At 40.2% G+C, this 140,909-nt stretch overlaps 10 protein-coding genes and 1 non-coding gene across 15 annotated transcripts in view; 6 read left to right on the top strand and 5 right to left on the bottom strand.

Annotated features, from left to right (window-relative positions):
- Positions 1-26,554: 26,554 nt before the first annotated feature.
- Positions 26,555-53,312, bottom strand: mtrr (5-methyltetrahydrofolate-homocysteine methyltransferase reductase). 3 transcript variants are annotated; one of them, XM_056364125.1, is made up of 16 exons: positions 52,852-52,951; positions 52,389-52,533; positions 52,033-52,186; positions 51,736-51,853; positions 51,414-51,605; positions 51,089-51,320; positions 50,893-51,006; positions 50,623-50,779; positions 50,343-50,431; positions 48,125-48,305; positions 43,498-43,540; positions 40,021-40,201; positions 39,274-39,392; positions 33,950-34,042; positions 30,319-30,522; positions 26,555-27,784 (listed from the first exon to the last, which is right to left on the bottom strand). In XM_056364125.1, exons 1-16 carry the CDS (start codon positions 52,941-52,943, stop codon positions 27,640-27,642), a joined length of 2,259 nt encoding a protein of 752 aa, XP_056220100.1. In that variant the 5' UTR covers positions 52,944-52,951; the 3' UTR covers positions 26,555-27,639. The 3 variants fall into 3 exon arrangements, with proteins under 3 accessions (XP_056220100.1, XP_056220099.1, XP_056220098.1); XM_056364124.1 differs by lacking the exon at positions 52,852-52,951 and adding an exon at positions 53,229-53,312 and having other exon boundaries at positions 51,089-51,605; XM_056364123.1 differs by having other exon boundaries at positions 51,089-51,605.
- A 203-nt stretch (positions 53,313-53,515) lies between these two features.
- cct5 (chaperonin containing TCP1, subunit 5 (epsilon)) lies at positions 53,516-57,954 on the top strand. Its single transcript, XM_056364126.1, has 11 exons — positions 53,516-53,755; positions 54,168-54,228; positions 54,462-54,626; positions 55,181-55,379; positions 55,680-55,872; positions 56,211-56,360; positions 56,456-56,575; positions 56,752-56,937; positions 57,034-57,171; positions 57,278-57,458; positions 57,630-57,954. Exons 1-11 carry the CDS (start codon positions 53,651-53,653, stop codon positions 57,755-57,757), a joined length of 1,626 nt encoding a protein of 541 aa, XP_056220101.1. The 5' UTR covers positions 53,516-53,650; the 3' UTR covers positions 57,758-57,954.
- Positions 57,955-57,972: 18 nt separating this feature from the next.
- Positions 57,973-60,795, bottom strand: cmbl (carboxymethylenebutenolidase homolog (Pseudomonas)). The gene is made up of 6 exons (XM_056364127.1): positions 60,675-60,795; positions 60,184-60,398; positions 59,877-59,984; positions 59,137-59,279; positions 58,937-59,028; positions 57,973-58,696 (listed from the first exon to the last, which is right to left on the bottom strand). The coding sequence occupies exons 2-6, from the start codon at positions 60,396-60,398 to the stop codon at positions 58,517-58,519; spliced, it is 738 nt and encodes a 245-aa protein (XP_056220102.1). The 5' UTR covers positions 60,675-60,795; the 3' UTR covers positions 57,973-58,516.
- Positions 60,796-61,812: 1,017 nt separating this feature from the next.
- trnat-agu (transfer RNA threonine (anticodon AGU)) lies at positions 61,813-61,886 on the bottom strand. Its single transcript has one exon. It is a non-coding gene; the product is annotated as a tRNA-Thr (tRNA).
- A 939-nt stretch (positions 61,887-62,825) lies between these two features.
- Positions 62,826-77,665, top strand: LOC130161433 (E3 ubiquitin-protein ligase MARCHF6). Its single transcript, XM_056364730.1, has 25 exons — positions 62,826-63,216; positions 63,757-63,856; positions 66,052-66,125; positions 66,376-66,519; positions 67,153-67,225; positions 67,399-67,567; positions 67,914-68,103; positions 69,213-69,274; positions 69,415-69,447; positions 69,537-69,588; positions 69,777-69,835; positions 69,934-70,014; positions 70,253-70,321; positions 70,722-70,796; positions 72,317-72,451; positions 72,600-72,820; positions 73,194-73,331; positions 73,419-73,638; positions 74,446-74,515; positions 74,716-74,897; positions 75,271-75,405; positions 75,622-75,711; positions 76,117-76,249; positions 76,669-76,804; positions 77,118-77,665. Exons 1-25 carry the CDS (start codon positions 63,198-63,200, stop codon positions 77,203-77,205), a joined length of 2,748 nt encoding a protein of 915 aa, XP_056220705.1. The 5' UTR covers positions 62,826-63,197; the 3' UTR covers positions 77,206-77,665.
- On the bottom strand, positions 77,623-80,776 carry LOC130161434 (arylamine N-acetyltransferase 2-like). The gene has a single exon (XM_056364731.1). It carries the CDS (start codon positions 78,812-78,814, stop codon positions 77,951-77,953), a length of 864 nt encoding a protein of 287 aa, XP_056220706.1. The 5' UTR covers positions 78,815-80,776; the 3' UTR covers positions 77,623-77,950.
- Positions 80,777-81,119: 343 nt separating this feature from the next.
- On the top strand, positions 81,120-87,648 carry zdhhc20b (zinc finger DHHC-type palmitoyltransferase 20b). Of its 2 annotated transcripts, XM_056364659.1 has the most exons (14): positions 81,120-81,251; positions 82,825-82,851; positions 83,252-83,346; positions 83,475-83,595; positions 83,698-83,767; positions 83,923-83,955; positions 84,407-84,527; positions 85,154-85,189; positions 85,428-85,560; positions 85,876-86,002; positions 86,114-86,203; positions 86,299-86,411; positions 86,490-86,537; positions 86,722-87,648. In XM_056364659.1, the coding sequence occupies exons 1-13, from the start codon at positions 81,134-81,136 to the stop codon at positions 86,531-86,533; spliced, it is 1,128 nt and encodes a 375-aa protein (XP_056220634.1). In that variant the 5' UTR covers positions 81,120-81,133; the 3' UTR covers positions 86,534-86,537; positions 86,722-87,648. The 2 variants fall into 2 exon arrangements, with proteins under 2 accessions (XP_056220634.1, XP_056220635.1); XM_056364660.1 differs by lacking the exon at positions 85,154-85,189.
- Positions 87,649-93,625: 5,977 nt separating this feature from the next.
- On the top strand, positions 93,626-102,272 carry slc51a (solute carrier family 51 subunit alpha). Its single transcript, XM_056365109.1, has 8 exons — positions 93,626-93,825; positions 97,716-97,867; positions 97,952-98,025; positions 98,296-98,454; positions 100,229-100,340; positions 101,376-101,522; positions 101,734-101,839; positions 102,008-102,272. The coding sequence occupies exons 1-8, from the start codon at positions 93,705-93,707 to the stop codon at positions 102,151-102,153; spliced, it is 1,017 nt and encodes a 338-aa protein (XP_056221084.1). The 5' UTR covers positions 93,626-93,704; the 3' UTR covers positions 102,154-102,272.
- A 2,540-nt stretch (positions 102,273-104,812) lies between these two features.
- Positions 104,813-115,450, top strand: pdk3a (pyruvate dehydrogenase kinase, isozyme 3a). The gene is made up of 12 exons (XM_056364156.1): positions 104,813-105,195; positions 107,260-107,401; positions 107,514-107,585; positions 108,420-108,604; positions 108,723-108,812; positions 109,174-109,251; positions 109,516-109,592; positions 109,717-109,818; positions 109,938-110,045; positions 110,182-110,295; positions 112,649-112,769; positions 114,806-115,450. Exons 1-12 carry the CDS (start codon positions 105,093-105,095, stop codon positions 114,838-114,840), a joined length of 1,227 nt encoding a protein of 408 aa, XP_056220131.1. The 5' UTR covers positions 104,813-105,092; the 3' UTR covers positions 114,841-115,450.
- A 74-nt stretch (positions 115,451-115,524) lies between these two features.
- Positions 115,525-125,230, bottom strand: LOC130161135 (choline-phosphate cytidylyltransferase B-like). Of its 2 annotated transcripts, none has more exons than XM_056364157.1 (8): positions 124,982-125,230; positions 120,693-120,792; positions 119,471-119,587; positions 119,189-119,340; positions 118,548-118,626; positions 118,303-118,445; positions 117,525-117,713; positions 115,525-117,313 (listed from the first exon to the last, which is right to left on the bottom strand). In XM_056364157.1, the coding sequence occupies exons 1-8, from the start codon at positions 125,060-125,062 to the stop codon at positions 117,089-117,091; spliced, it is 1,086 nt and encodes a 361-aa protein (XP_056220132.1). In that variant the 5' UTR covers positions 125,063-125,230; the 3' UTR covers positions 115,525-117,088. The 2 variants fall into 2 exon arrangements, with proteins under 2 accessions (XP_056220132.1, XP_056220133.1); XM_056364158.1 differs by lacking the exon at positions 124,982-125,230 and adding an exon at positions 123,745-123,903.
- A 1,206-nt stretch (positions 125,231-126,436) lies between these two features.
- Positions 126,437-140,909, top strand: part of pola1 (polymerase (DNA directed), alpha 1) — a 55,517-nt gene continuing 41,044 nt past the window's right edge. The window contains exons 1-26 of the mRNA XM_056364833.1: positions 126,437-126,686; positions 127,246-127,373; positions 128,043-128,139; positions 128,218-128,295; positions 128,401-128,516; positions 128,794-128,856; positions 129,118-129,219; positions 129,356-129,509; positions 129,609-129,777; positions 129,912-130,072; positions 130,182-130,294; positions 130,386-130,499; positions 130,617-130,691; positions 130,794-130,932; positions 131,193-131,347; positions 131,513-131,597; positions 131,870-131,931; positions 132,123-132,212; positions 132,334-132,450; positions 132,604-132,779; positions 133,609-133,738; positions 134,357-134,476; positions 134,559-134,649; positions 134,741-134,865; positions 135,078-135,227; positions 136,076-136,198. Coding sequence (XP_056220808.1) covers positions 126,638-126,686; positions 127,246-127,373; positions 128,043-128,139; positions 128,218-128,295; positions 128,401-128,516; positions 128,794-128,856; positions 129,118-129,219; positions 129,356-129,509; positions 129,609-129,777; positions 129,912-130,072; positions 130,182-130,294; positions 130,386-130,499; positions 130,617-130,691; positions 130,794-130,932; positions 131,193-131,347; positions 131,513-131,597; positions 131,870-131,931; positions 132,123-132,212; positions 132,334-132,450; positions 132,604-132,779; positions 133,609-133,738; positions 134,357-134,476; positions 134,559-134,649; positions 134,741-134,865; positions 135,078-135,227; positions 136,076-136,198 — 2,982 coding nt within the window. The 5' untranslated portion in view covers positions 126,437-126,637. The remainder of the gene's footprint in view (positions 126,687-127,245; positions 127,374-128,042; positions 128,140-128,217; positions 128,296-128,400; positions 128,517-128,793; positions 128,857-129,117; positions 129,220-129,355; positions 129,510-129,608; positions 129,778-129,911; positions 130,073-130,181; positions 130,295-130,385; positions 130,500-130,616; positions 130,692-130,793; positions 130,933-131,192; positions 131,348-131,512; positions 131,598-131,869; positions 131,932-132,122; positions 132,213-132,333; positions 132,451-132,603; positions 132,780-133,608; positions 133,739-134,356; positions 134,477-134,558; positions 134,650-134,740; positions 134,866-135,077; positions 135,228-136,075; positions 136,199-140,909) is intronic.

The raw sequence follows: 140,909 nt of genomic DNA, 5'->3' as shown, positions 1-140,909 counted from the left end.
GATAAGTTATTTTGCATGATATGCATCCTGTAATTATCCTGAATCTCATTGATTTACTTCCTATCCCGCTTGGCCAGACTCCCCGCAGATAGGTTGTAGATACATATATCCGGGCTCCGTTTGGATTCCAGTGGTTCAAACACAGCTCTATTATATTTCCCACAGTTCTCCATTTATTCATTGTGTGCTTCGCCTGCTGCTTGGTAAGATTTGCAAGGCAGTAGAATCTGATCCCTCCCAGAACAAATTGAGATGTACTGTACTTGCAGCGCTCAGCAGTAGGGCTATCCAGCAGCTCGGAGAGGCCATGTTGTGCTGACTAGACTTGAGTGCTCACATCACCGCACACACCTACACAATGGACCTTTATTCCCATGCGCTGCAGAGAAAACCGAAAGAGTGTGCTCGTGCATGTTTCTGCGAGTGTGTTTGTGCATGTGCTTTCAAGTTTAAAAGGGTAAAATTTCACCAGATGAAAACGTGGACCTGTGTAAGTACACCTTTATAGATGCTGCATATATGTGGGTACTATTATGCAAAAATGAAGATGCCCATATTTCAATCCTAAAGCCAAGGAAAGATATAAGAGTGGGCTGAGAAAAAGCAGGTACTAGCATGTCTCACAGTTTTTCTCTCACACAATGAAAGCAGCAGACAGGATGATTCTGGGTTTTAGACACATAAACACCTCTGAGAGCCAGCCAGGGGCCCCAGAGTTCATAGGATTGATGCTGCAAAGCCTTATCTCCCACTCACTCTCTTTCATGCACAGACACACACACACACGCACACACACACACACACACACGCGCGCACACACACACGCGCGCGCGCACACACACACACACACACACACACACACACACACACACACACACACACATACACAGAAAGCTGCTTCTCAGCCTCCTTCCTTCCATCTCCACCTTTCTTTCTCCTGCCCTCCCCACTCACCTTCTCTCATGATTAGATTGACTGGCTTTGTTTTGGGCCCAGCAGCTCAGGGCTAGAGAACCACTATGAAGGGGAATTGCCTTTAACCGAGATGAGGTTTGTCTCAGCTTGCTGTCGGCTCCTGTTTTAAGCCACAGGGTATTCAGCGTGCATTGCAGCACACTGCCTATATGCGTTATCCCTAGTCCCTGGCCAGGCGAGGCAGATGACTTCTCTCAGGCTGACTCTATTCGCCTTTATTTGTATTGCACACCCCTTTTTAAATCCACTATGGAAACATCATTCAGAGCCGAAGAGTCTGGAGGAGAAACCCTGCCTCAGCCATTGAGTTTAAATTAAATTGCTAAAATCATTTTATTAGGAATATACGGATGGCAAATTCAAGCTCAAAGAGCATGATCCACTGTATCTGATGCTGGTGTGACATTGGGTTGTCCTATAAGTTCCTCCTGTGTGACCGTTATGGGCATCATAATGAGGAATGGACTCACTTACAGTGCGAACACCACCACAGTATATCATTGGATTTATGCTTACAGTTGCCTTGCAGGTGGGCACCGCTACCTTGTTTTCCTTTTTTTTACTCCTTGGCTCCTTTCCTTCATATCAATTTGTCCTTATTTTGCCTCATCCTGTGGTAGTGGTGTGAAAGCTGAGATGCAGACAAGGGAAGAAACTGTGTGTGTCTGTGTGTGTGTTTGTTTGTTTGTGTCAGACAAAGTCAGAGAAAGAAAGGACTAAGGAGATAGAAAAGGTGAGAGAAAAATAGTAGCAAGGATGGCAGGGGGGGAGTCTGGGTTTCTTTCCGTGTCACAGGAAGAGTGTCTGGCCCATAACGAAATGCCAACCAAATGAGGACGGATCAGGGGCCCGAGCGTAAGCCACCCTGAGCCCCCATTACTGAGCACAGAAGACGGATGGGACTGCTCGTCCTGAGAGAAAGAAGAGAAACACACACCTGCATTAATACACACCCTCACACTTACATCCACATGCAGACCTCAAGGACACACTCGTATACACAAACACACAAATATGTACTACATACAAAGGCACCAAGATGGGAAGAATACATGGAGGCAAGTAGGTAAAGACGATAAAATATATTAATCCTTGGGTGCTCCATTCATACTGACATTCTGCATTCACAAAAAAATCTCCACTCGATGTAAAACCAAAGGCAGGAATATCAGGCAGCAAATAAAAGCGCAAACATGGACCTACTGACACACACAAGTACTTAACACAACAAATGTCTCACTGCTTGCAAAAGATGGCAAGATGCAGATGCAGATGGCAAATCATCAGCCATGTAGCCAGTGCGCAGTGCTGTAGCCAATCACGATGAATGATGAGAGATAATGTGATAAGATTTATATCTCAAAACCAAATTTCAAATAATCATTTGGCATCTCAGAACACTCAAGAACTCAAACTGTTTGCTTGTCTTGGCTTTCATTAGACTCTGTGATGTCTTCGAAACAACTCACATCAAACACACGGCAAATGATTTCCTCCCAGTGGTCTTTAACGACCACAAAGTGTAACTTTATGGGGCATGACTAAAGCACTTCTGCTTATTAATGTTTCTGGTCAATGGCTTCCATCAAAAGGAGAACAGAGGATCAGAGAAGCAGCAGCAGCTGAACGAGGGAGATTTATGGAGCAACCCTGGCGGTGGGAGACCCACATCAGATGGCACTACAGCAATCAAGCCTTTTACAATGGCTGCGCATCAGGCAGTTGACACAGCGTACTACAATACTAATATTACCCCCGCGGAGGGGAAAGGAGGTCAGAGGAGTTTCAACTTGTTCAATGACTATTCAATAGCACTTACACCAACTGCTGTTTATATCAAGTTTTAATGGACACACACAGTGTTTTATATCAATTCAAGTCAGTAAGGTGCTATTCTTTTAAAGAATTATCACAAACTGTTTTATTGTTACTATGTACAATTATTCTTTAAGTGGAACAATGAATTTGGCTGTTCAGATCCAAATGACTAGAATACATATAAAAACAACTTCCTAACTAAAACTGAACTATTGCATATTAACATATAACTTTATTAACCGATCTCTCATTATGAGGATTAAAGCGGGCAGCCGAGCCTAAGCACCCCTAAGCAAATGAACTAACAGGTCAAGCGTTTGATTTCTCCACATGCAGAAGGGATGTGTGTGCAGCTTTAGTAAGAGAGATACACCAAATATAAGAGTTTGGAGAATGGTGTCTTTTTTAGCCTTTCAAAAACCAACTACGAAGCAGAAATTGGAATAGATTTAACTGTGTGTTTGTCTTTTCCAATGTAATTTGCAAACTTTAGCTTGGCCAGAATTACTAAGAAGGCCAAGGTGCATTTCATTCTTATGTGACGGTTACATAAAAAAGCCACTTTCACAATTGCACATGCACTGTTATATTTCCCCAGGCCTGAACACTATTTCAGTCAAGGCTAACGTTAGCAGTTTTTTTATTAGATGCATATACCTATTATGTGCATATTTTAAACAGTTTTACAGGGTTATCTTTTACAACAAGTAAACTGGAATTTAAAAAGTCAGCTGGAGGCCGCATTTTAAACCAACTCATAGCACTAACGTTAGCTTAATAAGATAAGTGGCTATAGCTGATAGAATCTTCTGGCTAGAAATAAGAAACCTGTTGTTGCCAGCTTTCCCCTTTAAGGGCAGTGGGTAACCTGTGTGTGTGATGTAGACATCAAGTGGTTTTGGGAGGTGGGGCTCCCTCTTGTGTCTGTGAGTGGGAAGGTACCGAATGCTATTGCAGCCACAGTAAAACTAAATGCGACGGGTAAGGAGTAAAAAGTGTCTACCTAAGCTCAGGATAGCAGTATAAAAGTGTTGAAAGGCCAGGGAATTGTGTTCGCTGCCAGGATGGGAATAAAGTTATTCCGAACGCCACTTCAATACTCCTCAGCAGAGCGATGCGGACTGAAAGCTAGTTTCCAGCCGAGTTTCAATCCAGGCTAAACGAACCCGAGCAGTTTCAGCTACGGTTCAGAGCCTAATGGCGGGAAGAGGGTAACACTGTCTACCTCTGCCTGAAATCAAGGACCCATTATTTTTGAAAAATTACTAACAGCAGCGAATATGCACCATTACCATTGAAAATACATTTTTGCAAGAACAGTAACCTTGCTAGCAAATGGTAGCAAGTCTTAGTGAATCGTCAATTAAATCAATTAAGTCGGAAAACATTTTTCTCAGTGCAACTGTAAACCTTCCAATTATTGATGATATTCCTGTAATTTCAAAATAAATTGAGCTTTGCTTTGAGGTAAAAATGACCTGCAACTCCTTTATTCTTCATGCATGCTAAATGAAATGGAGAGATAAATAAACATACAGGCACTGAAGTCAGCCAAATTTGGGATATTTTAAGCATGCCAGCAGCATGCTTTATTATACAAGCAATTATTATGGATGACTATGCATGCGAGTTGTTTTGTTCTTTCACCTTTGATGAGAGAGTATTAGGGCAGGATAGCCAAACCAAAGATAGCAATAGAACAAGACAGAGGAGGAGGTGAGGTGTGTGTGAAGCTTTGTAACCCTTGTTATTTCTACTCTACTCCCAGGAGGCTTGGTTCCCTATCACAATTAATCCGTAATCAAACTGGGGGCAGCAAACATGATCTGATTTGGCCTTCACATAGAGATGCTCTAATCAGTTTCCACGTCCAAATAGGATTTGGAGGGAGGCCAGAGGACACACACCTCCTCTGTTGTTTAGATTGTCCTTTGAGATATTATCACACACTTTGACATGTCCTACCCAGCGAGTCTCAGTGTGTCTTGCAGAGGGCAGTGTCACCACACATAGTTAGACAACTGTAAACTTGAATGCAAGGTGATAGAGAACACTGGAAGTATTCTGGCAGTGTTATCTGTCCTCAGGCAAGTTGGTGGCTCTTGAGTTTGTACAGCGCCAGATAGCGGAGGACTGGTGTCGACTGCATAATGTCTGAGGAAACAGGAGCCTGTAAACAAAATCTGATATATTATTCACACCTTAGCAAAAAGGTATCCACTGGTGCCTGATGCTGTGATATGCGGTGACACATCACATCTGCTAGCTAATGAGTCTGACTGCAACAGGGCCATCTCATCAAGGGCATCAGTCGTTGCCCCACTGTGGGACGAGAGAAGAAACTACATCGCCTTAAGGCCGAGCTTCTGCTGTAATAAAGAACAACAAGCAGCTGCAAAGCACCAGGAGAGCACTTAGATCAATCCATTAAGAGGCTGAGACGCAGCACGGGTGAGGAAATACACATGGTGTACAAAGAGAAGTGGAGTACACGAAGGAATTAAAAGTAAACTGAAAGAGACACACAGGAGGAGAGGAGGAAGCGATGAAAAATACAAGCCTATGAGGCAAAACAGAAAGGAAGCAGCAGCAAGTTAAAGAGAAAGCTAGAAGAAGAGGTGACAAAAAATAAATAAAAAAATGCTATGCTATGTATAAATGACCTACTCCCTATCACATTTCCCACATTCAAATTTTTTTTAAAGCAACTGTATATTTTGAATAAACATTTCCTCAGTATGCAAGGACACAGAGACAGGACATTATACTGTAGCAGGACTCATACTAGAAAATATGAAATAATGCAACTATGGTGATTTATGCACTGAAATGACAAGAGAGTGTCTGCTGGAGTCTGGGCACCCTGTCTCATAAATTATGTTGACCTGAGGTTAATTTGGTAGTTCAGTGCCCCCTGGAGGTTACTAGCATATTTCAGCTGCTTCACGTCCACATTTCTACAGTATTAATAACTTTGCCCATTTATGACTGATAGAGATTTGCTTAAAAATCAAAGTTAAAGTTTAGAAGAAAACACTGCTGGGTATTATTTAGTAAGAGTTTACCACTCAAAACCCTCAGCTAATTTGCATCGTGTGGGTGCGATTTGATTAGACTTGATTGACTGCTCTATAAGCAAACAACCCCACAATTGTCATCCCATTTTGATAAAATATAGCTAAATCTTAATTGGCACACAGTAGATGATTACACATTACGTTTTCCCAATCTCACAGAATTCTAATCACTGAGCACAGACCAAAAACACAACCAAAACTGCTCAAACACAAGCAGAAAATTGTGTGTTCATGAAGGACCCCATTGCTCACAGTAAGACGCTGATTGAGAAAATAGGTAGTCAAGGCCGTAAAGTATTGGTTTCCCACATCTCGCAGGATGCTACACAAGAAGCTCCATGAAACATGAAACCAGTGGTTTGCTGATCTGTAAAGGGCCTGAACATCATGCAAGGAAAGAAGTATGAGACACACTTTGAGGCTGCATTGCATGCTGGTCCACCAAGGTTTATTGTAGAAGGGGAAACTTTTATCTTTGCATCTTTTGTAATCGATTTGTTCTTGTTTGATTGATGGATGTAAGTACAAAATGTTGATACATCCACCACCAATGGTTTAAATAGGTGGAAAATATTCTGCAACCGAACTACAACATCTATCTAAGATATAAAATGAGGTTTAAGTTGGATTTTGTACATCTGATCACTTGAGATCAACACACCACCAGATAACAAAATAGGAATTTTCAAGTAGCCTTAAGTGTTGAATTGTTTCATGTTGGATTTTCCTTTAAGTAAAGTGAGCACACATACACACACGCTTCCTAACAAACAAGCATTGTTCATCTTGTGGTTCTTATGAGTGGTCGTGTGCATCAAAGCGTACTTCGCCTTTCATAAAGTGCTATGGAAAACAAACACCCACTTCACTCAACTCTCAAAACATGAAGCATGGAGGGAGTGAAAGTAAAGTGAGCACCTCATTTATCAAACCCCAGTTGGCCATCGGTGGGTGGGCATCACTGTCAAAAGGCCAATTAACAAGAAGCCCATTGTGAGCACCACAGAGCAGCACAGGAGAGGCTATTAGCAGAGATCCATCATTAGGAAATAATGGGACCAGAACAGGAAACACGTCCTCAGCTTCAAATACTGTCAGGCTCTATTTCCAGCTGGAGAATAGGACTATCAAGTATCCATATGATCTTAAATTCAATGTTTTTGTGATGATTTTTTTTTTACTCCACCGTTTTGTAGCCGTATGTGAAAGCAATGCCTACAAAAACATCTCAATTACAAGAACCCTGTTCAGAAATCAGCCAGAGCAGCTCCTTGATCTCAAGGTGCTGAAGCTGTAGCGTGTCCTCCACTGCTCCTTGTATTCAACTGAACATGTCAATGGTGAAGAAGGATCTTTAAGCTCAGACATGAATACAGGCAGGAGGAGAATCATGGAGATTTCCTGCAGCGAGCGATCAATACAGCACAGAGAATATCTGAAGAGAACAGAGATGGGCTCGGGATTTCAGGGGCAGACAGGGATTTTTGGTGTTTTTGGAGACCCTTCATTTTATACATGGTGTTTTTCTTTTTTGTTCTTTATTTTTCTTTTTTTTCTTTTTTCGTTGTTCAATGTAGACAGTAATGACTCTGATATCCCTTGGGCAGAGATGGGGGATTTTGTGTACATCTATTGAATATACTTTCAGATGAAGCTGTGTGGGACAACAGTTTGTAAACTTATTGACTCAGGGAACTTACTACTCCAACACTGTTGCACTAACAAACATAAAAAGTTCACACTAAACAAAAAGTTCTCTTTCTAGTGAATTTTGGATGATTATTGAGGGAAGAAAAAAAAGAGGCTAGAAATCTCTTTTTTCTTAAAAGTCTTCTTTATCTTTTTTTGTCTTTATTTGTAGCTGGAAAAAGATGTAAAATAAAGGAGCTCAATGGACATGTGTGGGGAAAGAAGGCAGACAAGAGCCTTAGACAAAGTCCTCTCCATTACAAAAGAAATCAATCAAGAATAATCATAAACATCAGGAGAAGGCAAACAAAAGTAACAAGATGAGACAAAGGGAACATTAAAAGATGAACAAGAATCATAAAAGGAAAATAGAAAGGGACTAGAAATATGAAACAGGGAAACAAGAGAGATGAAAAAGGGGGAACAAGAAAAATAAAAAGGGAAACTTAAGAAGGAACTGGACACATAAAAAAAAGGAATAAGAAACATTAAAATGGGAATGTAAAACATAAAAAGGGAACTAGATACATTTAAAAGGGAGCACGAAACATAAAAAGAGTGTGTGTCGGGGGGTTATTTCACAAATCATCTTACAATACCCAGAAAATCATGTCGTAAGGTATTGATGGGTTCAGATCCCCCAGGTTATAAAACTGCTCACCATATTTCTTCCAAAAACTCTTAATAATTCATTCAAGTAAAATCTTAAAGTAAATGTCAACCACCTGGCCCCACAGCCCTGAACAGGAGGACAAAAGGCATCGTCCTTCCAGACTCTGCTCTCTCAGCTCTCACCTTGGTTCAACTCAGTGGCTTCTCTTTCCGTTCACTTTGAGAATGAGCTTTTCTCTTATTGTGTGGGTGCGCATGTGTGTGTGTGTGTGGGTGCGTGTGTGTGTGTGTGTGTGTGTGTGTCGCTTCAGGGCTAGTTACATTCTTTATCCCCTGGAGACACAGACTGATTAAGAGGCTTTGTAGTGTTTAATGGCGATGTGGGGCAGCAGTTCGACACTGGCTAAACCGACCAGTGACCAACCGACGGACCATCCTTCTCTGAGGAGAGCCACTCCTGAACCAGCAGCTCCGATACACACACTCACCTCGACTGCACCTGCCAATACACGCAGCTTGAAATTCACCACACACACCAGCCAATGCAGTCTTTACAATGCACACTCAGTCCTCTCTGTCTCGCTTTTTTATCTCCACCTGTGTTCTTCTGTCTTCTTCTTTTGTTCTGTTTCTCTCTTGTTGTGGCTGCATCTCTGTCTGTCTCTCACTTTCACTTCATGCTCTTTGTTTCTCTTGTCTGCTCTCTCTCTTTCTATTTTTCTCTATTTCTGCTTCTTCTGTTTCTCGGTGGTTGTGTCTCTAATATACACATTCAAAGAGTTACCCATCCCTCTCTCTCTCTGTCTCTGTCAGACTTTGTCAGAAATATAACCTGCCAAGGTCAGTCACAGTGATCAGCTGTCAATCAACTTGGCACGGGCAGGGAGGCATGCATGTATAGTGAATCGAGCGGATGTTGAGGCGTGTGCATGAATGTGTGCGTGCGTGAGGCAGGGAGGGGGTTATGGGTGAGTGAGGGTGGGGTCTGCCAGTGTGAGGTCTAAAAAGATAAATAAAGGTGGTGGTGCTGATAGGGGTGACCTTGCTGCACAGCAGCAACATCTAAGTGGATCTGAAGGAAAAAAGCAACATGAGACAAAAAAGTGAGCACAGAAGTTGGATGGGTGGAACAAAAAAAAGAACACTCCTGTCGCTGAAAGTATGTTTAGGGAAAGTTTGGGGAAAGTTTCATGTGTGGAAACTTTTCAGTCGCAGCTCCTGTGAGTAAAGTGTGAAGAAGATAACTATAAATACACTCCCAGCGCAAACACCAACACAAATGAGCTTATTCTAAAAACTACTTCAAAAAATGTATGCTTTTTGAGATTGAGGGCCACCTTTTCTGTGCATGAGCCTGAATATAAAATGAAACAGCACCTCCAAACCTCAATTACCGGTTGGTTTGCAGCACTGTTCATTGTTTTGCCCACACTCTCTTTTAATTGAAACGAGGTTCATAGCGTTTCATGGTACGTAGTTCCAATGCAATGGGGTTTCAAATGAAGTCATAGAGTCCTCAAGAGGTGCAAATTAGCCATTCTCTCTCTCACACTCTCTCTCTTTCTATCACACACACACATCCAGTGTGTCACCTCATTACTGTTTGTCTTTATTGCATTCAAGCCTCTATGGGATATATGTTAGGTAAGAAGGGAAGAAAGCTGTTTATCTTTTCTCTCTCCTTTACACGCATGCACACACACACACACACACACACACACACACACACATAAACACACACAGACAGACACAAAGAGAAATCAGTCGTCATGGTGTTACAGTGGATATCAGTGTTAACACAAGTAATTGCCTTCCTGCTTGGGAGCTTGTGAGTGTTAATCCAGCTTGACAAAGTTTGCTCTTCAGTGCATGACTCAGAGCGTGGTGTTTTATCTGCACTCTTGGTTTCTGCCTCTGCCAGGACTACATCAATGGCCGCGTGCTGCAATTGTCTCACAGCTGATAGGACTACAGAGAGCAACTCACTCCAAAAAATGAAGTGAAGTTTATCATCTTTGGGAATAGAGAAATAAGAAATCCCAAAACGGCTGAGACTCAGACATATTCCCCTTCGAGTGAGAGAGATGAGCACAGTGAAGCTTTTTAAAACCCAAATCTCATCAAATAAATACATTATCACCTATCCCTGATGGAAGCAGACATTGTTGGAATTACTCTGCCTACCGCAGCTGCAGGGTTTCTTATATTTTATCCTCATGATAAGATAAAACCTTTTCTCATATCCTTTGTTTTACATTTCACGCATTGGAGACAAGGTGATCTCTCCTGGAGGTGTGAGTTCCCATGTTAAGCAGCCTGTTACTGACAGGAAAGATGTCATTCATTATGAAAAATGCTTAATGAGATCTCCCCCGATACCACCTTGTGATTTGAAACTAGACTATCCCACCTCTGAATTTTTAATGGCAATATTAAATATTTAAGCTATGAATAAAGACTGAGTTGACAAAGCAATTAGATATTGACTGACCTTTTCAGTGTGTTTAGTATTCTGAATCACTCACTCCAGATTCATTTTAGCGCCACACCGAGCGGAGAGGAGAAGAAGCAGCGGTAGAAGTGCGACAGATCTATTCTAGTCAATCAGCACCTGAGGAGTCTGGGGGCCAGTCTCAAAGTTTTCATATGTTAGGCAAAGCTTATGCAACAAAGCAGGGCAATATGAGATGGAGTTATGCTACCTATGAAAAGTAATAGAAGGACAATTTCCGCACCGCTGAAGTGGAAAGAATGGCGCCAGGTAATCTTGATCAAGAACACTCTCAACATAAATTTCAAAGCACCTCAGTGTGAGAGGCTGAAGGGAAAATGCCAAGCTCATTATTTCACATCTTTATCAAGCCATACTCCTAAAGGTTGCAATACCAGGAAACAGAAAATGGTACATCTATGCAAGAAAAAAAAAGACATACCAAAGTACTCAATAGAACAGCACTAAAAATCTGTTATATATTGTGTCCGATGTGAAGTATATTTGCTACAAATTTATTGCCATCTTCTTTAAATCTGAGTAGTAAATGGGTATTGAAAGCATTTCTCTTTCTGTGATTTTCTATACTTCTAATTTTGAGTTTCAGCAGTGGTATTTTCACTTATAGCTAATATAAAGGACAAACCTTGTAGCCACACAAAGGTGAACCATGTTCATACTAGCCAGTGCTATTTAGAGCCTTTCCAACCATTGACTGATGGGCTTGCAGACATGGGAGGCAATTAGAATGGCAGCTCTCCAATTTTCTGTTCTATAGCAATTACATTGAAGCCTCATCGCCTCCTCTGCCCGCAACATGAGGCGCTGAATGGGGGCGGGGTTGATACTGCTACACTTTACATTTGTGTAGCAGTATCAACCATGAAACGCCAGCAGCAGCGTGTGAAATGCCCTCACATAGCTAGTGTCCATACTTTCAGCCTAATAGACAAAGAACTGTTTTATGCATTTCTTCCTCATAAGGTGGAGGATAAAAAGCATCCAAGTGGTCCATCCCGGACCTGAGAGAGCTCTAAATGCCCATCAGTTCTGCCTCTGTAAGGCACTCCTGCAGGCCCCCTCTGACCATACAGTTCAGATGATGAACCAAGAGAGCTGATATTAAGGCAAAGCGGTATAACGCCGTTTTCTTAGACAGCTTTCAGGGATTCAGACGATGGGTTTGAAAGGCTCCCCGGACAGCACCTCCACGACCATAAGTAGGCGGCTGCGCGTCTCACTGATCCTGACCACCTGAACCCTGGCAGGGGGAGGCTTCGGACTGCCTGCTCCCAAATCCCGAGAGGAGACGGCCGAAGCGCATCTATGGAGAAAGTGGCCACACCAACACATTTGTTGAGACTGTGGCATTGCAATTACAGCACATGAATGACGTGGGCACTGGCAGTGGAGGCAAGCCAGTTTTCTGCTACTGTGCTACTTGCAGCCCCACTACAGTGTGTCATGGTAGAGAAAGGGGGTCAAAGAGGTAATAAATGATTGGCTCTCAGGGAGTTATGAAGACCTTTGAGAATGTGAGATATGCTGCGAGCGTGCTATACTTTGTTATGAACTGTAAACTGCATTATTTCATGCTGCTCCTTAAATCCAGGCAGCCCTGAGGTATTAGGTTGGACTTTTTCTTTGTTAAATTGACTATTTAAATGCATACCTGCTAAAATGACATTAGCAAGACTCTTTGCCCCGCCGTCTCTATCACACACACATACACACACATGCTATGGCATGTGAAAGTAGAAAGGTCAGTGACACCAGTGGCTAATTAGTGACTTGCCTCATTAGTCACCTAGTCTCCATCTCTGGCCCCAGCAATTATCCCTCTCAGGACCACACCAAGGTTGAGCCTCCCTGTCTTCATCTCTCTCACACACATACACCCCTCACACACTCTTTCTCACTCCACTGAAGACAGGGATAGTGTGGGGACATGGTGACACAGATTTTTCTCATTTTTGTAATCGTTATTTTTTTCTCTTTTTTCTTTTTTTAGTTGCAAACATCGCTTAGAACGTTTTTTTTTTTTTTAAAGGTTCTGCATTTGCAAAGTTGATATATTTGCAGCATTGTTACTATGTGCCTACAGTGTTTTATTATTTTTGATAGACAGCAAAATTTTGCATTATAAGATAATTATTTTTTTTACAGTTAACCACAAAGATCTCACAATTAATGGAGATAGGCTGTATATTAACAGCAGCAGTATTACTGGAAGCACAGTAGGCTATTTGGATTGTTTCTACCTTTCTAAGCATGTTTTTTTCATGGAATTATGCAGCATCCTCTGGATCCAATGAGCCAAAGTTAATTCTCATAGGCTACGTGAACCAATTTCACTTACACACTTTTAGTAATCTGCACCCTAGAGGCTGTTAGGAGGCATAGCATCGTGACTGTGTGAAAAACAGAAACAGAGAGAGAGAAAAAAAGTTCCATTAACAAACTGTAATAACATTTTGAAGATGAGGACTGTGGGTCCAGTGGGGTGAAGGCTTCTAGCTCCATTAACCTAAGAGTGACCCATACAAATTGCTGGTATTAGCCAAAACGGCCTTGTGCTACACTTAGCTGTGCACTCCAGCATTTAGCATGTAGATATTATTTCTGCACTATTCAGTATGAAAGTGTTTCAAATAATGATTAAGTCAATAAGATATGAAATAGCCCTGTAAAATCTTACAGAACTTATCTCTTATGTTATAATGCTAAGAGCCTGAAATATATCCATGGTTTAGAAAGTTTGTAAAATAACAGAATATTGTCATTTACAGTACTTCACCGCAGGATTGCACCAGTTTCTTTTACTTCTTTCAAGCATGTCAAAATGGCTCAGTTTGGATTTATCAAGGTAGACTGCTAGAGGTATTTTGTATTTTTTATGAAACAGTCCGAGCGCATACTGGAATTTTGCCAAAATATTATTTCACATTATGCAAATGATCATTAGACCTAATTGCCCAACATGAAATTCTTGGTATTTTTTTCATTCCCTCACCTGTGAGTCTTGAATCTTTGATTCTTCATTAACTCACAGGCCAATTTTCACCCATTTTTGTCAGTTCGGGAAGCAAAAGAATATTCATACTTTCAGTTGTCTGTTTTCCCCTGTGACAAAAGTACAGCTGAATTTTAAACCAGACTATTAAATAGCCCGCTGGGGTGGTCCAAGTTTCAAGTATTTGTGTGTGTCTATCTGGCCCCCCCATCTCATCTTCTTTGCCACTCGGAGGAATCCATAATGAGCTGCCTCTGCTCTGCATGCTTCATGGTACAACAGGAGCGACTTGCACTAGGTTAGATTAGGTCTATCTGTTCAGGCCAGGTCCGAGCCCAAGGTAACTACTAATACCACAGAGCTCCCTCTCGGCGCTTCACACTAAGCAGTAAAAATCGGTGTAGCATTCTGCCCAACTTCTCCTTCCTGGTTCACTTATCTTGTTAAGTTGTAGGTAACTGGTAAAGCTCCTGCAAAGACACCTCAAGTTAAATTCCTCATCTGTCAACTTGAAACTTTTCTTGTTGTGAAGCTCGCAATATTCATGTCAAGTTACAGCATCTTGTATTTTGACACCAAACCAGGCAGTCGATGCTCTCTTCCTGCCAATGCAAACTATGACAAACATGGATGGGGAATGGGGGACGGGTGTTTGTTAGCAAAAGAGAAGACAGATCAGACCTCCAGGTGTTCAGTATGTGAGTCAAATCACGAAATGAGACGTGCTGCTGGCTCGTGGCACGCAGAGTCAGGTGGAGCAATTTTCCTCGCTGTCGTGTTATTCCAGACTTTTATATGTGTTTTCAAGAGTTGTTTGCTTTGACAGATAATCTTAATCCAAAGCTGCAGCCTTTGAAACAGATTTAAGAGATGAACGAGTGGGCAGAGCAACCGTTTCTTATCTAAAATACATGCTCTGAAGTGACTGATGAGGGCCAGGACCTTTTCACAAGTTGCTGCTCTTTCAAGAAACATATGGTGGGTAAACCAAGGAAAATATGGTTTAAAATCTGGGCAGCATCTGATACGAGGATCGAGGACTGTGTACTTTTATGTTGCTGTACACGGAGGGCATGACGTACGTGGCACTTGAGACATCAGCAAGTCTTGAATGTCACTGTGACAACCTTTTTTTTTCCGCAGCCAGGAGATACTATGGGGATAAACAAACCTGACTTTTCTCCTGCAGTGCTTGCACAAAAGGTCAGACTCCTCTCTCCTCAAAGTCTGAAATCCAAAACAATGCAACAATTGCATTATATGGTCCCAGTGAAAGAGAAACAACCTGAAGGGAGGACGAGAAGCTGGATGTACTCTCTAATTAAAGCTGGAACAAAGAGAGAGTCAAGACCTTAAGGAATGTTTTTGTCTTTATCTTGTACTGCTTTAAAGTGCGTTGCTTTGCATTTTTATATGATGGTTGCTACTGTTTTATTTATCTCCAGAATTATTGCACAAATATTTACATAGAACTGCTACCTCTAGTACTTTGCTGTTCAATCAGAATAATAAAATACTATAAAATTGCAACTGTGACAACAATTAGAGCATTCATCTTGTTTTAAATCAGACCACTCAGCAGCAAAGACTTCTTATTTCTCACATTTGTAGATGCAAGTTTGCAGTAGGATATTATATATTTGCTATCTAACATCAGACTTTACCATTTAACAACACAATTCTCCAAAAGATGCGAGTCTCCTTCAGCTTTTAGACTCCAGCCCTGTTGTAGAGCCTCCTCTGAGGTTTACCGAATACATTCTCAGCACTCAAATGTCTCACTCAGTCCCTGCTTTCCTCAGGGCGAGGTTCATGAGCTTGCATGAAACCCCAAGATATCTGTCAGAGATGGTGATTTATCATAGAACCACAGCCAGTCTGCAGATAAACAGCAAAATTTAGGCTTCAGCAGTTGTCTAGAGGTGTGTGTGTGTGTGTGTGTGTGTGTGTAAGAGAGAGAGAAAAACATGCATACATAAGCATGTGCATTAGCTCTTGAGGGAAATATATTGCATACTCCAAAAGAGCAGATGACTTTTCATTCTTGTGATTACTTTTTTTAAAGGACAGTAGGAAGACCAGCCTTTTCAGTTTATTAGTTTTGTACAGTGAAGAGAAACAGGAGCACGACTGGAGCAGTAACCTTGGATCCTGATCCTTGGGGGTGGGGGTTATCCAATCAGGGACCGGTTTGCACCTGGGAGCACAGGTGATCATAATTAACCGCAATTAAGTAGCTGGTGGGAGAGAAAGTCAGCAGTGCTGCGGGTGGAATACCAGGTTTTAAAATCACTGGACTGGATGGAACAAGTGCGAACTGTAATAAAGTGAGCCAGTAACATGTCATTATAGTATATAGCAGAAGTTAAAACACAGTACAAGAACCCGACATGAGCAAGTGGACTGAGAGTAACAGCCACACCAGGTCTGATATATTTGTGTGGGGCTGTGGCTGCTGTTAAAAATTGGTCGCTTCTGGGCATGTTGACTAGAGAAATCAGCGCTGACTAGAGAAATCAATCATCCTGATGGGCTGGATATTGCAGCTTGCACATTGCTGCATTCAAGTATGACCCAAATATATCATCACTTACTATACTCAAATGAAATCTGGCGCTAGTTGTGTTGCACCTGCTAGAATGGGACAACTTCCACCTCCTTTATTGTTATTTGTAGTCAAGTGATAGACCTTTTCAGGCAAAGCACAAGTGGGATTAACAACATACATGATGGTTCTCTTCTTCTCTATTGTTCCAGTAAGCCATGACTCATTCATGACATCCATTAATATACAGTACACCTAAAAGCTTTTCCTGCTAAGACAAGTCAGAAATGTACGCTGTGACTCCTTCCAGCTTCAACCTCAACAGAGCGGTGATTAGCCAGCTAACTGAAAGCACCTCTGTGGATGTGCAGGGTCTTTAATAACTTATCTATTCACCAGGCCAAATTAAAAAACGTCTGGTCACCGAACTAATAAAGCAGCACAATATCTTCAGTAGTATCGTGTCTGATTGTTAAAGTCAAACTTACCAAGAGTAAACCCCCTTTTCTTCTTTCATTTTGAAATATGTATTTTTATTATAAACAGGGCAGATTTTGGTGAGAACAGAGTGATTACATGCTGCTCCAGTTCAAAAACATTCATCTGTGGCCTGTTTACATTTGTCATATGTTCACATTTAGGCTACTTAAACGTGAACTTTTCTGGTCACAAAGATACTTTACCATTGATGGAAGCTCTTGATTACTCTGAATCGTGCTTTGGCTGCAAATGGATTTAAAGTGGTCCACTGCCATGATTTTTTGACATCTTTTTCTCATGGGAGACATTTAACATTTCAATGTAGGAAAGGCACGGAAATAATCAAGTATTATCAGTAAGACGTGATTTTCCTGTTACGACAAGTCAGAATGACTCCAGTGAAAGGGGCCTGTGAAAAGGTGGTAGGGAATGAAGGACAAAGATGGCAACAAGGTCAGTGTTATTTATGCCTGCTGTCTTTGCTTCAGTCAAAAAAATTGGGATATTTCATGAAATGTGGTGAAATTCTACTATATAATAATCTGGAAGTAAACTTCTTTTTCAGCAGCAGCATGGAAAAGTTTTTAAATATTAAGAACAATTCTTTAAAACATGTTTGATGACCTATTATTTTTTATTTTTGATGAGCAGTAGCTTAATCATCAATACCGAAGACTGAAGTGCAAAAGCAATGTGGAAATAAATTAATTATTCATGACTTTGTATAGCAAGTTTTATCTTGCTACTTTGTTGAAGAGTATTTCCGCTCATGCACATACCGTAAACCTTTGTTGCATTTTCCTCCCACTGGTTTTTAACAATTAAAATAAAGAAACTAGAAAATAAATATTCTGTTAACTAAATACGCATCAAGTAAACATTAAAATCACTCCTTGTGTGTCTTTGCTGATTGTGTGGGGCATTTGAAAGATAAAATGATCACAGCAGCCGGAGGAGCAGAGCCTGTTGGTGTTTCCCACAGCAAGGATGTCCTGCGGTTTACCTGTTTATTTTTCATCCTTTGATAAAGCTGACACCTTTCGATGAAGTGCAACTGGGGAGGAACCTGTTCGAAAAGCATCCTTCCTGTTTTCTTTCATCATTACTGTCATCAAAATGACACCACACTCAAGAGATGTGATGTTTTCCACTACTATTAAACTAAGATATGTTGACTCCAAATAATAAAGCTCTCTAACATTAGTGCAGTGATGAAAAGATCAGTAGAAGGACCAGTTACTTAGCAACAGCCATGGCAGCGTATTGTAGCACCACCACATCTCCAAAAGAAAAATGCCATGTTTAAGCTCTTTTTAATCACTGGCTCTGGATCAAACTCCAGTATTACGGTTCTTTGGAAAAAATTAGATCCTTAACTGTGTGTGTGGGTGTGCAATTGTTTGGTCTTATGATGTCATGCATTCCCATGATACTCAAATTTTCTCACAGAGTTGCTCTCAGAGAGTAGTTGCTCATGTACATGTAGATGTAGATGTGCTGTATGTCTGTTTATGTATTTATCTACCTGAAGTAGGAGTGGGTTGGATTTAGGTTATATTAAAGCTGCACTTATCAGTAGCTTGTAGTAACAAATCCAGGGAATTATCACATAGTTCTGTAGTTTCCCATAGCACTATAGCGTGTGTTAGCGTCCTTTAGCTCACTGTTTTGGTTTTATGGCACAACTTTAATTTGAATCAATCTCTTTATAGTCATAGCAGGCAGTTGTTTTCTGCAACAACAAAAAAAAATCTTTGATAAACCCATACCCTACTGGTGAAGCAGCATGAAGCAAGAGACAAAATTAGCGCTGGTGGAGACCAAATCAGACCAGACAGGACACATGACTCCAAACAAGTCCACCAACCTACACAATCATATAGGTTGTTTGTTTCTACCCTGTGATATAATCCCATAAGAGCATTTGATGAATTAGATTCCCTACCAGCAGCAGGAGAGATGCCATAGATAAACTGTTACAAATCACTGTTGTAAAATAAATAACTAAGCCTTTACTTAGGTTTAAGGAAAGACCATGATTTTTGGTTAAAATACATACTTTGTCAAAGTTAGAGGACCTTCATCATCATGGGTACCATAATAAACACATGGTTGGTTATAGAAAGATCGTGGTTAAAAGTAATAACACTATCAGTCCAAAAAAGGAAACAAACAGTGGTGTTCAAGCCCAATGTTTTGTCTCCTCCCTAAAGACTTTGTGGCGCTATAGCAAGGTCACCCGCCTTCTTCTTTTGCTCCCATAATAATTACTCCAGCCACTACTGGGCTTTTGAACGCTGTTACGTTCCAAGAAAGAGTCTAGGGGTAAAGGGAAGTAACAATGAAAAATAAAGAACCGGGCAAAACAGAAACGAATAGAAACGCCTAATCATCTGCGAGAGGAGAGGGGAGGGCAGAGCAGGGCATACCAACCCACACACTCACACAACACAGCACAGATAAACGACTTATGAGGTCGTTTTTAGAACAGCTTCCAACTCAGCAACCTTTTCTGGTGTCAGTCAGTCAATGTTGTGTTTGTAACTTGCTGTACCTCACCCATGTAGATACATCTTTAAAGTAATAGTTCAACATACGGGGAAATACACTTATCCGCCTTCTTGATGAGAGTTAGAAAATAAGATTGCCAGCACTCTATATAATAACACTGGAGCCAAAATCTTAGCATTAAAGGGAAACTAGTGGCCAGACTCTGCTCAAAGATGGGAAAAGATCTTCCCACAAAAGCTCACAAATGAACATCACTTGTTATTGTATTTAACCTGCACAAAAACTTGAGTGTAAAAACTCCATGTTCTGTTTCTTATGGTTTCTCCTGAACCTTCCTTGCATGGAGCAGTAACTTTTCTGAAGTCTGTGAAATTCCCAGGCAAACAGCAGATATTTCAGTGGAAACTGATATCATTTAACTGGATTCTCCCACTAGCAAACTGTATCCAAAGAGTTTAAAACTTTGTAATTCAGGTGGACTAAAAGTTTTGTAATAGTACTTTTTTACAGTGGTTTGTTTTCCCAGTGGTTTTATGCACTTTTTAATCTTCTTTTAATACATGTGTATATGTCTGCATATCAAATTAATTTAATGCCCAAACTGTCAAATGAACAGAAAACATATTTCCTGTGTTGATGCATGATTTGCCTTGAACACTGATACACTGCACTACAAACAGTTTATGCTGTAACCTGTGTAATTGCTCTTCGTACATATAGATTTTTCAATAAAGCAGTAATTACTGAGTGAAATCCCAACTGTCCCATTACATGCACATGGGCTGTCACTTTACGGGAAGATGATTAATCACACAAACCATTGCTCATTTTTAAATACATCCTTAATGCATTATTTTGCCTCTGGGGCTATATCTCACCTCTTTTCCGCATTCTGTGTTTGATGAAAGTATAAACTTTTTACGTGGCTTTTGGACCCTTGTTACGCAGGAGAACCACCAGTTTGCTGTGTGTTTTTATTAATTCTCAAAAGTGTGTGTGTGTGTGTGTGTGTGTGTGTGTGTGTGTGTGTGCGTGTGTTGTGGGGTGACTCTAAGGCCATCTATACAGGAGTCAAATCTGAAAAAGGGTCAGGCGATGTTGTAACTCACCCAGGTTCACCTCCCGCTGAACAGAAAGCACAGTAATAAATTCAGAGTCAGGGACCTCTTACATTTTCCTGTTGCACTCCTACCTGTACCTGTTGTCATTCAACATTTTATCCTTACCAGCCCCTATCTGTTCATCCCTTTCCCCTCAGAGGAAAATTGTTTTTCTATGCCTCTCTCAATCTCTGCTCCTCCATATTTTACCCAATTTCCAAGCCCTAACAGTCAATCTTTCCCTCTTTACAATGTCATTCTACTTTCTGCTCTCTTTGTTCATCCCTTTCACAGTGTGGTGCAGGGAGTACAGCTGGACATTAATCTGCCACAGATGAGCCCCATTCACCAGACAGCTCATGGCTGCTTATCAGGCATTGGGTAAGATTAGGACACTCACTAGTAAGCACGGTGGCAGGAGCATGATGAAAAGACGTTGGGTAAAAACACTGTGATTACCTTTCATACGCCTCTATAAAGACTAGAAGCCTTGTTACACTGAAAACAATAACTGAAATGGCAATATTTTGTTATCTTAATACAATGATGCCCCTGATAAAATCCTCAAAAATTAAGCATCACTACAGTGACCCTCTAAATCCCCTGGCTGTCTTCTTTCTTAGAACTTTATTTTGATATTTTTGTCATTTTATTTCTCTCTCTTTGTGCAAAAATATCACAGTGAGCTCAAATTAAATCTAAGGTGACAGTTCCCATCCCCATTCTTTTTATATTTATCTCCACAGTGATGGTGCACTATGATAGACAAAGCCTGTGGAGAATCTGTTTCATTTTGAAATTAATTTCTTCATCTGTATTTTTTAGAGATCTCCAGAGTAGGACATATTGATTAAGCTCCATGGTAACACACATTCAGCATATCCCACACAACAAATAAAGACAAATGTCAAGTGTACACAGTTTATCCTCCCATCCTTCTTTTCTTCCATCTTCCATCCATCCATCCATAATTGTACATGCATCTCTGTTTTTTTTGCTGAAGAGCCTCATCTCAGCACTTAACCTCCAATTTGCATAAGTCATTATGGCTGTCAGGAGTGAGGAGGCTATAAATTCTACTAAGTGTTCATCCATCCTTGTAAGTTTAAAAATGCTCAACCAATTTTTACATTTCTTTGACTAATGGAGACAGAAAGAGCATCCATCGCTGAAACATCATTAATACATTTGATGAGCCAAGCAGTTTCAGCTTAATTAATTTGGACGTACAGTACCTGACTGGGATGGAGAATTTTTCTTAAACAGGTCACATTTAATTTTTGCAATTATACATTTGAAAATGATTCTTTTTTTTTTTTGCAATATGCTCTCCTTGGTCAGTTGAATCTAAAAAAAGAAATATTCATTTAAACCCACATGGAGAACAATACTTTCTTATTGAATATTTTCTCCTCCTGCCAGCATCAATTACAGCAAATGTTTGTTCTGCCAAATAGGAAGCAGGGATATCTCTCCTGCTCCATCAATAAACAGAGACCAGAACAACACCGGTATCTCACAGTGAAAACAGGAAACTCAATAGAAACGCTGCAGCCTTTTTAGAAAAACATAGATTTTCCTCCAGCACTCCTGACAGATGCTGGAGTTAAAGTGTTTGTGCACAGCTGGGACTCTGGGAGAACAGGCAGACCATGGCTCTCTCTCTGTGTTTGTGTATGTTTGTATGTATGCATGTATGTATGTGTGTGTATGTGTGTGTGTGTGCGTGCGTGCGTGCGTGCGTGCGTGCTACCAGAGCTGTCATCGATGCCACATCAAAGAGCTGAGTTGACATTGCTGGGTCATGGACTGCAACCTGAGAACAACAGCGACAGAGCGGTAGTGTTCTTTTTAATGATAAAACAACAGGTGAGGGGAAGCTGGAGGAATTTGAAGAAGATGACGATTTCTGCTGACTGCGCTAATAATGCAAGAAGACTCCTCAAGAGTGATACAGATTTCAAACTGAATGAAAACTTCTATACAGGGCTCCAGACTAACTTTTTTCACCACTGTCCCAGAACCGTTCCGAAAAATACTTTTAACCAGAAGTGATTGTTTTCACTTAACTTTGTTATTACCGCACAAGCACACACACACACACACACACACACACACTCTTGCTTTATAGTTAAGATTAGATAGTTAGATGTATGCTGCCTGCTGCGGTCCCATTTCTGCTCTTGATAACCTTTATTAGTGTCTGTAAGAGAATAAAAATCATCCCCCGAGTTTAAATTTGGGGCCCCACCACCCACCTGGAAACACCATATGTCTTGTGTCACACTTTACAAGCACTTTACGCCCTCGCGCGCGCATGCACGCACGCACGCGCGCACACACACACACACACACACAGTGTTTATTTGTGTGTGTTGTCTTTTTTTAATATTTTCTTTTAGTTATTTATTTTTTCCATTTATAATGAATGAAATTCATAACAATTCAAAATACTATCGAAAATGATTATCATTACACCTTTTTTCCCCTCTCTTCTTATTTTTCTTTCCTTCTTCTTCTTTTAACGTGTTTGGTCCACCCTTTGTCACTATTGTTACACTTGTCTTTGCTTGTTTTGTAATCACTTAATAAAAAGGAAAATAAATAAACAGAGGGTTAATTATGGCGTGCATTTTTAATTTCTCTTTGCTATATAGGCTGATTGGGACCTGAGAAAAATGATGTCCACATATGAGGACATTAGTTTTAAATTTTGATTACTGAGTGGCAGTATAATATCCTCATATGTGGTCACCAGGCCCGTGTTGAGAAAAAGTTAGTATTGTGGTCTAGAGAACCCAAAATGTGAGGTCCACATATGTGGACGCCAGGTCCTAGGAGGTTAATGATGATTTGCAGAACAATAAATGAAATAGACCAACTGGCACATTAAAGTGTAGTTCTTTTCTCACTTTCCTCTGTTAGTAGCTATAGAGCATGAGAGATTAGAATTCAGACTGGACAGTACAGCAGTAAATATAAGACCAGACGTATTTAAATCTTTCTCTGTTTTTCTCACTTCCTTGGATCTTTCTGTGATAAAATTCTGTAGATCTGAGCTAATCACACAGACTTTGAATACTTTAATTAGCATATTAGAATTTCTGATTAAACAAGAGCAGAACACATAGCTACAGCTAGAGCATTATCCTGCTAAATAAGCTCAGAGTTGTTGTCCTCTTGCTTACTGCTTATTGTGTAAAACTGAACTCACTGGGAGCTGTGGTGCTTGAGCCCACTCTGCTGCTCTGCTCCTGTCCCTTCTGCAGAGTTTCTGCTTCTAGATGTACAACTATCTGAAGCAACTGGATAAAGAAACAAACACATAAATGGTATGCAGGTGGACTGAGCATCGGGACCAAACTGGAGACAGAGGTGAGGGAGATGAAGGCCACACAGAGCCACGGTGGGCCGCGCAGGCTGCTCCGCTGGGCTGATCACCACACACAGCTCTATCCATTTCTTTCCCTCTTCCGCTCCCTCCCTCTCTCACCCTCACCCTTGCGGCCCAACAACTACCACAGCCCACCTGAAACCTTCACAAGCCTCCCGATCACCCACTCCCCATCATTCCCCTTCGTTAGTTTGCTTAGTTGAGAGTCAGATCACTGGCTTTATTCGCCTGACAGCAGCAGAGCCGCAGCGGACCGTGGCTCTGCTCTGCTCACATTTTAGAGAAAGTGACATTAATGATGAATCATTTCACCGTCCGCTACTAATCAGCGTTAATTTTTATGACCCAGTCTGCAGTGCATGTGGATATAACTGCAATAACTACTGTCCGCGTGCAAGCTATGTTTACTATGATAACAAAAAAAAGGACCACAAAGATATACTTGACTTAACCTCCTAAGACCCGAGCTCTATTCTTTGCTATATAGGCTGATTGGGACCTGAGAAAAATGATGTCCACATATGAGGACATTAGTTTTAAATTTCGATTACTGAGTGGCAGTATAATATCCTCATATGTGGTCACCAGGCCCTTGTTGAGAAAAAGTTAGTATTGTGGTCTAGAGAACCCAAAATGTGAGGTCCACATATGTGGACGCCAGGTCCTAGGAGGTTAAATGATGTTTTAGCTAATATACTCACACACAGCCACGGTACCACCTGTGAAGTTAGCTAAAATGGAGGCCTAAAGTTACCAAACAGTCGGTGACTGTTTCAATTCAATGGCTAATAAAAAAATGTGTCCAAGTGTGTCCTTAAGTTACCTCAGTCTCTTGGTGGTCCCTTTGTTTAAACAGCAAAACGTGTGCGAGGTCCTGCCAGCAAACTTTGATTGCACGCCATAGATGGACCAGTGTCACACGCTGAGTGATAGTAACTATAGTAACAGCACGAGAACACGCGCTCCACTGCTGTCACTGCAGTCGGCGATCAGTTCAATTTATTTGATTTAAGTACGTGGAAAATTATATATATACTTCATATAAAGTAAACACTGTTCGTCTGGAAAACACTTTCTATTGTCCCCGGGACAACGGGACGCCGTTAGTCTCGAGCCCTGCGTCACTGATGTTGTCACCCTTTGAGAAACTCTGATAAAGATGCAGAAATTGAATGGAAACTGAACCATTCTTTGAAACTTTGATGTTGCAGTTGAACTGAAAATATTAGCCAAGGTGGTCGTAGAAAAATATGCAACCCCCATTCCTGTATTTGCCTCAGCAACATACACATACACATGTAGCCTACGTAACTTCTTTTTTTGCATGAGTGAATTCTCCAAAGTTTGTCATAGGGGACAAAACTTGGTTTGTTCTTGCTGCGTACTCCTAAATGTACCATGTACCAAACGTATGTTGTTTGAACTGCAGTCACATTCACAGACCTAAGGCAAATGAATTGGACACATTGTCACTTGCATAATTAAGGCACATTCCCTGCACAGCTCAGAGTGTGGGAGGTTCCAGTTACTCTCCTCATCATCACTACTTGTACTTTCTGCACCAAGGAGCCGAATGTTAAGCGGGTCTTTCCAGCATTTCCAAGCTCATTGATATAAAGTGCATCTTCTCACTTGGCTTACTCAACACTTCCATAATAACAGTCATTATCTTCAACACACATCTTTCTGCTTCATTTAAGCCATTCTTAACAAGGGGTATTTATCATGGAGGTGCTACTATTCTGCGGTCACACTGACCCTGAGCGCTCTGATTTATTCCTGACCATCTTCTCAGCTCTGTGTTTCACTCTCACTGCAGGACAAAAATCGCCACTGTGAACCTTTTTAATTACAAAGACATAATTTAAAACTTCATCAGTCTTGGGTTGTTGCTGGACAGGGTGACATAAGCAGCCAGTGGGCTCTCTGTCTTTTGGTTGCGGTCATTTTTTAATTGGAGATGAGAGCATGTTAATGGGGTTGGTAAATAAGAGCAGTTCAGCTCAACATGTACGTCATAGTTCTAAAATTACTCCAGCAATGATCACGCTCATGTCACTTTGATGAAACTTTCCTTGTTACAACATGCATGAACATTTTTGTAATTTGTCCAACAACAAATTGTGGTCTTGCACTGAATGGAAGCTATACATCACCATGTGTGTGGGGGATGAGATTGGTGGTGTTGTTAGGCACACAGCGCGTCATTATTTTGATTTTGTCCTCCTCTGCTCCTGTGACTTGGTGAAGCAGCAGGACAGTGAGAGATGAGGGTGAGGAGGTGCAGCCAGCTGCGCCTGGACAAACACAAGGACAGCTCTACCTCTGACAACACTGTATTAAACCAATTATTCACTATCAGGGATTGTTTTCTGCGACAGTAAATGTTTTGTTTACTCGGCTCAAAAAAATGTAGCGAATGGGTTGTCATCTACGGTGCAGGCGGTGGAGATTGTAAACATGTTTTTCTCTCCCCTCCCTACAAGAGGATAAATAAAAAGACTGCTGTTAGAAGATTTAATTCCGAGAAGCTGCTCTCTGGGGCTCTGCGTTGTGCTAAGAAGCCCATTGCGAAAAGCCTTCAATTAGCATAGTACTCTTTCATCTTCTGACCAAAGTCACCCTGAACAATCAAATTATCTCTAAATTTAAATAAAACAATCACTCCCAATCAATCAGGGTTCATTATCTCTCAGATAATTTCCATTCCCTCTTGAACATGCCAAGAAAACTTCCAGCCTTTCTCCCCCACACGCTCATCTGCACCCACAGACTTCAAATACATGTGTGTAAGGTCATCTACAAACACACCTGAGTGTGCACAAATAAAAGAGAAACTGTAGACAACCACAGTTTACACCGAAATGTCTTTTAATTCCTGATCACACAAGGCACAGTTGTGTTTGTTTTAACCACAGTTTGTGAGATTTTAGTCGGCTTTACGGGAGTTAGAAAAGTTGGAGTTCACTGTCTCCAAACAGACAGTCTGCTGGGTATGTGGGGGCAGACAGACACAAACAAAGTTAGTTAGATAAATTGCTCTGGCCAGAGCTGCACATTATCATTGAGAGTCACGCCCTGTGTACTTGGAACTTAACACAGTATAATGATAAATTACTGAAAATGTCCTCATCGCCATAGACTTAATTTCAGTCACTCAGCCATTTTAAAGACCTTATGCATTAAAACCTGTCTTCATGATGTCCAATGATGTCCAAAAAAAGGATAAAAAGTGAGCAATATCGACAGTATATTGGAAGAAAATATGATGAAATGAGATAATACTGGAGCAAATCAATCAAACCAACTTATTTTGCAATGGAGATACATTTTCTTTTATATAAATAAATTGACTGATTATGACTTTAGAGGTAAACCATGTTGCATTTAGCTGGCAGTGAGATGGTTTGGCACATTCCAAAAACAAAATAACTTAGAAAAAAAAAGATTTATTTTGTCCTTGAATAACAATAAACAATTTACTGTGTGTGTGTGTTGTTTAAAAACGACTGATTGCTGGGCTGTTTCCATCTAGGTTGGAGCGATATCTCGCTCTGAGCCTCATCAAAATCACTCCATCACAGCCAACGGAAGTAAATGCCTTTTCCCCAGACAGGACGAAAGGAGGCGGCTTTTCTACACTAAAACACATTTTCATACTCCAGGACCAATCTCCAGCACTACTGGCCTGATCAAGGTTATTTCTTTTCAAATAGCAAAGCCCAGGATGATGTAGTGAACTGATGTCCCCAGGCTAGCATGATACATTCCATCTTGGTAACATTGGGTGGTGTAAACTACCTCCAGGCTTCAGCATCCACAATTTTATGGCTGTAGAGGTTACAGCTGAGCATGCTGATTTTTTCTTTTTTTTGAAGTTATAAAAAAAAAGCTCAGTGGATGCTGCAAAATGCCCTTATCTGGCCATCCGCTGTCAGCCCCAGATGTCCTGTAAGTAGCGTTTCTCCTCCCTCAGTCCTGCCAGTCTCTTCATGGCCTCCAGTTGGTCTACTTGAAGCTCCGTTTTGATCATCTCTATCAGGGTGTCATTCACGTCTTTAGCCATGTTCTTCGCGTCCCTGAGGAAGGGAGAAATAGCAAAAACATATCAGGAAAAAGGGCAATACAATTAATATACATGTTTTTGAGACGGCACTTTGTATGTCTGTGGCAATCTGATAGTTTGTGAAACAAGCAAGTGCTGCCAGTCCAGGAGTTCATCCCAGAAGGAAATTGCTGAAATGTCTATCTCGCTGTTGCAGCATATTGGGAGAGATCCATCATCCAACAGAGATATTTTTTGACTCAGAAAAATTCACCCTGTTCTGATGTTTCAAAAGTAATTTACTCAAAGGTGAGGTAAGCGGCCTGGGAGTGATGAGAGAGGGGAAACAAAGAATGTGATATTGGGCTGTATAAATGTTAGCAAGACTTTGACGTGGCACCCTAACCCTATCTGTGTTTTCCTTAGTCATGCTGTCTTTGCACTGGCAGGAAGAACGTATTGTGTTTGGAGAGGGCAGAAGAGGGTATGAATACGCTATAAATGCTACAATCTGTACAAAATGTTGCATCAGTGTGAGGACAGCAGTATCAGAGTGAAGCGAACAGAAACTTGCTACTGATTGTAGGTAGAAAAAAGTTTGAGGGTTACATAAGTATGATTCTCTTCTCCCTTAATAGCTTGTCCTTAAGCAAGACACTTCAACTGCTATTGTTTATTTTTCATGAGTTTAATATCTTGCTCCAAAACAGAGATATTCATTGGCCAATAGGTGAATTCAGCTTGGTCGTGTCACTTGAGAGACATCGTTAAAAAAGTATTTAATTCTAGTTTTAACAGTCAGAACCAGATTTACAGAAATATATATATATATATATATATATATATATATATATATAATATTGCAAATGTGCCTTCACTGTTCACTTCACTTAAAATATGGATAAATATTCAAGATGTACTTTTTCATTTTCAATCCCACTCCTGGTAATCTCACTGTTTACTTTTGTAAGATGCTTTCTCCTGCTTCAAACAGTTATCAGACCAGATCATCTGGATGGATAATCTTTCAGAGCCTTGAGAGTCTGCCTTGTACTTGGCAAAGCTCCGCACCGTGGGCTTGGAAACAAGACAAACTTTATTTGGCAGCACTGCCTTCATGCCAGGTACTCAAATGCAACATTCAAAAACATGTTTCATGAATGTAACTTTTTTTTTTTTTTTTTTTTTTTTTTTTAAAAAGGTGAAGCTGCTGAATTTCTATATTTTGACTGTTGTCAACAAATCTCATGAAGACACCAAAGCAACGATGAACTAGCTACTAACAATATATTGTGTGTATATCCAGAATCTGATTTATCTTATTCATCTGTGCCACTGAGCTACATTGTTGTCCAAAAACCATTAAAAACACATCAGCAAGCCACACTGTCAAACAGCTCCACAGACTCATAATGGTGATAATTTTTACAGTCTCTGGAAAGGAGCTCATGTGAGGCAGAGGCCACTGTGCACGCTTGGGAACACAGTTTGCCATTCTTATCTTTGGCTTTTCAACTCCTACGAAGTTAGTAATAGAAAACGGTGCACTCTGTCCTTGGTTGTGAAAAAAATGTCCGGACCACATGATTATCCACTTCTCCTCTTCGGATCCTGTGAAATGCTGTCAGTCAATCAATGCAGCACCTTCATTCTGCTTCGGTTGACATTGCTGAGCACAGATTGCTTCTGCACCACCAGTGTCCAGTAGCTCTGTTTTGGGGTGCTCAATGCCTCGCTATCAGTCGATGGGATAAACTTAGTGCTAGCCTCTCTTAGCCTCTTCCTCTCAGCACATCTCTTCTGAATTCTCCATGCCGTTCTACAAATCCATCACATTTCTTCTTGTGCAACAGACATATATTCATATTCACTGTATCAATCTGCAAATTTCTCAAAGAACTTAACCCGAAGTTACGAGATCGTGATATGAACCACATTTCCATGCATGCACATTGGCCTCTTGCTTACAGGAACTACTCTCCAGAGACTGTGAAAGTGATCGCTGTTATTAGTCTGTGGAGCTGCCTCTAATCTACTGTGCCCATATTTTTTGTAATAGGAAACATGTCACCCAGTGCAACGGTGTGGCTCACTGACATTTTTTTAATAGTTTAGAGCTGTGTGGCATAGAAGAATAAGCTAAATCAGGTTTTGGATATACAAACAGCACTCCATGTGCATGTGAATTATGAGCTGTAAATTCATTCTTTAAATGTGACAGTTAACTACCCTTTGGCCAGGCCCCTTTTGTAATAGAGATAAAGTATTTCCTGGTTAAATAAAGGTTTCAAAAATTACACACATGAAATGTATAGTTAAATAGCATATTTCTGTCCATTATGAAAAATTAAAGCCATTTATATTGATTAAATAACAGGTTCCAGTGACACAAGGTGATCGGACAAAAAAATTTAAAGAAGCCTGAGTCGAGCCAGAACATGACACAAACATGCCAGGTGGACATCAGTATGTATGGAAAATGGAAAAAAATAAAAAAATTTCACTCTGGATGAGTTAAGGTTAAAATAAAAGTTACCACTGAATTGTTGTTATGAGTGTAAGTCTTACCCGCAGACATAGAGGCAACCATTCTGTCTGAGCAGGATTTCAGTGATGTATTGGCTGTTAAGCAGGAGGTTGTGTTGGACGTATCTGGGTCGAGCTACTGAGGTGGTGATCTCCTTCTCCCCCTGCTCCTGCTCGTCGCCTCTGGAGAAACACACCTTCAGGTGGTTCAGGATACCGCTGGACACAAAGCCCTCCAGCTCCTCTCTGGGAAAAGGAGACAGAATGTAGAGTCACATCCAAACATCTCAGCTCATTGTAAATCAAATTTCCTGCAAGGTTCTTCCGGCAGTCTTGGACAGGTGGCTGCAATTTCAGTGAAATTGAGTCTTCAGTTGCTGATGTGGAGAAAAGATCATGTAATAGTGAAAAACACATGCACATTTTCATTATATTTAAAAAAAAATTATTAATCAAGAGGTAAATGTAGCAGACTGCAGGCCAAGAATTCAACTCGATTCTCACACAGACTGTTTATCCTTCCAAATCCAACACTCCTGTAAGATATTTTGCAATAGCTTCAACCGTCTCACAAGACATATAACCCCCCAGAACATTTCCTATGAACAAAAAAACCTGTCAAGCTCGATAAAACAGAACACTGATGGGCAAAAGGTCTGAGCAAAACTGTGCCAGGCAACCAATTTATCTTGCTTAACGAGAGAAGTGCAAAAAAAATATGGGTTTCATAAGCAAGGTCAAGTCACTTTTATAAGCATCTTTTTATAATCAATCCTCCCAGCCTTGCAGTTGGGTGTAACCTTGCTCCCTATCGTTGGTTCACTTGCCAACTACTCCTTCTTCTGCCTCAGTGTTTTTACAGGGCCTGGGGTGCTATTGGAAGAGAAAGAAGAAGGAAGGTGGTGAGGGAGTATGGTTTACTGTGGCTCAGAGCATCTTGTTTAAAGTTAAGCAGTCAGAATGAGTAAAAACACACACTCACAACAAGTTGCAGTTTTAAGATCATGGGTGAAGGTCTTTGCCTCAGGGGTCTGTGTTTTGCAGCAACCCCCAGACTAAAATAACGCATTTTTTGATAACATGCGGACACTGGGTTGTGAATACTAAAGTGAGAGAGGAGTATTATTATCTTTTTTCTATGTGAAACATCCAGAAATGTTGCTTCTCCTGTAATATTTATACCTCACCGTTGATTGAAGACAGAGCTATAAAAAAGATCTCGTTCTTTTGACCAAGATGTGTGATTGTAAAATCTGTTTGAACATGAGAGCAACAACATGAATGACAAGGAGAAGGATGGTGGAGTCTTCTTTGTTTGACATCTCAACATGAATCATCATAGATTGATAACCATGTGAGCAGAAACCGGCAGATGACAAAGGACAGGTGACTTCTTAAAAAAAAAAAGAAGAAAAGACAACAGTCAAGGTTTTCTGAGAGGCGAAGACTCCTCGGTGTGTTTATACACACACACACACGCACACACACGCGCACACACACGCGCACACACACACACGCACGCAAAAGCCTGTGGCAATATCTCGGACCCGAAAGTGAACCCAGCAGGCCTTCCAGTCATGTTTTCCCCTGCAGCATGAAATCACATGTCATAAAGAGGCTGAGAAATCAGAGGGAGGGGAGAAGGGTAAGTGCAGGGGAGGGGAGAGGGGAGGACAAGTTTGATGTGACAAGCAGCCAGATTGGCATCAACCTCTCACAGGGATGTTAAGTGCTATGAGTGATTGAGGCACATCGCAAGCTTTGTTTGTATTTTCCTGGTGGAAAATTCATAGTAAGATTGTGATGTTGGGCACATCCTGTCTTGACATTTTGTAATATTTATAAGCATAAAAAGCCATTTATGCAACTTTAAATTTCAACTCCTACTTATGACTTCAGCTGAACTTTTCTTTAAAAATCTGGGACGCTGAAAAGTGCTATAAACTATGCTAAGCAGGTTTATACATTTCCAGGAAATTGTGACATCAAATTGCACTTACTTTTAGAGAAATCCAACAGAGATGAATGCAGGCAGGCCAATTCAGCTGCAGGTATGTTGTTCTCATTCTGCTAACCTATTTAAATTGAGTACAACTCTTCACGGGTGGCTCATAAAACACAGACTAATCGCTTTGGTCAACACTGTGGGGGTGTTCATCAAAGAAGCCCACACTGTGAACAAACACCGCCTACTACCTGGCTGCGAGTCTGTATTTAACTAAGGGATAGAGGACACAGAGGGGAACAAACAACATCCTCTGTGATCTGTTCTTGTGTGATTAAGGATACTAATCCATTCGCACAATTTAATCCTGCAAAGGAACTCCATCAGTGCCCCAGCATTAAGTACATGCGCACTACTGATACTGGGAAAAGCCGATCAATTAGTATGTAGTCAGGAGAGAGTAAAGCCAAAGCAAACTGATATGAGAAATGATCAACGCACAGGGTGATGTTATTTTACAATGCTTAAGAACACCAGATCAATATAAGTAAGGTAGTACATTCAGTACAACTTAGTTGAATAAAATTTCCATCCAATACTGGATGGAAATATTCAATGTGTTGATGTTGAGCACTAAACCAAAAACTTTCCATATAACAAGCAGTAGGGTTGTGGTTCAGAAGCATTTTATTGAATCTGAATCAATTAGCATATCTGCTTATAAAATCTAAATTTAAGCAACAGACATTATAAGTAACTGAAAATGTAAAAGCTAAACCTCAAATATCGCCAGTTAATAACTTGATACATAAAACAACACTTCAACCTGCACGTTGCTCAAATGACAAACATTTGAGCAACATTAGCATTCATCTGGAGTTATGTCTCTGACCACCTGACAAATCCAAATCCACTCAAATTCACTCTCCTTTTGGCCTGTTTTTGTCTCCACCAACTCCTGAGGAAAATATTAAGTTATTATTTGGATGCTGTTTGCTGCTGGGCAGTCGGCATACACACAGTTTTTTTTAAAACAGCTGCCAGCTGAAAAACTTCACTGATGAGAGTGGTAAGAGTGAATCTAAAACAGTCAAGTTGTGGGTTATGAAACCAAAAGAATAATCTGAAAGCCTCTCAAATGATCCACAGAACTGAGTTGTGTGATATTTCTCTGTAGGTTCGTCACTGTGAGTGTCGCCTTTTACATTACACTTACTCATTTGATCCATTATAACCATCCAAAATAACAATATTCATAACCATGGCTAAATAGTTGCCTAAGGGGAATGTTACTTTTTGATAATAAATAAAAAGAGGAGGAAGATTGCAGATTTCATGAGATCCCCTCATGAACTTCCACTTACCAAATCTGGATGTTTTATCAACTTGGAATAGGATTCATAAAAGAAATGCCTATTAAAACCAAGCCATAATAAACAGTCACATAACACTCTTAGAAATTTCCTGCCTTGAGTCACATGTACATGCCAATGCAACAAGACACTTCATGTATTTTTGTACCTTTTCACTCATAAGAAAACAATCACGCATACAGACAATGTGTACAAAATGATGCACATTATGAAGGTCACAGATAATACATGGAATTTACTGGGACAAGGTGAAAATGGATATGGGTGTGGAGAGCTGTATGTAGAGAATATGTGTATACATGAGTGTATGGAGTCTAGGAATAAGCACCAAACTGAAAAGACAAACACAGCTTACCTGAACAGGTAGTCTCTGTCTCTGTGGCGACAACCAAAGAACAACCAGGTCTCGCCAAATACAGCCTCGGGGTTCTCCTGCCTTTCCTTCTCTCTGAAAGTCAAACAACAGACGTTAGTGGTCAATCAATACTAACAGACGACCAGAGCAGATGGAGGAGAGGAAGTCCTTCGTAGCAGCAGAGGTTAAAGAAGAGTAGTGACACCATTAAGCACTTTCTACAATGACAGTACACTGAGTGCCATAAATGCCTAATGCACGGAAACGACTGTGCATGCTGCAGCGAGGACATTATATGTATTATTAAATTTCACCCAAACAGAAGGATAGATCCCATCACTATAAACAGTTACCAAAAAATGAAACTAGGGCTTGTTTTGTGTGTGGGTGTGTTGCATTGTGTGTATGCTTATGTGTGTCCAACTGTGCTTGTGTGCAAAAAAAAAAAAAAAAAAAAAACTGCTCTTGCAAAAGTGATTCCTCTTGTGGCTTGGGAGTTTGGCAAAGCTCCCAGAATTCTTTGCAGGCAATGGCAACGCAGCGGCACAAAGCTGCTCTGAGGATGTCGGTATCTGTGCTGCACACCTGCTGCAAAGGTGACAGCTCTCGCCCAGATAAGAACAGTTGACCCCCAACCTTTCATGATGCCATCAGTCAGTTGACTCTCTAAAGAGCCTGGCATTATCTGTTACCCCTGTCTGGAAGGGGATGGGGTGTGAGGGGTGGAGTTGAAGTGACCAACCATAACAAGGGGCTGAGGGATACCACAGAGGGGCACTGAGTCTACCCTTTGTGCTGCACGGCTGCACTCCGAGGATAAGGTGATGCTTCCCCTAAACCCCATCCTTTGCTATTCAGGTACAGACTGAATCATGCTTTGTGTTTTCCAGCAGTCGCAAATTTAAAATGGCTGCCAACTTTTACGCTTGATGGAGTTGCATGGTGCATAAAGTTTGGCGTGAATACAATAATATGGTGCTGAAATAACAAGTCGATTAATCGATTAGTTTGATCGACAGACAATTTATCACCTACGATTTTAATAATAATTAGAACCCCAATATAAAAATGCTATGCTTTGAATTACAGTTTGAATCTTATATGGTTTTGCCACAAAAAAGGTTATTTTATCTTATTAAAAACTTAAAATCAGATCAACTCTCCTTCGATGAAAAATCCACACTCAATGAATATTTTTCATTTCAAAAGTTTATCTAGTGGATACAAGATGTATTTATTGTTGTTATTATTTATTTACTATTTTACTAAGCCCATTCTCTATGAATGCACACTGGAGGAATCAAGTCTCCCCACCCAAGTTGAGTTGCATACTGGAGCACCATTGACTTCCAAACTAGTTGTGATGGAAATTCCTCTCATATGTGCACGCCTCAACTCAGAGCACAGAGAAACCTTCTTTCGGCAGATGAAAGGTCAAACATCCAAATGAAGTAGCAATAAGCAAATATTTTTGAGTGGAGAGGGACTCTCATTGTCAGTGGATCTCAAACTATGGGGTGGGCCCCCTCAGAGGGCCTGGGTGCATTCCAGGAGGGGCAAAAGGTACTAAAGTTGAATGAATCAGTTTCATGTGGGAACAATACAAGAAGACAACGACCATAAAAATTCATATTAGCCAGATTTTTTCCAGACAGCATGATGAAGTGTACAAGGACAAGATGGAAAGATCTTTGACTTGTCAGTCCAAACAAGAGTCAGAACAAAATAAAAATGTAGCGAGAGACACTTTAGTCTTTCTAAAAACTTTAATATCGATCATCAAAATGTTATTTCAGTTAACTTTCCTTTTGTCTCATTTTGTGTTGCTAACTTCGCTAATGTTGCTAATGGTAGATAAAAATAAATAAAAAATTCCTGTCCTTTAACAAGTTTACAAAACAGAAAACATTTGCGAACCACTTGTTTCTGCAATTAGTCAAAAAAAATATCCCAAAAATTTGCTGCTTTCAGCTTCTCAAATGTTCTTTTTTTTCTTTTTATATCATTGTAAAGAGGATATCTTTAGATTATGGATCTTCAGTTCTGGAAAAATGTGATTAAATTAGTTTTCTATTTTCTGATATTTTCTACTAAATGATGAATATTATTTATTAGATTTTGAATAATGAAAATAATGACTGTTAGTTAATTGTTAGTTGCAGCTCTAGACTAATTATCCTTACTGAAAAAGACTGAATCAATGCTAAAGTGTAAGTGTGAATACTAAAACAAAGCTTAGCTCTGCATTAATGAAATGGAATTTGAGCAGTTAAGAAAAACGTTTGTTTGAACTGCAAGTCTGTGAATGAGGCCTGGTAACAGAGCTGTCTGGCTGACTTGATCCAAACACTCAGATCCCGTCCATTAGCATCCTGGACGAGATTCTTCTGATCTGCAAACAGCCTCAAGTAAACTCATTTTAGTGGGCTCGTCTCTCTCCTCTCGCCGCCTGCCCTAAAGGAATCAATACCAATATGAAAAACCTGGATTCCATTCTGAGTAGACCACACCGGCGCCTTCCCTGAATACAAATCACATCACATCACATACCCACACTATAACAGCCTGCAATACAATCCCAAGGGGAAGGCAGCATCCACAGAGCACTCCATTTGGGGTCGAAATCAGAGGCGGTTGCCTTTCAGTGCCATTCAGATGATCAGCAGGAGGGGGAAACTGCAGGGGAAGCTGAGGTGAAGACTTGGTAAACATCACAATTATCTCATATCTTTCATCTGTTTTCTTTGCAGCTTCGTGCAAGTGGTGCTGAGTGGCTTTTAGGCATAAAAATATAACAAGAACTAAAATAAAAGCCTACATACAACGACAGCTCGAGGCTTAATCACTGAAATTAAATTGTGTAATTAGACCCATATACATTCAACGTGCTGAAGTCAAAATGTTTTCATAAAACAGAACAACACTGAGGAGCAAGATGCTCTAGCCTAATTGTAATCAGCTGTTTGGTTACACTGATAAAAAGGAAGCTCAATATTTGCTTACACAAACACACAAACTTTAATACAAGTTATCATATTGAATGTGCCAAGTATGCCTACTGGCACACTGAAGTATTGAACTGAGCAAACAGATTTTTTTCCAAAATTAAAGCTTGTTAGAGCTGCTAAGGAGATTAAGCCTAACTACTCAGTTAAAATACAATATTTGTTTAACTGTCAATGCTCCAAGCTAAATACAAAGACATTGAAAATTACATTCTCCATATAATCCTTCCATGAAAACTACAGCAATCAATACCAGACTACTTGGGGGCCTTATTAAAACCTCTTAGTGCCACCAAGTCAGCCTATGACCTTCTTCTACTTGTTGACAGCACTACAAACTCGCACAAAGTACTTCTGCAAACAGCCATCTAATAACAGTGGGGGTGGAAGATGGGGAGAGGTAGGAAGATCGAACTGTCCCCATGTTGTTTTGTTGCTAACAGGACCCTTCTCAGGTCTCGAGGCAGATACGGCGTCCCGTTGACAAACTGGTGATTGTTATCTCCTATCAGAGTGCACCGTCAGCCACCGAGGCTTTGTTTGGAATCTCAAGTTAGATTCTGTACAATGCCGCGCACCATGACAGGTTTTTACAATCCTCCAGCACAATATGCAGTTGGCAGGGGAGAGGATGAGAGAGGGAGAACGAACTGAGGAGTCAGACAAGCTGATCAATCGGTTCACATGAGTTTGTACTCTAACAGTGAAGAGCCTCTTGAAATAAAAAGAAAAACATGGTTGAACTTTAATAAAAGAAATTTGAAAACATAAAAAAAAAAAATACAACATTGAACTCTCAAGGATGTATTTGATTAGGGGTTGTATTGTTTGGATTATGAAACAAAGCCTTCCAAAAATCAATCAAGGTCTGAGTGTTTTGTTTGCACTGACAGGCAGGTTTGCAAGGACAGCCCATTAATAAAACACTTAAATTTGTATTTTGATATCTTCTTTTCTTTTTTCTTTATTTTTTTTAAAGGGAGAGCAGTGTTTGAGTACTGCTGGAAGGATCAAAGTAAGACTGATATGTTCATATCACTGCCTCTCACCAGAGTACTGTCCCCCTGGCTCAACCTTGATCATTAAGGAGAGGAGTCTGTCTGCGAGCGTGTGACCAGGTCAGTCCAAAAACGTGTGCTATCTTTAGTGCTCCTGCATCCCAAAAGGCACAAACACCTCTCACCATAGAAGACCACTCATCCTCCCCGGTATCTGCTGCAGACAATCCACCACCGGCATCACTGCAGCCGATGCCGTGCCACCTCTCACAGCAATCACCCGCCGACGCCACCCACCTCAACAGAGGAGACATCCGGGGGATTTAGAGACAATTGGAGTTGACTGGGGCACAACCTCATTTATACAAAGCCACCCAAGAGTTAGACATGTCAGTCTGACTAAAAAGGCTTACTCCACTTTCTGACAAGTCATAGTGGCTCTGGGCCTGGTTCAACACATGGGCATCAGCCTGGCTAGAGAGGCTTTAGTCACATTAAATCCTTCTGGTAGGTCATCTTCTTGCAATCTCAATTCACCCGTCAATTCAGAACCACCGAAAAATAAACAAAATGTCATGTTTTTCACTCCTCAGGTATTTATACGTAAAGCAAATGGTTAAACAAACTGTAGATAACTACAGTTCAGGTCACAGTCAATATCCCAACGCCAGCTCATCAGCAATGACAAGCAATGATTTACTTGCTATTTTACTTTACAATATTACAACATAGTGGCCACCACCTACTGGACTTTTTACTTTCAAATCAATAACACCACATGCCTTGCCTTGACTCCTCGGTGTTCATTACATACTAAGTAATAAACGTGTGTAGCAGAGAGGACCTAATTTGTTCCTGTTGAGACAAGTGAAGCATCTGAAATAATCCCAGACGTGATTGCAGACCTTGCCGCTAGATTTATTATGCCTTATGAGATGTACATGATGTGGACTTTTATCAGCTTTGAGCAGGGTCTCATTGAATTGTCTCTGCAGATTACTTGAAAATATGCATAGACGATGTGAACTTCACGCACATCACTTGAACATTTTGAATATTCATTATGGGGTGCAGGCATTTTAGCTGGAGTAATCCGTGCCACATGGCGCAACAGTCAGCACGTAACCTGCACGCTTCTGATGCTTGACATGAACATTTGACTGACCTAGTTCAGCAGCCTATCTTGTAACATGAATAACATTGGCAAAGGATCAAGTGCATTCCCACATGTACTTGATTTTCAAGACATTTTCAAAATGAGGGATTGCTGCAAACTATGCGTCTCTTACTAAATAAAGAGGTAGTGTTAAATTTGCCGTACCTTTGCTGGAGGAAACCAATGAAGGGAGCAACTCCTGTGCCTGGTCCAACCATTATGAAGGGCACCGACAAGTCAGAGGGAGGCCGAAAGGAGCAGTATGGTCTCAAACTCACATGGATCTGAGGGACAGAGGTCATTAGAAAGCATTTAAAATAATGAGAGTAATTACAACAATGCTGAGAAACCACTATGGGCTTACCAATCTATTAATTGATCTACTTATTATTCTAAGACATACTAATGAGAAAACTCATGAGCTCCAACTGGAATCCATAGAGTCTGTGTAGAGAAGATTTACTTGCTTTAATTTAAATTATTTTTTTTAATTAACCACACACAACTGGCCCAAAGCTCGTTCCTTTTTTAGTGTCTCATACATTTAAACTGAGCTTCCAGAGGAGCCTAAAACATGTAGTGCGAACAGGTTGAATCCCTAACTCCAGAAACGGCACAGTTTTCTGATATTCTGCCGTCTCTTTTACTCGGGAACCTCTTGAGCTGGAATATTTGAAGGGAAACGGGCAGTCCACCTCTCTCTGTAATTTTATTAGAAAAATTAAAAGCAAGGAGGGTGTAACCTACAGAGGTTTATTTTTATTCTACCTATAACTGGGAGTTATAACTGTAAGACCACCTGTGAACTTTTGTACTCACAAATTTGAACACTTAGAAATACATAATCCAACCAAGAGCCCACAAATTTGCACATTCTAGTTTCAGCCCTCTATTTTCCAGTGTACTCATTACCTTAGGCAGAGCCCGGCTGCCAGCGCATTCAGGCTTCCCAGGGAAAACCAGGCCAGGATTGATGAGGTCAAACAGCCAACCAGTACACAAGCCTCGCCTTCCCGCAGGCCTCCCAGAGCATGCTGGGAACTCTACCACATTGAAGACAAAATGCAGCTTTCCTGGATGCTTAAGACAGGAGCTATAGCGGTAGAGGGAAACAACAGTGTGCAACAGTGTGTGTGCAAGACATAGAGACAGACAGTGACAAGCAGGGAGATACACAGAGAAGAAGTGGAAAAACGGAGTGAAATACAGAGGAGCAGAGGGAGAACAGATGGATACAGAAAGGCACATGTATTACGAGCGAGGATCAACTCTAAAGACTAGACAACAATTCTCCTAAAAATGATTCACGCAAGATAACGTTAAGAAAAAATACAGATTTTAAACTAAGTAACAAGGATACAGAGATATTTGATTCAATATTAATTACAGATATGCACATGACCTTCAGATGTGCTAAATTATGATCTACACCAGTGGTTCCCAACTGTTGTTGTCTGACATACCCCAACAGCTCAGTCATATGCTCAGGTACCCTTCATCAACACCACCTGTTCTTTTAAATGTTGTTTTTGCTAAAAAAAAATCCAACTATTTATCCATTTCTTTTGCTATCTAGTTATTTCAACTGTTTATCCATTAGTTTTTGCCATCCATCCCAACCATTTGACAATTATTTCAAAGGCGCTATTTGTAAGTTTTCTCTGCTGCAGAACGTGATTTCTTGCTGGGAGGGAGTGGTGGTGATTGTTGCTTGGTAAGAGCTTCAGGCATTGTTGCATTCACAAGACTAGCGGTTTCAATACGCCCTCTAATCAGTGCTGTGTTCAGGGCAAATTGAAGGCTACAGTGAGTCGCTAGAAATTGACATGTTGGGCCAGGGCTAGCTGGTTAGCGTGCTAACTTCAGCAGAATAAAAGATGTGATAGAGAACAGTTATCATTGGCGTTGCTTTGCACTGCTGGAGACAGTTCTAGGAGAGTAAAGGAATGAAGTCTGCTAATGTTGGCAATGTAGCAATAGCAAAACTTATATAAATAGCCTTTAAGCTAACTACTTTAACCTCATAGCAAATACTCTAAGTTAACCATTAGCAAAATATTTTAATTTCTCTGTTAATGTGATAAATAGCTCTCCAACATAACAGGTGACTCAGGTTGGTGAGAGGTACTGTGCAGTCAACCTATTGTGGCTGCCCGGCTGGCATCTTATTTTTACATAGCCTATTAAAGATCAACATCTACAACAACCTGCAATCCCATTTGTGCGTTTATTTGCCTCCTTAACACAAACATGTGGATACGTTTGTTAATCAAGTCATAATTTTAATTTTTTCAAATTAGTTGAGCTACACCACCATCTTTCCACGTCCCACCAGGAAACTATAGGAATAGACCAAGGGATTAAAGTACCCCTGTTTGGGAATAAGTCATCTACACCATAATGTCTGCTTCTGCTTCATTCTAGACTAAAAAAATACTGCTGGGAGTGAGAGAAAAAATAACTTTCTGTCTATCTTTCTTCAATAAAACTGCCTCTCCCTCTACCCGTTCCAGCCTTCATTGCAGGCTGAGGCACTGTCACGCTCTCTCATCCTTCACTCTCCAGTTCCTGTGGGCCACTGGAGACCTCTATTGACCACAGCATCAATAATGCAGGCCTCTAATGTCTCTGCACCATCTGATAAACTACAGCCACCATCTCTCCTGTCCGTTCCTTGTCTCTCCGCACACACACACACACACACACACACACACACACACACCACACACACACACACACACACACACACACACACACACACACACACACACACACACACACACACACACACACACAAATAAGAAGCTAAGTGAGGCACTAATGAGGGGAGCGGAGAAGTTTTGACATTGCGTTAGATGTTGCTGTTCCACATGAGCTTTAAAGCAAACTTAATGGGCACTAGCTTAACAGGAAGAGCAAATCAATGACAGGCTAAGTGAGGCAAAGAGAAGGAGCACTTGGGCCTATTTAAACGAGGCACAACCAGCTAAAGACTACATAATATTTACAGTCCATTCATTTGTGCAGTTTTCCTCTCTCATCATTGAGCTTATAAGGTGATTATATCTACAAATACCCATCCAAACAAAAGGCACACATAACATGGACATGGACTGTTCAGGGTGTGACAAAGAGAATCCATAACAAACTGTAGATAAACGCACACATACATACACAAACAATAATTATTAGGTCTATATATATATATATAGGTATATGTATGTCATGGTTTCAGATAATTTTTGTTTCTTTCTCTGAATGTCTCCAAAAATCTAAAATCCTATGAAAATGCCAAACTTAATAACATTCCTGGAGCCGTTTTGACGTTATAATACAATCTCTCAAATGTCAGATAATTTAAAAGCTCAATCCACCACTATGAAGGAGTTGGAAAACTAGCAGATCTCCTCTTGCAAGATCAATATGTATTTCATCCTGCATACTCCAACTCTCTTGTCTAATAGTACCTAATAAACAAAGTGAAAGATTTAGCGATATTTTATGATGCATGTGCAGGGATAAAATATCAACAAGAAATTCACAAAACGAGATTAGAACATCACAAGACCAAAACATATGCAAAAAAAAAAAAGTTCATCTCATGCATCTCCTCTGGACTATAATATGCAGTATCTTAAACAGAGCTAATTTAAGTCCTAAATTATATGACCATTTATGAACTTTGGGACAAAAATATATGCAGCCCTCTTCGTCAGTCTCTATTTGGCAATCATTTTGCCAGTTAAGCCTAATGTCTGGATTTTCTGATGTATTTGTAATAAATGCTACATGATTTCAGAAATATTCTTTTTATCTTCTATACAGTCAAATTTGAAACAGAACAACTGATTATGGGATTAGGGTTTAAGGGATCCCTGAGTAGAAATAATCCAGTGTCTTATTTGAAATATCTAAATAAACAAGGAGGGGAGGTCATATTATTTTTCTATGGCAACCGAGTAAATGATAAAAGAGATCTTGATCTTGAAATAAATGACATGTGTCAATTACTCCCTTAACATGTCATGATTTAGATACATCACCATTACAAATAGCAAAACATGAGTTTCCAATGAAGGTAAAATAGAGCTATTTCAAACCATTTCCATATCTGAACACCATTTAGAATCACTGGATTAATGGTCAGGTTCTTGGATTATTTAAATCCAGGATGAGGCGTGTTTTAAATTGTACAGAAATGCATCCACGGATTTAATTCTCCATGAAATATCACTGTCTTAATACAATTTCTTAATGTGCACTTATTGTGCAGCTAGGAAACACCAACAGAAATTAGGAAGATTTAAGCCTCCGTGATTATTTGCTAAGAATAAGACAGATGTATGCAGGAGAAAATGTAAGCTCCGTCTTATTTTTCTGTCACCTTACCTGGCTGCTGAGTAAGGCCTCGGCTGCAGTTTCGGCAAATGCTCTGAAAAGCAAGCAGAGCTGTCAATCATCCTGATGTCGTGCTAAGATTTTGTTACACAGACAACCATGACAGAGAGGAGACAAAATAAGTGAAAGTCATCTCAGTCCATTGAGACGTCCTACCTACCAATCTACCCTCAGCAACCCCCACCCAGGTTTCAGTCTTGTTTCTAGGACACACTTCTATATTTATGAAATTACAAACTCAGGGTTACGGAATCCCAAGTGTCCAGATGTGGAGCCAGTAGGAAACAGATTGCTTATGCAGACCTTATTTCAATGCCAGCCATGAAGGTGCCCTCTTTTGGGTAATATGTAGTGTGCATTGTATTTGTGAGGAGGTTTTGAGAAAAATCAGGAAAACATATAACTTTTCACGCTTTAGCAACAGGATATGCCGTGTGGTAAGCTGTGACCGACACAAACTATTAGATGTGGACAAAGAGAATGATTGAGAATTGTGAGATGTGCTTGCTATGCACTCCCTTGGATTTTATTTGTATTTCACTGATAGATGAACCTAGGAGAGTGAAGCTGCGCCATATGTACCATCCAAGGCCTTACAATAACACATTCTTCTGCTAAATTGCTTGGAAAGACAAACAGCTGGACTAAATCTGCTTTCTCCTCTCTTTCTGGATTTCTCTGACATCTAAACAGCTCAGAGTGTTAGTGAGGCAGCTCCGCACTTTGACATCCATTTCATCTTTTTGAGCTGGGATCTTTTTTTTCCTTTTTTTAAAAAAAATTGGTGATGCATGAAACGCTTAAAAGTAAGTTTGAAAGGTTTTGGAACAAAACCATATGTCCTGCCCAAACAGACAGTTTCCCAATGACTTTGCTGATCTAGATTCTTTCAGGTACTAAAAGAAACAAACAATTATAAAAAATAATAAAAAACAAGCTCAGAGAGTAACACCACTGACACAAAAACTGCATACATTTAGGAAAGTAATATATGAATATGGAAGAATTGTGTTCTCAATATTTTTAAGAAGCAAAGATCTCTGTTCCTAGTTGAGATCTGGTATTTCACCAGTCAATTTTGAAACTATAAAGTATGTTCAGTCAAGCAGACGAAAAAGTGCAATCTCAACGATATGGAAAATAGGGTTCATTCTGTTTTTTGCTTCTCAGATACAAAACATTTAAGCTAGCCAATTACTTGGAGAAAGCCTGGGTGACAGGTTAAAAACAAGCCCTTTGTCAGGGTAATTATTTATTTTCTTTCTTCTGTTGTTTTGTGTACTACTTGTTTGAAGCTTGAGGATCAGAGGATATCTTGTTATATTTTTGATTAGGGCTGCAACAAACAATTATTTCCATTAAAGATATAGCTACCAGTTTTTTATTCTTAATTAACTGATTAATCATTTGGTCGTTAGAAATGTTAGAAAATAGTGAGAAATGCCCTATAAAAATTTCCCATAGCCCAAGAGATTTCTTATTCTATTGGACCAACACTCCATAACCTGGAGATATTCAGTTTACCATCATACATTGCAAAGAAAAGCACACAAAGCTTCTCACGTCTGAGAATCTGGCACAAGAGAATTTTTGTCATTTTTGCTTGAAATATTGCTAAAACAATTAATCGACTGACAAAATGGTTGCTGATGAATGTTCTGTCGATCGACACAGAAATAAAAACTCTTAACTCCAATGTAGGAGACTTTAATTCTGACAAAGAAGTTCAAATGTTTAGATGTGGCGGCTGAGAAGAAGGAGAGCTAAGATTGCACACTGGCCTTGTTTTGTCATAATCAATATGCTTGTACTGTAGATGCAACCCACAGTAAGTCACTTGAATAAATCTTCAGAAATAAATCGGTCTAAAAATCTTTCTTTGGACAAATCCTCTAAAACATACTCTGCAATCCATCAGAGAGAATCAGTGACAACACACACCTCTCCATGAGAGGGTATCATGCACATTAAGACAATCCTCCTCCAGCCGCATGGTGCTCGAGTTCCTGCCTTTCTATCTCAGTGACAGAACACGTCTGAAGCAGAGGACAGTCAATCCATCATCTGGCATCACTGCACCATCATGATACCGCTGGTAGATAGGATATATCACTTTTTAAACCTTTTGAGTGCAAAGCTTCTTTTTTTTTTGTTGCAGCGAGAGACTTGAGGATACATTTTAAAATATGTATTTCACAAAAAAGGTCTCTGTACCAAAAAAACACAGTCCCAGGGTTTCCGCAATGTTTTTCAGAAGTGATCATTTTCAGGGGTATCATCGATCATGCTGCACAACAATATAATCTATTCCATCTCAAAAGTCTCTCTGCGTCGCAATTTATATGCAGAAAGACCATTTTAGAGGGAAAAAAATGATATAGCAATGTGGTTGAACATAAAAGTTATATTTCTTAAGATATATGGATAGTTTCTTTGGCTGCAGATGAAATTAAGGAGGTTGTTAGCATTAAAGCATTAAGAGGAATTCTCTGTGGGAAGGTTTTTTCTTTTTTTAATAGCCTACAAAATGCTAATTTCAAGTTACTTCAGAGAAAAGTACCTGCTAGCTCATGGTTTTCCAAATCCATTTAAAAGTTTTCCAAGGCATTTTATTATATCTTAAATGAATGAAGTGGGAATATATATGTGATATGCGCTGCATGCTCTGTGACCAGGAAACTTTTAAATTTCAAGCCTTTCTGGAGAGAGAAGGGGCTCAAGTCTCTTGGGATACAGACACATTCCCTTTACTTTACTTTAGTTTGCTTTACTTTCTTCCACAGGTCACAATAGAGGTAAAAATAAATAAATAAATAAATAAAAAAAGAATAAAACTGCACCCAGGTAAAATTTTATTTGAACGCTGCAGTAAAGTAAATTGAAAAAGATGCTCATGGACAGCATTCACCTCCCTGGGGCTATGACCTCAAAGTTTTCATCTGACAGACTATATGAAACAATGGACCATATAACAAGAGAGCTGACTCTGGGAAGCAGGTATCTTTCTCAATTTATACCCAGAATTTACTTTTACCCAGCCTGCACTGGGCCAAAGACATCTGGGCCGGGACACATCTCTCCTCATTATTTATGGTTTGTGTATTACAGCATAAACTATGATCAGCAAACACCTCCCCTTCGGTCAGGGTAATGAACCAAGAGCAGTACAAAAATGCAGCAGTATACTTCAACAGTGACACACTGAGTCAGAGTTGACCATTAACCTATGATCCAAGCTGACCCAGTGCGCTTCTGTCCTTGCAAAGCTCAGTGACTCACCAGCAAACGGCACCATGTCCCTGGAATAACAGCTGTTGGCCCAAAGGGCCTCCAACTCCACATTTTTCACGAGGGCACGACTGTCCCGATTGCCAATTTTTCCATCAGTTCACTACTGAAAAAGGTGCTGTGGCTGGCAAGTAGGCCAAAAATAACTGACATTGGGCAAGGCCAAGAGCTGTGACACAGCTGTTTTAGAGGACAACTCAACTTGTATGTAAAGCTGTAGCCAACTAATTTCACTGTCTGCTAGGTTTCAGTCAAAGCTTATTAGATCTATAGTGAATGACCAGCCAACTATCTAAATGAGCTGGGAGACATGTTAGTTTTATACCAACAGCTGGCTCAAAGGGTCAAAAAGGGATTGCACACAGTGGCAAAGAAATTATCAATATTATTGGCAGGGGGAAGATAATGACTAAACTGAAAAAATCGCTCTTAATTTGCAGCTACAGTACTGCCATTATAATCACAGGAACAGTGACACAGAAACTATATTGGAGCAATGTGGACTTCAGACAAGGAAATGAGTGTTGGTCCTTTGGGGACCCCTCTGATGTACACAGTCTGACCATTCAGTATAATTAAAAGCTCTCACAGAAATAAGCCTTGAGACTGTGCATTCTATGCTCTATTTACTGGGGCTACAGTGACTCCTACTGGATAGAAATGATCTCAACAGACAAACCTACCTGAATAACAAGTAACAGAAGACAGACTTGACATAACCTGAGGTCTTTTTCAAAGTGAAATAACTAGTTCTGACGTAAATTATTCCAGTGATATTTTGTACAGGTGCAGTCTAAATCCCACTCACATGTCAATCACTGTAATTCCCCGTTTGCTTTAGGCAACATGAAAGCCTCCTTTTAATTAAACATGAATATATTATAATAATAAAACTCAAAAACAAAATATGCACAATGTTAGTCTGTTTTCTCATTTGTTACTGGATAAAAATAGTGGTTATGAAATGTACCTGTGACTTGCTACATGGCGAAGATTAAGTTAAATAAAAATGACAAAAATAAATGTTTGCGATGTTTGATCAGATTTTAGATACATCAGAAAGGTTTTCATGCAGCATGTTATGTAATGCATCTAGCACAGTGTTTCCTTTATACACATTTTGCAGCATTAGCCCATCACCACCGCAACATTATTCCCACCGCTGCAATGTCATGATGTCGCAATTACATGACTCTGCATGTAATTGCACAGTCCTACATGAGACACTGTAGTGAGGATAGTTTTTGCCCTGTACACCTGGACTCGCAGACTCACACATTTTGGACCTTATGACTAACTGACTGAGTGAGATAACAGCAGGGATTCTGACCTATGAGGAGGCTGAGAGGAGGCCAGCAGGATGGGAAGGCTGCAAGAAGCTCCAAAACGCTGAGGTTCGAGTCTCTCACATACAGGTTGTAATCTGTGGCGCCTTGTTTACTGCAGAGCTCCTGCAGTCTCCTCCTCTGCACACTGTCCCCTGTATGCTCCACCAGCGCTCGTAGAAACGCCTGACAGAGAAAGAGAGAGAGAGAGAGAGAGAGAGAGTATGTAAAGTCATTGATTCAGGTACCCGTTCACCACAGTAAAAAGTAGAGCCACCTAATACATTTTCTGACCCTGCAGCAGGACAGACTTCAATGCCACACTGTGCACTGGCTACATAAAAAGCTAATCTTTTCAAGTTTTCTGGGTGAATGAAAATTGTAGAGTAAGACCCCGACACCAACCCAGCTATGGAATACAGACAATTAAATATACACAGCAATTTCTTGGCAAACCAATCAAAATCAATTAATACAATCAATGAATATGTTTAATTTGCAGGAGACAAGCTGCTGTTGAAATGACATTTCATTAATAACAGCTAATTATTCTTTTTGTGGGCGGTGATTTAAATTACAGGAATAAAGGGTTCATGAAGAAATATTAAAATGCAGCTGCTGCTCTGCTGTTAGAGTGATCTGACTATATAAATCTATCTGATAAGGTTATCAGAACTTCTAAATATTTGTCATGCTTAAGTGTACTGGAGATTTTCATTCATTATAGTTCATGCATGCACATATGCAAAGATTAGTGGCACATTCTTGCAGCTTGTACTGTTAGAATCATTATCGCGATCTTCCAATCCATCCAGTATAGCCAGCCTTCAACTATACCTTCACTAGTATATGAATAATGTCAAACTATGGTGACTGTAAATGTCTATGGATGGCATGAGTAATATATTTGTCTCAGTAGAAATGGTGAGCCATCACCTGTATATGATGCTGTTATTGGGAAATGTACTTACTAAGAGGCTGTGGTTATTATCTTTCACTATCCTAAAAATCGTGGTGTTTAAAAATTATAGATGTCGTAAATGCTTTAGTAAAACAGATTAACTGCTTGGACTACATAGACAGGTGTTGTAAAATAAAACTCTTACTGCCTTGTGAGTCCGTAGACAACACTTTGACCTGAAGCAATCAATTTCTGTGCAGGAATTTAATAACATGGGAGAAAAGGAGTCCGTGCGAGCCTTACATGCAGCAGGGAACTGAAGTGCTAGTAGCCGTTATAATTTAGACTGAAGTTGAAAAGTTGAAAAGCTTTTGTTATTAAATCAAACCAGAACATTTGGACTAATATTCCATAAAGTCTTTTACTGTTTTCACATAACAATATTTAAATTGTTGTATTTACTGAGGAGCTACTGGATTGCTGCCATATTCTGACACTTTACAAATTGTCATCCTTTTGTCATTTACTGCGCTGTTTACAAAAACCAGTAAACTACCGATGCAGATCATGCCAGAGGAAAATGAATAGTTTTCAATTTCATTAGACTATAATGTGTTTATTAAATAATGAATTTTACTTCCATAATAAAAAAAAATCAGGATGAAAATGCAATGAGGGCAAAAATAAATTCGGACATGGAAATTAGAAACAGTACGAGGAATACAGGAAGGCTCTCAGTGATTCACAAGCCACTGTCAGTAGTATAGTAAGCATTTAAAGGAACGTTGCAAAAGTTAGAGAGTTTTGTGAAACCCATGCAGACCACATTTCCAGCCATAAGTTAGGCACTGCCAAAGCGCAAGGTGGCCATTTGACTCTTTGAAGCACCAAATGTGTTAATCTCCATTGCCAGAGAAGACCAGGCAAGTTTAATCATCACTCAGCCTTTGACCCAGACATATTGAATCCAGTCCTGCCTGAGATTATGAAACCAAACTATGGACCCATGCAAATCATTTGGGTCCTGACAGACTATTTGAGTCACAATAGGCTTGTTCAGTAAAGAAATCTGCCAAGTGAAATAGTCAAAATGTAAATGCACTTCTGCATGAAAAGCAATACACTGTTCTCCAAGCTTTGATAATACAAATAAAAGCAGTGCATTCTTGCTCGAGAAAACATGACACCAAAAAAATATCTTCCCTCTTATTATGCCGATACACTAAAAGAACAAATAGGATGTCACATGAAAGAGTGGCTTGGCTGATGCAATTTACAGAGACAGTAGTTGCAGAGCAATATTTGGACATGCTGTACACTACCTTCTTAGGAACACTTCTGATCTCTAGACACCATGTGAGCAAGTAGAGCAAAGAAATGTTCTGGGGGATGTGAGATGGCACCTGGGCACCTACAGCCAGGGAGCAAAGAACATCAGAAAATGATCAAAACAAGGTAAACAAGGACCTTTTGTAAAACATCAATATGCAATGTGCTATCATCACATAAGGGATATTGTGTTGTCAGAGCTGTTTAGTTTGCTGCAGAGTTTAAGAGTAAATTAGTCATGCAGGTTAAAATTATGTGACAGGTGCACTTCACCTTTTTTCCTGGTGTCCTTTTTGAGAGAAACATGGACATGATGGTTCCTCTGGTCCTGAAGGCCTAGTCTGTGGAGCATGTCCTCCACCTCTGTGGCTCTGTTTGGGCAGAACACATCAAACGAATCCCCTGGCTGATAGGCCATCATCGGGTTAGCCTGAGAATAAAGAGGAATCTTAAAGCTACAGCTTAAACTGCGGCCTAAATCTAAATCTAAATTCATAGTGCAGGTTAAGAAAATATCATTAACATGATTCTGTCAAAACTTACAGAAATGTCCAACTCTAAAAGAAGGGATGTCTTGACTGAATCTCCTCTGGTCATCTGAACTGCTCTGTATATGGGAACCTCATGAAGACTTTCATTGTTCAACCGTCGAACAATCTGGACAAACACATAAACAATTGTGAGATGAAGGGTGCCGTATCGCACAAACACTGGTTTTATCAGCAGCATCATTCCTCACCGGTTCCATAATGTCCATATCTTGAAGAGAGACATCCAGGTAGGGAGAAGGCAGAGCAGGTACATTAAGAGAAGACTCTGACAGTGGGGGCAGGGAGCATGTCAGTGAGGCTGCCAATGCATCATGTGGAACTCCAACATCCCCGGTCTGTGTCTCTGGTGCTGATGTAGTAACACTGGCAGTGCCATGAGACTGGGACGCCAACATAGGGCTCCCTGCTGGAGAAGCTGGCCTGAGATCAGAAACAGCAGTCTGTGTATCAGAAGCTGAAGATGAAGCAGCCGATGCATATTTGGCATTCGTGTCTACAGATGCTCCGACTGACTCGCAGCTCTGGTGGTCATTAAGACTTAGGAGGTTAAGTTGGACATCTGGTATGTATGAATCAGGAGTTTCCTTGGGTAAATCTTCCGCACCCCCTTTTAAGGGACCAGTCCTATCAGAAGCCATTTTTGATAAGGCTCCTTTGATTGCTTTCCACAGTCCTTCAAGCCAGGGGTCCACAACAACCTCCAGCCTGGAGAGAGGAAAGTCCACAAGATGATGAAATGACAGCAGTGTAGTAAACAGATTTTAACTATGTGGGAAGGTTAAAGGCCAAGTACAGGAAACTATATGTCTACACTTCATTTCTCAGCAGAACTTACCCTACACCATCATCTGCATATCCTGTCGCATAGAATTGTTTGGCTCCAAGTTCCTGTAGACGACGCTCAATTGTCTTCCCACAGTTGCAGAAATTTTCATAATTTGTGTCTCCTAAAGCTGGAGCACACAGAGTAAAACAGATGATGATTTCTCAAGCCAGTAACTGCTCAGAAAGTAAACAATGTGCAGTGCTCTGCATTGTAATGATTTACATAAATATGCTGTACATATCAAGTTCACACATTTACAGACAAGCTACAGAAAGAGTTACTGCAGACCCTCATAGTAGAATTTACCTAAAAGTGCATAGCAAAGGTGTTTATAGTGGTCAGTGGAGAGGGTCTTCTTCTTGATGCGCTTTACAAATTGGAGGGCATTGTCTGGAGGTTCTCCATCTCCAGTAGTAGACACAATAAAGACCACTGGGGCATTCTCCTTCTCCAAATTGTACTGGAACCAGTTATATGATTAATCAGTGACTGGCGTTTCCACAGTCCACAGGTAAACACATTACATTAATATCCTCACAATCATTAGGCAACATCACTTCTACTAAGACGTTATTGATGTGTTATTGTGTGTTATTAGCCATGCAGTAACAGAGAGGCTTATACAGCTCTGCTTCAAGTAAAACTGTTCTAATGTGTAATACCTTCTCATTCTGGTTCAAGCAACTGAGTTCAGCTACCAGTCCGTGATCCTCGGCCTCCTCAGCTATCCCCTCTGCTATGGATTGGGCCTGTCCCTTCTGAGATCCATACAGAACCAAGAACCGAGGCTTCGCTTCACAGGGCATACTGGAACATCCAGAAAAACAACATCATATTCCTTAATAACATTTCTTAATAGACATTTTTCACAACAGGCATTTAGGATTGTTGTAATTGAAAAAGAACAGTTGTTATAAATAACATTAATGATGCATCCATTGTGTCCATCCCAGTAAACTGAGCATACCTGTGCTTTTCATGTTAAAATGCCTTTTGTGAAAAAGAAAAAGAGAACTAGTGTAGGAGGCTGTGGTGTTGGCTTATGTGTGCCTTGATGTGTTGACAAATTATTAAAAAGCAAAAAACAACCGTCACAAACTGTCTTTTCATGATATCTCAGCTTACCTACATACTTCAAGGTTTGACAAGTTACAGACAGACTGCCACAAAACAACCTTCTTAAAATTGTGAAACGCAGCAACCCTGAACACCACCATAAAGTACCCGGACGTTGCGTCAGCTTTTGACGTTGACAGCGTTACTTAAGTGCACATGGATTCGAGCATGTAATTTATCTTTTCGCATCTAAATCAAAAACAGCCACTTGATAAATAAAGCAGAGTTGTGTATGTTAGCTAATAGTAACTGACAACACAGTTAGCATACGGAATACTTGCCCTGGCTTGAAAACGTCTTTTTCACCGAAAGAGGTCCGAAACTATGTAAAAAATATAGTGCCGTGGAACACAGATATAAGTCAATTTCTAAAGATATATTCATACCTTTAGCTTTGGCAATACAATCCAGACCTCCTTCCAATGGAATTTTAGCAACACTTGAATTCACGCGAGATTACAGTGGACTTTGATTGAACGTGATCGGAAGAAACCACATTGCGGAAAATATATTTTTAAGTTCTACCTTTTAAATATCATGTATGAAACGCTTGAACTGAATTCTTGCGCTTATGTTAACATAGTTTAATTAATTCTGTGTTGTCATCCTGGATAAAGAAGTATTTATGTGTATAATAGTAAGACACACTTAACACTACTTGGTTCCGCCCTCCCCGCCCGTGGAGCCTTCCAGAAGTCGCCGGCAGACCCGTGCGGCTTACAGCTTAGCCACACTCCAGATTCACATCATAAAAACTCATTATTTTATCACCTAAACACTTGCTAAGTGTCCTAATCCTTCAGTCAACATGTCCACCTTGGGGACACTAGCTTTCGATGAGTATGGGAGGCCTTTTATCATCATCAAAGACCAGGACAAGAAGACACGGTTATCGGGCATTGACGCATTGAAGGTACAATGGGCTAGCTCGCGGGGCACAGCTGTGGCATGTTGGCTAGAAAATTGCTAGTTTGCTATTAGTTGCTTGATGTTGGGCACCAAAACAGTTTATCTGGCATGACATGTATTGATATCCAAGGCTTTGATTCACATGCATGTACTTAACTGGCAAGCTAAGATAATGTAGCATTAGCTAAAAGATTAGCTAGTCATGCTATCATGCGGCCCATGTGCTTTCTGCGATGCGTTCAGCTAGGGATGTTGCTATGTAGCATAGGGCTGTGCCCTTAATGGTCATCATTGATGCACATCATCTCCATTGTCCTCTGTTGAAACATTCTCGCATATGACAGCCTATATTGGTCTCCGATTTAAAAACCAAGAGTGCAATAAGATTAGCTAATTGTGATGTTTGTGTTTTGCAGTCTCATATTATGGCAGCCAAGGCAGTTGCGTCAACGCTTAAAACATCATTGGGTCCTAATGGTGAGTATGTAATGCAGAGCCGCCACATCTGACTTCCTCTGGTCAAACTGTCAAAACTGTTAATACATTAATCTCAGTACTTGGAAGCTGAGGTGTTATATTAAATTATGAAATCAATTATATTTGACCACTACTTGTAAATTTCCCTCCCACATACAGTTGTGACTGCTTAAAGCATGTCTCAAACGTCACACATCACTCCACCTGAACCATGTTTCCTTGATTGCTTCCAGGTCTTGACAAGATGATGGTTGACAGAGATGGGGAAGTGACTGTCACCAACGACGGAGCCACTATCCTTAGCATGATGGATGTGGACCACCAGATTGCCAAGCTTATGGTGGAGCTGTCCAAGTCCCAGGATGATGAGATTGGTGATGGAACCACTGGAGTTGTTGGTAAGGGAAGATGAGGGGATCCTTGAACCTTAGACATGACTTTATACCTCTGCTGAGGTGTTGTTGTGGTCTTAGTGATAGTTGATTATCTTAAAAACATGTAACAGTATATAGGTTTTACTGAAAAGTAGACAATGTTTGTGCTCGGCAATCATTGACTGACAATCTCACAAAGGCTTGTACCGGAAAACGCTCTGCTAAGTCACTAAATAAAAATGTTACTTTAGAGGAGAACATCATTGAGCATTTCTGCATCTTCAAAATTAGACTTGGTTTCACTTTAGTATTTTGCATTCTATCATGTGTAGAGTATTCAGGTATTTTTTCTTCAGGAATTGAATTGATTTATTGATGTTACAAGAGAAAGAACATTGTATTTGTGAGGTTCTTTTAATGCCATCTCATTGTCCCAATGCATTGAGGTTATCTTTCACATAAATACACAGAAGTAAGCATCCTGCAGCCATGACAATGGAGCTCTGATAAAGACAACATGCTATCTTCTTATCATATTCCACCTATAATTGGTCTTGTCTTTTTCTCTTCCTCCTCAGTGCTGGCTGGGGCTCTGCTTGAGCAGGCTGAGCAGCTGCTTGACCGTGGAATCCACCCCATCAGGATCTCTGACGGTTATGACCAGGCTGCACGCATTGCCATTGATCAGCTAGACAAAATGGCAGAAACCTTCCCCTGTGATCCCAGCAACACAGAACCGCTCATTCAGACCGCCATGACAACACTGGGGTCCAAAGTGTGAGTGTCCTAGACACAAGAGTGTTGGGGTGTTTTTAATATGTAGCTACAGTACCGTTAACATGAACTGTCTTAGGTAGCTTTTCATTACTTCATTACATTTCCATGTGTTCTCATGACTTGCATCATACTTCACAAGCAAAACCAAAAAAGAATAAACTAGTGTTTTCATTTATTGGTCACAATTCTTTTGTTAAGACTTGGGAATTAGGAGTGACTGTTCAGTATTAATATTTCTATTGTGTGGCTTGACTTAAGATCTGCTTAGATATTTTATCTTAAAGTTCTTTTGTCTTTCAGCATCAACCGGTGCCACAGACAGATGGCAGAGATTGCAGTGAATGCCATCCTCACTGTGGCTGATATGGAGAGGAAGGATGTAGACTTTGAGCTTATCAAGATGGAGGGAAAGGTGGGAGGCAAGCTGGAAGACACACAGCTCATCAAGGGAGTCATAGTTGACAAGGAGTTCAGCCATCCTCAGATGCCCAAGGTATGAGCAAAGTCATATTCTCAGAGGATGCCATTGCCTTTGGAATAAGATAGCTGCCAGTAGATAAGGACAAATGACATGTCTGTCATGTATGTATGATCATAAAAAATCCAAGTATTCTAATGACTTTTGTTGAACATAACTCAACCCAGTAAAATGCGAATCTAAATACTACAGTCATGTATTGTGTGGCGACTGAGGGAAATTAAAAGTAGACATAGATAGCAATGTATAAGATAGAAGAACACTGTTACTTTTCTTTTAGTACTATTATAAGTTATATTGCAATTTCCACCATAAGATAATAATACTATCAATAATTCTTTTCAACCACTCAGGTTCTGAAAGATGTGAAAATTGCTATCCTCACCTGCCCGTTTGAGCCTCCCAAGCCCAAGACCAAGCATAAGTTGGATGTGACCTCTGTGGAGGACTACAGAGCACTCCAGAAATATGAAAAGGAGAAGTTTGAGGAGATGATCCAACAGGTTCTACGACATCTAAACTAATACAACTGAATTCTTCACATCCACGCCGGCACATATGGTTAACCTTAAAGTGTACTCTCGAATTTCTCTTTTAGGTCAAAAGCAACGGGGCTAACTTGGCCATCTGCCAGTGGGGCTTTGATGATGAAGCCAACCACCTCCTGCTGCAGAATGAGCTGCCGGCCATTCGCTGGGTCGGAGGGCCTGAGATTGAGGTGAGAGACATTTGTCACATAACAGAACTCTTTTAAAGAAATATAATCTTAATTAAATATTTTCACTTGCTTCATTGCCTCAATCAGTCATCTATTTTATGCCCATATTCTGCAGATTAGCGGAAAGTACGTAGTGCATTTTCTAAGTGTACAGTGCCTATTGTGTTCCTCCACAGCTGATCGCCATTGCCACAGGAGGCCGCATTGTCCCAAGGTTCTGTGAGCTCACACCAGAGAAGCTTGGCACGGCTGGTTTGGTGAAGGAGATCGCCTTTGGTACTACAAAGGACCACATGCTGGTTATCCAGGAGTGCAAAAACACCAGGGCTGTAACGATTTTCATCCGTGGTGGCAACAAAATGGTAAGCACAGATCTAACTTTGAACTCTGTAAAAAACCCATTTATGTTGCCATATCCCTGTTGGTTCACTTTTTATTTTCATCTATCTCCTGAATAGATCATTGAAGAGGCCAAGCGTGCTCTCCATGATGCTCTGTGTGTGATCCGCAATCTGGTCAGAGACAACCGTGTTGTGTACGGAGGAGGAGCTTCAGAGATTGCATGTGCCCTCGCAGTCAACCAGGCTGCAGATAAAGTGAGGAAAACGCAATATTAAAGAAATCATGACTGTATGAGTATTTGCTCTTACCATTAAAATAAATATGATGATGATCTTTAACTTCTGTTCCTTTCCTTTTCAGTGCCCATCATTGGAGCAGTACGCCATGAGGTCGTTTGCTGATGCTCTAGAGGTAATCCCAATGGCGCTGGCTGAGAACAGTGGGCTGAACCCTATCCAGAACATGACAGAGGTCAGAGCCAGACAGGTCAGAGAGAACAACCCCTTCCTAGGCATCGACTGTCTGCAAAACAACACCAATGGTAAGGATCGCAATGATCTCAAATTATGTACCTTTTATTCTAACTGAACACTACACAGTCCAGTCTGGTGGATTAGCTCACTCTCAGTCAGACAATTGGGACACTGGACTTTCATGTCAAAGCAAGATAACATGACGGACTGAATCGCTTGTTTTGTTTGCTCCTGCACAGACATGAAGCAGCAACATGTGATCGAGACCCTGATTGGCAAGAAGCAGCAGATCTTGCTGGCTACTCAGGTAGTCAAGATGATCCTAAAGATTGACGACATCCGAAGCCAGGGAGAGAGCGAGGACTAGAGCGCTCCTGAACACCATAAGGCTCGGTTGGCTCTAGAACACTTTAAAAATGTGTCTGCTGTTCTAGAGATTTTAGGCACTTCCCCGAGCACCATGTCCAAGCCGCACTGCATATTGCTATTTATCATTTGATACAAAATGTTCAAGCTGTTATGGTATCAAAAGTCACCATTAAAATGTTGGTCTGTTGAAATTTACACTCTGTAGTTGTGATATTTCAAAGGTAAAACTGATAATACTTCATTTTTATTCGTGTATTCCATGTTAGCTTTACATTCTATATCTTATAGAACAAAAATTTGGCAAGTTTAGGCATAGAAAGTAATCAGATAATTGCTTGCAATCCTACATTAACAAGACAGTAAACTGCATCCACACAGCTGCATACAAAAAGTCCTTTATATTACATATATGGCTCAAGAATCATTAAGATTAAAATCACAGTTCCTTAGTATCCAAAGATGAAGACATCTTCCAGACTAAGAAAATAAAATATCTGAGAAATGTCTACATTGACAAAAAAACATGAAAATTATGTATTCCTTATTTCTTACTGTAATTATATTACAATAATTATTATTTATAATTATTATTACCAGCTCGCTCTGAATAGCACCTCTGCATTTTACATTTGACCTTTTCAGGTTTTCATCCTGACTCAGTCGGTCCAACATGTGTAGAGATATGATTAAAAGGCACCAGTTGCTAGCACAATGCCACATACAACTGACTCCAATGTGCTGGCTCTGACTTTCTCATCTACATGTACTTGTTGAGCCAGTTGAGCATGTCTGTTCTGGCCATCTGGATGCTGGGTTTGTCTGTGGGATTGATGTCCTCTCTCTTGCGGTGGACAAACCCATGAGTCTGACCAGGAAAGATCTTCACTTGGTAGTCCACTGTGCATTTCTCCTTCAGCTTTGCTTCAAGGGCACTCACCTGAAGAACAAAAGGATGTAAGCACAGATTGTTGGTGGTTACATGCAAGAGATAATGGTATTTTGAAGTTAATATCTGCAAAATATTTATTTACTGGTGTATTTTAACATATTAGAGGTATATGTACGTATGTTGCTGCTAGGACAACACTTGAAGTACCATGGTGAGGTGTTAGGCAGGTTATACATGCTATTGATCTGTGAAATATCTATAAAAACCTCAGAGTTTATGTTCACTAACCTGGTCCAGTGGGATAACCTCATCTTTCTCCCCAAAAATGAACAGCGTGGGACTCTTCAGCTCATACCTGTCCTCCCTCTCGCGGATGATCCCTGCACAGCATCAAACAAGCCCTTCATAAAACCACTGCACAGGAACTATGCACTGCATGCTCTCTTGCCTCTACACAGTGAGTTGGCTATCATGCAGCAGTGACATACCATAGACTGACACTCCAGCTTTGACCTCTGCATACTGCAGGGCCAGGTAATGTGTGGCAACCCCTCCCCAGCAGAAGCCCACTGCTCCGATGTGTTTGGCCCCACACTGCTCCTTCAGGAACCTCAGCACTACATCCACCTCTCTGGGGAGAACATATTATTATGGTCAACATTCAAATGCAGAGAGGGAATAATGGCTCAAGAATGAATGTTACCGCAATCCTGGAATGAGGATGCCATTCAGAAATCCACATCATATCAACAATTGCTCCACTTAATGACCTAAAAGGTTTCAACTTTCACTTGGCACATCAGCTGCTAAATTAACTGAAACAAGACCAGGTATAAACCCAGTACATAGTTGGACAGGCTGACCTTATCCTTCCCTCATGTGGACACATGGGGGATGTGATACACAACAAAACAAAATCTTAAAAGCTAATGTAACATGCTAGAATAACATCCTTTCAGTAGCATGCCAAAAATACAGATATAAACTTCAATATGTACACACACATATATACTATATATATATATATATATATACGGTGTCAAGTACATTGTCAGGGGGTCTTAACAGCAGATCCTACTATATATGTACAGGCGCACCAAATTTTGAGGGAGCAAATGCCAGTGGGAAAAGTCCAATACTCAGCCGATCGACCAATGGTGAAACTTCATCACTCACTCATTCACCCACTCACGGCCACTTGCAGATATAGGCAAAAATGCTGACTTACTTGTTTATGTTGGTTGGCTTTTTGTCTTCAAGCCACTCCTGAAATTTGGACCAGTCATGTGATGGACTCCACGGCTCCTTTCCAACATAGAAGTCTGGACAAACAGCACTACTCAGAGCAAAACAGAGGCAGAATAATCACTGTTACAGATCACACTGGGCCAGCAGATTTACAAGCTTCTGGAATAAACAGGTATTCACCCAGAAAAAAATCCTATAACTAACCTAATCATATAGTCTATATATTTCCTTAACTTGCTTTTAGGAGCACACACACTGTATTTTCAGTGACATTAATCTTTACATACATGTATCCATTGGCAGCCAGCATGTCAGCCATGTATCTGGTGTTGGGAAGCTGCCACCCATAAATGTCTTGTATGACAATAATGGCCTTGTCAGATGCAGTGGATGGCTTGACTACATATGCTTTAGTGTGCTCTAGTTGAACCTCTTGGCCGAGTCCTCCGTACTCCATCTGATCGCCAATATCACAGGGGCATGGCTTGGCTTCATTCGCCATCTGCTGACAGACAAGCAGACCGACAGAAATTCAGCAAGGAAGTGGAAAGTGGAAGTAGCAGGGATGGATTTGGATACAGAGTAAATTTTTTCTGACCCGTGTACAGAACTGGAAGTCACTTGTTTATGAGTACAAAAGACTTTGCGCAACACAGTGACTAAGCATTTTGCACAGATTGCTCCATAATCTTTTCCACTCTCTTTTCTTAGCAGCTAACAAAGAATTCTAACATTGTATGTGTATTTGAAAATCAGTTCGCACAGATCACAGACATACCGTGTTGTTTTCTGATGACAGGACACAACCTGGAGTGTTCTGTGCGACTCAAAAAGTTGCAGGCTTGCAGCAGGTCACAATTCGGTGACTGTAAAGTTTACGTCAAGTAGAAAAGACAAAGAATGAAATTCCAGCCATGGCCTTCAAAATAAAAGCTGCAAGTACTTCCCAAACTACATTTAAAAAAAAAACGTAATTGCTGCGTTTTTCAAATACCATGTCATAGCTGATAATAATAGTCAGTAAAGCATATTTTCATTTTGCCATCTAATGTTGAATATGTGTTTTCAGAACCTGAAGAGGCGATCATGAATTTGACTTTGTAATTCCATCTCAATGCCTGTCATCTCCTTTTTGACAGTTATTGTGATCATCTTATCATCTTGGTTTCAGGTTTTGATGTAGGTACACATTTGAGGATTGAATGGTAAATAATATAACAGTTAATAGTAATGCATTTGCGATACAAAATCTATTACAAAATCAAATTGGGAATAGCCTAACATCACCATACTTTACCTCAAGACCCCTGGAATTGGTTCACTGCCTGGGTTTACAGGTGGAGAGTGTAGCTGCAATCTTGCTTGAGCTCTCTTATTGAATCTCTCCGTTTCTTCCTCAGGGCCTTCTTTTCACCAACTTCAGCAAATGAATTCTTCCTGCCTGTCTGTCTGTCTGTCCTCCATCTCTGTTTTTTTCAGGGTATTATTATCATTATCTTAGGGATATTATTATATTTTTAATCTTAAATAAATAAATTTAAAATTAAAATTAATATACCTAACAGGGTAGACAGACAGTAAAGTGACATAGTGGACGTTTTGACCCTAAGACAGACTTACACTGTTTATGAGCAAGACCGGTCTGACATAACAGTGTGTGTTTTACTGTGTAAAGTGATATTTTAATTTTCATCTTTTTGAATGTCTTCGCTCTGTGTGTGTGTGGGGTGGGGGGGGGGGGGGTGGGGAGTGGGGAGTGGGGGTGACAGTGAACTCCTGCTGCCACAACGATTCAGAATTTCTGCCTGGCCTGACTGAAATGTGTCACTGATTAGCAAAGGTAACTGTTTTTAAGTGGTTAGAGTAGGCTGATCATGTCTATCTATCGAGGCTTACCCTACGACGAACTTCTCAAAAGGCACCGCTGGGATTCGAACCCAGGATCTCCTGTTTACTAGACAGGCGCTTTAACCAACTAAGCCACGGCGCCGCTGATGGTCGAGATTGGTAGGGCAGTAGCAATTCATGCCCCGATGCACGTTGCGCTCAGTTAGATTATTATTGTTAATGCCATGATCAATGTGTATACTTCAGTTTTCCTATCTAGACTCATCATAAGTATTTCTTGGCATTGTCCCTGTTGCTACCTACAGTGTTATATCAAAATATCCCCAGATGTTTGATAGCAAGCTTTTGTTTCTTTTTCATGAAACATGTAACAGCAGCCTATAGTGCGCGGGTTAACACATTTAAACAAAAAGCAGCGAATAGGCTCACCAAATCTTGTTTCACTAAAAACATTAGGCTACATACGAACGATTTCACGAGTTTAAATGAGTAATAAACAGGGTTAAGAGAACATGGTAAAGTAAAAAAGGAGAATTCATTGATAGTAAACAATAAAGTAGCACCTAGCAACAACAATTTAATTGTCAAAGAGAAATAAACAAACAGTTGTGTGGCTGTAATGTTCCAAATTGAGGATTTTTATTATTTTTAAATAAACATCCAAAAAAGGAAGAGAGTTCTTACAAGATGGGCCCCACTAAGTCCAACTTTTGTCCACTTCTTCTCTGGGCTAATGATCACAGGTTCAAACATGTCAAATGTTATATAAAAAGTTGTTGGTTCAAGTAAAATCCTGCAGATGTCGCTGTTAATACAGACTGATGGATATTTGTTATCTATGGTATCCATGATATACTCAGTTTCCAGAAATGTCAATGAGGAAAAGCGAAGAAATGAAGAGCATTTTCTCCGGATTAGAAACAGGTCAAGGTTTTAACTGTTTAACAAGCCTCTGGTGCTTTAGTATTCAAAGATATAAAGAAGTTATAGCTTGCCCTTCACTAACCACGTGACGGTTGTTGTGGAAGTTTACCTGCCGTAAAACTTGAACCGATGTGGTAAAGTGAAATTGTTATGACAGGAGCTAGCAGTGACGTTAGCGCATGCGTTAGCGAGCTTAGCTAGCCATTTGTCTCCCAGGTTTAAACTGTCATTTCAAAGAGGATGTGAGGTTCCTGAAGTTTATTGTTTTACATCTAAAAAATACACCGTAAAAATAAAACCTTTTGTATAGCGGCGAACACAGACTTGATGTAAGAGGACACGACGAAGCAAGTACTAGTGGTCAGTCTGTGGGGAAACCATTTTATGATTGTCAATGCATCCGACACATAAGGATACACTCGTCTCGCTAGCTTAATTTAGCTAGCTAAACGATATTGTCTGTGTCGTGGATGGGTTCACTGAACAAGGTATTCCTGGAAGAAACGGTGATTGGTGCTTAGCGAACAACATGGATACTGCCGAAGAAGGTAAATACCCAAGGAAGTCTGTTGTAGTTGCTGCCCAGCTGGGGTTAACTAGCGTTAGCTTCCTCCGTGCATCTGAGAGACCCAAGCCTGGCCTGCTAGTGGTTAATTTAGCAGAATAGCATAGCTTGATATCCTGTCAATGTAATACGGGGTTAAATCAGGAAGACGGAAGAAGACCGTTAAACGCGGTTTTAATGCAACTGAGTTCAATGTAAGAGCACACTGTGAAGCAGCAATGTAGTACAAAGCGTAGAAAGAACCAGAAGTTACTGGTGATGTCATCAGTCTCCTGATGTATGGGCATATAGATCAGCGAAGTGTCATGTGTAACTCACTTAGATTTGTGTACCTTGTTTACCTTAAGTGTCTAGCATCAGCGACTATATGTTTCAAAATAACATTCCTCCATCCAAAAGACACCTGTCAAATAACACACCCCCGTCCCCCAATTCTGTCTGTACATCTCTGTTTTGCTTGGCTTTGTCAATGATTGTCATATACTCACTCACATTGTGTGTATGTGTGTGTTTGTGTGTGAAGCGGATATTTGTCGCGTGTGCCGCTCTGAGGGGACCCCAGACAAACCCTTGTACCACCCCTGTGTCTGCACTGGCAGTATCAAGTTTATCCACCAGGAATGGTAAGTGTGTTTGGGTGTCTCTTCCCCTTTGACAGCTGTCATTATTTTGACTTTGCAGGATTCCCTTTTCCAGAGTCCCGCTTTCCCCTTTTATTAAACATTTACCCAGAAAAGACCTTCCACATTAATGTGAGTAACTACGCTAAGACATTGTGTTAACTTGTTGTATTAGTTACTCCAAAACCCTAGTTCACAGTAGCCTCTCTCATATCTTCTCCAAAACCTTTTTTCCAACATTTTTTTTCCATCAGGGTTATTCCTATCTTGGCTCTATGCACATGAACACAAAAAGAAAAAAATTGTTAGCTAGGTTATTTTTAATTTTATGGTCTAAAAAAGCAGGATAGTTTTTACATGGAAGTTTCCCCTAAGTAGATTACTGATTAAAGTAAACAGTATATTGCACATACTTTCACTTGATTTGATAATCCAAGATAATCTGGAAACAGGAATCCTCTTTTTTTAACTGTGACAGCACATTTTGAAATTTCAAGGTGGTTCTTAAGAAATTGTAATAATAATTTGGAGTACAGGTTGTGCACAAAGATTATTCCTAGAGTGATGGCTTGATGATAAAAGAAATAGAAGAACCTTGAAAGGGATGCAGAACAGGTTTGTCCTCTATCACATCCAGGTTACATAGCATCCCGGTTTACTGGCCGTAGGTGTGGTATTAGGATAGTGAAAACAATACCAGCGCCTGCAGATACTTTGGAGATTGTGCTGTGTTCTCATCTGTCAGGTGTGTGTGAGCATCACTGGTTGTAAGAGGGTCAGGTGGATGGAAGTCCCCAGGCAGAAGCAAAGGCCAGGCCTGGATTGTTCTGCGGTAACTGTTGAACCTCAGTCCGTATTCATATGAGTTCGCTGCCATCCCCACAAAGTTTAGAATAACAGCCTATTGTGTCTAGATTGTAGTGCTCAGTGTATGAAATGTTAAATGTAGCTATGCTTATTTTAGCAATTCTTAGGTAGGAGATGCGTGATGCGGAAATTTTATTACCCAGAGTGCCACAGTCAGAGATGTATCAAACTAAATGTGGACAGGACTCACACCGCACAGTTGCACTCCTTCAAATAGCAGGGGGAAAACTTCTCACAGCTGGGTGCCCAATATGTATTGTGACAGTTTGACTTGAACCCATGTGGGACTCAGTTTAAGAAGACCTTTCTGTGAGCAAAACAAGGTTCTATCTTCACCAGTCATTCAACGTCACAGTTTTTAAATGCCTTCACAGTCATATAGAGATATGTGTTTTACAGTGTGTCTTGATTTTCAGTTGTACTTGAACATCATAGGGCCAATTTCCCTTAGATAGCCCGACTGTTGCTGATCTTGATACAACTTTTCCTAAATTGAACCACAAAGGAATAGCTGTGATCTGTAATGGATCACCTATGCTTGCATAGTTATGGTACAGCAATAAAGCTTATCATTTTTTTATTTAGGGAGCGTAGTTGGAAGGTTGAATGATGTAAGCAAAGTTGAATTGAAACTTGAGGTATAACCTTGGTCTGTGTAGGCCTAACGAGAAAGCTGTTGTATGTGTTGGACTCAGCTTGTGTAGTGACTCCCTTACATAACCCACTCGTTAGTCCCACAGTCTAGCCTATGTCACAACAAGCTGGGATGGTATTATTATGGGCAACATACAAGCACACATCAGCTCAGAAATAGCTGATACACCCTACTTTGTTAGTTGTTAATCAGAGTCGGACTGAGAAATGATAAATGCTCATAGTCGGTGTCTGTTGGGTGGAGAGGTCTAAGAGCTGAGCTTACGTCCTAATCACCTCATATCCTTGTGTAGTTAGTCATAGCAGTGGTGTGACTGCAATGAAAAAGATCATGTTAGGTGAACACTATAGACAGTAGTCTTTGTCTACATCTCAGAAATTTCAAATGTAACTACACACACATAAACACATTCACATTCACCGCATTCACCACAAGTAGCTATATAAAGCGTCTAATTTGAATTAACTAGTGGGTACCCATTGCTATTGATGTAAATTTTTGGTTTTCCAATATGTCTTCCAAATTTATACCCACAAAATTACAAACCACTTGAGTGTGTTGAGTCTGTCTGTGTGAGAAACTGGTTGTCAGCATGAAAAATGTCTGTGATTAGAACATAAAAATGTTCTGTTAGCACATGTATGGTTCTTTTCACACTATAAATGTTGCTTTACAGTTTGGTCCAGTGGCTGAAGCACAGCAGGAAGGAGTACTGTGAATTGTGCAAGCACAGATTTGCTTTTACACCAAGTAAGTTTGTGACGTCATTGATGAATCATATTAATCATATTAGTTTCCCAAACTTGCCTCACACATGGGGCCAGTCGGTTCTTTTTTATATTTTACAAGTGACCGTTTCATTTATTGAGAATCATTTCTTCGTTAGTACAAAATCTTGAATAATGTAAATAACTTCCAGTGTTGTAAACAGAAAATGATCACACAGAAAAAATTAATTGACTCGGGTCTCGGGTTAACTCTTTTCCTTTCTACCCTTCAGTCTACTCCCCAGACATGCCCTCACGTCTGCCCATACAAGACATTTGTGCCGGCCTGCTGACCAGTGTGGGCACGGCAATCCGCTACTGGTTCCATTACACATTGGTGGCCTTCGCATGGCTCGGGGTGGTCCCTCTCACTGCATGTAAGTGGGAGACACAGAAATGCAGAGATAAACCGATTGTGTATTCAGTGCCACAAGGAAAACCTCTCAATATATTGGATTAAGCCTTTGTTACAACCTTTGTGTTGTTTCATAGTTTTATTATCTTAAACATACAATTAATTTCAAAGCAGTGGGAGAAACGGGTTTAATCTGATTACAACTGATCAGTGCGTTTCATAGATTTGAAAGCACACGCTGATTGTACTGTATGTTGCCCCCCTGAGTGTAACCCGTTCTGTCCCATATGGGTGAAAGGAATGTCTCCCTTTAGCGCACAGATGTAGGCACACAGAGACACGTTTCCTCTTTCTGCAGCACATAATACAGTCATTGATGACTTGACCGTGACATACACTTTACATATTAGTTAATGTGTATCGTTTAACAAGATCAAGAGAATTACAGCTTAAGTACCATTACATAACGGGCTATGCAATGTTTTCCAAGCTATATAAATCCCCCTCACTACTCAATGTAAAAAATGTCGCCTAGATAATATTTACTTCTCATACATAATGGAAGTTGTTTCAATGCAGAATGTTTTAAACATTTAAAATGTATTTTCCATATGCAGATTGACACCAATGTATTTATCCGCTCTCTTTGCCTCAGGTCGCATCTACAAGTGTCTGTTTACTGGCTCTGTGAGCTCACTTTTGACACTGCCATTGGACATGCTCTCTACGTGAGTGATGATACCAGTATTCTCTAGCACTACACACTAAAGCATTATGTTAAACTTCATATAAGTTCATTTTTTCTACTTGTTTAATATCCTCATTTCCCTACAGCTTAGGTACAAAGGGCCGTTTCAGTGTTTTTGTATTTTCATGTATTTGTTTTTGTTTGTTCCTTCAGAGAGAACCTGCTTGCAGATTGTCTTCAGGGCTGCTTCGTCGTCACCTGCACCCTGTGTGCATTTATCAGTCTGGTGTGGCTGAGAGAACAGATAGTCCATGGTGGCGCTCCCCAGTGGTTAGAGCAGCACCAGCCACCACCACCGAACGCAGCTGGACAAGCCAATGAGGTGCATTGCTTGACTGATTGCCAATAAGCCAAACTCATTTCTTTGATTTAAAAAAAAAATGAAAAGCGAAAGCATCAAAAAGAGCTGTTCAATGAAACAGTATATACACGATAGCCAGTTCTTTTAGCCAGGCAATAAACATACCAAGAGAGGGAAAAAGATATTAATGGTGGGCATAGTTATTTTTTTGTATTGTGTGCATAATTTAAATACCATATCTTACTGTAACCCATACATCTACTCCGCAGTATCCTGTCGTGACACATACTTGTACATCCAATCTTAATCATGCGCATACACACAAACATCTCCCTATATAAAATGCATCCTGCTCTCTCACCCTCAGGCACAAGGGGCAGGTCAGGGAGCAGCTGATGAGCCCCCTGCAGCCCAGCCGGCCCCTGCTGATCCCCCAGCCCAAAATGAAGCAGAACCTGAGCCCCCTGATGTCCCCCCAGACCAAGGTGATGACCCAGAGCTGGAGGAAGAGGAGGGAGCCGCTGCTGAAGATGCTGACCCCAATAATGGAGCACAAGGTTAGAATTTGTTATTAAATTGAACACTTAAGTAAATTCCACTTAAAGTCTGTTTTTCTGGCACCTATAGCTAATTTTGGTCAGTCAGACGAGTTGTCAGACTGTATAAAATGTCTTCATCGGTATATAAATATCATTAATTTTAAGACATATATATTAGTATAGGCAAAACTAGTGATTGTCTTCAGGAATGGCACATTCTGCCTGTCTGTCCATCACATTTCACAGTGTGCTCTGCCTTGTCAGATTTAATGGAGATATGCTGGAATGCCTTACCTTTCAGAATTGAATTGCTTAAGATCACAAAACACTGAGGGAATGGTGCAGTTCACACACAAATGAAATGGAAAGTGAGTAAAGTGTTCCCAAAATATTTTGTCTCCAATGAAGCCAACAAATAAGACCACGGTTGGAACAACGTCTTTTTGCAACAGAAAACAACAGGTTTATAGAAATGCAATCTGAATGTTGAGAAACATTAGAACGAACAGCACCACTGGCATCAGAGCATACAAATGGTTTCCATAATGGTCTAATTTGGTAACAATTTGTTATCACAATTAATTTGAGTATGATATAACGACATGTCAAAATGCAACCCACAGCACTCACACTGATTTGTTTTGTTTTACTGTGGTTAATGGACTGATATTGCAGCAGGCTGACTAAAAGAGGCAGATAATGAATTGTTACTATATTATACATTATTCTTACTGTGGAGTATCACTAAAGCTAAATGACTAAAATGGAAAAGTCTCACAATAGCCTTTTCTTACACTTCAGAACTAACTGATTTTCCCGGAACAACATTAATAATTTAAGAGTAACAGCATTTGTGAAAAATATTTTTCTGCCTTTGCACTAAAAGCCAACTCAAAACCATTTGACCAGACAAACACAATAAAGTGGTGTTTTCCTGTCTTAATATTGTGCACTGTAGTGCTGTTGTCATCTGAAAAGCAGGGTGATACAGTCAGAAAGGATCTGATCAGTGATACCGACTTAGATGGGATCACCCAGATGCTGTTTATACAAATACTTCATAAGTTAGTGTTTGGCATGATTATAGTAATCCTCATTGTATTTCAAGCTGATGTCTGTCTCTGTAGATGACATGAATTGGAATGCTTTGGAGTGGGACAGAGCGGCAGAGGAGCTCACCTGGGAAAGGGTAACTCTGCATATCATTATCAATCTCCAAACCCGTTCATCCCTAGTACACACAAATACACAAATCTATATGTAACTTTGTTATCAGTGGCATGCATCCTTGCACATGAAACACTTAAAATTCTTAAATTTCCCTTGCAGATGCTCGGCCTGGATGGGTCACTGGTATTTTTGGTAAGTCTTTATACCCATAACTGTCATTTATATTTTGTATGATGAGTATCCGTATCTTACCGCTTGATGTTTATGTCTTTTTCTTGTAGGAGCATGTGTTTTGGGTAGTATCTCTCAACACACTCTTCATCCTGGTCTTTGGTGAGTAGACTGAAACAATGATGTTTCATGTATCATAAGCATAAAGGTATACTGTACAATTATATGATGCTGGTCCATTTTTGTCATACCTAAATGACAGACTCTTATTTATTATGTAATTTTGGCAATGATGTTTATATGCTACAGTGGGAAATGTTCTCTCTTTTTTTTTTTTTCCCTTCCTTCAGCATTTTGTCCATACCACATCGGGCACTTCTCTGTTGTTGGTCTTGGCTTTGAGGAATATGTAAGAAACTGCTTTTATCAATTAGCCTTATTATGCAACACTGTATCTAATGAATTATACTTCAGATTTATTGACTACTGCGTTGTATTTCTCTGCAGGTCCAAGCCTCCCACTTTGAGGGCTTAATCACAACAATTGTGGGCTACATACTGCTGGCCATGACGCTCATCCTCTGTCATGTATCCTTCCTATCAATCCCCTGTACTCTCCTGATATGTAAAACCTAAGGCAAAATAATCCCATCGCCTGTAGTCTCACAATATTACAGGGCCAGACTTTGCATGTTAAATTTATTGGTGTGTGTGTGTGTGTGTGTGTGTGTGTGTGTGTGTGTGTGTGTGTGTGTGTGTGTGTGTGTGTGTGTGTGTGTGTGTGTGTGTGTGTGGTACCAGTGTTGATCCTTAATGGCTGTCTCAGGGACTGGCCGCTCTGGTCAGGTTCCAGCGCTCCCGGCGTCTCCTGGGAGTCTGCTACATTGTTGTCAAGGTAACAACACCTCTAAGTGCATTTTTGCTTTGTGCGACTCACACATAAGCACAGTCCTTGGTTTAAATGCACACAGAAGTATTCATTTACTTCCTGAACACAACACTGAATTTGCAATCATATACATAAGCTGAGGGATAGAAATGATTTATTCCAGTATGACCCAGAAATAATAAGATAAATGGATAATATGCCTACAGGCACAGGATTACCTTCTCCATTTAAAATCATCACCCTGCATCAACAGACACACACAAGGACAGTCCTTTAACAGTATCATGATAATTCTTACAATATAACTGAATGAGGAAAAAGTGTTCAATTACTGTATTTTTCAGTTTTCAGTTCATCTACATATGGTATAAACTGTCACTGAGAAATGTCTCTCTTTCCATTACAGGTCTCTCTGCTGGTTGTTGTGGAGATTGGTGTGTTTCCACTCATCTGTGGCTGGTGGCTTGACATATGCTCTTTAGTAAGGCTCTCACTCTACTTATTCTTACTGTCATTATGTCTCCAGTACTCTGTTAAATGATCTAATTCCCCAGCTCCTCTCACTTGTCTGCATTTTGTATTAAAGTGGTTTAATGTGTTGGATTTGGAATCAAACTTAAATTAGTATTATGATAAAGGTCAAGCTTCTCTCAATGTTGGCTGTTGTAGTTGTAGATGCAGTCTTGTATCTTATATTGAGAAATATTTTCTTGGAGTAGTATCCATGTTTTCTACGAGACTGAAAGGGTTCTGCCAGAGTCAGTGACAGCCTCATTTTCTGGATATGTCTCTTCTTATGTAATTTCGGTGGATGCTTCATTTATGTTGTTTTTCTAAAATGAGAGAAGTGTTGCCTACCCTGTAGAGGCGTCTGTCACATAGCCATTGAAGTGGCTTTTAACAAGGTTGCGTTGTGGCTCTCACATTCCTTGTCTGTAAGCACTTGTCAGAAAACCAAGTCCCTCTCCACCCCCTGCTGCCTCCCAAGCTTGCCACCTATGCTACTCATTGTAACTCAGTGGGTATGTTTTCCTGAGTCTGTCCCGAGCCATTCAACCTGTCTCAGAACAGATGGAGCAGCTTTCACAGCAGAAGGGAACCGCATTCGTCCTGCTCTGCAGCTGTTTGCTAGTGAGAAGAATCTAATTGGCCTGAGAATGGACTGTGTGGGAAACCGCTATCTTCATCATTTTAGTTTGTCCCACAAATTCAAAGGAACCTTTTGATAACAATCAGCTTCTTTGGTCTCTGCTGTGATGCTCGTTTTTGAAGTTATGAATAAATATTTCAAATTAAGGACATGGCTAATTGAATACATACAACAGCACTTGCATAAGTTAACAATACCAGTCTGGAAAATTAGACTTAACTTTACTCTCTGAAAAGTTTTTTGCAATTATGCCTCCACACCGGCAACAGCCGTGGCTAGAGGCATTATGTTTTCAAGTTGTTTGTTCCTCCGTCCATCCCATTCTCGAAAAGGTCGAAGTCACTTTGACCTCACGTCTGTTGCATTCTTGTGAAGGTGATATCTCAGGAACACCTCGACTGAAATTTTTCAAATTTAGCAAAAACACTCACTACACTAATCGTGACCAAATATCACACAAATGTCAAATGGGATAAAACGATGAAGTGATGACATTTTATATCCAAAACGTTAATAGTCAACTTTACTGTCACATCATAATGTTCTGCAATAACACTTTTCTGGCCACAAATCAACTCTATAATGCAGGAACAGAAGGGGAGATTGTGACCATATTTCCTGCAACTTTACTGCTTAGCGAAGGCATACAGCCGCAAGGCGACTAAACCTAGTTTAAATGTGTAAAGCATATGGCATGTGTAAATGTTATTCATAACACATTTTACCATCGAGCCAACAGTTCATTCATTGAGCAAAGAAAGGTAATCGGAAAGCATCATCTTAGAACTAATACTGAATTTGAATAAATTCAAAATGTTTTTTTTCTCCATTTTAATTTCTGCATCCTGCAGGAGATGTTTGATGCCTCCCTGAAAGACAGAGAGTTGAGTTTTAAATCAGCCCCAGGTACCACCATGTTCCTGCACTGGCTTGTGGGAATGGTCTATGTCTTCTACTTTGCTTCTTTCATCCTCCTACTGAGAGAGGTAAGATGACAAAATGTTTGTTAACATCTTTTTTTTTATGTAAGTACTTTAAGTTGATTTTGCTTTAGGTACATTTTTGATTATGATTTTAAAAAAAAATACAATTGAGGGGGGAAAAAAATGCAATAACTTCTTGTTTGTCCATCAGGTGCTGAGGCCTGGAGTGCTGTGGTTTCTGAGAAACCTCAATGACCCAGATTTTAACCCAGTGCAGGAGATGATTCACCTGCCCATCTACAGACACCTGCGGCGGTTCATCCTGTCCGTGGTGGTGTTCGGTTCTATCGTGTTGCTCATGCTGTGGCTGCCCATCAGGCTGATTAAACTACTGCTGCCCACCTTCCTGCCATACAATGTCATGCTCTACAGGTAACCACAGACATAACAAAATTATCAGTCACTTAGCAATAATCTATATGAACGCTGCTGATTTGTCTCTCTAAAATGTTTAATCCCACTTCCTCTTCAAGCCAAGTTGCCACAGCATCTTGCTGCAGTAAAGCTTGAGTTTAAGAGGAAGTATCGGTCATACTGCCAACATGAATGACTGATCAAAAATGAGTTGTAGTGATGTGTCCATTTGGGTAGCTGTAAGAAACTTAACATATACATATGCAGAAGGCTTTATCAAAACAATTGAGAACAGAAATCTCAAGAACTGTTCTTTGGCACATTGTGGGACATGCACTGGAGCACATTGTTGAAATGTCTTTTTCTGACCTGTCCACCTGTTTCCCCTCAGTGACGCCCCAGTCAGTGAGCTGTCTTTGGAGCTATTATTACTCCAGGTTGTGCTGCCAGCTCTACTGGAGCAGGGACACACTCGCCAGTGGCTCAAAGGCCTGGTCAGAGCCTGGACAGTCAGTGCTGGATATTTACTGTAAGTCGGGTCTGAATACACCAGAACATATTTTACATTTTCTCAAATTGGCTGTAACCAATCGACCGCTTCTCTTTGCCTCTGCAGAGACCTCCACTCCTACCTCCTCGGGGAGCAGGAGGACAATGATGCCAACCAGCCTGTGAACAACAACAATAATAACCCTCCCCCCGGTCACCATAACAACAACAACAACCCTGCCCCAGCTGTTGGCGAGGGGCTACATGCAGCCCACCAGGCCATCCTGCAACAAGGTGGACCAGTGGGTTTCCAGCCCTACCACCGACCCCTTCGCTTCCCATTCAGGGTGAGATGTGGTTTTAAACCTTGGTATGAACATTTTCCACAGTTTATGGAGCAGGCTCTGTGGAATTTTATGTGGTATTACTGTTTTTTAAGTACTAATGCACTTTTTTGATATCCAGTAAATGATGGTTAGTTTACAGGTCTTAGATGCATGGATTCCAGCATTCCAACATTTGAACCTTTGCAGTGTTTTCTGAAATCTTTATTAGCATGATTACTATAGGCTGCAAAGTCACAGAATGTAATTCACCATTCAGGTTTAATGAGGCAGTGAATAATCTATAACTGACACCACAAGCTTCACATGCAAATGCAAATTCAGTTACCAAAGCTGCTTTGAAGAAGCAACACCTTCTTAATTTATAGCTACCCTAACACTCGAGGGTATGGTTGCAAGCAGCAGGGATGCAGAGATTAAACATAATACACTTTAAGTAATAATGCATTAAACTAACATACATTTGAGTACCGTAGGCTTTTCTTCTACAGTCTCTTTTTTCTTTCGTTAAAAAAAAGACCGACTACAGCTATCTGTAATTTGTGGTTTCCGACACAAATTTAGAAATGTGCCAACGCCCTAGGCTGTACAACTCTGCTCTGTTATTCTACTGCTCCTTCTAATGTTAAAGGCCTTGATCTCCATGTGCACTGTGATAACTGTCTAACATATTCCAGCTGTAGTTTAGAAAGTATACTGTACATATGTCTACAGTGTTGTCAGTGAATTGACAATTATAATCGTATGTCCAAGACTGATTACTGCCCTATATTCACTTTTATTCTAAAAAATTTGTCCTCTCTTCTCCAGATTGTGTTGCTCATAGCGTTCATGTGCATCACTCTGCTGGTGGCCAGTCTGGTGTGTCTAACCCTGCCAGGTGAGATGTGTTTTTACTCTGTAGACCAACACCCAGTCTGTAATTGTAGGGTGTATCTAAGTATGTGCATGTCTCTGCTCTTTAATAAGTTATATTTTGAGCTGTAATAGTAATCCACTTCTTCCTCAATTAGACATGACAATCACTGTAATGTTGGAAATAGTGTGTTCATGTATGGTATGTTTTGTCATGTGTTTCAGTGTTCACCGGGCGCTGGCTGATGTCCTTCTGGACAGGAAACTCCAAAATCCACGAACTGTACACAGCTGCATGTGGCCTGTATGTCTGCTGGCTGTCTATCCGCGGAGTCACTGTGCTGCTTGCCTGGATGCCCCAGGGACGCACAGTCATCATGCGCAAAGTCCAGGAGTGGACACTCATGGTACGCATCAGTGAGCAGCCTCCATTGTTGGCAAACACCAAAACTGGGCAGCAGAGTGGTGCTGTAATTAGTTTTCTCTTTCTAGCCTTTAGAATGTCAAGAGCTGTAGTGTTTTTGTTAAGCGTTTGTTTGCTTATTGCAATCTTAAAAGTCAATGTCCAAAATTTGGCGGCATCACCCTATTAGTAATATCCCAACTTTGAAGCCTCTACTCAAGTCTTTAACTCTGCCAGTGCTGCAGTCATTTTATCCCATGAAGGAAGAAGGTGCCATCAAACAGGCTAAAACTTCAAACTACCATACTTGTTCTCTTAGTCTATTGATGTTTCCTGATTATTTAGGTTAATTTTACATCCTCTTTTTATTTGTGCAGATCCTGAAGACCCTGGTTGTAGCTCTACTGGTTGCTGGAGTCATCCCGCTGCTACTGGGTCTGCTGTTTGAACTGGTTATTGTGGCTCCACTCAGGGTACCCCTGGACCAAACACCCCTCTTCTACCCCTGGCAGGTACGATTGTGTGTCTGTGTTATGGGTATGTCTGTCTTTTTCCATCTCTGGCTTTCCCTCCCCTCTATTACAACTTCATTTTAGTAGTTTAATGTTGTGTAGGTATTATGTTTGAATTGTTCCTTTACCCTGTTTGCCCATTTGGGTTCCTTAGCATCGTCAGATAACCCCCAGTTCCTGTATCTATATTCATCCACTGATCATTGTTATCTTCAGGACTGGGCTCTTGGAGTGCTCCATGCCAAAATCATTGCTGCCATCACTCTCATGGGCCCTCAGTGGTGGCTGAAGACTGTAATTGAGCAGGTGGGTTTCAGTTGGATATTAAGCATTAATTATTGAATATTGCGAAACTTCTTTTGACCGACAAGTATTCATTACTTAGCCATTACTTTTAAGATTTCAGTATCTTGGCTAAGTAAGAAACAAATGCATTAATAAAATCTTGACATGAAGTGGTTCTATACCATAATTTATTTTATTTATAGTGTATAAGAAGAGTAACAGGGAAGTTGAGCGGTTAGTCTGTCCTTCAGTTTGAGAAAATGTTTCAATGCTGGCTCATGTAGCCTTCAGCTAGACAGTGGATCCATTTGTTTTGCTTTGTAGATTACTTTGTATTCCACCCTACTTGCGTTAAGACAGTAACTCCTCAGTGTGGATCAATTCAATTGAAAGTAGCTTTATAATGATTCCAAAATTCCCCCCTAGGTTTATGCAAACGGAATTCGCAACATTGATCTTCAATTCATCATCCGTAAACTGGCAGCTCCGGTCATCTCAGTCCTGCTGCTGTCCTTGTGTGTGCCGTATGTAATCGCTGCTGGAGTGGTCCCGGGTGTAGGTGAGTGCCTGGGCATGTGTATTGTTAGTATTTTTAGAATTGTATTTGTTTAAACCTTTCATTTTCTCTGTTGGTTTGTTAATTTCACCTATTCAGCTGGAGATTTTTTTTTAGACCAAAACAGGAGCATCACACTTAAATATACCAGTAAATGCACTTAATGTACTTTTCTAAGATAGGATCTCAGCAGCAAAGAAAGCTGAATAAAGCACTGACTTTCACTGAGTTATCTTAAAACAAACCACCGAGAGTTTGTCAGATTCATCCTGTCAATATGCTTAAGTACCATCACATTACAGAGGTGTTTTCCCAAAATATTACATTTCTTCTTATCTCAGAGGACTGTTGCAGTGACTACAGTGTGATCTAATGGGAGGTTCAGTAAAACAATATATAACCGAAGTGCATTGCTCTTGCAGGAGTGACTCCAGAGATGGAAATTCTAATGCAGAGAAGAATCTACCCATTCCTCTTGATGGTGGTCTCACTTATCGGCATCCTGTCCTTCCAGATCCGACAGTTTAAACGCCTTTATGAACACATCAAAAATGACAAGTATGGATTTTTTAGCATACACCCAATAACAAAAAACAATTATTTTAAGATTTGTTGTGTTTGGCAATGACTGTTTTCCAGTTTCCAGTTTAAGTTTTTAAGTTAAAAACACCTAGTGCAAACTTATATTAAACTAACTTTTAACCTTCTAAAAAAGTTGTTATGTATGATTTCAAAATGTTAATGTTTCAAGACTATGAATTAAATAGGACATAATTATAGTCTTCAAAGATGAAGAGTCATTTCAGTGCTGGAAAGTCTGAAAATAGTAAGAATCATAGCATTGTTATTGTGATAATCTCTGTCTTTGCAGATACCTGGTTGGACAGAGGCTCGTCAACTATGAGCGGAAAGCTGGAAGAGCAAGCTCAGTCCCCCCCTCCAACCCTGTCGCAGAGTAGAATTTTGTGTCACGCGTCGCCATGTTTTTGCACCTGTTACGTTGCGAACACCCTAGCCCACACCCCTTACCCACCCTTTTTGATTTTCAACGACCATAATCCGTTTGAATCTCCTATGGATCTTGCTGGATTTTATGGATGTCATTCAATTTCTTGAATTCCCTTTATTGCCCATCAAAGGTGGGATGGGAAAATGTATTATAATCATGGGACAGCTGAGTATTCCCCTGTGACAAATGGAGTAGACAGAAGGGTGAGGGTTGAAGGGTTTGATTTAAAGCTCAACATCTCTATTGTTGTTCATGCCTTGCTTTGTAAAGTGCTGCCTGATAATTGTACATGTGTAAATACTTTGAACGCAGACTTTGTCTTACAAAAAAAAAGACAGATGGATTAATGCAATGACCATTGTACATCTTAAAAGTGTATGTATAATTTATTAAATCAGACTGACAATTTATCTTTTTTGTTGCATGTGTTAAGACTGTGTGTGGTTGATTGTTTAATGGCTAGATTTGGGTTTGTTGGTATATGCAAAGATCAGGATTAGACAAGAGCCACATGTCCAATCTTTCTATATACTGTACTTCATACTTTGATCTGAGTGATAAAAAATCAATTTGCAATCCTTATGTATAACATGTATGAATCAAGACTGTTTGCAGCTATACCAATAAGAAGACATACATTTTTTTCACATAATTTTGTCTATGACGGTGTAAAGATATTCCATATGGAAACATGATCAATACACGACTGGGGGTGGTGTTATCACCTCATCCTTTGGTATGAGCAGAGAGTTTAGCACAATTCCAAATTCCTGTTCCAAAATACCAGGAATCTCCTCATCTTTAAGTTCCCTGGTTGTGGTTTCAAACACCCTCCCTGTTTCCTCATTGGGAAACGTGGCGGTGATCAGTCTGTGGCCAATGTAGGTGATCCTTCCACCTGGTTTTAAAACAGTGCAGAGGGACTTGCAGAAGAAAATGGAGCTGGGGGAGCTCTGGTGGTACTGGCACATCTCAGTAAAATCCTCCAGACACCGGGGATCAAGGGTAAACTTGTAGATCTCTGTCCAGTCTCCATCTGTACCTCTGTTTTCTTCCTGTTGCCATTCCAGAAAGTGCATATCCCGTTCCTTTCTAATGCGGTACACTCGGTGGCCCTGCTCCTGGGGGCCACTGTGCTCCAGTGAAAGGGGGGTACTGAAGCCTGGCACGCCAAAGCCCACGTCGGACAGCCACCGCCGGTCCTCAATGGTCACCATGAGGATCAGATGATCAAAAGGTGGTCCGTAGCGGCCGGTGACGGAGTTCTTCACCTGGCCGGAAATCAAAGTTACCTGGAAGCCCATTTTGGACAGCAACCAGGAGAAGAGTCCGTTGTTCTCAAAGCAAAAACCGCCTCTGCGCCGGTTCACGATCTTGTCGAACAAAAGCGGAAGATCGAGTTGGACTCGTCCGTTGCTGTGCACGGTGAGGTCTTCAAACGGCACCGACAGCAGGTGACAGGTGTGAACCGACCGCAGCACATCCAGGCTGGGCTCAGCTGGACCCACAAACCCAATGCGCAACAAATATTTCTGCAAGTCCATGTCCACCGAAGTCATTTCTCCTGGATTACCCGTCACTACTTTTACTTCTGACAACTTCAACAGTATTAAACAAGACTACATTTAAAGTACGCAGACATTGACCAACTTAAACCAAAACGGTTCCCGTATATTTTTCTTTCTGTTGCGGAATTAACGTTGTCTTAAGGGCCGGAAGTTACAGTCCTGAAATCAACTCCAAGTTGAGCGGGGGCCTCAGAGGCTGAAATATGAAGCCAATGTGAAAGTTCCTCAAATGGCCACTGGGGGCTGGGAGGAAGTCAATGCCCATAGACTCATATATTTAAATGCCCAAACAGCAGAAATACAGGTTTACAGCCTGTTGCAAAAGAAAAACGGTTTCAGTCTCTGTAGCTACTTCCCCCTTTTTGACAACTGTATGGGGGTGAAATTTTACATAACCTCCCCGTTTAAACTTTATTAAGGTTTAAAGTAATGCACAATTGAGGATATGGCCCCCTTCAGTGACAGGTGGGGGGTCACAGTTGACTAGCCACTAGCTGTATGCTAGTTATCACTGGGTATCAGCTGAGCTAATTCAATTCACTGAACGTGACTACTCGGCTATGTTTAGGTGTAGTTTAGATTTTTCATGCAAATATTGGACAAATTATATGGCTTACTATATGGTATATACTATAACAGAACACGAGGAATTCTGTACTCCTGTATTTTGAGGTGAGTGAAATTCTAGTATTATTTTTATTTATATATTAGCACTAATTGGCATATATTGGTGTCCACGCTCACCATACCTGGCTTGTTAGCTTAGGTTGTTGTGTAGCGAATTAGCCAGTAAATGAATTAGCCTTGTTTTAGCCTTCCAGCAAGAGTCCCACACACCCAGCTGTGCTAACAATGATATCGACAGCTTATACTTGCCACAGTTATTAAACTGTAGACTGGGCATCATAGACTGTAAAAAAAGCTGGACAGAGCCACAATGACGTCACTGATAGTTTTTTGAAGAGCAATTTGAAGCTGAGAGTGGGCTGCTCCACCATCTCCATCTTGGCAGTGCCTGACTGCCTAACTCCCAGCTAATCTAAAAATGGGCAACTAGGTGGGGCGAATGTGGAGCCAGACATGGGGCATGTCAATATTTGTCCAATATTTGCATGAAAAATCCTCCAGAAGGTCACAAACACTGCAAACATGACTGAGCTTTATTATTAAGTTCAAAATAGTGGCAAAAGCTTTTGCCAAAATTTTGCATTCAAATCATGGAGATGAGTGAGTGATTCTGTTTTCTGCTATATAAAGCACACACAAAGCAGGATAACCAGCCAAGCAAAGGGGCCACAGAGGCCCAGCGACCTCAAATGCCCCAGGCTACACCGTATCATTTGGTTAATCTCAAACTGAAGCACATTATTAATCATGACAGTGACAGGTCCTCCTTCAACTATCCATCTTGTGGCCCTGGTTTTGTAGAGTCTAAATCTAGTTAAAGACTGACAGTCATCTAACAAATTACTGGTAAACAAATAACCATTTCAGCCTTTGAGTACTGGTCAGTTTCTGGATCCATGGACACAGTGAAACTGCTATATATTGTGGGGGTCAGTTGGGGCACAGGAACAGGTTTTTCACCTCTGGGCCCCCTAGAAAATTATGGCCATGTCTAACACCTGTTCAACTTTTTGTCTCACCTTCCCTGTAATTGGTTAAAATTCATGGTAATTATTTGTCATATTGTATAGGAAGTATGTATAAGGTTTAAAGTACTGAGTGCTTTGTGTATAAAATTGAGTTGTGATATAATCTTTTATTACTTTTTTACAATGTCAAATCATATTTGGAAAAATAATAAAGTGAAAAGCACAAGAACAGTAATGGAACCAAAAAACGTTAAAAATAAACAAAGAATACCTTTTGGTTTTATGCAATTTGATCATTTGTCTATATTAGTTTAATGTTGTTTATCAAATATATCAAGTCATGGAAGAAGGGAGTACGTGTATTCATTTAGAAGAAACAGCATTTGTAAAATGAAACAATCCCATTAAAATCATACCATTTGCAATAAATAAATTTGGAGTCTGAACATTAAAAATATAGAATGGCATCTTTAAGAGACAGCTCTAAACTGGTATATAAAGTAGCAATCTGACCAAATTTTAGCTGTAAATTGTAAAAGAGATGAGTGAGATTTTAGCCTTGTTTGTTGTATAGTGTGTGGTACTGACCCCGCTTTATTCCAATCAATATCTTCAATTAACTGATTCCAACAAATATTTTCAGACCACCTCCAGTCTCAGTTTGCTCAAGTGACGTCACACATCGACACTCCCTTTTCCCAGTAGAGGGAGAAAGATGGCGCCCACACACGTACTGAGATGCTGTCAACGGGGTTTAGCATGGATACCTGTGATTTTTATCGCCCTAGTCGTCTGCTGGTCGTATTATGCTTATGTGGTGGAGCTTTGTTTATGTAAGTATATGTCCTGGCGTTGTGTGTCGGCTCTTCAAAGCCTTTAACCGCTCATGTTTTCATTGTGCTTTCCACCCAAACATACAGCTGCTGCTGGCCAGCAGGAAGTAAATGGACTGCAGCTCAACAATGGTGTTGGCAAGCCTGTCCAAATCTAGATACAGCTAATTATCAGTACGTTGCCCTCGCTTCGGGTTGTTGTATTTTACGGCGAATTGTGTCAATTGTCAAAGAAAAACTTTCACCGTGCAGTTTATATCCTGCCGGTCTCGTCTCTGTGGTTTTGTGTCGAGCTGAATGGAGTCTGGATGGAGAATTAAAACGCTAACTAAACGGTATTTGGCTGGCTGGACCGATAGACTCTTTAACTCTAACTAGACTACCACCAATTAGCTTGGCACAGGTAACATGTTGAGGTTTTGCCAGGAGCCGATTTGGCCCGGAGAGTTTTGGTATTATAATGAGGGATGCTGTAAAATAACAGTTAAACGGAGGAGCAAAATTGGTTTGATATATTTGAACTGTGGTGTATTAAAGGGCTTTCCAAACTTTTGTATGTCAAGATCACTGGGTGAGATTTTCAGTTAAAGGTCAGATTGTATGGTATTCTTTTATGTAATTGTGATTTGTAAAATACATGCTCAAGGTGTCTGAGAAGATTAGATAGGTGGTTCCCAACCTTTTCATTGCTTGTGACACCCTCAAATGAAGAAATGTGTGTTTCCCACCATACCGATTGTATGGTCTTGGAGTGCTTATGAGTCTTGAGGAGTCATTTTTTAATCAGATTGTTACATTCAAATGATTTTTGTTGTTTGGCTAAATACGTGAAAAGTATGCAGTGTTTTGCAAGGAAAAGTAAAGAAAATTGCCAAAAGTTTTTGCTTGAAGTACATTCTTGACCCTGGAAACAGCAGTTGACAAAACAATGTTACCATAAAGTATGCTCATCTTCTTCAGCCATTTTCCGATTGTTTGGAATTGTAGTTTTAGTTTTCTATTTCCATTTTTCTCAGCACAAAATGGACTTCTTGTCCACCTTGGCTCTAAATACAAGAATGAAAGTTCATTCTTGACCTTAGAAATAGCATTTGACAAAACAATCACAAGGTGGGCGAGAAGTCCTTAAAGGGCTCTGAAAAATGGAAATTTGAGTGGGCAAGCTCTGCCTGCAGAGAAAGATGATGTTACTCAATCAAAATCTCTAGAAAAGAAAAAAAACACCTCGTGAAAAGAGTGTTTTGTCAACAAGAGTAAAGTTGTTAAGAATAAGCATAATTCTTTGTAACAGAAATTTTTTAAATTGTACTTATCCCGTGAACTTAATTGTGTTGTGACCACTCAAATTTATCTTTGGGACTCATGGGGTAACCTGACCCCTTGGTTGGGAAACATTGTTTAGATATAGAGCAAGTGTAATGTGAAGCTTTATAACTTGAAAGGATGGATGAAATAAACAATTCTCTCTCTTCTGTCAGTTAAGCCCACTGTCAAATCTGTAACTGCTCACTGTGAGTGACACTGTTGAGTTGACAGTCTAACATTTTTATTTTCTCTGTTTTGTTTCTTACAGTCACCATCCCCGATGTAGGAGAGAAAAGTGAGTGTCCTTGGGAAAACAATGTTCATTTCATACAGTGTGAATATCAGAACTGATTTGCTGAACTGAGCCTGTTTCCTACTTATTGCGATAATCTCTACTTGGTCTGGAGAAATTTCCTCTCAAGACTTGGCTAAAAAAGAAAAGGCTGGCACAGGAAACGTGCTCTCTCAAAGTGCTGAGCTCGGTCTGCAGAGCTGCTCCTCCTCATTCAGCATTAGCTTTCCTCTCTCATTAATTAAATATGTAGATGTACAACATTTCTTCTTTTAGTCCATACCCTAAGTAACAGCAGAATTTCCTTATATCAACATTTGATGGTAATTTACTTGTGTTTAATGTCATTGCACATATCAGACTATGTATATTGTTGACCCTGTCACTCAATTTTTCCCTTCAGTTGTCTACCTGCTCTTCTTCCACGTCTCTTTCATCATGTTTGTATGGTCTTACTGGAAGACCATCTTCACCAGTCCGGCCAACCCTTCCAAAGAGGTACAGTAACCCGATCATCCAAATCGAGCCCACTGTGTCTGCATGTCTCTAACCCCCTGTTGCCATAAAGTGAACTTGATGAATGCATTTTTCAAAAACAAATTGATATGCTGCTCTCGTCACTCCAGTTCTGCCTGCCCAAGGCTGAGAAGGAGCGTTATGAGAAGGAAGAAAGGCCAGAGTCCCAGCAAGAGATCCTGTGGAGAGCTGCCACCAGTCTGCCTCTGTACACCCGCACAGGAGCCGGAGGTACGTCTGTGTAGTGAGACTGGATTTGTCTGTTTGTTTGTACCTCTTAATTGGAACTAAGTATCCAGTATTAATAAGATACTGTTGTGTTAACATGAGCAGCAATCCGTTACTGTGACCGCTGTCAAGTCATCAAGCCAGACCGCTGTCATCACTGCTCCGCATGTGACATGTAAGAAAACATACTTACTCAATATAAGCAATTACAGTTCCTCTCAATTTAGTCTATGTATTTTTCTCTTCCTCTTTTCAATCACCCTTTCAAATCATGTTGCACTTTTCTCATGTGTTTTCAATCTCTCCTTTTTCTATTGCTGTACATGGCAGGTGCGTGCTAAAGATGGACCACCATTGTCCCTGGTATGTAAGCCCTGCTAAACAAAGAGACACACATATGACATCGCAGGTTTAAGAGTATGAGGAGATGATTCTGACAGCCAGCAGTTCCTTATTCTATAAAAGCTCAGCATAATGCAGTCAACCAAGAGCAAACTACTCTTAAGAACTGACACACCTATTTGTATTTGAAAATAGTGGAATCTGATTAGTTTTAACTGCATTATGTTGGAATAATGTCTCATCTTACAGCCTGACATGTTGCCAAAACCATTCAGAAAATAAACTGCCTAAAATTCATGTGGCCCTTGTTCTTATTCCCTGGGTTGCTTGTAACCTTGAAGGCAACAGAGCTTTCTACTTAAATATTAACCAACAAAAGAACCTTGCCAGTGGCACCTTTTCAGTTCAAATTGGTAAGTTTTCTACCTCGGAGGATGTGATGTCTGACCTTCTTGTGTTTATATGTCTCCAGGGTGAACAACTGTGTGGGGTTCTCCAACTACAAGTTTTTCATCCTTTTCCTGGCTTACTCTTTGGTGTACTGTTTGTTCATTGCAGCAACAGTGCTGCAATATTTCATAAAGTTCTGGACAGTGAGTAATAATGCACAGACACATCCCTTTCCCAAGGTGTTTTCCTCACTACACAGTCAGCTCACTCACACTCAGAATGTGGTGAATGTGAATGTGTGTCTGTATGATGTTTCAGAGGATGCAGATTTGGTTGCATGCTGGGCATCCTTCGAGTTGGTTGTGCATGGTGCTGACCTCTCCTGTGCTGAGCTGTGCTACTCCTCTGTTTTCTCTGTCCTCTCTCACCCTTCACCCTCTGACCCCTCTCTGTTTCCCCTTCTGTTTATCCCCAGTTCTCGGACACTGGGTCATTGTTCTCTGATCTCTCTCTTTTCTGTCTCCCTCTCCACTATCAGAACCATCAGTCACACCACTCATGCGGCTGCAGACACCTCCTCTCTTTTTTCTTTTTTCAATTTTGGAGCTGTTTCCCTTCAGTTTCCTCTCATCTCTGCCTCTTTCATCCCTTTGATTCCTCCATTCTGGGCACACTGCACATTCACCCACTCTCTTTCTTTCCCTTTTTTTCCCTGTCATCCAACTTGGCCTTGACTTGTATCTGCCTCCTGATTTCAAAGTGCTCCCCTTCTCCTCCTGCCTGTTCTTTCCTGTGTTGCTAACCAGTCTTGTTTCTGTTTGTACTAAAGCTTTGCCGGAGGAAATCGGCAGAGAACTGCCCAAAGGTAACCCAGTGACCCTCCAAAGCCTTTAGTGTTAGAGTGCTTCACCAGCGTTACCATGGATATTGTCATGATGTTCATGTAGTGCCATGGTTCATGTGACACTCCACTTATTTCTCTATTCCTCGTCCCTATTCTTTGGTACTTTCTCTCTTATTTCTCTGTCTTTTCATCAATATCCTCAATGTGAATTTGTTACTGATTCCTGTCTCGTTCTCCTCTTCTCCCATTTCTTCCCCAGAATGAACTGCCAGACAATCACGCCAAATTCCATGTTTTGTTTCTTTTTTTTGTGGCGGCCATGTTCTGCATCAGTATTCTGTCTCTCTTCAGCTACCACCTGTGGCTTGTAGGGAAGAACAGGTCCACTATAGGTAACAGGTTTTTTTTATTATTTAACCAGCTTAAAATGTGAAGACATTTCCCTGTGTGTATTTCTCTGCATCTAACATCAACATAGAATTTAACACATTTTGTTAAGAGGTTTTAAATGTCTGAATGTTTCAACCAAAAAAAAAAAGAAATTCAGAAATGATATTTTCACTCTCACCTTCTTCAGTGCATCTTTCTTCTTTCTCATGAGGTTAAAATTGCAGGTCATTCATCTTCTGTTTATTGTTTGTTCAATCATCTCTGTGTTTGTATTCTCTGTCCATTCTTGTCCCCTCCATGTTGCACCATCACTCCAGAGGCCTTCAGAGCACCAGTCTTTAGGACAGGCTCTGATAAGAACGGCTTCTCTCTGGGTTTCCGGAAGAATATTGCTCAGGTCTTTGGAGACCAGAAGAAGTACTGGCTTATACCAGTCTTTACCAGGTAAAGGATTAAAATTTAGAATTGAACATGCTGTCAACAATACTGTATACTGATGCAGTTTTTTGCAGGTTGACTGCACCTAATCTTGAGTTTCCTCCTTGTTTACTACAGCCAGGGAGATGGTCTGACGTTCCCTACACGACTGGTCAATGCTGATGCAGAGCAGGCCACAGTGACCCTGCATCCAGAGCCCAATAAAAGGTGATCAGTCATGGTGTAACAAAGGACATATTGAAAACATTTATATTTGGATTCCCACTTCTTTTTGACTGTTTATTTGTCGGGTATGTTTCCAGTGCTGCTGAGGTCCCTGTGAGCCCGCTCAGTGAGTCACAGAATCGCCTCCTGAGCAACAACCAGCATGCTAACAACATCGACGACCATCTGGCCAATAACACTCTCAAATCAGGTGAGCCCCAGCAGGGATGATAATATACTTCCTTTTTGGAATTTGTCACCTAATCACATATTCTGTTTACCTTCACAGCTGAAAGTGAAACCATTACAATCTCCATGGAGAGCGAGTCCTAACCAGGTAAACTTGAGTGAATCAGTTCAGTCGGTCTGTAGGTTTGGGTACAGTTCTGACTTTTTTTGTGTGCAGAAGTCAGATTTTGTACATGAAAGTGTTGCACTGCATAATTATGTAAATTTTGAGTGTAATCAACGGTAATTCACCTAATTATCTTTGTTTTGTTTCTTCTCTTTTTCTCCCGCAGGAGAAACTCCTCAGTCATCTAATATGATGCCTTAAGCAACGCAGAAGTTTAGTTTGTCACCATGGCAACAGTCTCCCAGTGTAACCCCATCCCTACAGACCCATTTAGAGTAACTATGGAAATGCCTTCCTTTCGCCCATCACAGCCCAGTAATGCATTGGTATATTTCGCATGCAGTGTCGTAAGCAAATCTCACACCTACCCCATAGGACATATGATACAAGCTTGTTCCCTCTAACATCAACACAAGTGCACACGTGCATACGTGCATACATGCTAACTGTCACACATTCAGCTATATTCGTATTTCCTTGTGTTGTTCAGTTTTCTTTTTCTGACAACTGGAGCATTTACTGATGATGAGAATATTCAAGAATCCTGGAGGGAATCGGAGCTGCTTTTGGTGTTTTAATGAGAAAACTTTTTTTGTGCCAAAAGCTTCCTGGGTGCACCAGGACAGATTTTATAGGCACAAAGCTGCAGTGAAGAGTGGTGGACAAGCTGTGTTTGATTTGAACATTTCTTTAGTGTTTTTAAAAAGGCAGTACATCCTGTGGAGATGGATCAGTTTACCCAAGTGACAGTTTTTAGTTTTTTGTTTTCCAACTCAAAATGTTGGAGCGTATGTATGTTCCACACCTTTTAAGATGGATGTTTCCCCACCAAAACCTGGACTACATTACAGGGGACTCTGGCATAGTTCAGCGGATTGAACCAGTGCACAACAGGGACGACTGTATCTGGGTTTTGGATGGTGTTTTGGATATCAGAGCACAAGATGGCGCATTTGCACTTTGTAGATTTATCAATGTCCATCAAACAATGTGCTGCTTTTTTTTATCATGTCCAAAAAGCATCCCAGGTATAACAGATGTTGGATGATCATGTGTTTTATGGTGTATTTGTGTGTGTGTGTGTGCGTGTGGGTGGGTGGGTGGGTGTGTGTGTCTATGCGCGTGTGTGTGTGTGTGTGTGTGCGCGCGCGTGCGTGTGTGCGTGCGTGCGGGAATGTGTGTGTAACAGTTGAAGTGGCAGTCAATTTTTCTTTCTTTTTTCTTAGTAACCGAAACTAAAAGTATCAGCTTTATGTGTTTTTGTGGCCAACTTGTGTTACAACATGCTGCTTATATACAGACAGTTTGATCTGGGAGATGCATTTCACATAGTGCAATGTGCAGCGTTCTTCACTACCTGCTCTTCTAGAGTCAGTTAATTATGTCATGTGATGATCAGTGATTCTTAGCCCAAAATGTCTACAGCCTGTTTTTTCTACAACTCAGTGCTTAAACCTTTACTAAGACACCAACACTCATTGCCAAATAAGGGCTGACCTGTCAGGAGCTCTGACATCTGAAGTGTTTACAACATCCTAGCTTTATCTTAACCTCACTGGCCAATGTCATAATAACCAAATTCTATTTACCAGTCGTATTTTATACAAGGTGTATCTATCCCGCCTGCCTACAGTGGGTCATGATGTCCTTGCAATACCAGTGCTGGCCGGCAGGTGGCGACAATGCTCCTGTTATCTGCCCTCATTCAGATGAAGTTTTCTGTACTTTATAAACATCTGGCTCAGGGCTCAATTCACTTTCCATCTAATTTGCAGGTGCAGCTTTCTTCAAAATAAAATGTTTTCATAACACAATGAATATCCATTATATTCCTGTAATAACTCATCCAGATTTAATTTGAAACGAAAGTGAATTGAACCCAACTGATCTACTGTAAAATAGAGTTGTGAACTACAGCTTCTGATTACATTGTCTTCTCTGTGTGTTATTTGGAATCAGCTCAGTGTTGTGACCTTGAACTGGTTAAAGGAGGCTTGGCTTGTGTAAAACGGTGAGTTATCTTATGTCAGTGTTAAACATCTGGGATCTGTCAGGCAAGAATTTTTTACATACCAGAAAAAGAATTAGACTGCATTATCCATGCATATCACATCATGTAAAGAATAGACTATTTTGTCAGGACAACCAAAAAGCAGTTTTTTTCACAATGAGGTAAATCCTTTTCCAAGGATTTTTTTTGTCATTTATATGCAACTTTCCAACTCACTGGAGTGAGACACAGCAAATTCCTGATGTCAGTCATTGCTCATGTCTATCTGATCACATCCATAACTGTAGCTGGACGAGCCTCCTGCTAACTACATCCCATCAGATTCTGGTAATGTTGAAGTTTACAGCTGTTTCTATCGTGTAGATTGAATTAGTGGTGTTGTACGGTGTGTATCTTGGTGATCGTCGTCACAGTCGTGCTGAATGTACCACAGACAGGACAGTGAAGGTATTTGGTCAAATGATAGAGCATTAAGAAAAGCTCGCTCTTCAGACTTTACGTTTACATTTTTATCCTTCCAATCATGTTTGACCGATTGAGCCCAAGTGTATTTATAAGTACTCTTTACAAGCAGGGGATTGGAGGATATTTGTTACTGTATGGATTATACTGTAATGGTGGCTAAGTATATCAGAATCACACTGTTGTTTGATCTCAAATTAGCAGATGTAATTACTGTCAGAGGTCATGATCCAAGCCAAGGTTATGTTTCGATACATGTGTAGATGTTTTCTAAACCTCACACTTAAACATTTAATTAAAGAAAAAGACAAAAAATTCAATTCTACATCATTTAGGAGCCTGGGTCATTCCACCCATCACTTATGACCACTGATTCTGAAACATTGGACCTGTCATCTTGTTCTTTTACAAATTGCCTATATTCTATCTCTGGGCTGTTTGGCCTTGAGACTAAAGTGCGTGTGTGTATTTTGTAATGCTTAATTGAGTGTTCTTTTGTAATATTGTTGTCTTGGGAGAAATGCTTCTGTGCAGCCATGAGATTTTTACCTGTCTGTGTACATAACATAACTGTCTGACTAATGCTCAAAAGCATGGCGCCTAACTTCTGTAAAAAAAAAAAAAAAAAAAAGAAAAAGAAAAAAGTTTTAACATAATTACAGGGATTATGGTGATAAAACAGACTTTTGGGGTTTTTTCAATTATAGCTAGGTGCGTCATGTTTTAAATTAGCTTTACTCTGGTCTGTCTCAACTTTATAAATGAAGCCATAAAAACTCCTGTGAAAATGGAGGAAGGATCTGAAAATTTCTGCCTAATTTCAAAAACATTTTACATCTGTAACGTACACAGTGCAGATGTAGCCTATCATAACTTGCTTATTGCTACATTTTGGTTTCTTTTTGTTACAATGTCCTATTTTACAATGTGTGTATATATATATTGATAATGTAAGAAAAAAGACTACATATATATTTTTCTTGTCTGATTAATTTTACTGTTCCTATTTTGTGAATGAAGTACATGCCTCTACACAAGTAACATGAAAATAACAATAAATGTTTTTTTAAACCTCCAATCTCATTTTTCTCTCATCAGTTTTATAATTGCATAAAGGGGCGTAGCCTACACTTACATTTCTCTGATTCAGCATGTCTGTCCTGTCACACTGTCAGACCTGTGATGCACCAACCCAACACCTGAGGTAATTTATTAGATTTTGTGCAACTCCCTCTGTAGGCACAAAAGGCTTCATACAAGTTTTTTCACCACAAGGTTCACCTTTCAGCCCAGTCTGTGTCTGTGTTCTGGATCAGGTTCTCATTAAGGTAATCTCTGTACCCGGACCACTCGCTCATTCCTTACCATTTCAAAAATGAAAATAAACAAAACAAAAAACTCCACAACATGACGCTGCCACCCCCATGTTTTCGTGCTGGTAATTAACAGTGCTGGTTTTCCTTCAGACTTGATGTTTAGAGCTGACGCCAAACATTTCAATTTTGGTTTCATCAGACCAGAGAATCTTGTTTCTCACAGTCTGAGAGTCTCTTAGTGCTTTTTTTCAGGTCAGAGCCGGAGGCATTATGTTTTACGTATGCCTGTATCATTCTAATGAAGATGGTATCTCAAATTTCTTCATATTTGGCAGAAACATTCACTTTGACTCATGGAAGAATTCATTTGATTTGAATTCTAGTTGGAAACTTTCACCGAGCAGAGGCTTCTCTCTGGCCATTCTGCCATGAAGCCCAGATTGGTGGAGTGCAGCATTGGAGTTTGTCCTTCTGGGAGTTTCTCCCAAACTCACAGGATCTCTGCAGCTCAGCCAGAGTGACCACCAGGTTCTTGGGCACCTCTCTTACCAAGGCCCTTCTTCTCCATTTGCTCATTTTGGTTGGCTGCCAGCTCCAGTAAAAGTCCTGTTTGTTACAAACTTCTTGGGTTTGAATGCTTGTCATAGCAGGGTATTGAGTGGATTAATGCTAATACTTTCTGAATGCACCATCAGTAGTTTTTTGAGTGAGCAGTGTTGAGTAGTTGTCTTTGTGTCAATGTGGCAGAGCATGTACGCTTAGTATTTCAGTACCAGGGGGAGGACAAATTGCAAAGTTTAGATTCTGTACACACTAGTCATTATTTGCATCCACATGCTCTAAATTCCAGGAATGAAACATGACTCGATGAGAATTATATTAAGCATGCACAACAAATGAGAAGCTGTATTTAGCTGTCAGAAAAAGATAAGAGAAAGGAACAGTGAACAACGCTTTGGTTATTACACCATCCGAAACAGTATTATTTGATAAGCTCAGACAAAAAACTAAAACAGACATGTTGCCTCATGCCTTTTGAAGAGAGTCAACAATGTTTGTGGATTCAGGAACCCATATGGACCTCAACATTTGCTATCTGTCTGACACCCAGGCCACTGACTTCTACGATTGAGACTGCTCATCCTCTCAAATCCCTCATGCTTCACTTTAACTTTCCTTACAGTAGTGCCTCACATGGCTATTTGTAAATCATACATTTTTGTAAAGCATATGTCAGAATAGACGTCCGGTGTATCACATCTGTTTTGCAGATCTGTAGTAGAAAGTAGAAAACCGGCTAATACATAACAGTGTATCTTCTTAGAACAAGAACAAGAAACACAAGCAAATAATAAGAAACATTCGCATATCAGTGACTGTATTTTTGTGTTGTTCAAATCTCGACAGAATTCTTTTACCTGTTTCATGCATATTTGCGTGTTTGTGTGTGTGTGTGTGTGTGTGTGTGTGTGTGTGTCCATGCACATATAAGCTATGAGTTAATGACCTCGGTGTCAGTTTTTCAGGGAGAGTAAACAGTGACTTGTTAATAACCAAACAAGTCTTACCTACCCAAGGCTAAAGCAGCCGCAGTTTCAAGGAAGACCTTTGGATGGTTCATCCATTAAATGCCAAGCCCACTATCAAAAAAGTGATTTCAGTTTCGATGACATAGCCAATAGTGTTTCATGGCTGGAAATAAGAGCACCAAAACCTCAGTGGATGGAGTTGGTCAGCTGATTTTGTGGCATCATCCAAATGAACTTTAATCTGAATGTTTATCGTACAGTTGGGAATCGGAAATACTCAGCATAGTGAACACTCATGTCCGAGTCAGCACTGATACTGCTGAGTTGTTTTCTTAATCACTGTCTAAAGATATTTTCCTGAGGTGACATCATCTTCACAGTCACAGTTTCTTTTTGACAAGAGACTTATTTAGATACTATATGTGCATTACTGGTAGAACATTCCCATATACATCTTTTTAATAAAGCTTGTGTTGTGGCTGAGGATTGTGCGGTAGCTTCTTGAAACTTTTCTATCAATTTCATGACCTCAGGCCAGTCGAGACACATGATTTCAGATGAGTCTGCATCCCAGTGAACACAATCATAAGCCAAGGAGTGGCTTGACGCAGCCAACATGAACAGGAAAGTTGCTCAGACTTGATTCAAATGATTCAATGGTCATATGAGGTCAGACGGATATGGATCATACTGTGCATTTTGTAACGAGCACAGTAAACAACATAGAGTATAACTTTACAAACATATAAATACACTGATTGTTTATTAGGTTGTGTATTACTTTAACATAACTGGATGTGAGCATGTATATGTATGTTTTATGCCTCTTGGCTATATCTATTAATCATTCCTTAACTGTGTCTGCACATGCAGCTCAAGGATAAAGAGATTTTATCTCAGAGCCAAGGAAAAACAAATGCCTTCATGCAAAATTAGACTCTGGAAGCCAAGGATTGCCTGAACAGACAGGCAGATCCAATCCGTATAAGGTAAACAAGGGTAAGGATGATGTTCAGAAACAAAATAAGATTCACAAAAATAAGAGAAAGTTCCAGCAGTTTCTCACAATAGATTAAAAAAAAGGATAACAACTAGGATGCAGCAAGTATCTGATGACATTAGACTTTTGTTGGTAAAAATTTATCTGTTGAGCCGAATTTTGACATCATTGCTGTTCATTATTCGGTACTGCCTTTAATTCAGTGATGTCCTGGATCACAGTAAAGGAGAAAATTATTCAAATGGAGCCAGAGGCGCAAAAAGATTTGCAGCACATGCTTCAGATGACGATACCCCTGCACATGTTGCTACGGGAACGGGGTGCATGTGACATGAGTGCCTGCGTTGTCCACAGACACACACACACACACACACACACACACACACACACACACACACACACACACACACACACACACACACACACACAACACACACAAAAGGGCAAAAATAACATATGGATGATAAGATTTAATTTCTTATATGATAGACTGTTAAATTCCTAATTACTTGCATAGATCAATTTTCCATCATTTTATGCTGCATGAAAAAGTTGTGAAAGCCAATAAAATCCAATTTGAGAAAGGCTTGCTAAGTGCCAACCTCAAACCACAAACGTTTTTACGTCAATTTCTTCGGACTTGGTGATTCGGCGACGACTCACTGTCCTATGACAGCGGGAAGGGGGCGGGTCCAGCGAAGTGTTTTGGGGGTACCCGGGTGGCAGATATCCCTCTGTGGAAAGTTTCAGGACGCTCTTTGGATTTCTGGACAGGAGAGTCAGCGGCTCGTACACGCACCGAGTGTCAGTGGATGTACGCGAGACTCAGATATGTCTCTAAACTGTGTTTGTGATAACAGGGCGACAGGAGCCAGCATGAATAATGATTCCAACCGAACTACTGCTCGGAGCTGCAGGGAAAGCCCTCCTTTCGCCATCGACATCATCCTCCGTGAGTAGACACCGCACATCACTCGTTTACAGGACTCCAGCATCTCAGGTCTTGTCACAGAATCACCCCCTGATAAGGGTCTTTATAAAGTGACTGCACATTATGCATCATCAGATTTAATCTGCAGCAATTCGGTGATTTTTATGTAAGGGTAAAACGACCCCTTCAGAATAATCAATGAACAAAATCAATATAATATATACACGAGAAGTATATGCTTAAGTTAACACATTTAAAGTGTAATTAAATCATAACAGACTACAACTTTGTGATCATATATCTAAATGTAAATTCTTGTAAAGGGGCATCTTCCCCCACTACCCGGGGAGGGTGCTGCCCTACCCGGGAAAGAAGCCCCCTGGGACCATCTTGCTTAATGAGTCATTTTGATCTTGATCTCTTCATTTCAATTTTATTTACATTGATATTTAAATTACTGACATAAAAATCATGTTACATACAAAAGGGGGGCTTCGAACTCTTTCAAAATTACAAGAAAAGTATTTCTTTTTTTTCCCCCCACTTGCTTTCTGAAATGTAGAGTGATTAATAGGAAATTGTTGGATTCCTGGAAGTCCCCGGACCCCATGGGAACTGCTGGAAGATTGTGGGATGGTGCTGTAACGCATCCAGTCATCCTCTTGATTTTCAAAGTTATAATAGAAAGAGGCTCCTTCACATTTTCTGAAGCAGTCAGTCAAACCCTCCAGTGAATAAAGAAAAATTAAATGTGAGATACTCTGTTTTTGCTGAGGACCCCCCCTGCACCTCCATCAGCAGCTCTGCTTAGTCCACCCGTCCCACTTTTAAAGCACTGACATATGAACATATTAGGCAAAATTGGTATCCACATAACCAGTCAATTAAAGTCACTTGTTCAGACAAAGCTCAGTTCTCAGATGCTGGTTATGTCTTTCAACTAATTATCAAACTAATCCATTAATCCATTTCACTTGGTGCTGGTGTTAGTATTGTAAATTCACAATTATGGCACCGACTAATGTTGGATTATCCATTTCATTTTGCTTTTCATTTCTCACTCCTAAGAGGTTTTGCAGCCTGACATTTGCAGGATATGGAGAGGAAATCCACTTAAATAGAGCTGAGTAATACTTGTATTATCTTGTATGAAGACAGTCCTGTGTTGATATGGCAAGTGCTGGGGAGATTAATGACATTTAGAGATACTTTTTTTGCACTTTTTTAAATATGTTGTTTAAACATTTTTCTACTTTATGATTAAGACTAAATGAAAGTTAAAAAATGAACTTCTTTTTATACTGCTATATCAGTGATTATGTGAAATCCACAAAGGATCTTCATTTTTGAATTAAAATAATCAATTTTAACACAGTTTTCACCATTTAGGTATGATCGATTGCATGATCGATTATATAATAATAAATAACCATAACCAATAGGTTTGCCAGGCCAATATATATGGTTTGTCTTTACTTGTAATAAGTCTCTCAAGTACAATCTGGACCTGTTTTGTCAGTCAGAAAATGGAAATGTGGCCAAATTAGACATCAGATAATTAAGAATAGAACAAACAGAATACAGGAAAGAAATACTTTAAGTAGTTGAAAGATTTTTGGGATGAACAATAAATACATTTTTAGAAAAGTGTCTCAATTATCCATTGGAATTTCAGGATTTATACCAACAAAAATAAAGTGTAACACATGTCAGAAGACTGCATAGTCAAACGGAGGATGTTTGTGTAGTATTGATTTTTTTTTTTTGCTTGTTTGTGTGTGGTTTTGTGTACTGTTTACCACCGCTGTTTTCGGATACCAAGGAATAAATGATGAAGATCACCAAATAACTCCAGTAACACAATTATGGGCAACATGCTGAAACCATTATCACAACTGTTTCTTTCATTTTGAACATAACTGCAGCTTGGTGATCACTTATCTTCCTTTGTCTGTGACGTCTGAAGCAATTCAATTGTGACCATATGTGTCTGCTGTAGCCTCCCTTTACAGTTATTCTAGGAAGTTACGCTCTGCCGGCTATTGTCTTACGCTGTGCGAAATCCCACCTACATGCAATCAAGCTTCTTCAGAATCATTACTGAGTCAGTCGCTTTTTCCATCATTAACTGCCTATTCTATTTGTTTTCAAGGCCGACTTGGAAATAAACTTGTATTGTGATGATGCAAAGCTCATCAATATCACATGGCATGAGGAAAACTCCCCAGTTTCCAACTAGTGCTAAAGTTAGAGGATCTATCCATTCACTAGCATGTTTTATTATGCGAACATCCTGGTATCTATGGCAACAGTCTGCATTTAATTTCCTGTGTTCCTGTTTTCAATTTCATGCTGCACATTGCTCCAAAATCAACTTTAAATCATTGTTGAGTCTGTTGAACTCATAGAAAATAATTCAACCGAACCTACACCCAGGTCTGGGGCATTATAACTGTATCACATCAGTATTTTTTTAACCTTCAAACTATGCTGCTCATATGTTTAGTGAACTCTATCGGCCAAAAGAGTGTTTTCTTATTTTCTCTTCTTTATTTATAACACATTAAACTGCTAGAACGACTACACATATGTCATATATTTTGTTGAGTTGTTATCTTACATTATCTCAAATGTTTCCAGAACTTTTCAAACGTAGCGAAATCCATGATTTTAATCAAGGTGACGATCTGTTTCATTTGGTCGCCTGTCAATGACATCATATCCCCTCTGCGTATGTGTCAGTGTTGTGGTTGTCTGCCAGAAGTGGTCAAAATGGACTTTTCTATCCATTTTTAAGCGACGTTTTTATTAGATCTTTGTCGTTTCAACTATGTGTTTTAACTGGATGAAGGATCTTAGTCATTGGAAGGCTGTATCTTAAGTTATCAGGGAAAAAGCTGAGCAAACATCACTAAACACCACTTTTTATTATGGTGTTGATTGAAAGGGCCTTAGCAGCAGAAGTTACATACTGTGTGTTAAGGCCACTAATGATTTATTCAACCTGCTAAACTTTTCAAGGGCTTGATAAAGGCTCTAACAGCGCATGTACCCATTACCCTCATAAAAACACACTTAAAGTTCATATCAAGTTCCACTTTCTGGAGATTTACCCTAAATCCCATTTCAAATTTAAATTCTTGTATTAAATTACTTCTGAAGGTGGTGGAAAGTCTTCTGCCTTGTAGCACATTGTTACCACATTTTCCCATTACACCTGCTTTCAAGTATAGTTTTTCTTATGACTCTAACTATGTATATATTTTTAATTCCTCTGCACTATCAACAGTGGTGGACAGAAGCGTTATGTTTTCGAGTTGTCCATCTGTTTGTCCCATTCGCAGGAATGCTGTGAAGGACTTTTATTACATCTGCCACAGACATCTAATTGGACTCAAGGATGAACCAATTAGAATTTTAGGGTCAGAGGTCAAAGGTCAAGGTCACTGTGACCTTTTTTGGCCATAAGTTTTTTATTAACTCTTTTCATTTTACTTCCAAATGGTCAAAGGTCAGCTTTACTGTGAAGTCTTAATGTTCTGCAAAAACACTTCTCTGGCCATTATTCAATGCCCTAATCAGGAACAGAAGGGGAGATTGTGACGATAATTCCTGCATCTTTACTGCTTGGTAAAGGCATACAACCACGAGGCAGTAGTTAAAGTTAGGGCATGTTAGAGTCTTTGCTTTAAGGCTGCTTTTTTTAGTTTATTTTACAAAAGTAATTTATCCAGTTTGCCAGAATAAACATTTCAAGACCTTGGTGAAAGAGCCAACAGGCTAAATACCTATTACTTTCAAAACAGCACAAACAGAGATCATATCAGGTTTAAGTCTCTGAAGTTTTCCTCTTGGGTGTGAGCTGAAATGAATTGAATAGTCAGCTAATTGTAAAACCCCCCCCCCTCCAGATTTGGATATCTTTGGCATCATCCTGTACTCCATCCTCACCTTCATGGCGGTGGTGTCTATGCTCGTCTTCATAGAGGAATGTATCTACATCTACAGGAAAGTGCCGTCCAATAAGAAGAGTATAATCATCTGGGTGAATGGGGCAGCACCGGTAAGACACCAGTTTCACCAGTTCCAGGGCAAAATGCACAGGTATCTTCGCATGGTGTTTACCTACTTCTTCTCTCGTTTTCAGGTGATTGCCACCATGTCGTGCCTGGGGATGTGGATCCCCAGAGCCACCATGTTTACTGATATGACCTCTGCCTGGTGGGTTCCTTTTTCTTTGCTTCTCTCTGTCTCACCTTCCATCTCGCACTGTGCTGTGTGTTTTCTCTCACTCACAGAGCCCTGCAGTGAAAGATCACACACAGGAAACTTATATGTCATAACCAACCGATACATTGCGTAATGTGTATGGGAGCTATGGCTTTCATTTTCTCCATGTGTTTATCCCCTCTCTTCATGCGTATCTCATTTCACTTCTCCCATTGCTTATTTTTCTGCGTTCCCGTCCCTCCTCCTCTTACCTCTTCGTAGCTACTTCGCCATTGTGGTGTTCAAGTTCCTGATCATGATGGTGGAGGAGGTGGGTGGTGACCAGGCATTCCTCAACCGAGCAGGGAGACACAAACTCAAGATCAGCACGGGGCCGTGCTGCTGCTGCTGCCTCTGCCTGCCACATGTGGCCATCACACGGTAAACATATGCACTCTGTGATACACTTAATAGCTTTTTCCTGCCTTGAGAACCAAATTAAGACTGCACATTTTCTGACAATACCCTGGGTGTGAACATCCTCTGAGTAACACTTAACAGATGCTTATTTTGTTGGACAGCTCTCAATTATGTGCAATTTAAATTTAGAAATCTGCTCATAATATCTTTGGCATGAAAGTGTATTTCCTATTAGACTTGAGGAACACTCTCTATTGTCTTTGGGGGGTGGTGGGGGGGGGGGTTATCAACTATAAAGTAAATATTATTTTATTTCAATATAAACCAAAAAAAAAGGCCCCAGTGGTTTTGTTATCGACTATAAAGGCAATATTGTTTTATTTTTTCTGTTCTGTTATGATTTAAATTGAATCAAAATGAAAGCGGCTGAAAGTAGAGACTACAATGATTTGCACGCCTAATCTATGCTTAGCAGGTATGGAGTACTAACATTCGTTAAAGTGAATAAGTGCATTTTGGCAAATGCGCCTATTCACTTTTTATGAGCAGAGGTAGATGAGAAGATCAATACCACTCTCATATCTGGGCATTAAATATAAGGCTACAGCCAGCTTTGCTTAGCTTATCTTAGCACAAAGACTTGGAAACAGAGGAAAATGTAACAAAGGTAACAAAACTGCCCTATTGTCAAAAGTTCACTAATCAAGATGTCTCGTTGGTTTAATCCAAAGAAAAGGTTGTGGTTTAACAGGGGTGGTTATTTGCTAGCCTATTTCTTGGATAGGGGCCATTGGACAGAGGCAATTGAAGCTACTGCTAAGGAATACACATAACCCCATATATATATTTGATACAGTGTTGCTTTGATATTGAGCAATCCTTGTATTACTGATGTGGTCATTGAAACATATGGTAATGCTATGGTAAGCACAGATCCTGTGCAGCTTCTAACCACATGTTTGAGGGGACAGGTTGGTGCAGAGTTCTCTTATGTAATTTTTGGCCTGTTTTAACGATTGTGTAAACTCACAAGTCCTCTGTCCACACAGCATGAGTCTACAGTAGATGTACGCCTCTGTGAATACAGCTTGAACACACTCCTGGTCGCTCTGCTCTGTCATGGCTTGGAAACGTATATCATACTGTAGCACAACAATCTCATTAAGCTCTTTTCTAGCAGATTAAAGACTGACTGTAGTCACAGCTGACTGATCAGTCCACCCAGTTTCAATAAAGTCTGTGTAAATCCTTTAGAAGCGGGTACAGTCTGTTTAGGCTAGATGCAAGTCCCCCTCACATGTTTGGTAATGACAAACAGGTGTGCTTATTTCCGTTGCTATACATCGCTTAACATGCATTCACTCAGTGAGAAGATACTGAAAACCCATTTGCGTGCATGCACACAGCATGGATGTTGATGAGATGCAAGTCAGGACGAGTTCAGCCCTTTCCTTTTGATCCAGCGCCCAGTTTCCCATCAGCAGTTTGCTTTCAGGATGATGTGTGCTTTCTGGTGAAACACCATATCAAGGTATAATGAACCTCGCAGGGACAATCAATATTGCTGTTTTCCATGTAAGTTCAAATAAAGACATGCCGTGAGACAGTAAACACATCCCCAAGGCTTTTCTGAATTGTTCAAAACTTCCTGCAATAATAATGCGGGATAGGTTCAGGGCAATGGTGAATTCCATAATGAACTTTCAACAGTTTTTAAAAAAAAGTTTTTAGAGAATAAAACCTTGTTCTGTCATTAGTGGCTTTCATGAAAATGTTTCCTGTGCTCCAACTCCAGGCGATCTCTGTTCCTGCTCAAACTTGGCTCCTTCCAGTTTGCTGTCCTGAAAATTGTCTTCACCATCCTTTCCATTGTCCTCTGGACGAATGGGACCTTTGACCTGTCTGACGTGAGTTGGTAACAGTTCTGAATGGCATCTCATCATCATGTTATTGTATCCCTAAATCTTTCTTGTACTATTTATTTTCCAAGCATTTTACGATTAACTGATGAGTCATAAAAATAGAGTTTGTGGCCACAGCCCAGACTCCCACTGTTTATTATTACATATCTAGACTTTAAAATTCACTGTATGAAACTTACAGTCATGATGTTGCTTCAATACAGATACTAGTATATACAAATGCAATGATGTTAATGTGTAAACATCATTATTAGTCAAACATGATTATTCACAATTTATAAAACACAATAGTTCTCTCTAACACTTAATGATACAGGTTGAAAAAAAAAAGTTCAATTCATAACTAATGTATGATGATGAATATGATGATTTAATAAATGAAATAATACAGGGTGTATCATAGCTCCCTTTTACTCACCATTAAGAAATTAAAACAGTCACTATGATCTTATGTAATCGGTTCATGCTTAATGACTCTTGAATTAATGACTCGTGCTTAATGCAGTCATTTGTATTCCACCAAATAAGCTGAGATTCACTCACTAAAAACAACATGTCAGATCCATACTCTGAAAGAAAAATGCCGCCTCATCTCATATAAATATAAGCTTTGTCATTCGGCACATGCCAGATGTTCTTTGTGTCAGTTTTGAGATGACTTCTCTTGTGATTTGGTGATACATAGATAAAAAATTCATTTGACTAGCTTACCATTCTATTTCTGCTATACCCCAGTGCTTTCAGCAACAACAAAGACTTGCTGGGTAATGCAGCAACTTGTAGTGTTGTCTCTTGTGTTTACGTCTGACAGCAGCTTCATATTTATATAAGAATATAAATGCATGACTCTATAGTTTCCAGCTAACGTGGTGGCAAATGAATTAGTGTAGGAAATATTAAAAAACAATATTGTGGCATGTTTTTCATAACTTTTTTTTTTTAGCAGGGTCTCATTAGTCTCTGTCTCTGTTGTGTGTGTGTGTGTGTGTGTGTGTGTTTGTGTGTGTGACTATATTTCAGTTGACAATTACTGGAGCTGCTATATGGATCAACCCATTTGTGGGCATCTTGACAATCATAGCCCTGTGGCCCGTGGCAATCATGTTCATGCACCTGAGGACTGTCCTACGGACACTCAAGATCATCCCCAAGTACGCCATGTACCAGGTAAGGCACAGCAGGAGCATATATGCACACAAACAGCTGTTAACACACCTCATGATAGACAGCTCAACTATATAAAGCTGGCTGTAAGTAAACAGCCATTTCTCATAAGATGTCAGGTTATAGGGCCGTCATAAGTTTTTTTTTTTTTTTTTTTACAGGATTTTCCAGCATTGTGTTTGTCATAGTTATCAATGTGTTTGTGTTTTTTTAGCTGGTGCTGATCCTGAGCCAGCTGCAGACAGCTATCATCAACATCTTAGCATTGAACGGCACCATTGCCTGCACGCCACCTTTCTCTGCCGCAGCCAGAGGATACAGTGAGTCAACATTTATCAAACACAATTATCCATGTGTTTATTTGTCCAAACAACAATGATTCATCCATCCGTGCATTCATTTGTTCACCAGAAGTAATTCCCTTGGATTTTCCTTTTGATTTTATTCCTTCCTTATCAGTTCTACCTCATTTACTTTCTGCCCCACAGTGATGAGTCAGCAGCTGTTGATCCTGGAGATGTTCATCATCACACTGGTAACACGGCTGCTGTACCGACGACAGTACGACCCCTTACCTGAAGAAGAACCCGACAACAATGAAAACACCAAGATGGCAATGCTTGAGTCTGCGTGAGAACGGTGTGTGTGTATGTGTGTGTGTGTGTGTGTGTGTGTGTGCGTGCGTATATGCCATTTTTACATTCCTGCAATTATCATATAAGAAAATATGAATAAATATAAATGTGAATTATATGTAAACCAATCTTGTTGATGTTCATTAAGGTCACAGATGAAGACTGTTTGTCTGACAGGACACATGTAGCCTACTTTATTCAGTGTGATCTGGGGTTTGATATTTGATTTTTTTCTATTTTGTGTCCTCTTTGTGTCATTTCAGTTTGTTTTCACCAAAGAAATACACCATACATGTTTATGCAAGAGGCTTACATGGTAGTACTTTATTTTACAGTTCTGTAATTTCCTTAAATTTCAGAGGATGTGTCCTGGAAAGGGTTGTGGGTATTTGTATCATAGGAATGAATTGTACACAGGCAAAAGACGACCATTGGCCATACAGATTTTTGCATTTTTTACACATGGTTTAATTATCAAGCAACCAAAGAAATCACAGGTCCTGATGCCTCTCTTGCTCTGGTACAAAACTACAGATCCCATCAGGTGAATGCTGGTCCTATAGCTGCCTTCCAATATAAACCTATGGTGCCTATAGTGCTGCTTTGTTATAACAGAACTAAATGAAATAAACCAACAAAACAAATAACTAGGAACATAAGATATTATTGAAATTTAACCTAATTAAAGGAAATATGCAGAAAAAATACACATATTAAGTGGCGCCTACACTAAGTATAACAGAATCATTCAATAATTGCTGGGTTAGTTAAATTAAGCTTATAAGCAGTTTTGATTTCAAGACAATTTTAAATATCTGCTGCATTTAAACCCAACTAAATATTAATTCATTCCTAATTTATCATTAAAAAAAAGTATTTTTCATACATTTTGACTTGCATTCCTGCCCGGTAAGTACGTTATACACTTTAACATGTTCAGTATACATATGTGCTGTGCTCTGACTGAAAGACTCCAGTAATTAATCAGATATCCATACCACTTTAACAGTTTTAATTACACAGCCCTTTCCAGGAACGTTTCTGTGAACCTATGGAACCCAAAAGTTAAAGTTTTACCACTTTTATTTATATCCTCTTTCTATTTGTGAGGCATTGTTGCATACATTATAATAAACTGTATTTTTGTAATGTATTTGCCTTCTGTGTTACAACCACTGATCTTTTTCTTTAACAATGATCCATTTGTACAATTTAAGCATTTTACTCCTCAGATGAAATTTCAAGTACTCAGTGACTCTGTGTGGCGTTATTTGTCACAGAATTATCCAGCTTTTCCACCCAGCTTCCCTAACTCACTCGATAGTTCAAATTTTCTGCCACTAGGTGGAAGTAGAAAATAAAATGTTGTGAACACCTATTAACTTCAGCCAAACTCTTTCGGATTGGTGCTTAATTAACATCACCTGCCTGTTATTAGTACTATAACAGATAGTTGACCCACCAATAGTGTATGTTCAATCTGAAAATGCACACATTAAGTCCTAGAAGAGACTAAGTTATTTCGTTTGCGGTGCAGAGAATTGTAATTTAATGAGAAATTTTGTAGAGCATTAACATACCATAATATATATTTATTTTTACTTTTTACGTGTAGTGCGCATTGACTGTGTCTGAATGTAACACTATCTATTACAGTAAACAGCTGCAGATAGACAACCTAATGTAAACGATGTTGATTGACACGCCTCTGCCCAATTGGATTGTTGCTGTTTCTCATTTCCGTGTTTCAAACCAATCACTGCAGTGCATCAACAAGCCTAGGCCAAGTGCGGTTGAGTCGAGACTTTCGAACGTACGTTCTGCCCATAACGTCAGGTTAGCCCAAACAAGCCGGAAATCAGGAGAATATATTTCAAAATAAAATGTTTTGCGGGCGTATGGAAATTTTTTATTTTTTCTGTAGTTAATTATTTGGCTAATTTAAATGGCTAAATGGAGAGCAGTTAATTTTCTATGGGTATTTTGTCCACCCTTCTGAATTTAAATGGTCTGTAAATAGCCATCATTCTATGTTGCTTAGGCTAGTTTTTTTTTGTTTGTGTTTTTAATAAATTGTGGTATATAGTTTAATAAGCAGGTAATAACTTCTTTCTTCAGTTTAAAATGTTAGCAAGTTATTTACAAAATGTCAAGGGTGAATTGATTAACTCTGCATTAAAAAAGGTTCTATAAGTTAAGTAAGTTCTATAAGACACCATAAAGTCTGCAGTAGTAAATGTTAAAAAGTTGTTGATAAATGGACTCTGGTCCAGATGCTCTGCAGCCCTTTTCCACAAGGCCTATTTCAAGAAATTATATAATATTTTCTATTATTCTTCCAATAAAACAGATGAACTCTACCGCACACCACATCCATATAAAACTAGATCCTTTATTTGGTTATCCTTTTCTAATATGGATATTTGCCATAAATCATGTAGATTATGAGACAATCTTTGTAGTCATTGTGGATATCTTCCTTTGTGGGGTTTTTCTGAGCCATTTTGCATGTCTCTGTTGTTGTTTGGTGTCTCTTTGGGATTATTTTGTGTCTCTCTGTGGTTGTTTTTCATCATTTGGTTGTTGCTCTAGCTACAGCCTACAGCCTTTAGCCATTGTTTTTATTCTGAAACACAACCGGAAGTCATAGTTTTAACCGATTAGCTCAACAGTGTCGAGCTGATCTGAAAGTCCAACAAAATAGGTCCAGGAAGCCCTCTCTAGAGCATATTATTGGTATCCTGTCATGTAACCTTATGGACATTTATTTATTGCGTCGTTTCGTGTCCACCGGAGGCCCGCGGGCTGGGACAAATGTGGACGCCGACGAGAGAGGAGGGCTGTCTGCGTCTGTGTCAACATTGCCGGGGATGAAATGGTCGTGTTTTTTCTGAATTTCACTCTAACGGTTAGATCCAGGCACCATTAAACTTTCAAAATGAGGATCTTCGTGTCTCTTCTGAAAAACACTAACCCCAAAATCGAGTATTACTCCAGATTTTCTCCGTCCCCGCTTTCCATTAAGCAGTTTTTGGATTTTGGTAAGTAGCAGTGCAGGGCTGTCATCTTAAGAAATGGAAAGGAAGAGAAGCAGTGGCCTTGTTTTTGCTCTTAATTTAGTCATTTCATTCACTATTTCTGTGTATTTGATGTGTCACAGGCAAAGCTCCGGGATATTCATAGAATCGTTGAAGTGTACTTCAAGCTGCCATGAAACATTATACTTTGTAACGATCAGATCTGACATTTCAATTTGGTGTTTACTTTTAGTAACCCACTCACAACTGCACAAACAGTATCATGCAAGGAAATGACTTTGCATACCAGCTTTCTGTTGCAAGTTTGTTCACTTTGTGGAATACATGCTGGTATTTCCATTCAGACTGGAGCAACAGCACGTATGCAGTGGAGGGTGAACACAACTAATGTTACCCAGTTTTTTTTTTATTGCTCAACAAGATTTTACTCAAAGTTGTATTTAAGTTTTTAAGAGGCAAAATCAGACTGCGCATCATTGTAGTTCAATATGACACAAAATGAAAGTTACATGAAGGGTCTTGTTTTATATGTGAAGTATTTTTTACTCTGGATGTTGACTCCATAGCTGTACTAGACTCTGTCAAGAGACCTAAAATGCAAGATGACAGTTATTAATTGCGTGTTTGTAGCTGCACTCGAGGCTTTTCTTAATCCACCTCTGATTAACACAGTCGTCTCAGCTGCGTAATTTCTTCTCACAGCTGTGGTTTGGATGTGAACTACAGAAAGCCTGCCCTGTGGCACTTGTTTTCATTCAGCGACTAATTCCTCGGGAGTAGTTTGTGTCAAGAGAGCAGTAGGGCAAAAGATATTGGTGTGTTTCAAAAGGGAACAAATGAGACATCATCCAGGGATCAGCATCATTGGCAGAGTGTGTGTGTCATTCTTGGGCTGAGTCACTCTTTGGTGGTGGCACTACCCCATTTTATGATCTACAAGGCCTCCCTTTGCAGTGCTGAATCATGGGAACCTTTTCATTTGAGCTGAGTAGATAGCACACATCCCCTCACTCTGACAGATCATCAAGTTTCACCCTGAGATAATAAACTGGCATCATATTGTTTCCTCTTTGTTAGACTCTAAGGTCACTACAGGTCAACACAAATATCTTCACAACAGGTTTCCTGTAACCAAAGATGCGAATGTTTCTTTGTGTTGTTTGAGACTTAACTTTTGTTCCCTTTTTAATAACTGGAAGAATCTGAAAGCAGTTTCTCCAACTGACTAATTCCTGGAATTAGTGGTTTTCTTTTCTGAAGTTTAATAGGGTTCATATGCTTATATCCATGTAAGTACTCACATGTACACATAAGATACTGGATTACTGTGCACACTGTAAATTACATCACGGTTGAGTAATGGATGTAAAAAATGCAAAGTAGGCGTACACATGGTCATTTTGGAGAAAGACATCAAAGATTATACCGCCGTAATTTAGTTTTTCCTGTTTGGATCAAAGGACATAAATCCCCTTAACCTTTCCATGACTCCCCCTCTCTGCTGGGTAACAAGATTTATGATTTCCTTGTATAGTTCAGGCTAATGTTGGTGGACGGACAGTAAATACATTTCTAGCCAGATAGCAGAGTTTAAGGTATCAAATTAAAGGTTGGAAATTGAAACCTACTGCAGCCTTCAGCAGGATTTTAGCTGCTGGCTTGTACTCTTTACTTTCCCTACAGCTTGGGGAGGGAACTTGTCATATGAAAAGTTGTTTTGATTTGACAAATAATTGACATTGGATGAAAATGAAAAAAAGAAGCTTGTAATTTAAAATTAACTCATAATGTTACCAGTTCCTGAAGGGTTTTACAAGCCCAAGGGGACATGTGGTTTTCTTACTGAAAGAGTTACCTTTTGTTGTCTTAGTTTTGACCTGGCAACAAGAAATGGTGAATTTTGTTATCTATGAGCCACCAATTGTAGTAGGAAAAGAGTCTAAATCCCTAATATATTTCTTGGCAGGAAAAGTTAATTCCCGCAAGTGAAAAAAACACCAGAAACTCCAGATATTCCATTCACTTAAAATCATGCAGCTCAACAAATACCATTCATTTTTCTCTCAGGCACGAACAATGCGTGTGAGAAAACATCCTATATGTTCCTGCGTAAGGAGCTGCCTGTGCGGCTTGCCAACACCATGAGAGAAGTCAACCTGTTACCTGATAACCTGCTCGGTCAGCCCTCCGTTAGACTGGTCCAAAAATGGTAAGACACTTCCTCCAGCAATACTTTTTATATAGCTGCCAGACAATAAGGTTTATTGCGGTATTAGTGTTAAGAAGGGTGTGTGAAAGTTGCCCTTTGTTTGCTTTATCAGGTACATGCAGAGTTTTGTGGAGCTGCTGGATTATGAGAATCGAAAGCCAGAGGACCCTCACGCTCTGAATGAGTGAGTAAATATTGCCTTGTTTAATGATTCATAAATAAAAGCACAGTGTATGTAACTGCAGCCTTGTGAAACACCCAGCTGTTGTATACTGGATTTATGTCTTTATGTCCAGAGTCCCTCCTCCACTGCAGCTAATCCCCTTAGTACACACAGATCTCTGCTGACGTTACAGGTAACGCTGTGTATTTATACTATAACAATGCCCGTGTGATAAACAGCCACACATGGCTGACAAACACGGGCAGGATTGTGAGTGATAATAGTTTATTTAGAGAACACATTTCCAAGAATTGTTCAATGAAAGAACAGTGATCTTAAGTTTGCTACTCATCCTGACTGAGCATTTTACTGGGCTTTTGAAATAAGAAAAAAAGAATTAAGCCAAATGAGGAATTATAGAGACAATGCAGATATTTCTTAATTCAAGATCGTCTTATTAACAGAAGACAACTGTACAGAATATATCCAACATATGAAAGAAATATTTTTCCTTACTTTTTACTTGCGTGATCCCAACAATAAATAAATAAATTCATAATGATAAATAAATAAGGGAATGGAAGAAAAAAGACAGAGGGAGAGAAGAGTCAAAACAGCAGCAACATCAAATAATTAGATGAAATGAATATATCAAAACAAAAAGTATACTATGAGTCCGATTTGTATATTTGCAGACAAGGTGACAGATTCTAATTGAATGTAAAGCATGACCTTGATGAATTTGTCTTTCCTTTGATTTTAAATTTGGCACTACTGTTTGGGAATAATAAGAATGACCTCACTGTCAATCTAATCTAATCATCGATCTCTTCCTGTTTGATTCTCTATTTCTAGTTTCCTGGAGCTCTTGATCGAGATCCGTAACCGCCACAATGACGTGGTTCCCACCATGGCTCAGGGAGTCATCGAGTACAAGGAGAGGTTTGGCTTTGACCCCTTCATCAGCAGCAACATCCAATATTTCCTTGACCGCTTTTACACCAATCGCATCTCTTTCCGCATGCTCATCAACCAGCACAGTGAGTCTCCAAAACATATTTCTTTAATCTCACAAGCGAACTGTATGTCTTAGCAGTTGATTGGTTTTTGTGAAGGGCCTGGTCTGTTGCAGCTGACTCTCCATGTATTTATGTTCAGCTCTCCTGTTTGGTAATGACACCAACCCTGCTCACCCGAAACACATAGGCAGTATTGATCCTAACTGCAGTGTGGCTGAAGTCGTCAGTGGTGAGTTAAAGAAGGTCATACTCAAAATCATCAATTTTATATCCTTGTTTGTTTTTTTACTTTGCTGCAAATATTTGCGTAGTTTTTATGGGAAACAGAGTTATCAAGGTTTTATATCACACCAGCCATTCACAGCAGTGGCACAAATCAAACAAAACCATGCACTTCTTTGCTGAATGGTATGTTGACATAGTCATAGTTTTTCAGGAATTCCTGCAGCATAGATCCAAAGCTGCACTCTCGGTGACCCAGTCAGGAGTGGTAGCTACATTAGTGACCTCTCATAGGAATCTAAATGTAAACGATGAAGATTATTTGCTTGTTCTTGCTGTGACTCATGTTGTTTTGCCTCTTCTTTCAGATGCCTATGACACAGCCAAGATGCTGTGTGAGAAGTACTACTTGGCTGCTCCTGAACTCAAGATTGAAGAGTTCAACAGTAATGAATTTTTTTTTGCTTTTGTGCAGTAATCCATCCATCCATGTATTTAGCCGTTTCTCCCTGTAATCTGTAACACAGTATTCTTTTGCCGAGTCTATTTAGAGCTTGTGGGTGCAGCCTGGGAGTCCAAATTTAGTCCCATAATGATTACAATGTCTACTTTCTCTTTGACTTCAAAAGAACTGGCTTTGTGTGTGTGTGTGTGTGTGTGTGTGTGTGTGTTTCATCGTCTCTCACACCCATGCATTTTTTTACCTTCAGTGAAGGCCCCTAAAAAGCCCATCCAGGTGGTGTATGTGCCCTCTCATCTGTTCCACATGCTGTTTGAGCTCTTCAAGGTGAGCGGTGCGACATCATCCTAACTAGTTCAGCGCTCTTTAAATGTAATTAAACTGTAATGTGACTATAATTCTATAAGGACTGGCGCCGGGCTGACTTAATTAACTCTGTGGGTGTTTGCAGAACTCAATGAGGGCCACTGTGGAGCTCCATGAGAACAGTAAAGAGGGATTGCCACCAGTAAAGGCAAAAGTCACTCTGGGTAAAGAGGATCTCTCCGTAAAGGTAAATCGGACACAAATACACACGCAGAGCATCCTTGTTAAAAAAAAAAAAACGTTGTAGTGTTTAAATGTTGTATCTGCCTGGTTTTTCTCTTCTTCTATCCTACTTTCTTCCCTCAGATCAGTGACAGAGGAGGAGGAGTTCCTCTGAGGAAGATAGACCGTCTGTTTAACTACATGTATTCCACTGCCCCTACACCAAGCCTGGAGCCAGGAGCTGTCCCCCTGGTACACACACTCACATAAAAACAAACCAATATTGACCCCCTGGTGACCATTTCATACCTTTTTTTAGCTCATACATTTGTTATATATGGTATGACATCTGGGAAATTAAAACCTATTTCTTTCCTTCCCTATCCAGGCCGGTTTTGGCTATGGTTTACCAATTTCTAGGCTCTATGCCCGATACTTCCAGGGGGATCTGAAACTCTACTCCATGGAGGGTGTTGGCACGGATGCTGTCATCTATCTGAAGGTAAAGAGAGCAAGTCAAGAAGTGCATGTTGTAATAACTTTTCTCTCTCCTAAAGACATGATACTCAGACTTTAAAGTTGCCAACATTTTTGGAAATTTGCTTATTCAATTTTTCCAAGAGTTAGGTGAAAAGATCTATACCATTTTCATATCCCTCTGTTACGTATATTGCTTCCTTTGCTTAGCATAGCATAAAGATTGGATGCAGTAGGAAACCGCTAGTTTGGTTACGTCCAAAGTTAAAAAGCTAAACCTCTAAAGCTAAACCACTAAAGGTCAAAAATTAACGTGTTATATCGTATATGTTTAAACTGTAAACAGCCAGACATCATTAGACTACTTTTCATAACCTTGCTAGCTTGTCCTATTGCTCTGTAAGGAAGCAGTCAGTATTATCTATTTAGTTTCAACAAAACAGGACTTATCTCTATGATTCAAATGTGATCAATGCAATAATTTTAAAATGTAACTGTGATTATGAGAGAAACAAACTAAATTAAACCTTTGAAAGGTTCTATATAAGATATTCACTGCCACAAGACGTCAAACAAGACCACCAGCGTCTCGGACCAAAACAAACGCTTCTTATCTCGTATCTTCGGCCATACCTCTGGCCAACAACAAAAAAAAACAACAACCAACCAACCATCCAACCACAAACATTAACCCAATATAGCATTGCCGTGTTATAGTGCATGGCAATGCTGACAGTAAGCAAACTCGTAATAGCAATATTTCCACAAGGAATTCATAATATCACCAATAGCAAGTTAGCTAATGTTATCAAGCCTATTCTAGCCAGTCCCTAATGAAAACAGACATGTAAGATTATACACGTGTCATGTAACTTTAACATTGAAGATAGGAAATGCCAGTTCTGAGTGAAGTTGGAGCCCCTACGCCGCTCGTAAAGCTCTCCATTTTGGAAAAGCCATACCAGTAGTGGCTCTGGACCACAGTTAGCCTGGGAAAGAAATTCAGCCTTGTACTTATCCACTGGGACCGACCCGCATGAACAACAGACACAGAGAGGACCAGTAAAGACACTGCAAATAAAAATTTAAAAACTTCATGGATGTTTTGACGGTCCACTGGCTGACCGGGATTTTAGCCAGTAGTCCCCATGGCCAGTCAACCTATGCTCTGGTCTTATCTCTTTCTTTGTCGGAGGCCTTTTTAGCAGAAGAACATGGATTGGAAGGTCACTTTCACCTGAATGTGCCTACTGCACTGTGCCATCGCACGTGTGTGTGTGTGTGTGATCACTATGCTTTATAAACGTGAAGTGAGTCACAGGGAGTGACTCACATGCACAACACGCACGCGCGCCTGGAGCAGTTACCAAAAACAAGGAGCAAGGAGCAGAGAATGTCGGATTGCAACACATTCAGAGGTGTGACTTCTCTGCTCAGGGCGCCATTAAACCACTAGATCTTTACATATAAAACAGTTGTTTGCTGCTGTAGTATTTTTTGAATTCTGGTGTTTAAAATGTTTAACAAGCCATCCTCCTACCAAAATAAGACGCACAAAATAAAACACATAACTTCTAGTGAATCTTAATTACTAATTAACAAATTTTAGTTCATATTCTTCTATATTCTATATGTGTTTGTCTATAACACAGCAAAAAGGCTTTCACCAGCTCGGCTCTCAATGTCTGTCTGATAATGAAATAATGACAGCTGAACATAATAGTCGTTTTCAATAATCAGTTCCTACTTAAGTGTATCCACCATGAGGTTTTTTAAAAATAGAAATGTTGAAAACAATATAGTTAATCCCCACGCCCACGAGTTCTCCATGACATTGTGAAAACACAGCGCAGCCAGTTGTTATTATGTTAGCAGATTAGCTTGCCGGTGATAGGGCTTGGCTACCCTCACTGGACTTGCCTTACAAGTTTAGTTTTCCCTTGAGAGACTACCGGCCAAGAAATGAGCCGACACTTTTCCTTTCCATCTAACTCTCAGTCAGAAAGAAAATAAGCATATTTCCAAAAATGTTATTCCTTTAAATCTGATACTGCCATGCCCAGGGACGATTAGCTTAGCTGAACATAAAGACTGAATGCAAGAAAACAGCTTGTCTGGCTCTGTTCAAAGATAAAAAGAGTATACCTACCAGCAACTCTAAAGCTCACTGCTTAACATGTTAGACCTCTTTTTGTTTAATCTGTACAAAAAAGGAGGTGTTAGTGTTGTCAGTGCCTTAGCCAAACTAATCGTCTCCTGGTTTTTAGCGGCAAGAAAGCAAATAGGCGCATTTCCCAGATGAGAAAGTTCCTTTAAAGATAAATGCTTGTGAATTCTCATCGGTTCTTTTTGTTTGTGTTTTGTTCCTCCATTCAAAGGCCCTGTCCAGCGAGTCCTTCGAACGCCTGCCTGTCTTCAACAAGTCAGCGTGGCGGCATTACAAGACCAGCCCTGAGGCAGATGACTGGAGTAACCCCAGCAAAGAGCCACGTGATGCCAGCAAGTCCAAATACAAAGCCAACAGATAACTCTGCCTGGCCTGCTAGCCTAGCCCTCTTCTGGGAGTTGAAATGCCTGCACTCTGCCTAGAGCATGTGTGATGAAATGTTGCGCTTGGGTAAATGCTTGGTTTAGGATCAGACTGGCTTTTACATTCCAGTAGTTAAATCTTTGGAGAAGAAGGATGACCTTGACTTAAATCTGTACCCAAGGGCAATGACGTTCATCAGTGTAGCTTTTTATTGTTGTGGCATTACCACTGGCTCTCCCACAATGGAGTTTAAAATGAACTTCTTCCAAATTTTGGACCCCCCCCAAAAATTGGTTATTTAGGTGAATATTTCCAAATGTAGACTCCATTTCTCCTCTGTCTGACCATTACTTCAACCTGGATTCACTGCATCACTGTTATCTCTCCTGTTGTCTCCCGCATAGTCGGCTTTGCTGACTAGGCCGCTGTTTCCTGTGGCTGAATCAGCCATGCACGGCTGATTGAGTGTCTTTCTCGCCATCAGTGAAGGCTTGTATTCTGTTTCTCCCTCTCAAACACAAGCAGAGTCAGGGAGTTTGAGTTTCAGTGCAAATGGGAAAAGGAGGAGGTTTGATTTCCTTCCTTTAAGAGATACTTTTGACTCACCGTACAATTAGGCCAGTGTGTCATTGGCATAGTAAATACTTGTTTTGTTTGCAGTCTATTCAAGCCTGGGAAATGAAAGAGGATTACCTATACATGAGAGACAGTGATAGCTCTTTTACAGGAAGCATTGCACTGGAAGTACACCTTATTAAAGAGCTAGAAGTCAGTATTTTTATTCTATGTCATTGACAGAAAGCCTTATATCTAAATACATATACAGTATATGATTTTTAAAAAAAAACAAAAAATCTGCCTTTAAGGCTTTACTGGAACTTAAAGTTCGTTTATAAAGGGAGAATGTTAGAAAAAGAGGTGTTTTTGTTTAACTTTAACTGCTTCACTCTCAACCGCCCATCTATAGAGTGTTAACCAGCAATACTGACCCTCATCAGACATCTGTGCTTGCAAGACCCTGATTTAACACCTTACTAAAGGACCAAAGGCGCATCTGTAGGATGTTTATGAAATGCCACCATGCCAGTTTTGTCTGTCAAGTAGCTTCAACCACACCAGCATGATGTATTGTATGAATCCTCAAAAAGAGGAATGGACTTAATGCATCTCACAAGGACTTTAAATGTGGGAAAACATTATGACATCCCCTTTCTGCACATCATCCAGCAAAACATGGTGAATACACAACATTGTCATCCTAACAGTGCTTCATGCAGTCAGCCTTGTGTGTCACTGGTAGTATTACTAATCCTCATGGTTTTCTGAATGAGCTTGAACAAAGCTTGTGTGTTTTGAAAATGTGCTTTTGTTTTATAATCATGATTGAAATGACAGAATAAGAAGATACAGCTAAAATATAGAAAAATAATTAATTTGTGACAGGTTTTAATTTATTGTATCAGGAACAAAGACAGTTAATTGTTACTTTTAATCTTTGACATCGGAACAGAAATACTTTTTATAATGTTTTATCGCTTTTTTTCTGATTACTTTTAAAACTTCGTCATTTTTCATTATTTATATGCTAGAAAGTTAAGCAGCACTGAAATCTGAGTGTATGGGAAAGACAGCAGGGGAAAATGTGGTTAGACGAGCTGAGCTCCCAACCACTAAAGCATCTCTGGGTACTGAAACGTTGCGTCATACCATCCAATTTCTGTCACACGAATCATATTCAGGAACTCTATTAGTGCACTTTATTAACTGTAATATATTTTCCTTCAAATAACTCATACAATCTATTCAGACCTCTTATCAATATTTTTATGGAAGATATATTATGATCACATCCCAGGTTAAAACTTTATAATAGCAACATCACTTTTGGAGGTACTGAAAAAGACCAAACTTTTCCAACCTACACCAAAAATAGACCCATTTGTTAAAAGCAGATGATGGGGAATTACAATGATCTGAAGTGACATCCTTCTCTCATCTCCTTTAGCTCCATCTGATGTGAAAAGAAAGGAGTTTAGATGAAGAATTTTGAGAGACGCTTCCGTATGGAGAGTTTCCTCATCCTGTAGGTTCTTCGCTTTTCAGCCACACTGTAAGATTTCATCACTGCCAATGCCTTTGTGACCTGCCAGTCTCACTGAGTGATGCTCAGTGACAAACCTGCTATAAAGGAAGTGTTTTGTTATAGGCTTGAGACAACAGTCTTGTTCATTTAAAGGCCTCAGTTCAGTAAAATAGTCATAATGACATCTAACAGCTAGCGATCACTTCCTTGATTTAGAGGCCCAAAGATCTTCCACCTTCAGTAGTTGTCAACCTTTACTGTTAAAGAATGTCTCTGTACCTATGGTATTTTAGAAAATATTGTATATAACTATGAATAATGTCTATGCTGTATATGCAGCCAGCGTGAAGTGATGGCTCTGTTTTACTGTTCCTCCAGCTTAAAACAATGTATTTGTATGCATGAACTCCTCACTGTGGAGGCAGTCATGCAAAGATATGCAAATAGTACAAAATCAACACACACCAAAAAGGTGATAAAACAGTCTAATAATGTGATTCAGCATGAAATCAACTTACAATACCTATTGTCAAACCTGACAATAAAGAAAATTGCTGTTGTGTGTAATCTGTCTCAAGTTTTTGTTTGTTTTTTTAAATTCTGTCATCTTAAAAATGAGCAAATACTGACTTTTAATTCCATTCAGTTATATTGTTTTGTTTTATTTACATATCAAGCTGTTGGAACATTAAAATTTAAAAAATAAAAAAAGACACATTCTCAAAGTTTGTACATATAGTGCAGATTAACATGTAGTGCGTACAGGACATTAAGTTCTCTACATTGCAGTAGGGTATTTGTATTGTTCGGGTGGAGGAGAGGTCTGCTCTGCCCTGATATGGATCACTGGTGAGCAGACCTGAGCAAAGGAGTTGTTACATACAGCAAAAGAAAACATTAGGGCTATGCTCCAGCTTTTGAGGACCTGACAGTTCACCTGGAGGGCCTCAATTATTGTATATTTCAAGTATCATCAGAATACTGGAGAAAGGCTGCATCTCCAAGTTTGCCAGGTTTTTTGACAGCTGACATCATATTGCAAAGAGCGAAAAAAAAAAAAAGAAGTCTGCTAAACACTGATTGACACAACATGGAAAAAAAAAATACAAAAAAAAATACATGGCTTTTTAATGGTGAGAATTCATGTTTCTACTAATTGGTTACCATGATTCATGATAATTGTGAGACCTACTGAAATTAAATTTGTGTTTGTATAGCATGTGAGTATAAATTAGAGTGATTACAATTACGCTCTAGGTGTGGTCTCAGAGACTTGGTTTACATTCAAGAAGCTATTAAATGAAGTTTGTTTCTTCTGTTTCATCACAGTCAAGTTTTTGGGACTATCTAACAGGCATTTTACAGAGTAGGTGCAGTCCACTGGTCAATACTGTAGTGTGGGAACAAGTAAATCAAGGGAATTAAAGACTGTGAATCACTCTTCCTACTTTACATGAATTTGGTTTTCTTTGCCAATCATTTATGCTAAAATGGTGCAAACTAGCTCTGACTATGTGTTTTGAGTGCCAACAGGTTAGCAACCGCTACATCTCCGCTAGTCTAGGGGGTTCAGTGTCTTTTATTCAATCCTTAACTGTCAGTTCAACAAGCACAAAACTATGAATGAATCCAGTTCCCGTCAGTTCAAATGACCTGTTGAACTGAATGTCAGACACAATGTTTATGTGGTCACAGTAGTTACAAAAAGTCTTGGCATCTTTCTAAGAAAATGCTAAACTAAACAGAACAGGACAAACAGTGAGGTGATATTATGAGCAGGCTGTTGGACAGTCTCTATTAGTGCTGGACAATCCAAAGCAAATCCTCTCGACAGATGCTGCAAAGGATTCTGGACCGTCTTACGATATGTGACACTGTGTACATAAATCCTCATCCCCTTCTTTCTTCGTCTTCCTTCTGTCTGCTGGGTTGCCCAGACAACAGAGACAGTGATGGCTTCTTAGCTCTGGAGCTCAGAACTACATCTCCCATGACCACCATCTTCACTGCATGTCAGCAACGTCTTTGAGGATAACTGTTTCAGTATCCTGCCAGTGTTCGTAGGAGTATATCTGTGTGTTTGTGTGTGTGTGTGTGTGTGTGTGTGTGTGTGTGTGTGTGTGTGTGTGTGTGTGAGCAGTTCTCAGGCAGTGTACTGTGAGTGGAGTGTTTTGTGTGTGCATGGGAGTGTGTTCAACAGTCCATCTACTTCTCATCTTCATCGCCTTCACTCATGCTGCTTATAGATGCAGATGCTCCTTTGGGGGAGGTCGGGGGCGACGGCCGTGCATTGTGCCAGCGTGCAGGGGGAGACGGAGGTGAGGGAGAGCGCAGGGGGGACAGTTCGCGGGGAGGGCTGTTAGAGGGCGACCCTCTGGGAGACAGAGCGTAGGACAGCATACGACCACTGCGTTCCTGGAAAACCTGTTTCTATACAGAAATAGATGAGGAGGGAAACCGTGGATGTTAGTCAGGTCCACATATCAGAAACACGACTTTAACATTTTAGCCCCACAAGTGATTTAAAATGCCCCAATTTTGTGTGTATTTGTCCAACACTGACATTAAAGAAACATAGTAACGATGATAACATTCTCCATAATGATGGTGAGAGTGTTTGCCTTGTTAAAGAATTAGTTACCCAAGTTCCATCCGGTCCAAAAAGTTCTAAGAAATTGCCAATAAATTCCCTCGATTTCTCTTCCCACTTCTGAATGAGATCGTGACTTTTCTCCTCCACCCGGTAAACAAAGTGTTTGCTCTTTTCCTCAACTGTGCGAACTTTCTCCTTCATACGATCCACTTGGTTCTGCAGCCGGTACTTCTTCTCCTGAGCGGATCAAAGGGCAGGTGAGGAAAAGGGCATGAAAAACCTCCCACCCTTTTTATGCAACTGGTTCCACCTTGAGACATAATGTACTACATTTTGTGCTTCATTATATCTAATTGAAATAGAAGTGGTCCTCGTAGATAAAAATTCCACATCCTGGCTGCATTACAAATTAAGTAGTTTAGTATTTACTATGGCTGGGAACCTTTTTACATGTCTTTCACTGCATAATTCATATTATGTTATGTAATATTTATATTTTTGTCATTATGTTATTGCATATAGATTGACTTGAAACCATCATAGACAAGCAGATGTGTTGCAAATCCACAATCAGTCATACAAAAGTGAAAAGGCTCATCTAAAGCCTTAAAACAGTGTGTATAACAGCTGAATCCGTGAAATTGTATAGAACAATTAAGGAAGTTAAAGAGAAATATTTCTCCAGCTTCCTTTTATAAAACCACATTGTAATAAGGTTAGTGTATGAACCGAAAGACTTAGCCTGTATCCTGTATTTACGACACAGTAACTGCAGCAGTCAGCATTATAGCATTATGGTGACATGCATAATTGATTATGCTCTCACATTGATGTAGCTGACGTTAAGTTCCTTGGCCGTGTAGCCGCGCTGGAGGTTGCGTCGGGCATAGACGTCATAGTCTCTGACAATTCTGGTAATTATGTCTGATGTTGAGATTCCCTCTGTCCGTTGTGTAGGCACAAACATCCCTGGTTTACACACCGGAAAACAAACACAATTTAATTTTTTTCTGAAAGAAGAACTCCACAAAGTCATTGTGGCCTCGCCTTTCTAGAGTATCACACACTGACCTGCCTCCTTGATGTGTTTATAAACATCCTCACTTCCTGCTGAGGAGTACGGGATATCATCATGAGCCACAAAATCGATCTGAGAAACAATCAAAGGAGATGTACTGTATGGCAGAAAACAAGGGTCATAAATACAAAGAGTTTGTAGCAAAGAGTTTCCTCTTAAGAACTTTTCATAAGGGGACTGGCCCTGTTGCTGTGGATTACATCATGTTTCTGAATTCATTTACTCGCTATGTATAGTGACTGGTTGACGGGTGACCTGTTTGTGTCAGTGAATGTGAAATAAAATATTCATCAAAAAAATAGGAATGTTAAATGGAACTAAATTGGATTAGACTACATTAAATTAGATTTAAATTTTACATTTAAAATTAGATTAATCCTTAAAACAAATAATAAATAATAATATATATATAGATATATAATTTGTTTATCAAATCATATACATATATATGATTTCATAAGATAGATAGAGTTCAATTAATTAAATTAAACTTCAATTAAAAATCAAATTGAATTATAATCTGAATTAAATTGATTTAAGTCCAGTGACATCAAATTAGGAATCTGAATATGGCTCTTGGGTGCTTCATACACAGTTTAACAGCCAGATACTGTACAGAACCACACATATGCACCTTGTGTTTCTCCAGGAACTCGGGTGTGAGAGTCCAGGGTGCGTCTCTCAAAACTTCGTCGACATAGCGGCAGTGTCTCAGCGCCTCATATCGTTCATGCTCCGTCATGACTGTGAAACCCTTGTACTTATGGGTCAGCTCATCACTGCACACTGTTCCATACACATCCCAGAACACATTTAGAAACAGTTAAACAAATCTGAATGGGTTATTTTTAACAGTGGCATATCATTTTGTGTGTGTGTGTTTGTGTGTGTGTGTGTCTCAGTGGGTCTCTCTAACCTCCTACTATGAGGTAGGTGTTGGGGAAGAGGTTCTTGGCCTGCATGAGAGCACGAGCGTGTCCAGAGTGGAACAGGTCAAAGATGCCATCTGCATAGACTCTGACTGGCCGGTCCACTGAAAACACACAGCAGGACAACAACACAGTCACAGATCAGCAAAACTAACCGCTTTAGGCCCCTATTAATCCCCTGTTCCCTCTACTGTCTATGTAATGTGGACAGTTTTCTAGAATACAGAATAATACAGATTATTATTAAGAGTACAACCTGTCCCCATCCTGTATATACTGTGTGGTATTCAGCTCATTTATTTCGGGATATGCATTATAAAATCACAAAACAGAACTACTAAAGGTTTTCAAACTAACTTAAACTATAGCTTAATTACCTTTGTATTATAGTTTTCATCATTAGTAATGACATCAACCTAACCCATGAAAAGATACCTTCCAAAAAAAAAAGGAAATACTACTGTTTGACTTTAGATTTAGTAGCATTGGTAATAACTCAATTATTATTATTATTATAATCACTTATTATAAATAATGTCCTGGAAAAAAAAAGGTGGTAAACAAAAGTAGCAGTAATGGTAGAATCCGAAGCATTCGTGGTAGTAAGTAGTAATAGATCTAGCAGGAGGAGGAGTAATAGAAGTGGGGGCAACGATAGCCACAGTAGTAGCATCAGTAGTAGTTGTGGTGATAGCAAGGGGTGTAATTTCCTCTGGGGATGGAGGAGACATTGTCCTCTCACTGTCCAACCACGAGTGTTAAATATGCTCATCTGAGTGACCTTCAGTTGCTCACAGCCTTTAAGCTTTACAAGCAGTAGAGAGCGATTTTCTGACAGTTTTGCACTGGATTTAGCTTCTCGGGCAACATAGAAGATGCCCTGCCTCCTTGGTGTGAGGGGTGCTGGGGCTGTAGTCTCATGCAGCTTGGGTGGACTGCAGACACTTCTTGAGGATAGATTTATAGAATCTAGCAAATGACACTATACTTTCTACTACTAAATTAGTATATAACATATACTAATATATAACATATACTAATATAGTAGCAGAAAAAGTAGCAGAAAAAGTAGCAGTAATACTAGGAGATGCAGAAATGACAATAGCAAAATGTAATTAGAGAAAGGAAGGATTAATGTAAGTAATACATTGAAGATAAATGTGAAAGCTAGGCGAGGAAAAAGAAAAAACCAAGAAAGAAGATGTCAACCTGGGGTGCCTCTGCGGGCCTGAGCGATGGTGAGTTTCTCATGAGGGGCGCGACAGTCACAACTGGTCTCCCTGGCAAAGATGGCAGGCTCTGTCAGAGTCTGCGACAAAGGGAACGAGAAGGAGACTGAGTTACAGACAGATAAAGTACAGCACATTTTTCTCATTTTGGAAGATGAATTAAAGATGTAGAGGAAAGTTTCTTAGAGGTTTGACAACATCTAAAACACCTGCATAAGGAAATCCCTAAACAGAAACACAGCCGCCCATCCCTTAAGCGATATGCAATATGCCTCTCCTTTCCAGGCTCATTTCAGTTACAATAACCTCCATTAAGTTATTGACCACAGCCAACGCCTGCTCCATATTGGGACTATGGATTGAGAGACGGACAGAGCTGCACTCAGTGTTATTGATCACCCTGTGTGTGTATGTGTGTGTGTGTGTGTGTGTGAGCTGATACTTCTCCGTATGTCGCCTGTGTGTGTATTAACATGTAACAGCGAGTAGGGCCGGAGCTATTGATCTGTTGTCTCTCAGGATTAAACTAAAATGCAAAGGGAAGAATAAAATAAGATGGAAGTGGTCAATGTGTAGGTGACCTCATGTGTTGAATTGAAGCATGGGGGGAAAACAATGATTGTTTTCAGATAATTAAATGTAAATGAAGGACATAAAGGAAGAATTAAAGACAACAGGACACAGACAGACAGAGACAAGAAAGGACAAGTGAGATAAAGGGCACTACTTTTTAGTTCCTGTTAAAACGGCATCAAGGTTAAAGTGCTGCAGTGCGAGCCTGACTGAAAATTTGTCTTTGTGTGCCATCTGTTGACTGCAGGGAATACTTGCTGAATCTCATTCACACCAGCAAAATAGACTCCGAGTCAATACAGAGCAGAAAGAGGAGGATGAAAAAAAAATGTCTCTGTGGACATGACAGGCAATTGACGTCAAAATATCCTCCAGGAGCAACAACAAAAACCACAGTGAGGCCTGACGACATGTTCCATGAACACAGACAGGGATAGAGCAAGGAAATGGGAGGAACAAACGCAGGAAAGTGGCAAATATCAAATCAGTGGTTTTGAATAGCACTGCAGGTTTGGAGAGTGAGATTTAACAAGTGAAATAAAGCTCCAACCCCGCGCTGAAGGGCAGACAAACATTTCTTACTTTACTTTACTCCGAGTGGTATCTAACCACGCAGACAGGTCTGATTTTATTTGCAGAGGTTTTGAGATTTATATCTCCACCCCACTACCCTAGAGGTAAATTCATTTTGTTTGTAGTGCTCACTGTATTGAAAAAAGACATTAAAAAGTTCAACAGCAACATCTTCTCTCAGAAATACTGTCCCTATTAATCTGGGTATTACACAGACTTTACTGTCAACAGTTTTCAGGACTATTTCTTCATGAGAAGGTCACTTCAATACTGATTAAAAAGATGTAAAGTTATGATGGTTTTATCACAGGTTTTTATGCCACCATACATAATTGTGATAAATCCTTTTGATGGAGAAAGTAACCTGCCACACTGAGGACAGTTGTTGTGTCACTGATCTCTAATAAACATCTGGTAGGTGCTATGCCTTTACTGCAGCTATTTTAACCCTCATGTTCTGTTGGTGCTTCTGGAGAGTTTTAAACTGCTCAAAGAAAACATTATTTCATCACCATGACAGTTCATGCTGTTTCCTAATTGAATTGCTTATGAATGCCTTTTGATTTTGAACTGATAACATGTCGACTACAGAGCGTGACCCGAGCTGTAAAACAAGGTTAAATACAATGGATTTCCATCTGCTCTGATCTGTGATTGTTTCACGAGAGGTCTCCATGGAGTTTGACCTCACTGGGGATCTCACTGACCCCAAACACAAGTAACATCACTATGTAGGATAACATATAGTTCTGCAAATTCGCATTAAAAACACACAAAACACAGCCAAGCATAAAGATGCTTATGTTACAACAGCTGTAGTTGATGAAATGCCGTTTTTTTCTCACTTCATTATGTGAATCGCTGAAACGTGAGAGATGTGGGCAGCAATTCAAGTGGATTGGATGTAATTGTCCCTCACAAGTACCAGCATATATGTAAAGCAGCCAACACAACGGCAAGTGAAGAGTTACAGCTACAAGAGGAGTTGAAGGCGTTAAATTTGCCAAACATTGCCATATATATCAGACTCCTTTTATGTTGTCCACATCCTATTTAATTCGATATTCTTTAATTGGCTTTGAATATCTTGTTAGTTAACATTTCAACATCCCAGTTTACAGTAGACAAGTATTAGAATTATTTAGAATAAATTGGAGCCATCAGAGCTGCAACAAATCAGCAGCTACAAGAAGAAGGTGCTGAGGGAGAGTCCTCACACCCATGAGTCCTTGGGCATGGTGAAATCATAGGGGGTAGCTTACAAACATTTAGCACAGAGCAGATGGTAAAGCTTAAACTAACTGACCAGGAGCACACGGGATGGCGAGAGCGCGCTCAGTAAAACCCACTCTGGCACAAGCAAAGAACATCTGGCATAAGGAGGATTAAAGCCAAAAAAAGAGAAACACGGGAGCACAGGGCACAAGGAAACAACAGCAGCAAAGACGAGACTGCCTCACAAGCCTAGAGAGAGGATTGAGTGGAAACAGAGTAGAGGTAAAAGCAAAGATGGAGAGCTTGGTGGAGACTAACGTGAATGCCAGGATGTGGAATCACACCAAAGAACAACAGAGCAGGGGTGAGTATCCAAACAGGAGGTTTTATGTCCTTACTGCTGCAAAGTCCCTTCAGCAGGACATCTATGTTGAGCTGTCCACTGTGTAAACCCCCCACCCCCACCCCCTCCTCCTTTGGCAGAACACACACACACACACTGTCCACTCAGCATTCTGAGCATCTCCCACAGCCACATGCTATAGGGGACCTGTTTCGTAACAGGGGAGAAAGCGGGACCCTTTGTCTTCCTCTCTCTACCCTTGTCACATACATTCTATACACCGTAAGACATCTTTACACAGGAAAACACACAAACACAAAGGCCCTACCGTCCGGGGATGGGGGCAGGTGTGCTCAAGCTCCTCCATTATTCCCAAAGACTCATGGGATGCGGCTGTGGTCCCTCAGTTATGTGACTCAGCATCAGTAAGACGATGCCTCTCTCCTCACCACTCCTGTCTCTTTCTCCTTCCTCTGCTCCCCCCGCCCACTCTTTGCTCTGCCTCTCGGTCTGCCCTCCCCTCTCCTCCTCTTCCCCCTCCTCCTCCTCTCTGATCCCCCGCTGCAGAGAAGAGGATGCAGTGAAGAGCTCTCACTCTGCAGCTATTTCTAGATACGACAAATGGATAGAAGTCAGCCTTCAATTTGATGTTGCTAATGCTGCAAATATTCAATGTCCAAAGTTCATTTGAGCCCAAAATAACGTGGTTTGTTGTTACAATAGATTTTGCTCCTCTCTATAGATAACTGAGTACTGACTCAACCTGTAGAGGGTTTGCAATTATGTCACAATTCTCCACATCTGGCGCCAATTTTACAGATGATTACTGGACACTACTGTGGCGAGCCCGGAAAAAGTTTTGTGAGCTGTGAGTGAGTCGTTGTGTCGATAAACGATCTCTGCTTGTTTGCGGAGTCTCAGCCGAGCTGGTGAGCTCTCGCCATGGCGACGGAAAAAGAGGAGAGAACTCCAAGAAAGGACCAATCCGAGAGCAGATCCAGCAGTCCAGCAGTTTAGGCAGCGGGGATTGGTGGAGCAGTCCATAGCACCATCGGTAAAACATTGCACTGACAGAGTGTCACCAACTGACCCGGCAAACGGTTTTGCTAAAATATAATGTAAAATTGTCGGAGTGAATGGTAAATAGATTTGATTTCTCTTATAAGGTGCTTTATCAAAGAGCTGAGAGGAAAAAATATCCAGAAGAGAAGACTTGAAGAGTTTAACTTAAAACTTCAGTGGTAACCTTAGTTACACTATCACAGCGGATGAATGCATTGTGTTGACATGTTCAGTAGCCTATCTCTTGTTGAATCGGTTTATATAGATAGAGAGATATAAGTTGGCTAAACCTGTTGTTTGAGCTGTCACACCCAGTTTTGAGCAGACTCTCAGTAGACTGTCAGACTAGTGTAAAGATACAGAAAGTGTAGGACAGGGAATTCAATAATTTGATGTAAGCAATGCTTCAAACTACTCAGACTAATTTTCTAATTTTTACTACTATTAGCTACTTGGCAAACTTTCCGCTGTAGGATATAAGCAGGGCAGGGATGGGTGCTTACCTTCGATGGTCCTCTTCTGCAACAAAGAGGTGCAACAGCTGCACAACAGGAATGCGCTCTGATGCGTCGCTGTTTCACCATGTTGTCCAAAAGCTGAAAAATGTAAATATTGATCCGTTTTGTCGGTTGCTTCTCTGTCTGTTTCGCGGTTGAGTCAAGGGCAGGAAGCTGTCAGGTTTTTTTTTTCTTGCTCCAGCACAGCGGGCAAGTGCAGCAGAGCGACGACAGCCCCGTCTGTCCAGTCTGTCCAAAAGGACAGATCAGCTGCTCAGCACTGATGAGCTGCGACAACTGTGGGCCACGCTCCACACAGCAGACCGTACAGTAGAGCATACGGTCATTAGGCTGTACATTCACGTGGGTCTACTATCCGCCTATTGTACTGTAGTGGAAGACCCAACTCACGCGATCTGCAACTCTTAGCCTCATTTTGAAATGTGAATAACGTCTCTTACAAAACAAAAATTATATTAAAAAAGAATGTAACATACAATAAAGAAGGATTACATATAGCTCAACCGACACCAAAACAATGCACACCCTACAAAAATAACGACCTATCACAATATGTGCTGTTATGATCAACTTGGTGACATGGCCATAAAACCCACTATAGGCTACTGTAGGCCTATAGGGGCAGGTTTACATGAATTATCACAGTGATCAATGGTATAAAAAGCCAAAATGAGGGGCTGAGGGGATGAAGGACAAAACATCCTTTGTGTTTTCATTGTTGGACGCACTGTAGTGTCTCTGTGGCCCCAATCTGGGACAGGAATCTATTGTACCCTCCATAGTCCCGCCTGGTCGCTATGGAAACGAACTTCATGGGGATAGACAGGCATAGACATTTACTGAAAAAGACATTAATGACCTAATCCTATACTTTGAGAATCCTAATTTGAGGATCAGATTGTAATGTTGTTGTGATTCCCTAGGAAATACAAAGGCTATACCATGAATTCAGCATTTGTGACCTCAGACAATACTGTCTTGTCCATAGGAAAAAGAAAACAAAAATGGATGTATTTAAATTGGTTATTTCTGAGTTATGTAGCCTACTCTAAATTGACCATAGGTGTGGCTGTGAGTGTGAATGGTTGTCTGTCTCTATGTGTTTGCCCTGCGATGGACTGGCGACCTGTCCAGGGCGTACCCTGCCTCTCGCCCGAAAAGATGCTGGGATAGGCTCCAGCCCCCCCGCAACCCTACTAGAGGATAAGCGGTAGAAAATGAATGAATGAATATATATATATAGGCTATATAATAACAATCGATATCGTAAGTTTTGTAGGTGGTAAAGAGTAGTGAATCATGTTGTTTTTTATGGTATGATAGTGTGAATAACTTACTCATAGCCCCTTAAAAAGTCATATGATAAGAGTTTACATGTCTCACGTGTTGTAGAAATACTGTATTTTAATGTATTGTGGATCCTGTTGGGTAAAAAAAAAAAAAGACTGTACAACACTGCCACCATGCGGACTGAGCCAGCCGAGACAGCGATTCATTTTATTGGCTGACAGTTATGTGATGTCATTTCCTGCATATGACTTTCCCCGGGAAGGCAATTTGGCGCGGACTGTACTGTTGTTGTGCTGACGGACGCGGAGAGCAGCTGTCAGTCAGTAAACGTTAAAGACAAAAAGTAAACTCATGGCTCCGGTATCAAACGCAGACAAAGACATGGACGGTCCGGATGGCGGTGAGTTTTCTGCATCTGTTTACTTGCTAGCTGACTTCAGCTGGCTTGTAGAGGGAAAGCGAAGAGGTTAGCTAACACATTAGCTAGCTTTCACTGTCATTCTAAACCTGGCAACAGGCTTTGGCCATTGGCACTGTTTGTGTCTATAACTTGGTCGACTTGCTAACAATTTACCTCGAAGTTCGTTGTCGATATGTCATAATGAAGGAGAACATATGGTAATGTTAGCTAACACCAGTGCGATGCTATGGTTGCCTGCCATCTTCTGTTTTGACTTCGTGACCTCTCAGACATCGTAGGCCCTGCATATATGAACCAATGCTCAAATTCATTAGAAAAAACTTAAACAACCCCTAAGTAAGTATCACAAGCTTGCAAGAAGTGTGTCATGTTCATTGAGAAGCGGTTAAAAACAAACAATGCACTGCGCCTGCGCTCCTCAGAAGATTCACTGCAAATGTGGCAGGGGAGTACTTGTTTGAATAAATGTTTGAAAATCAAACTGTTCTGTTCATACCTGCTGCGTCGTCATGTTGATGTGGAGCCTGTCTCTCCTCAGATGATGGAGGTGATGCCTGCGGTCTGGCGAGGTCTCGCTCCAGACGGGAGAAGAGGGAGAAGGTGGGAAGGAAGTCTGCACTGGAACAGCTCAAGAAAGCCAAGATGGGGGAGAAGGTCAAATATGAAGTAAGGAACCTGTGTTGTGCACGCATGAGTACGCGACAATCGATACCACGCAATCTGTGTGTATTTGATTCAAAAGTATGTGAAACCTTAGTGTTGCATCATCGTCTGACTTGTTTGGATCCTCTAACAAATTTTGTGCCTACTTCGATCAACCGTTCAGCCTGTCTTTCAACAAAGTTTTCTTGATTCCCACTGCTTCTGGATCAACATCATTGTAGTAATATTAAATAGTTACATGGGTAATAGCTATTGAAATACTCTCAAATTTCTCTTAAGAGCTTTTTTGAATGTGTTTTTGCAGAATTCAACAGTGGATTATTATCATTCTTAAAACATTTACACATGTTAAAATGTTCTGGTTCTCCATAAGAAGGAAAGTGTTAATGAGTTCAATCAGTTAGTCAAGCGACAACTATTATGATGATTGATTATCAAACAGAAATGGGCATTTGAGGGGCATTTTTAACTATTTTTTGGACATTTTATGACATAAGCAAGTCATTGATTAATTGAAAGAAATCATTAGCAGAATATATTCTAAGAAAGACTTGATGTAAATGTTTGTCTTTTTAAGCTGTTCACCAACAGAGAATAGTGCAGTTGGATCTGATATTCATTCAGTCTTGCTTGTCTCATAGGCAATATTCAACCCATGATTGTGTTTTCCAGGTGGAGGAGTTTACAAGTGTGTATGAGGAGGTGGACGAGGAGCAGTACTCGAAGATGGTACGAGAGCGACAAGAGGATGACTGGATTATTGATGATGGTGAGTCTCACAGTCTCCTGTATCCACTGCAGGAATATGTGCGATAAGAGGGTTTTAATAATGCTTCTCTTCCCTCAGATGGAACAGGATATGTGGAGGATGGACGAGAAATCTTTGATGACGACTTGGATGATGATGTAGTAGAAAACAACAAAGGTAAACACTAGACGTGCATTGGACACTAGTTCATGCATTTTTTTAGATTAGCAGTTGGAGCATGCACAGTTCAGGTATCTGAATACATTTTGTTTGTGTTTGTAGGAAAACCAGGCGCTACAGGAGCAGACTCAAAGAAAACTGCGAAGAAATCTGTGGTGGCCAAACCCAACACCATTAAGAGCCTCTTTATGAACAGTAATGTGAAGAGGCCTGCTGAGGTGTGTATTTGTTAGTGTCATAAACTTTTTTCAGTATTCGCTTCTATTACAAATTCCCTAAGTGTCCATGTCTGTATATGGATGTTTTGAACAGTTTTTTTATTGTCTTTTCTTTCTCAACAGTATGTTTTATATAACCCGCATGGTCTTTTTCAGTGGGTGAACTGACATACAGTGGTTCTGCAGCTGAGTTTGGAATAAAAGAAATCACTAAACGCCAGTTCTTGCTCCTTTTCTGCTCATGCATTGATAAGAAGTATATTTTTATCTCTTGTAGAAAGACGTGGACCTGTCCAAAGATGACTTATTAGGAGATATCTTACAGGACCTGCACTCTGAGGTTGGTACCACACCATCAAGAAAAGACAGATGATAATAATTAAACACAATTTATTGTCAGTATTATTGACTTAGATGAGGCTCTTAGTTGATTTATAATAAACAAGCAGGTCATGCTGTGCAAAAGCATTTGAAGAGGACAATGTTCTTACATCTTGTTTTTCTTATTTATAGCCAATTTATCCACCTCTTTACTGTCCATACCTAATCTGATAGGTTTTATATTTGCTTTTTAAATTTGTTTCCATCTCTCTTTTCCTAGAAACCTTCCCCTTTGGCTCCTCCGCCAGTGGTCACTCTGAAGAAAAAGAAGTCTCTTGGATCACCCATGAATCCCTTCTCTATCAAACCTCCAAAGCCAAAGGTATTCTTTAACTTAACAACATTTTCTGTCAAAGTTGAATGAAAAATGAAATAAAAAATATTAGATGGGAGGCGTCTGTAAACTTTAAAAAATTCAATCAATTGTAAAACATTGTATGTAACCTCTGTAATACCAGGAGTCACCCTCGACTACGGGGTTAAAGGCCAAAGTGATCCGCCCACCGCCTCCTGACCTGACACCCAAGCCATCAGCCTGTCCTCCTCCATCCAAACCTGCTCTTCCTATGGAGAGGCAGAGGGCAAAAGTGGAGGAGCTGGATGAAGAGGAAGGTGAGGAAGCCGGAAACATGTGAAGAATGTGCTAGCTTTTACTTTGTCTGACCTAAAAATTGAACACACTCTTACAGTTTGTGGCAATGTGTTTCTTAGTGAATGAAGCTCTGGCGTTTGACGGTGTGGACTTTGATGAGCCAATGGAGGTTGGACTTGAGGAGGAGAAGCCTGCAGTCACAGAGAATACTGAGCCTGAAACTAAAGTAGCAGCAGTGACTGCAGTTAAAGTGGAGCCCAAAGCGGAGCCAAAGGATCCTGTCCTATTGTGAGTTATTTATCTGCTTAGCTTGCTTGTACTTTTTTATAGGATATATACATTTTCAAGACGGGGAGGAGATTTCTCTGGCTCAGTCTTAAAATGCTGCAGTTTTATCAAGTGTTCCTTTGTCTTTTTTCCAGGCCCAGCAGAATCGGAAGCTCCTGGGGACAAGAGGAGGAGGAGGCTCCAGTAGAGGTACAGGTCGACTCCAGCCAACTCCCACTATTGGAGGGGGCGGATGGGGAGCAGGTTTTCCGCTTCTATTGGTTGGATGCCTTTGAAGACCCGTATACCCAGCCAGGTAAGTCATATTAACACTTGGAGTGGACACTCCCTGTAACGCCACGATCCAGTGATGCTGTTTAGATTTGTAAAGCACATCCTGATATTTTGATTTAACTGTCACCTAGGTGTGGTGTACCTGTTTGGAAAAGTGTGGATTGAGTCTGCAAAGTCTCATGTCAGCTGCTGTGTTACTGTGAAGAACATTGAGCGGACCATGTACTTCCTGCCTCGTGAATATGTAAGAAGAATCTTTGTAACATTTCAGAGTATTTATATTTTTTGAAATCTATAAAGGAAGATCACATACGAGTTTGCATTTAAATCTACAGAAAGTCAACCCCAAGACTGGGGAGGTGTCAGAAACTCCTGTTGGGATGATGGATGTTTACCAAGAGTTCAATGAGATCTCTGAGAAGTTCAGGATCATGAAGTTCAAGTCTAAGGTCAGTACCAACCCTAGATTCAGACTGCATAGTATAGCATAATTGTATTTTTCTTTTAAGTGGCAAGTCTCACATGTTTGTACCTTTTGTTTGGTTTCTGTGATTCTCTGTCTGAAGAAAGTGGAGAAGAACTATTCTTTTGAAATCCCTGATGTGCCCAGTCAGTGCGAGTATCTGGAAGTGAGATATTCTGTGAGTAGACACACACATATCCATCATTCCCAGATTGTCCAGGCCTATATTTGTTCTCTTATGATACAACATTTATCTCTGTGGTAAATATCATTTTTGTAGGCTGAGTTCCCTGGGCTGCCTTCTGACCTTAAGGGGGCGACCTTTTCCCACATTTTTGGTACCAACATCTCCAGTCTGGAGCACTTTCTCCTTGGCAGGAAGATCAAAGGGCCTTGCTGGCTTGACATCAAGACACCACGTAAGGGAGATGTTCTGAAACTTGGGCTATGTGTCAAAGACTGATAGTAACCTGCATTTAGTTAAAATGATGTTGCATGTAACAAAATTAATTAATTCAGGTTATCATACTGAGAAATGTTCTCTCTATATAACAATTTGATTCCCCTATTTGAGAAATGGGAGCAGTTGATATGAAAGGATTTTTTAAAAAAAAGAAAAAAAAAGTTTTCACAGCCCTGAAAAATTGCTGATGTAATGTCTCCTCCGTGTATGTGTTAGAGCTGATTGGCCAGCCGGTGAGCTGGTGTAAGGTGGAGGCTCTGGCCCTGAGGAGTGACCTGGTCACTGTGGTTAAAGACCTGTCGCCTCCACCCCTCACTGTCATGTCCATCAGCCTCAAGACTATCCAGAACCCCAAGACACACCACAACGAGGTCAGAACATTCACAGCTGCACACACACACTCAAAGATAGTGTTTGACTTTCATCAGGGCTCATTATGCATCATTGTTTAGCTGTGTTATTTTGTGGAAGGTTTAAACAGACTGAAATATAAATTGAGCAAAGACTTGGTGACATTGATATTTGTTCTTCTGCAGATTGTGTCTCTGGCTGCTCTTGTCCACTGTAAATTCTATATGGATAAAGCTCCACCTCAACCTCCCTACCAGACCCACTTCTGTGGTGAGTTATTGACATATATATATAGATATATATATATATATATCTATATATATATGTGTATATATCGGATAGATATATATTAGACGTCAGTTTCATGTTTTGTTCTGAAGAATAACTTCCAGCCATAATGTGATATGGCTGAATATCATGTTGTTCAGCCTCTATGAACATGGTGAACACATTTCAATGCTCAGTTTATCAGTGAGAATTAGAAAAAGTGGTCAAATTACAAACATGTAGGAATAGTTATTTCATTCTTTTTGTCTTTTCAGTGGTCAGTAAACCAGTTGACTGTATTTTCCCGTACGACTTCAAAGAGGCTGTGAGGAAGAAGGTGAGTGGCCACTTGCTATGGAGCTCAGGTTGTTTGTATTAGTTGTTTGTGTTATTTTAATAGAGATATTTCATTTAGATATTGTTCTTTACAGATTTCATTAGACTTGAATATTTACTGCATTAGGACGCCTCTTTGTGGTCTGTGAATGTGAAACATTGATGATGTGTCTCCCTCCCTCCCTCTGATAGAATGGGAGGGTAGAGATAGCTGCTACAGAGCGGACTCTACTCGGCTTCTTCTTGGCCAAGATGCACAAGATCGACCCTGATGTGCTGGTGGTGAGTAGAGTGATTTTCTAAATTGATTAACATCCCTATACAATATAATAGGACCTACAGGAAGCACAGACGCAGGTGAAATGTTTTATTGAAAAGAAAAAAAAAATTGTATTTCCCGTAGGGTCACGACATCTTTGGCTTTGACCTGGAAGTGCTTCTGCAGAGGATCAACGCCTGCAAGGTCCCACATTGGTCTAAGATTGGACGCCTCAGGAGGGCCAATATGCCCAAATTAGGGGTAAGAAAAACAAAAACCACTGTGATAGAAATAGTTTGATAGAAGTTGATTGTTTGTTTCTTGTTCTTTTCTATACTGTAATGCATGTCATTAAATGTTTCATATATTGTATGCGTTTGTATATGTGCACGCTCGTGCCATATATTATTGCAGGGTCGCGGTTCCTTTGCAGAGAAGAGCGCAACCTGTGGCCGTCTGGTGTGCGATGTGGAGATCTCAGCCAAGGAGCTGATTCGCTGTAAAAGTTATCACCTGACTGAGCTGGCTGTACAGGTGCTGAAGACGGAGAGAGTCACAGTCCCGCAGGAAGAAATAAAAAATCTGTACAGGTGAATAAGTTTAAAAACATACCAGCACAGAACGATAGATTACATAAATCACATCCAGTATTAAATCCTTTGGGCTGTTGTAATGTCCTATGCTCTCTCAGACTGTAGCTATAAGTTTACAAAAGTTTGTGGCAAATAAAGCTGCAGTCTACACACAGAAAGTTTTCCTTTTAGCTTGTTCAGTTCACTATTAGGTTAACGACTGTGCGCTGTGCTCATGTAAAAGGACGCATTTGTGTTCACTCTGCTAAAAGAATGTGGACACATGCGTACCAGACCACTTATGAATATGGTCTGAGTGATCAGATCTCAAATGAGTCCTCAATGCATCTTGGGTGCGTTCACACTAGGGTTGTGCCAGTGGACGATCGTTAGAACAATCACTGATTGCTCATGCCTTTGCAAATGTCAAGACAATATTTGACTTGTTTTTCCATTAATGTAGTTACTTACTATTTGTAGTATTAAATTAATACTAGATTGAATTTGCCTGCCACAATTTAACGTTTATAAGGGCATGTAACTGACGCCTGCAACACACGAGCACACACACACTCCGAAGAGGTTGACAGACAGACAGAACATGCCATTTAGTTCAGTTTCTGATCCTGCTGCTTTGTATGGTGGTAAATAGAACTTCTGGAGTCATTGAGGGACACACTCGCTTATAGTGTGTCAAAGTTTTCATATTGACATTTAAGGTGTATTGATTGATTTTGAGATGACAATCATGCATTGATTAACACGCAACTTTTTTCTTTTTTTTTTTTTTTTGCTGAGACATCAATGTTGAAATTATGTGTATCCTTAAAATATTTTTTTGTGTCAGTGACTCTCCTCACCTGCTCTACCTGTTGGAGTTGACATGGACAGATGCCAAGCTGATCCTCCAGATCATGTGTGAGCTCAACGTGTTGCCACTGGCCCTGCAGATCACCAACATCGCTGGCAACGTCATGGTAACATCCAAGAACATCTTCACTAATCAACCATACTATTATTCTTGCTCAGCTCAGGCAGAAAACTCAAATTACAACAATTAACATTGCAGTCACTTCACAATTGGCTGAATGTCAGGACATTAACATCCAGACGGCATACATGCTTAAAATGCATCCATCTGCCTCTCAAAACTAAAAATGTCAAAACAAACACACACAACAAAAACAAGGATGAACAGTCAAATTCCAGGTAGCAGCTTGTTCTCGCTTATTGTACAATTGTAGTACACATATTGAAAACTGAACTCAGAAACTAAACAGTTTGCAGACAAAAGAAAAACTTGGTTCTCATATGAATGAAGAGAAAAGACTTGATAGTTTAGTTTTTAAAAGCCTTTATCGAAGCTTAGTACCTGCTTGTTTTGATCAACCAGTTTGTTCCAGGGAGAACACAATGCACCAGGGTAAGATGACATTTTCGATTTCAGTTAGAATGGAACATAAAGATACATCACCTCTCAGGCTTACTGCAGGCTGGCTCAAGTCTTGTCTGATCTGGTTTGTAACTCTTTTCCTTTTTGATAGCGTTATTTACCGCCTTCTTCAATCACCTGATTTCTTCCTGTTTCTTTGCAGTCTCGAACTCTGATGGGCGGTCGCTCTGAGAGGAATGAGTTCCTGTTGCTTCATGCCTTCCATGAGAAGAATTACATCGTCCCAGACAAACCCTCTTTCAAAAAGGCCCAGCTGGAGACGGTAAAGACGCACACAAACACACAAATTCCTCTTTTTTTCTAATGTATTCATGTCACCAATGTTCTTTGTTCCCTTGTCCCAGGCTGAGGGAGATGAAGATGTGGATGCAGGGAAAGGCAAGCGGAAGAAGAAGGCAGCCTATGCTGGAGGTCTGGTGCTGGATCCTAAAGTTGGTAAGCACGTGTTTGAAGTCTTACTTATTTGTGTCATGTGTCCGTGTGTTTTCATATTTCTATAACCACCCTCCGTCTCTTTTGCCCATAGGTTTCTATGATAAGTTTGTGCTGCTGCTTGACTTCAACAGCCTGTATCCATCAATTATCCAGGAGTTCAACATCTGCTTCACCACTGTACAGAGGGAGGCTCACAACAAACAGAAGAAGAATGAGGTGTGTCCATTGTTTGTTCAAATGCTTGCTGCAGGAGCAGGTGTGTTTGTCTGACCAAATGATTTAATAATCAAACTATCTATGAAGACCAGACATGTTTTAATTGATTAATCACAATGCCCAGGAACAAAGATGTGCCATGTACACAGCCTCACTTTTTTCCCCAATGAAAAGTTCCTGCTCTCATTTAATTCTTGTTTCCATGGTAATAGGAGGACGAGCCGGAGGAGATTCCTGAGATTCCAGATTCGGACCTGGAAATGGGAATCCTGCCCAAGGAAATCAGGAAGCTCGTCGAGCGGCGTAAACAGGTCAAACAGCTGATGAAGCAGCAAGACATCAACCCGGACCTTTACATGCAGGTACACATACACTTGTTTATACAGTTCAACACAACTACACATATGTGTGACAGTGTACATGTATATGTATACAGTATTTGCATACTCATAACAGCAACACACATACACAGCCTATCATGTCACTCACACAGAAATAAAAATACACCAAGGAAATTCCTATATTTTAGTTGGTATGGATACAAACCTCTCTGTTTATATTGAAAGGTTCTTTCCTGTTCAGAGCTATTGTCATACGGAGTATCAGTTAGAAGGAATACTCCTCGCCAAACCTTTTGATTATTATGTATTACACTCGCTCCCCGGAGGCTTGAAAGGAGGGTATAAAAAGTTTGTAGCCTGCTGTAAGTCTCCTTTTTAGTGTAATCAGTTTAAAGCAATGCCATTTACAAAGACTACAGTTGTTTATTTTTTAATGGTGCAAAAACATTTCATAACATTCACAGAAACTTCTCAAACCAGTGCTGCAGCATAACTGACTTCTTCTCTGTCTATCTGTATGTTTTTTATGTTCCAGTCATTGTTTTGCCAAAGTATGGATAAAAATACTTTGTGTTGCACTGTTGTTCTCTTTGAAATTTCAATGCTGTGCAGCGAGGAGCATATTTATTTAAGCACATATTGGTGAAACAAGTGTTTGGAACATACTGAGCGCACAGATGGACAGAATAATTTAAAAAGATGTTTAGTAGGCACATTGATGCTCTCTGACAAAATGGTCAACCATTTTCATTTACCTTTACACAATTTTTATCCTATAAAACCGTAGTTACCTTGTATTTTGATTATAATTTTAAAATGTGCAAGTGCTTGTATCTGTTTGGCCTAATTTAAGTCTGGTTGTTCCTCAGTATGACATCCGTCAGAAGGCTCTGAAGCTGACTGCTAACAGTATGTATGGCTGCCTGGGATTCAGCTACAGTCGATTCTATGCCAAGCCGCTTGCTGCTCTGGTCACACACAAGGGTAGAGAGGTGAGTCAAGCACTTATATATACATACACACTTTAATGAGCCTTTACAGACACACAAAGTTTTAGCTGTCACACCTGTTACAATGTAGCTATGTCAGCTGATGAGTAATACAGGTTCAAACTACAAAGGCACTGACCAATGTCAAACAACATACACCAAACCTCAGAGAGAAAAAAATGTAATTCATAGTAAATGATCTGGCTCTGCCCCAAAATTTAATGGGTTCGTCCCTGGTCCATATCCCATCTCTCCACCAAGTTCAGGGGAAATTTGTCCTGAACTTTTTGTGTAATCCTGCAGACAAATAGTAAAGACACGAGTGAAAACAACCTTCTTGGCAGAAGTAATAAACTGAACTAAAAGAAGCTTATGGTTAAACACAACTGGTAAATTTCAAAAGGTACACACAGAGCGAGCAAGCGGGGCATACAAAGACACAAAGAGACTTAGACTCAAACAGAAGAAGCCCAACAGTCCTTTCGTGATTTAAATTCTAGTCTTCAGAGTGGACTGCGTGCCAACAGGAGAATGCAGTAAAAGTTCAAATACTTAAATTTTCATCCACAAGAGGGCACTGCTACATTAAATTCCACATGAGCAGCGCTCCTCCCTCTATTCCATTTTGTTTCAGACTTTTTTCTCATCTTCTGTTTCTTTTTTGGTTTTCTCCTGTCTCACATTTGTCATCCTTTTGCTCTACAAAATTATCTCGTTCTCTCTCACCCTGTGCCCTTCCTCGTTCTAAATATGATTATTCCTTCAAGTTCATTTTGTCAGAACAAGAGTCCTGCTGCAGTGTCTGTGATATCAATAGTCCTGTGTAAGTATTTTCCAGTAACAAAATGCCACAGGCACACACATGAAACTCTCGCTCACCCCATGTAAAGTCTGATTGTGTAATGACTTCGTTCAACACACACAAATGGAACAACATGGGCGTGCACGCTCAATAAATTGGTGCAAAGCTGCATGTGTACTGCATGACATAAACGGCTAAATCTGGTATTGTAACTGAACACCACACACACACTCTCTCTCCCACCATGTCAGTGGTAGTACTCATGTTCATTTAATGAGCTCTAACAGTACACATCCTCAACAGAGGCGTCAGGCTTTGCCTCAGGGGAGTACTTCATTAAGATCCCCTTACACACTCATTGTGTTCCCTAATAGAGGGCAGGGCAGTAACTCAGTGTGTGTGTTTGTTGTTTTGTCAGTCAGTTTGTGCCTCAAGTCACGCTTGTTTGGCTGACAGAGCTACATTGTAAAAGGTGTGTACTTGATTTGCTGGTACAGGTGGGAGTTTCTCCCCCTCCAGACATACTGCTTGTATCTTTGTCAACTGCCAGAGGTAGATGGGTTAATTACATTTTACCTCCTCTATGCTTTTTTTCACCCAGGAAGCATCACTGGTCTCAGACAAGAAGTAGGCTACACTTCCACTGTCTGAAATGGTGCCATTATTGCACTTTTAAAGTTGTGTGCAGTTGTGTTTAACCAAATAATTTGGGCAGCTAATTCAAGGCTGCATTTCTTATTTTAAACAAAGTAGGCCATAATGAAATATAATTCCATTTTCAATCATTCTTATGTCAATAAAAACTCCACTTAAGGAAGGAATCAGCATATATGTATCGAGGTACAACTACCATCTCTGAAATTTCTTAATGAATTAATCTTTGTAAAACTTTAACTGAAATTTCTTCAAATAGCTGTTGTAACATAGTTCAAGTGTTCTGTAGCCAGCAGCAGTTTGGGATCAAAAGTCCGATATTTACCTCATTGTCTCTCATATATTCTTAACTGACAACAGTGTTTGCACCATACATCGCATAAAAACTAATAAAGTGATACTCATTGTTTTGTGAAAAATTGCAATATAGTGATTTACATAATATAGTAAATTACACAAATTAAAAAAGCCAATAATAAAAAAAAAAAAAAAAAAAAAATGAAATGGAAACAAAACCAAAACATTCAAAATAGATAATAGCTGTTTAAATGCTATTTAAATACTAAAATGAGAAGTTTTATTTTAAAGCATAAGGTTGACGACATTGTTCATTTTTATCATCATCATTATGTCAATAAATCCTCAATAAATCCAATTAGAAGAACAAAACTAGACGGAGTCTGTTTCTTTGAAAACAAGCCACAAATATTTCTTAATAATATCATTTTAAAAAAGCCAAATAATTCTCTAACACTGCCAAACCCTGGTTTTAGCAAATGTTGCTCAAATAGGAATACATATTTATTACATATTTATTGTGGAATATTTGAGCTCCAGTCAGTATTTATGTGGTACATAATATCACTAGCCTTGTCCTGAGGTTTTGTTGGAAATTAGTTGATTTTAAAGCTGCTCTTTTTAAAACCTGCTGATGGTCTGCACTGCTTTGATTTGGTTTCTCAGCCTTCTTAGGTTACCCAGTGTGCTGAAGGGACAGTAAACAAATTGGATTGTATTTTATTAGGACTTTACTGTCTCAGTACATGGCATACAGTGGCGAGTGACATGAAAGACTGGGGAGACCTGCATCAAAAGGTCATCAGTCAGATCTGAAGCCGCAGGGTGCTGAGCACATAGCATAGACCTTCACTTGCTGAGGTGGCAGGATTTCCCACGTTGCACGATCTTAGTGTTTTGTTTACTTTGTATCTATGATCAAAGAACACGTCTATTTTTACTGCAGGTTGTATGTTTGGGGAGATCACTGCATCAACACGACCAGGGAGTCCCACAGTAAATAAGATATGTTGTTGAAGTAATTGAGTACTCTTGAAAATCTATATTTGTTTTTGTTAAAAATTCTACAAAAACATTAAATAACTAAAACCCTTAAATTAAATCAAAATTTCCAAATGGTTGTGATCCAGTTGGTCAAATTCAGTTACTCATGACTGTTTAAAATGGTATTAAGAATTTTTTTACATTACATTTCAGTTAATTTAAGTAATGTATCGGATCCTGCTTCGAAGTAACAAAAGACTTTTGCTTATCTGGAGTAATAAAACTAAAATAAATCTTATAAAACTTGGCAGGAAGTGTCCCCTGCACATGAGGTGTCGCACGCTGACCACAAGTACAATGGCTAGCCTGGGCAAAGCGACGAGTGGTATCCTGCAAGCAATAGTTTGAACAAATTGGAGCAGCTTTATTGAATTTGTGTCGAGCTTTAAAGTGAAATGGCCGTAAGCCAAGTAGTTCTTGGTAGTTTCCGACTGCGGCGAGCCAGAAAGGCCAGCTGGCATTTATAGCGGGGTTTCTAGTGTATTTGTGGGTATTGCTGTTTGCACCCCCGCCCCCATTTTAATCGTCACATTTGCACTCAACTTTCATGTCATGATTTAGGAGGCTTTTTATTTTTGCAATTGTAACACGTACACTGACTGCTACTCGGTGTGCAGTGTAAATCCACCCTCCCGCCACTCAACGCGTTCCCGTAATCTGTTTGGACGAGGGTTCGGGTGAATGTGCATGTGTTCTGTGTATTTATTGATTGGCTTAGCTCTCACCTTTCTCTCACTCTCATTTTAAATTGAGGCCTAAACCCCAGTGGCAGGGCGGGTCAGGCCAGGGGCCACAGTGGTTTCTCAGCCCGGGGAGGGTTTAGATGAGGAGGCTTAGAGGGGGATGACAGACCCTTGGCTGTGGTTCTTCTGATCAGATTTGCCAAGTTAAGAGGGGGAAAGCCCCCACTTATCAGTCCCCCAGCCCGACTCTTGTGTGTGTTTCTTGAGTATATCTTCTAACTATCCATGTCTGCACGTAATGTGTTGGTGTCCGTGTGTGTGTGTGTGTGTGTGTGTGTGTGTGTGTGTGTGTGTGTGTGTGTGTGGTGAATGCCCATCCATGTGTGCGCACAAGTGCTACTGGCCGAACTCTGCCCTTTGTCGGGGGACCATTTGTTGTGGCCCTCCTCTGTCCTGGTATGTGTGGGTATTAAGGGGGGGATGATGGGTATTAAGAGGAAGGTGAAGGTTTAGAATTACACAGGCGAGGGTCCACCACAGATTGATGTCCCCCTCAACCCCTCAGCGTTATTTTGAGTTCTTTTGTATGTTCGCCAGAGAACAGTTGGGTGCAGAGAAACAGATACATGAAGCACACACAAGTTACACACATGTGGTTATAATAGACTGATAAAAGCATTTGTCACGCCAGTAAGACTTTTATTGCCCACCGACTGCTGGCTGGTGGAACCTTGACTTCATCTGACAATTTAACCTGATAAATACAGTGGACTGTAGGACCCTATGGACTTCAGACTGTGGGACCCCTTAGTACATCAAGCTCAACATAGGAAAAGTAGGATTTTCTGCAAATGTGCTTCTAGATAAGATCAGCTGCAGGAAAAACTCTACAGCTTTTTGCTGGTGACTGCCGTTAATTTCCAATCCCAGTGTTAATGTTGCTGGTCATAGCAATTAGAGAAGAACAGTCAGGAGCACCACAAAAGCTGATATGCTTTAGGGGTTGTTCCTTTTTCTCTCTGGTGTCTCTTTAAATGTAAGTCAGGACACAGGATGAATCGGAATTTATTTATTTTTTTTTTAATTTGCCACTTTTGGACATGATTTGTTTTAAAAAATCACAGACCTCCTCTTGTTGCTGAGCACAAACTGTATGTGTGTGTTGGTGTGTATGTCCTCTTAAACGAGTGATGTTAACAACAGAGGCCAGTGGAAGCCGCTGATTGTTGCGGAA

Source organism: Seriola aureovittata, chromosome 20, assembly GCF_021018895.1.
Source record: "Seriola aureovittata isolate HTS-2021-v1 ecotype China chromosome 20, ASM2101889v1, whole genome shotgun sequence".
Lineage (NCBI taxonomy): Eukaryota > Metazoa > Chordata > Actinopteri > Carangiformes > Carangidae > Seriola > Seriola aureovittata.
Note: the sequence above shows the minus strand (reverse complement) of the source record. Positions and strands in the feature narration are given on the sequence as shown.

What these genes read in the sequence shown, in the direction of transcription:
- cct5 (XM_056364126.1), top strand. Translation starts at nt 53,651, where the DNA reads ATGTCCACCTTGGGGACACTAGCTTTCGATGAGTATGGGAGGCCTTTT. An exon ending in AACATCATTGGGTCCTAATG is followed by an intron (nt 54,229 to 54,461) that starts GTGAGTATGTAA and finishes GATTGCTTCCAG; the next exon opens with GTCTTGACAAGATGATGGTT. An exon ending in TCTGCAAAACAACACCAATG is followed by an intron (nt 57,459 to 57,629) that starts GTAAGGATCGCA and finishes GCTCCTGCACAG; the next exon opens with ACATGAAGCAGCAACATGTG.
- LOC130161135 (XM_056364157.1), bottom strand. Translation starts at nt 125,062, where the DNA reads ATGGTGAAACAGCGACGCATCAGAGCGCATTCCTGTTGTGCAGCTGTT. An exon ending in GGCCCGCAGAGGCACCCCAG is followed by an intron (nt 119,588 to 120,692) that starts GTTGACATCTTC and finishes GTGTGTTTTCAG; the next exon opens with TGGACCGGCCAGTCAGAGTC. An exon ending in TAAACACATCAAGGAGGCAG is followed by an intron (nt 118,446 to 118,547) that starts GTCAGTGTGTGA and finishes TGTGTAAACCAG; the next exon opens with GGATGTTTGTGCCTACACAA.
- LOC130161433 (XM_056364730.1), top strand. An exon ending in CCCCAATAATGGAGCACAAG is followed by an intron (nt 68,104 to 69,212) that starts GTTAGAATTTGT and finishes CTGTCTCTGTAG; the next exon opens with ATGACATGAATTGGAATGCT. An exon ending in TCATCCTCCTACTGAGAGAG is followed by an intron (nt 72,452 to 72,599) that starts GTAAGATGACAA and finishes TTTGTCCATCAG; the next exon opens with GTGCTGAGGCCTGGAGTGCT.
- slc51a (XM_056365109.1), top strand. Translation starts at nt 93,705, where the DNA reads ATGTCTCTAAACTGTGTTTGTGATAACAGGGCGACAGGAGCCAGCATG. An exon ending in CCACATGTGGCCATCACACG is followed by an intron (nt 98,455 to 100,228) that starts GTAAACATATGC and finishes CTCCAACTCCAG; the next exon opens with GCGATCTCTGTTCCTGCTCA. An exon ending in CCAAGTACGCCATGTACCAG is followed by an intron (nt 101,523 to 101,733) that starts GTAAGGCACAGC and finishes GTGTTTTTTTAG; the next exon opens with CTGGTGCTGATCCTGAGCCA.
- cmbl (XM_056364127.1), bottom strand. Translation starts at nt 60,398, where the DNA reads ATGGCGAATGAAGCCAAGCCATGCCCCTGTGATATTGGCGATCAGATG. An exon ending in AAGCCAACCAACATAAACAA is followed by an intron (nt 59,280 to 59,876) that starts GTAAGTCAGCAT and finishes TGTTCTCCCCAG; the next exon opens with AGAGGTGGATGTAGTGCTGA. An exon ending in AGGTTATCCCACTGGACCAG is followed by an intron (nt 58,697 to 58,936) that starts GTTAGTGAACAT and finishes TTTGTTCTTCAG; the next exon opens with GTGAGTGCCCTTGAAGCAAA.
- LOC130161434 (XM_056364731.1), bottom strand. Translation starts at nt 78,814, where the DNA reads ATGACTTCGGTGGACATGGACTTGCAGAAATATTTGTTGCGCATTGGG.
- zdhhc20b (XM_056364659.1), top strand. Translation starts at nt 81,134, where the DNA reads ATGGCGCCCACACACGTACTGAGATGCTGTCAACGGGGTTTAGCATGG. An exon ending in CATCCAGAGCCCAATAAAAG is followed by an intron (nt 86,204 to 86,298) that starts GTGATCAGTCAT and finishes GTATGTTTCCAG; the next exon opens with TGCTGCTGAGGTCCCTGTGA. An exon ending in CAATAACACTCTCAAATCAG is followed by an intron (nt 86,412 to 86,489) that starts GTGAGCCCCAGC and finishes TTACCTTCACAG; the next exon opens with CTGAAAGTGAAACCATTACA.
- mtrr (XM_056364123.1), bottom strand. Translation starts at nt 52,943, where the DNA reads ATGGTGGTGTTCAGGGTTGCTGCGTTTCACAATTTTAAGAAGGTTGTT. An exon ending in TATGCAGATGATGGTGTAGG is followed by an intron (nt 51,606 to 51,735) that starts GTAAGTTCTGCT and finishes TCCTCTCTCCAG; the next exon opens with GCTGGAGGTTGTTGTGGACC. An exon ending in TCCTCTCAGCCTCCTCATAG is followed by an intron (nt 43,541 to 48,124) that starts GTCAGAATCCCT and finishes CTTGCTTTTCAG; the next exon opens with AGCATTTGCCGAAACTGCAG.
- pdk3a (XM_056364156.1), top strand. Translation starts at nt 105,093, where the DNA reads ATGAGGATCTTCGTGTCTCTTCTGAAAAACACTAACCCCAAAATCGAG. An exon ending in TAAGCAGTTTTTGGATTTTG is followed by an intron (nt 105,196 to 107,259) that starts GTAAGTAGCAGT and finishes TTTTTCTCTCAG; the next exon opens with GCACGAACAATGCGTGTGAG. An exon ending in TGTGGCTGAAGTCGTCAGTG is followed by an intron (nt 108,813 to 109,173) that starts GTGAGTTAAAGA and finishes CTCTTCTTTCAG; the next exon opens with ATGCCTATGACACAGCCAAG.